Genomic DNA, 144,179 nt, shown 5'->3' on the forward strand with positions numbered 1-144,179 from the left:
TCCAGCGTCTTCCTTACTGAAATGTCTGTCACCCTGATACCCACTCTCCTTGGGCAAACTAAACCAACTGTTATGCCTGTTTAAGATAAGATGCATGAATCCACAAAAAGCAGTATGAACTTCTGAGGAGAAGGGTAGCTGGGGGGTTGAAATGGGGTTGTTGTGGAGATTGCTCCTGTACCTGCCTCAGCAGAGTCACAGATCAGACCCACAGACTGGATCTGTCAAAAACAATTAGAATAGCCTGGAGATGAGTTGCATATCATGAGTATTTATGAGGCAACAAAGCTTTCACAGCCTCAATTTCCTGGGCAAATGGCCAACTTGCAACGAAGATGCTCAGAAAAGGAATAAGAACAGATAAAGTGACAAGTATTTGCACTCTGACACCACCTACCTTTTAGGGTGCCCACCCCTGCACCTTTGATTACTACCTAACCCAAGATGGGTTGGAACATGCTCCCAATGGGAATCCACCCCAGACCATCACTCCTCTCTGAGTGTATATTGAGTGTTGTAAGTATCTAAATAGAATCTTCTATCTCTTATGTGAAATATTTGACTGGTTTTGCAATGCTTCAATTTTATTTACTTACTTATTGTGATTTTATTTTAATTGTTCGTGCAGAGGCTTGTCAAGAAGCAGAGTGGTGGCATTATGAATAACAGGCTTTTGTTGTTCATAGTAGTAGTGTTCATTTTCAGGATCACCTACAGCTAGGTGGGTGCAAGCCTTGCAATGCAATGTTTAATGGTGCACATGAGGAGTGTTTGTGCAGGGAGCATCATGCTCCCCCCTCTTTTTCCAACACATTGTGTTCTCTTCAGTGCAAACACAGCATGAGCCTTGTTACCTGTTTGTTTTATAACAGTCTTTCACAGGGTTGACGTGTATATTTTCAGCTCTAGGCTGAATAAGTTACATTAGGATCTCAGTGTTTTCAACCTGTGCCCCAGAGAATCCTGATCGTCCTTTCACTTGCACTAAGGTAAATCCAGTGACTTCAGTGGACTTACTCCTGATGCGCACCAGTGTACAGTCAGATCAGAATCAGGCCCTATGTTCATATTGGCTTCACTTATGTATGTGAAAAGACCATGTGTAGTCATTAATACTAATCACAAGTTTCTAACACCTCCTTGTGAATTGTAGGGAAGCTAAATACACTGTGAATGAGTTTGAATTGATGCAGTACCCCGTCATTTCATATTTAAGAATTATTCAGTTGCAACCTTTTGCTCTGCGGTAGTCATACTCTGAACATGAACCTCTTGGTATTGCGACAGTTATCATGTACACCCCCACAGGAATGATGTTGTTTGATCTTTGCTGTTGCCTGGTTCTGTCCATAATTATAGGAGCATCAGCTTTCATAAACTGAATAAGATGAGGCTTATAACAAAGAAAAGCAAGCCTGGATTTGGATTTCTTTGTACAAGTAGGAGTAGTGCTGGCATCAGTAAGCATTCTGGCATAGTTTATTCTGCTATCTTCTAGTCCAAAGTGGGGGAAACATTGAATTTCATTTTCTGCTGCTGCCATACTTTGAGTGTCCAGAGGATGATTGTTTATAGCAAGTGTACCCCTTCATGATCTCTGCCTTAATGCTGATACAATTCATGCAATAGAGACAATAACAACTACTGTAGTTTCAGTTTGTAACTCAAATCCTGGCTGTTAAATTGGATTTGTGTTGAGCACATAAATGTTTTTACAGTTTTGTAGTGAAAGCTTTTTTGTGGTGTGTTTGCTATTGTAAGACAGCTTCCATGAGGGGTGATTGTGTTCAACAAGTTCCTGGTGCCACTGGGATAATGTCAGACTGTATTGTATGCGCACATTGCTTTTCAAAGACATTTTATACAATGTATGGTTCTCAGTGTTTGAAGGAAGAGGAGATCTTGGTTTTTACTGAGGAAAGCTTTTCTGCTTAACATAACAGAAATTCTCTCAAAAGCCTGTCATATTACTATGGAGAGATAATCGCTTTCTCTAGAGAAATGTGGAACTATTTTTTCATTATAAATCCAATTTTGACCCTACCCACCATATCTAACTTTGCCAAAAGTAAATCAGTCCATCTACAGTTTTCTAGGTTTGATTTGAAGCCAGAGTTCTTTTTTTGTTGTTGTTGTTGCTGAAAGTTTGAGGCAAACTGGAGGAAGCATTTCATAGATAAGTGAGTTTTAAAAATGAGGTGATTTTCTTTTTGAAAGTTTCTTAGTTTTTATTTGGTTTGTTTATCACAGAATTTGGGCTAGAATTAGAATTGGGGTCACTGTTTTATTTTATTTTTCCTGCTGTTTTTGATGAGGACATATTTGATTAGGAGAGTCTTGTAGGTTAATAATGTTATGCTGGGGATTGGTGAATCCTCCTTGAAGCTGGTGGGTGTAACAGCAGCCCTTCCTTCAGAATATATGTAAAAAAACCCAATCAAGCTGAAACAATAGGAGCAACGACCCAATATACAAGCCACATGCAAGGCTGGAGTAGAGGGGTGTGTGTGTGTGTGTGTGTGTGACAGATAGACATGACTGAAATACATACAAAGGGCAACAGAAAGCCAAGGATAGCCAGAGAAGAACTTGCGATGTGACCCTGGAAAAAAAACTGCTTTTGGGTAAAGTGCTGGCTATTGGAACTGTAAGCAAAGAAATTATCTCCTGCTGGTTAGTTCTTAGTGTGTTGAGGGATACCAGATTTTGTACATTCTTTGTAAATAAATAGGATTGCATCAAAAAAATATGTGACTTCAATATCAGTTTTTTCGCTGTAACTGAAACAATTCACAAGAACACAAATTTTGGCTCAGCATTGGGTCAATAATTTACAGCTCCAACACTCCCCCCTCGCCCCGCCTCCTGCCATCCAGGAACAGAACATAGCTCCTCCCCCCCAGGTCTCCTCCTCCTCGGGGAGAGGGCAAGGAGATGGGGGGGCCCCCCAATTGCCTAGTGCACAGAGCCTCAAAATTGTTTAATCTGGCACTAGTTCTGTCCCTGCCTGCAGGCCAGTGGAGCTAGCTGGAGGCAAAGCAAGGAGTATGCTACATTGTGTAATGGTTGATAGAGCATATTCCCCACACACACACCAGGACTGTGAAGGAACAGAAACTCACAGGGGTGCCTCTGAGGCATAGTTTCTTCCTGGTGCTTCCCCCGCAGCTGTGTGCAAACTTGGAACTCAGGACTGAGCCTAAAATCTCAGTGTTGCCTTTAGTTATTACATGGAGTTTTCCTTAACATACTTAGCCCTGCGTAACCTAGTGTAGGCCTTATTAACGCTTTATGGAATCCTGCCACAGAGCAATTATTTAAAAAAATATGTACAAATGTTGAATTAAATTCCAAAGCAAAAAAACCTCATTATGCTAGACTTATGGCTAAAGATATGTATCAGTAGCTTCAGGAAAAAAAAAGTAGGGGGGGAGGGTTCCATGTTTATTGTTTCTCAACGATTTCCAGGTCAACTCTGTTCCATTTACACATTAAATTATTGTTATTCTATCTGCCAGCCCTGCAAACTCAATCGACGCTCCAATAGCCAAGCTGAGTTCTTTCTGACTGACACATCCCCATCAATAAAGTTTCCACAATCAAACTTAATTAACAACCCTCTTGATGAGCCAGAACTGAATCCTACTTATTCTCCTGGAGCTGTATGGGGCCTGCACTGCTGACAGGAGTAAATATATTAAAAGATTGCATTAGGTATGAGGGAAGCAGTTATGTCACTGAATACACACAAGGAACTGTTCAAGTTGAATCTGAAGGTGCCATTTTACAACTTTTTTTCAGAGGAGAACCACACTTTAATATCAGAGGAATATAGAGGCAGATTCATCCATTGTATCACTGGATTGCACTGGAAATGAAGTTGGCCCATAATATAAATTATCCCTTTTTTTTTAAAGTGACAGTGCAGTCTTCTGTTTGATGTGAGTTCAGATATTAAATGCCATGTCAGCCTAATTCTTTCATTCTTAACTGTGACAAGCTTTCCCAGACCTTCTAAAACAAAACTGAGTCATGATATTCTATCCGGTTGAACGAGATTCAGAAACAAAAAGTGTTTTGAAACCCTTTATATTTTTGTTCTGAGTAATATCTATCTATCTATACATCTACTCCCAAATGGGAAAGGTCAGGATTTTTGGATATCCCAAACTGTCAAATATAATACATTAGTCTGAGTTTCACTAGCAGTTTTTTTCCTATTATGCTCTGTCACCTTCAGTATTCCATCTGCTGCTTTGGAGAGGTGGCATTGTGGGGTATCGTTTTTAGCTAGGCTTAAGAACATTTTCCAGTGGGCATCCTTTGGGTGGAAGATGGGAAGATCATAAGAAGAGAGAAAGCTGTTGAATCCCTTATGGAGCTGGCTGTGCAGTAAACAACACAGTCATCTGAAAGCTACTGAGAGCTAACTAGACATCCTTGTGACCAAGCAGAGATGGATGGAAAGAAGGAAAGGGAGTGGGGGTGCGTTGCAGATACAGTGCTTCAAAGGCAGAGCTATATTGTTATATGACATGAAAAGAAACCAGAGTGCTTAGGAACCTACAAGCATTCAGTGACAGTTAGATGAAGCATCTGTATTACAAAAACTAGCTTTAAAGGCACAAATTACTTAGAAGCTTGCAATTATGCTTAGCCTGCCCCTCCCTGTGGAAATCACCGCAAATTACGTATCATTTTGATGCAAGGAAGTGAGAAGAAGCACCAACACCACCATCCTCAAACACATATGTGCAAAGATGCCGTAAGGTAGTCAGCTGCTAAAAGGTTATATAGTGGTAGATCTCTGGATAGCAAACTCATAATGGAACTATACTGATTTATGCCAGCTGAGAACAGAATCTAACAGAATCTAAGTGGGACACTACAGCTGAAAGCAGAGTAACCATACACACAAGTGTCAGATAGTATTTCTTGTGGGCTGAGTAAATGCAGATATTTATTGTGCATTGAAAACCTGGCCCTACAGTTAAAGTTGCCTGCATGTTGTGCATGTATTGATGTGTGCACACAAGAAACCAAACTTCCATGTGGAAACTTTTGTGGGTCCAAACCAGTTAGATGTCTGCCCAGTTTCCAGGAGCAAAACCATATTTAACAAGCACAAAAGTTTCCTTAATGAAGCCCAGGATCCGGTCCACTATTTAGTATCCAGATAGGCCCCTCTCTTCAATCCAGTCATGAAGTCCAAAAAATAAGCCATTTTATAGATACAGTATTGCAAAGTAACAATGACTCATGCAAAAACATCACATCTTCCCTGCATAGGATCATAGAAATTAAGATTAGCAAAAGGCGTATTAAATCACGGATAAAGAATGTCGCATGGTGGGTCGACAGCCTAGTTTTCACCCAGCCTCAACCTAGCCTCTAATTCTGTGTGCACAATTACTGTGGGTAAGCATGAGACTTTATAGCTCACCCTCAGTAGGGAGTGGCATGTAGCTACATCTCTCAGACAGGCACTATTCTTTCCCTGGTTTTCTTATAGCTCCGAGTGGTGAGGAAGGAAAGCATGTTCTGTTTCTCCTTTACCAAGCATAGTTAACTTCTTCACTCCATCCCAGCTCAGATCTACTGGTTGCTGTATTATGGGAGGGTGGCCCCCAACCTCTGCCCACTCACACCTCTTTCTCCCACCAAAATGGGGGTAGGTAGTGCCGCATGGACAGCTATCCCCGTGCACAGAAAGCGATCTGGGTAGCTAGTTTACGTCCCTTTATTCCATTCTTTATTCTTTATGTCCCTTTATTCCATTGTGTGGCAAACAGGGGCAAGTTTCTTACAATCTTGCCCTGTATCTGCAAGTGCAATAGAGGATTTACATTTAAAAATCAGGTTTCAGAGTGGTAGCCATGTTAGTCTGTATCAGCAAAAGCAAAGAGGAGTCCTTGTGGCACCTTAGAAACTAACACATTTATTTGGGCATAAGCTTTCGTGGGCTATAACCAACTTCATCAGATGCATGGAGTGAAAAATACAGTAAGCAGGTATAAATATACATCACATGAAAAGTTGCAGGTGCGTTACCAAGCGGGGGGTCAGTGCTAATGAGACTAGTTCAATTAGGGTGGATGTAGCCCATTTCCAACAGTTGTCCCAACAGGAGTGAGTATCAACAAAGGGAAAATTATTTTTTGTAGTGACCCAGCCACTCCCAGTCTTTATTCAGGCCTAATTTGATGGTGTCAAATTTGCAAATTCCAGTTCTGCAGTTTCTCGTTGAAGTCTGTTTTTGAAAGTTTTTTTGTTGTTGTGGTTAAGTCCTGTGATGGTGTCCCTTGAATATATATGCAGACAGAGTTGGCAATGGGGTTTGTTGCAGGGATTGGTTCCTGGGTTAGTGTTTCTGTTGTGTGGTGTGTAGTTGCTGGTGAATATTTGTTTCAGGTTGGGGGGCTGTCTGTAAGTGAGGACTGGCCTGCCTCCCAATGTCTGTGAGAGTGAGGGATCATCCTTCAGGATTGATTGTAGTTGTAGATCCTTGATGATACACTGGAGAGGTTTTAGTTGGGGGCTCTAGGTGATGGCTAGTGGCATTCTGTTACTTTCTTTGTTGGGCCTGTCCTGTAGTAGGTGACTTCTCGGTACCCTTCTGGCTCTGTCAATCTGTATCTTCACTTCCCCAGGTGAGTATAAAGATGGGGAGTGGCTGGGTCACTACAAAAAGTAATTTCCCCTTTGTTGATACTCACCCCTGTTGGGTCAACTGTTGGGAATGGGCTACATCCACCCTGATTGAATTGGCCTTGTTAGCACTGAGCCCCCACTTAGTAAGGCAACTCCCACCTTTTCATGTGCTGTATATTTATACCTGCCTACCGTATTTTTCACTCCATGCATCTGATGAAGTGGGTTATAGCCCACAAAAGCTTATGCCCAAATAAATTTGTTAGTCTATAAGGTGCCACATGGACTCCTTGTTGTTTTATTTAAAAATCAGTTAATTACAGGCCCAGCTACTTGATTTGTACAGGCAAGTGTGATAATTGTGCATTCAAATGATGGGTGTACAATTTTTTATATGTAAAATCAGAGGCCTGTTTTGAAATCTGGTCCAGAGGATCTTTGACGCTAAAGCAGACTATTGCATAGCATATACTGAATAAAATCTCTGAGCTTTCTATCTATGCAGTACAAACTTTTTTATTTTATTTTTTATGTTTTAATTGTAGTTAAAATAAGGGTGGGTATTAGGTATTTGAGTGAATAATATATAGAACTTTGGCTTCAACAGCTGAGCCAAATATGTTGCTAAGGGAAATGAGTTGGTGATTTGGTATAAACAATTTGTTAATTTCAGTTAAGGTAATAGGTGCTTTATTGAGGTCCTGCTTCTCTTTCAGTTATGTGGAAAGAGGCAATGGATCTAAAATTCATCCAAGTCAGATACTGGGGTGGGGGTGGATTGGTTGAGTCTAGCTCCCTGTAACTGTTTTCAAATTGGACACTTTTAAGTCCCTGGAGACTCTTATTGCTATTATTAGGCCTGCCTACCACCACTGTTCCCCTACATTCTCCCCTGACTCCTAGAAGAACAGCTGGGCACTAATCTTTTGTTTCATATTTATTTCTTATTCCATTGTAATTGTGAAAATCCTTCCTCTTGCATGCCCCTACCTGAATATATTCAAAACAATTAATCAAAGAGAAAAAGTCACTTTAACTTCAGCATTCTCTCAAACTGTAGTCTTAGCTTTTTGGATATACACTGGAGCTCAGTGCTGACTTTCAGCAGAAATAGAAAGAAATGAAGCGGTGGCCAGTACGTCCCTCAGCCTGCGCTGCTTCCAACAGCTCCCATTGGCCTGGAGCAGTGAACCGCAGCCAGTGGAAGCCACGATCGGCGGGACCTGCAGACACGGCAGGTAAACAAACCGGCCCGGCCAGGGGCTTTCCCTACACAAGCGGCGACCCCTGTTTGAAAAACACTGGGGTAGAGGATCAGAAAGCCCAAATGATTCACCTTCTATGTTACTGTTTCCCCCCCTGCCAGGTTCCTCACTCCAGTCTGTAAGGGAGATGGGGCCAGCTTCACCAACATTAATTAATTAGCTGCTTCCCAGCCTGAGGGGGCAGGGCTAAGGGGGTCTTAATGGACACCTGAGCCTCATAAAAGGAATAAGAAAGATCACTCTGGGGTATGAAATGTTTGACTAGGCTAGTTCATCCTCAATTCTAGAACAGAGGAAAGGCTCAAAGTTAGCCCAGAAAGGGGGTGAGAATAGGGTCCAGAGGGTAGGCTGAAGAGAAGCCCATGAAGAGTGGAAGGGCCTTTGTGTTTGTTAGGACTTGGCAGGAGGGCCAAGCCACATTTCCAGAACTGATCTGTGTGTGCAAAACTGAGGAGACCTATCTTGGAGAAGGAAACTGAGGCAGAGGTGCTGACAGTACCATGCTTGAGCAGAAGAGGGTGCTATGGGATGGCCATGCCTACAGCAGTCATATTATATACAAAAATGCTACAGTAAGAGAACATTAAGGTTGCAAAGTCAAAAACTCAAAAGCTAGGAAATGCCTGATTTAAAGTTGTCCATCCATCATTAATTTGTCCCTTTGTGTGTATGCGTTATGATACAGTCTTTAATTACATGATCCCATACTATTTTTCCACAGGTCCTTGCCTCATTTAGTGTACAGGATGGAGAGTGCTCACTTTCAGCATCTATTCTATATTTTGTTCTTTCCTTGCTGTTCAGTGGGTGACCCCAGGCCCTATTTACTGCACACTATTCAACCCTGCTCTGAACACACATTATTAATTTCTTTATGGGCTTTTCTGTGGCAGTCATCACTATAGCATGAGTGCTTCACAAACCTGAATGAATTTATTTTCACAGCAACCATGGGAGGTGAGGCAGGTTTCCCTCTCCCCCACCCCCGACCCCGCCAGGTTCCTCATTCCAGTCTTTCCCCCCACATCTCCTAGGTTCTTGTCCCTTCTGCATTTAGATCAGGCAGTTTCCTCCTCCACTCTGCCTGCGCCCAGCAGGGGGGCATTGGGAGCACAGGAAACAGGCTACCTGCATCCAGACCAAGACCAGGACTCAGTCCCAGCCTGCAGCAGCCATGTCTGCAATTGAATGGAAAGTCCTGCTCAGTTCCAAGCTGGAGCATGTTCAGTGCAGATGGAATCTCTGGGGAATTAAACTTCAAAGCTTTAACAAGTCTCTACTGAGCATGTGTGACTTGTGATTTGTCAAAGTCTTGTAGCTTGGCCAAATGTGGGTGGATTGTCACAGGGTTAGCAAAAGGTACATCCTTGACACAAAGGGCACTCCTTGGCCAAATTACAAGTACCTGCTCCAAAGCCTGGGATACTAAGGTTTCTCTAAGAAGAGGTAGCCAGATTTTTTAAATTCAGGCAATACAACATATTTTCCCTAGTCTTGTTCTTAGAAATGGCTGACCCATTTTAGCTGGAATTTTTCAGAAATATTCAGCTTGAGGCAAACCTCCACCATGTAAAATTTCAGCCCAAATGAAATTTCAGCCCTGCCTAGGGTTGCCACCTATCCAGATTTTCCCAGGATCATCCATCTTTTGTGGCATCTTTCCAGGGAAATCTGTAAGGGTGCTCAGTACACACTTCCAGCTGTCCATTTTCTGGACTCAGGATCATTCTCAATGTCCTGGACTTTGCTACCTCAGAGGTAGCAACCTTACCCTATCTACAGTAATCACCTGTGACATGGTATAAACCCTGCACCAGGCAGGAAGGTGTTAAGGAATTGCTCTGGGATGGAGTGGCTCCATGCTACTGCATTTGCAAGTCATGTCAAGAAAGGAGAAGGAGGTCAAAGGCTGGGGGGGAAAGCTCAGCTCAGTAGTGGGCAGCTCTGGGAGGGGAGCTTCCCAGCTCCCAGGGAAAGGCTTGGCAGAGCAAAGCTTATGCCCTTGTGTCATAAATAAACAGATCAGGGTTAAGGTCTCTTTTCCCTGGAAAGGGTTAACAAGCTCAGTAACCTGAGAATCCACCCAAGGAAAGACCAACCAAGTCCTTAATAGAAAATAATTTATTAAAGAATAAAAAAGAAAGTCACTGTCTCTGTAACCAAGATGGAACAATATACAGGTCTAAACTTATCAATCTCTGGAGAGAATCCCCCCTCCTTTCTTTTTCAGTAAAAGCAATAACAGTACAGAATTAAAGAAATTCCTTCAGCAACACACAATTGCAAATGTAGAAATCAAATTATAAGACTAATCCGCCTTTCTAATTAATACTCACTATTGAATAGTAAAAACTACTCCAGGAGAACTTGGAGACATGACTGGCCTCTCTTAGATCCAAAAAGAGAACTCAGAGCAAACAAGGAACACAGACAAAGGCTTCCCTCCACAGAGATTTGAAATTATCCTGTCCCTTGATTGGTCCTCTGGTCAGGTGTTTCTCAGGTTACTGAGCTTGTTAACCCTTTCCAGGATAAAGAGACCTTAACCCTGATCTGTTTATTTATGACACCTTGCCTAAAAGAAGATCCAAGCTCCCTGCAGGGCAGTAATGGAATGCTAAACTGTATTATACTGTTCAGCCACTAGTGGCACTGTGTGTAAAATACTTTATTTAAATAAACCTCACCAATACATGACAGTGCATTAAAGGATCTTATACTGAACACATCTGGTGCGTATAAGCAAGCTCTGTGACCAGCTCATATATGGTACAGAAACTGAAAGAAAACAGCAACAAAAATTGCAGGATCTCATCCACATGCCACTTTTCAATGCCCCAGAGAACTTAAACTTTTGCAAATCTTCACAATGGACAGACTATAAACAGTATTTTGTAAGATTTTGAACTACAAACAAACTCCACAAAGAAACTGGAGATATACAGGTATTTTCTTTAGTTTATGCTATGGGGAAGCAAGCAGATCATATATTTAAATCTATTGACTTTACTGGTAACAGTCACAAAGATGACTATGAAAGGGTTCTGGCTATGTTTGATGCATACTTCATACCTCAGGGAAACAAATGTGGTTTATGAAAGAACATGTTTTCATCAGAGAATACAAGAACCAGGGGAGAATGTTGAATGTTTTATAAGAGCTCTGCATACATTGGTTGAAAACTGCAATGTTGGGAATGTAAAACAGGAAGATATCATAGATAGGCTGGCTGTTGGGTGAATAGATAACAGCCTTTCACAGCATCTACAATTGAAGAGAGATTTAACCCTAGCCACAGCTACACAGAAAGCAAAGCGGTCTGAGCTAGTGAAACAGCAAAATCTAGAGCAATTTGACAAACTTGAAAACCCTGAAACAAGCTTAGAAACTGTAAACAGACATAAAACCCCTGTGGCAAGGAGAAAGAACTTCCAGGCTAAGAGGGACAAATTCCACCTTATGCGCACAAGGTGTGGAAAAAGTCATATTCCAAGAGCTGATGCATGTCCAGAGGCACGCTGTGTAATAAATGCAAGAAATATGGATATTTTGCAGCTGTTTGTGACACCAAAGCACTCAGGAAATTGACTCCTATTACAGACAATCAAGAGCCACTGAGATGCCAGTGTCTGTTGCTAAAGTTAATGCAATTTAAACGCATTGCTAGATATATTCCTGGGAAAAATCTGGTAGTAGCAGACATGGAGATTGATAAGTTTAGACCTGTATACTTGAAAGACATAACATTTTCAGTGTTATCGAGAAACTGAAGTGCACTTTTGCTCACTTTGGTATTCCAGAACAATTAGTGATAGACAACAGACCACAATTCACTGCAGCAGAATTTAAGTAATTTCAAATGAAATATATTTTTGATCATATTATTAGTAGCCCACATTACCCACAAGAGAATAGAGGCTGTAAGACAGCCAAGACAATCCTACAGCAGGAAGATCCATTCCTTGCTCAACTGAGATACAGATAAACACCAATACCAGCTACTGGATATAGTCCAGCACAACTCCTGATGGGAAGACAACTCAGAACTACTGTTCCAGCTTTGGAAAAGAACCTGTCTCCAGAGTAGCCAAACATGAAGAGAGTAGCTAAATCAGATAAAAAGACTAAAAGAACTTATGAACATTTTTAAAACAGACATCACTCGGGGAACTGTCGGTTCTAGAACCTGGTGACCGTGTTTATGTCAAATTGGTTGGAGAAAAAGGATGGACAACTCCAACTGTCATAAAGAAAAAGAATTCAGTGCCCAGATCGTACATGATCAAGACCAGCAGTGGACAGTTCAACAGAAACTGTCTACGTCTACTATGTGTTCCTCAGAAAGAACAATCAACAAAGCAAACTCTACAGATGGCCAGTGCAGAACACAAAGAAGACTCAGAGATTCCAAACCACAGCCAGTTGTTGAAACTAATGGACAGCCAGATGACCAAGTTGTTACATGTTCGGATCATGTAATTTGAAAACCAGTACGATTTAGAGACACTTAACAGACTGATCTGTACTGAACTTCGAAGACCGCATGATAGTGTAAATATTGTAAATGGTAGAAAAGTAGAACTTAAAAAGGGAGATGTAAACTATATGATACATTTAAATAAGGTATTTTACTCCTGAATAGTATCTCAGCCATACCTGGCAGTGCATTAAAGGACCTTGTACTGAACGCATCTGGTATGCATAATCAAGCCCTGTAGCCACTCCTTATCTGTTACAGAGGAACATGACAGGACTGTACCATATTGCTCTGCTGGCAAAGCACCAGACTTTGAGCTGGACTATGGCCTGTCCAAGGCCCTTCAGAAGGAAGAGGTGTCGGCAGCCGGACTGACTGTATATTTTATTTTTCTTCGTTTATTTTCTTGCTCCTAAGTTGTCTGCCCCTGGGATCCTGGAAGGAGTGAGCATCCAGAGGGACTTGACTGGAGGGCTGAGATCAGAGACTCTGGCCCCTTCAGAGTACTATGGAGTGCCCTCACTCGAGCGACCTGACCCAGAGTGAGTATGCAACCCCAACAACTCCCGAAGTGGGTGCAGGTGCAAGACTAGAACCCTGACCTCACCATGTGCTGGAAATCCAAGCATTAAGAAGTTTAAATATTTTGTGGTCTTTAGAAAGCTGGCTACTAATTTCCAGAACAAAAGGACATTGTGTAATGAGCAATGGAATAATACTTGAGACTACCTGAAGAGGCACGAAGGGCATGAGGCAACAAGTACAGTTGTGATTATGTACCGATTTCTCTGTTCTTTGAAGAAGCTCTTTGAGTAGGTTTTAGATGTATTTTATTTATGGCTATGGACCTGCTTGTGACTTTCCTACATGTGATTTTTTTTTAATCAGAGTGAAAGTGGTCAGCTGAGACTTTTGCTTTTTTTGCTAATTTCTGTTTGTTTTATTGTAACCTCATCCCCCTTTCCCTCAACCCACCCCCAGCCTCATTTGTCTGTATTGTCCACCTGTTGCCTTTTGTCTGGCGTGTTGATTGTGAGCTATCTGTGGCAGGGGCTGTCTTCTTTGTTATTTGTCTGTACAGCAGGTTGCACAGTGGGTCCCACATCCTTGATAGAGGTTCTGAGGCTCTACTATAATAATAATAATGTACAAACATAGGCCAAAACATATTCCTTGCCTGAGAGCGCTAATAGGGCAAGGTCCTGATTCAGTAAGGTACTTACGCATGTGAGAGGCACTGAAGTCAGTAGGAATACTCACATAAATTACACATATGCTTAATTATTTTGCTGAATTGGGGTCTGTGGCCCAGATCTTCAAAGGGATTTAGGCACCTAAATCAATAGGAGTTAGATGCATAAATATCTTTGAAAATCTGGGCCGAAGTAACTGTTCTGCTGCAGTGCTGAGTCGTGGGAGCTCTATGCTTGCAGAATCAGGCCTGTAGTCAGACAAGTCAAACACTGTTATGTTATAGCTGTCAGCTCTAGAAACTGTTTACATTCTGTATGTTCCAGTCTGCACACTGAGTAAAAGTTAAAAAGGGAACAATGGAGGGGCTGGTGGAAGTTTGCATGCACTAGGAACTGAGATGAAGTATACCTCTAAATCTGTATCAAGTTAAAGTATTGCTGAGTTCTGATTCAGATCGCTCTTTTCCTTCTATTCCAGTGTCGCTCAGCTCCTCTGCCTAGTCTGCCCCCTCCTAAGAAAGTGTATTACAGGAGTCTCATTGCACAACAACAATTGGTTGCAACCTCAAGGTGAGTTAGCAGCCGGATGTTTTTATGGGATCACAAGGGTACTGCCTATTCCAGCTTCATTCATTCCGTCTGAGGTCCCAACAAAGGGGATGACAAGACTGGACAACAAATTGACCCCTGCTCCAAGAAACTAGATAGGGTGGAGAGAAAGGGGAGGCCTCTATTCTAAATCCATGAGAGGAGAAGACAAGATAGTGGATAAAATTGCCAGGAGTCCTTTGAGTTGCTGATGGAACTGGTGTCTCATTTCAGGTGCCTCAGGAGCAGGCATTATGACACTAGGATATGGAGTCACAGGAGAAAGAGTGGCTGATTTTTGGAGATGCAGCAAGAAAAGTGTTGGTGTTATTAATGGCTAGTATTACTGTAGTGCCTAGGAACCCCAATCAAGGACAGGACCCCATTGTCCTAGCTGCTGTACAGTTAAGTAACAAAGCCCTGCCCCCATGTAACTTAGAATCTGTTTGGTCAGACAGGACACTGTAGGTGGATTTAACAGACAAATCGGGTGGAAATAGGTTGGAAGGATGAGATAGCAATAAAACAAACAGAAAAAGAGTCACAACTTGTCACTTGCCTAACCAATGCCAGATGGGAATGATTTGCAGGCATCATAGCAGAGGTAGGTTTTACAGAAGGCTTTGAAAGAAGAGAGGGTGGCAGCTTTACAAATTTTGACAGAGAGATTTTCCCATGTGAGGTGGGAAAAAATGTTGAGTGTCTCTTTGGAATTTTAGATATGCGTGTTTGTCAGTCTTTGTATGCTGGCTTGTCAGTCACTCATATGCTTGTTTGTCACTACTGTATTCAACTGAAAATAAACCCCAAACACTAAAGATCAAAAAGTTTATAGATTCGTGAGGCTGAACAGTTTCTTTTCTTTGTCTATTTAAAAAAAAATCTGAATTGGAAGATGAGAACCTGCCCACTACAAATTCATACCCAGATAATTATAGGATCAGACAACAGAAATGTACTTTTTCAAACAGAGACTAGTAAATGCTTGCTGTAGCCAAATGGGCCTATTCAGCAAAATCCATGGTGAAAAGAATAAAGGTTATCCAAGAAACAGCTTTGAGGTTATACTGGGTGTGGGAAATGAAATAGACAGGCATTAAAAAGGGGGAAACATTGATGAAGCAGATTGCTTTATCTAATGTCAGAAAGTGTTTTTGTTGTTTATTCTAATCCTTTTGTCCTCTCCCCATGTATGTTTTGTAGAATGAAAATAACTAGTAAAAATACTTTCAAGTGGGACCATAATTTCAATTACAAGATTCTAGCTGCAAATCAATTGTTACAGGAAGTATTGCCCTTCTCATGGTACTAGGAGAGGCTGAAATTGTATTTGTAACAAGAGTAGGGGCATCTTTTGAGGTTTGGGTTGATCTGAATTTGAATTCTGATAGGATTGAATAGGTTTTTGTTTCATAACAACTGTCAGACTTGTTCAGTGATGAATTTGATATCTGTCCCAAGACAGTCAGGCAGGTGGGGATTTAAAGATAAAGGTCCAGTTAGCAAATGGAGGGGAAGGGGTCACTTGGGGACGTGTTGTTGGCCTCTTGGAATTGCATGGAATGCAAAACACAGATCAGCCTATGGTAAGGCCTCTGGCTGACCAGGCTTCTAACTCTTCTGAGGTCTGAGGGTTTTCTAGCCTCTCTGGCCCCTTTTTTTGCCAACAAACTTTCAGTCCAGTTCCAAGAGCTGATGCATGAACTTTTGACTTTAACTAACTTTCTATGTGATATCTTATCAAAAGCCTCACTGAACCCACAGTAGATAAATTACAGCCACAACCAGCCCTCTCTTTCCTTTCTTTTTCTGATTCACTTCCTCCTAGAATTCTCTGGCAAAGAATTCACCTGACCCAATCTGTTATTGGTGAACCACTTGGTCATTTTCCAACCTCTCTCTCAATTCTGGACCATTTCCCCCCAAATAAACAAGATCCTAAATGCATCAGTCAGATTCCTGGCCACAACTAAATTGCCTGGTCATGTGGCTCCTGAGCTACGGCCTTACCCTGTCTCCCAGTCTGTCAGTGCAGAATAATTTTTTATCCTAATTCACAATCAGTAATTCAAGGTCTTGCACCACCCCATTTGTCATATTTCCTTATAACTCAGTTTCTGAAGGTGTCTCAGATCCTACAGCTCTAGATTGATGTCTGCTCCCCAAATGCCACCTTTGCATAGCTGATGTAAGTGAGCACGTTATGGCTAAATTATGCACATTATAAATATTATGATTCTAAATTAGCTGTATCTCTTCCACAAAGGGAGCTAGGCATCACTGTAGAGAGCTCAGTGAAAATCTCTGCTTGGTGTGCAGCTGCGGTCAACAAAGCTAACAAATTGTTAGGATGCATAAAGAATGTTATAATGCCTTTATATAAATCAATGGGGCAGTCTCATCTGGAATACCATGGGCAGTACGGGTCACCCCCTCTCAAAAAGATATTGCAGAACTAGAGGAGGTTTAGAGAAGACTGATCAAGGGCCTGAAACAATTCTGCTGTGAAGAGAGATTGAAAAGATTGGGATTGTTTACCTTAAAAAGACAAAAAGGGACATGATAAAATGATAAAATAAAAAAGAACGATTTAGAGAAGTAGATCTGGAATTTCTGTTTCCCCATCTCATAGCACATTCAAAGAAATAAGAAGTGGGAAATTCAAAAGTGATAAAAGGGAATACTTTTCCACACAACATATAATTAGACTGTAGAACTCACTGCCACTGGATGGCACTGAGGCAAGAATTAGCAAGATTCAAAAAGGGATTGGACATTTATCAAGAATATCCAGAGTGTTAATTAATGATAACAATATTCTGGAAGGGCCATTAAAACTCATGCTTCAGGGTTTAAACCAATATCTAACAATTAGAGACCAAGATGGAGGGGAAAGGGAGGTTTTTACATCTTCCTCTGACACATTTAGTAGTGGCCATTGGCAGAAACAGAATACTGGGCTAGATGGACCTCAGCTCTGATCCAGTCTGGCAATTCCTATGCTCTTACGGCCAAAATTATAGTAAGTATACACTATTTTTTTGAGTGTCCAGACCACGCACCCGAAGTCTGATCGTTCAGAGGAGCTGAGTACCCACAACTCCTGATGAAGTCAATACGAGGTGCAGGTGCTCAGTAAATCTGAAAATCAGGCCTTAAGCCCCAGATCCAGCACCACTGAAATCAATGGGATTTTTATCATTGATGTCACCTCGAGCAGAATTTGGACCCTAATGTATGCTTCTCAGTTGAATACCTGGAACATTAAGTCAGAATGGGAGGGGGGAGGGATAGCTCAGTGGTTTGAGCATTGGCCTGCTAAACCCAGGGTTGTGAGTTCAATCCTTAAGGAGGCCACTTAGGGATCTGGGGCAAAAATTGGTCCTGTTAGTAAAGGCAGGGGGCTGGACTTGATGACCTTTCAAGGTCCCTTCCAGTTCTAGGAGATTGGTATATCTCCAATTATTACCTTTTATTACCTATTACCTAGAATTAATTAGCACTTTTTAAAATGTTTGTCTCTGTTCATTTTGTCTGGACTATCTCACTTCGGAATTCTAGGAAGATCCCTTGCTACATACATAACTGTCAGGAGCTAGACTTTCCTTGCAAATATTGGTTTCCCCAGCAGAATTCATGTATGATCCTTTCTAAAGAACACATTGCCTTGGGTTTCTGGTTCCTCAAGTGAGACTAGGTTATAGTACCCCATACAGAGACAGGAGTTATATTAAAATAATAAATAAATAATAAATGGTCATCCTAGAGATTCCAGGAATCACTTCAATTAGCACTGAAGTGCAGGTCTAGAGTGGACTGCAGTAGCTGTTTAACAGTGCACAGCAATACTGCACACTGGGAAGCAGTCAATAAGATTGCCATATCCAATTAAAACTGTAGAGGATTTAGGTAGGCAGAATGCAGTTACTTCAAATTGCAGTGTCTAGGACATGGGGTCCAACACTCCTAGTCTTGTGAAAAGTGACACAGGCTATTTAATTATGATGAGTAATCAAGCCTAGACCTGGTTGAATACATTATTTTTTTCAATTTGCTGGCAAGTATTGAATAATCAAAAACAAAAAGTCATTTTGGAGTTACTCAAAACTGACATTTTTTAAATTCTTCGGTGACTCAAAAAGTTTAAAAAAATAAATTTTGGGTCAATCTAATGCTAAATGTTTTGTTTTGATTTTGAGTGGCATTTTTAGGGGGTTATTTCCCTTATGAAATGGAAGGAATTTTCAAAAGGAAAAGGCATTTTGAATTGAAAAATCAAAACATTTCATTTAAAAAATGTCAAACTGAAACGCTTTGACTTTTTCTGAATTCCCCCCATCCCCAAAGAACAATTCAGCAAAAACATCACGAATTAATGAATCATTTTGGTGTCACTGAATCTGCATTTTTTTGCTGAAAAAAGTTTCAGCAAAAAAAATTCGCCCATTTCTAGTCAAGACTTCTATTGTTATAATTTATTTGTATTACAGTAGCACCCACAATGTGCTAGGCACTGTCAAAGCAACTAATAAGACACAATCTCTGCCCCAAAGAGCTCATACTCTGAGAAGATGAGCAACAAACTAAGGGTAGGAGAGAGAGATAAAATATTCAACGAACTTATACACACACACACGTACACGCTATCCCAAGCTGACTTTCTGCCTTATCATTACTACATTATTATTTGGCTAATTTCTTGTAGGCCTTGTGGCAAACTCTCCCGTCCTGAGGGAACTGAAGGAAAGAGTAGTGGCCTTACAAACTAGTGTACCCACCACTGTGGTCTCCCTAGTGCCCAGTACTTTTAAATTCTATCCTGGTTGATAAAGCCCTTTATTAATGATAATTGACTGTCCAACCAGGTCATATCCCTACTCCTTAGGCAATAACTAAGGGCAGGTCTACACTTACAACACTGCAGCTACGCCACTGTAGCTCTTCCAGTGAAGATACTACTATGCTGATGGGAGAGCTTTTCCTGTTGGCATAGTAAATCCACCTCCACAAGAGAACATAACATAAGAACGGCCCTACTGGGTCAGACCAAAGGTCCATCTAGCCCAGTATCCTGTCTTCCAACAGTGGCCAGTGCCAGGTGCCCCGGGGGGAATGAACAGAACAGGTAATCATCAAGAGGTGGTAGCTATGGCGATGGGAGAAGCCCTCCCATTCATATACTTCTGTCTACACCGGGGGTTAGGTTGGTGTGATTATGAATTTTTCACATCCCGGAGCGATGTAGTTATACCAATGTAAATTTATAGTGTAGACCTGGCCTAAGATGCTGCCCTTGCTGCTAAGTGCACCCATCAGTCAATGTACTACAGAGTCTATTTCTCTCACTGGGCAGTGCTGTTGTATTTACAAAGAAAGAGAAAATATCCCACTGGTAAAAAAGCAACAAACCTCCAGAAAAGAGTCAGTGCTTAAATCAGAACCACTACTTTTACTATTCCCTCTGACTCTGGATTGTCATTGTTGGATCCTCTGCCCTTCCTTGCAAGTGGGCCTGAGGAGGTTTGTTTTGGCTGGAATTAGACAGGCACAGGTGGTATCACCAGCTGTAAATCGGAGGAGGCACTTCCTGATTATGACCACTGCCTACACTTAAATCATTGCCAACAGGGGAGATGCTGGAGAGTGTAGATGCCTTCTCCTTACTCCAAGAAAGGACCTGGAATGTGTTCATAATTATACTTTGCAAGTCTATAATGCCTTTCACCTGGGGATTCAAGGTTCCTTACAAACATTTGATTTTGCAAAACCCCTGTGAAGTAGATATATATTATCCACATTTGACAGATGAGTAAACTGAAGTACGTGGTGGCTCGAACCAAAATATTCAAATGTATGTGCCTAAAGTTAGGTGCCTAAATCCATATAAAAGTCAGTGGGGGAATGGGAGCTGAGAGTGTTCAGCACAACTGAAAACCAGACCATTTTTTAAAGTGCCTAAATATGGATTTAGATGGCTTCCTACCTTGGGTAAAATCCTGGTCCCACTGAAGTCAATAGGAGTTTGGCCACTGCCTTCAAAGGAGCCAGGATTTCACCCCCGTTTTTAGGCACCCAATTTTGGTCTGAGTGACTTGTCTAAGATCACACAGCAAACCAATCATCTTGGTTTAGTAGCTAGGAATCCTGACTTCTCACTCTTTGCTCTAATCTTTAGATGACTGTCAAAGACACTGCACAGACGCTGCATTTGCAGCAGATCTATTATTCTCAAATCCAAGTATACAAAATTGTGTGTAGTTACGTTTTTTATTACTAGGTTAGAGTTTTTATTAGTTGTTGCTCGTTTTCCTGGGCAATCACCTTCCTACAAAGAAGGCCTGTGCTGCTGGCCCTGACATGCCTTGTCTTTAAGGAACTTTAGGTGTTTTGTCTCCATACCTATCCATATAGAAGCTCTTGCACTGGGAATGATCACACCACTCATTATTTGCTTGTGGTCTCAGTTTTTATTCATGGTGTCAAAATTAGGTAAGGCATACAGAACACACACTACATACATGCACAAAGCAAAAAGAGAGAGAGAGAGAAAGGCTATGGAATTTACCCACCAAAGAGCTTCTCTCCCACACACAGGGAGAGAGAAAGATTAAAGTTACAAACTAAAAACTACCTCAGGGTACTGATGAGATCTAAGTGACTGGATGCTAAGCCAAACACCCACTCCTGGGGTGCAAAGCCACACTCGCTGTCACTCAAACCAGGTTTTCTCTTCCCCCCCCCCCACCACCTCCACTATTTTTACAGACCAAAGAATTAAATAAAAATATTCTTAGCACTGAAAAAAGGTGTGGAGCAACATGCATGGGGTTTAGTTGGTGTTGTTAGTGCAATGCACTTGCCTTGCACCTCTGGAAACAGGAGTTCACATATTGGCTTTGTTTAAGAAATGAATTTTTGGTGGTCCCATCCTGATCTTCATTTGTCAGTATCCTAAACCCATTGAACTACCATCTATTTCTATTAAGGAGAGGCTCAGGATAGTTATTGCAAGGTTGTTGTAATTCCAGATTGATCCGAATTGGTAGAGTTGCATGAGGGAGGTTTTCACAGTCCCTTACTGCATTTTGTGTAGTTCTAACTAGTCCTATTTGTCCCTCAGTCCATGCATATTGAACTCACTCACCTTTTTGTAATTCATTAGGGTATATTTTACCTAGCAGATGTGAACATTCTTTTCTCTTAATGAGACTGCATTAAATTACCCAGCTCAGGAGAACACACCTGGAGTACTTCCTGAGTGACAGCTGGGAGATCAGCACTGGTGCATCCTCCAGTTGCTATGATGTAGCAGGCAGGAGTGTGGACTGGGCAGGAATTGTGGCCAAGCATTCACATTTATGTCTGATTCACAGCTGATGGCAGTGGAAACCTTATCCAGGGCAGGCTCCAGACCCCAGCGCGCCAAGCGCGTGCTTGGGGCGGCATGCCGCGGGGAGCGCTCTGCCTGTCGCCGGGAGGGCGGCAGGCGGTTCCGGTGGACCTCCCTCAGGCGTGCCTGCGGAGGGTCCGCTGGTCCCGCGGCTCCGGTGGACCTCCCGCAGGCAGGAGCGGCTCCAGGCCCCAGCACGCCAAGCGCGTGCTTGGGGCGGCATGCCGCGGGGGGTGCTCTGCCGGTCGCCGGGAGGGCGGCAGGCAGGGCTCCGGTGGACCTCCCCCAGACGTCCCTGCGGAGGATCCACTGGAGCCGCGGGACCGGCGACTGGCAGAGCGCCCCCCGCATTGTGCCGCCATGCTTGGGGCGGCAAAATGGTTAGAGCCGCCCCTGACCTTATGGATCCAAGCCTGTTCATATGAGTCCTTCCTACCTCCATATACCTCCCATACTCTCAGCAGTGAAAACACTGCTGGCCCCTGTGCAGTGTTGCTGTTAGTCTCTCAATGGTGGAGGAGGTCATGTGACTGTGGCCACTGGAGGTCACAGAACATGTGGAAGTTGCTCATAGCGCCACTGACATTTGGGTTCTATTTCTAGAGCCTATGCAGTTTAAGGAAGGGAATCTGTCATGGAGAGCAGCTATTCCTTACTTCTTCCTACTCCTGCTAGGCGCTTTCTGCACAATTCAGATTGACTCTGATGCTTAACTTGCACAAAGCAGATGCCATCAGCAATATGGTGTTAGCTGCCTTTCTTCTTCATGAATCGCCTTCTGACCCCATTAGTACAAACTAAGTTGCTTTGACTTCCTGCCATGCCCCATGGGAGAAGACCATAAAGACCTCCATTTCCAAAGTGATATGTAAAGTTTTTGCTGAACAGTTTCTATTGACTTCAATAGGCATTGCTAAATAACACACATGCAGAGCTTTGCAAATGGAATGGTGTTGAAGATCATTACATAACTAATGTTAGTGAAGTCCTGTGAGATCCTCAGGTGAACAGTGCCATATAAGGGAAAAGTATTTTTTTTTTAATTAATCATGTGCTTGCAGAGTTCTCAGTTTGTTTCCCTGAAAGGACTGAAATGACTCAGATGTCTAAAGTCTGACAAAGATTGAGAATTCCTTTAAGGGATTAATCCAAACTATTATTATTTATTATTTTTTTATGCCATTTCACTGACAAGGGCCTAAGTAACTAGATTATTGGGTGAAATTCTTTGGCCTCTGTTTATACAGGAGGTCACATTCGATGATTGTAACCATCTCTTCTGGCCTTATACTCTTAGTCTATATCTTGAGAATCAGTAGGAAGCTTCACCTTACACTGCTGCTGAAACTGCTTCCTCTCCTGCCATTCTGACCATATCTCCCTGGCTTCCACCCTCCCATCAAGTTAAAACTTCTCTTCATTTTAACTTTCTGCACAGCTCTGCCCTGCCTACATCTCTGCCCTCATCAACTCCTACACACCACTCCATTCCCTAGTCTCCACCCAAGCTTCTCTCATGATTGCTCTTTTTGTCTTCTTCACCCACTCCTTATACTTTGCACTTTCATCTTGCCCCTTCTGATTGGAACAGCCTGTTGCTTAATATTCATTATGCATCCTCCTTCATAAACTTTTTTGTTACTCTCCTGTACAAAACTACACCCTGTTCTGTGTTTGTGTTTGCTCTGCAGTATGTTACACTAGCTTATACCTATGTGTGCCTTTAGACGTAAAATCTCTGGGGCATTGACTTTCAACAGGCACTGTCATCTGTTCGGCACATCCCACTCAGTGCACAGTGTTATGGACACTTGGCACTATTTAAATGATAGATAATAAAAACATAGGTGCATATGCAATTAATTTTCGGTCTTCATAATTAAAAGCAAACAGTTTGAGTGTTTTCTTCACACACATTAATAGCATCCCCAAGAAATATGTTTAAAACATACATTTGAAATAATAATTGCGTTATGACCACTAGTAGTTGTGACCTAGCAGAATTAAACAGACTGTAATGAGGAGGTGAAGTGCCACATACGCCCTCACATTGTGCTCTTCCTCCTCCTCCTCCCCACTTCATCTCTTCTGGTGGCAGTCAGGGAAGCTGGAAACCAAACCGTGGGAGACTTTCTGCTTGAAGCTCTTAAGGGAGCTATACCAGCTGCTGTGTTGGCAGCCTTGCAGTTTTGCTGTCTTGTCTTCCTGAATATAATTGCTTGCTGTTGATTTTCCTTCGATTCTGTGGAACGTATATGAGACTCAGATCTCATACAGACCCATGATAAACTCTAAGATTTGTGGGGAAGGGGTTAGAATAAAAGGAATCAATCCCATACATATTCTTGTGTATATTATATGCTACCGCCATATCCTCTGTGTATTTAATCCGTTTTAAGAAACCGGAAATAAAATGAAAAACACAGATTATGCTCTCTAGATCTGTGCAGTAAATTGGGAAGCAAAGGGCAGCCACCTCCGCAGAAATATTAGCTGTTATCTTCTTAGGTGTCTCAGGAGAGCACTCGGTAGGGTTGGGATCAGTGATGAGCTGCCAAATTTTTAACAACGGGTTCCCTCCTCCCTCCAAAATTTTAACAACGGGTTCCCTCCTTCCCCCCCCTCTGTGGGGGGAGGGTCGTGCCCCATCCAACCCCTCATGTTCCTTAACACACACACTCCGAGACCCCTGACCCATCCCCCCCTTCCCTGTCCCCTGACTGCCCCTTGCCGCCCCACCCAACCCCTCCTCTCATTCTCAATGGCCCCCCAGAACCCCTACCCCATACAACTACCCCTTCTCTCTGTCCCTGAGTGCCCCCACCACCTCATCCAACCCTGCTCTATCCTGACTGCTCCCCGGGACCCTTGCCCCCATTCAATCCCCCTGTTCCCTGCCCTCTGACTGCCCTGACCCCTATCCACCCCCCCACAACCCACCCCCTCCCTGCCCCCTTATCACACTGCCTGGGGACCGGGTCCACTCTGCCAGGACCACGACCGGCGCCGCGGGGCCCGACTCCCCGGGCCGGGCCGGCACCGGGGCCCGGCCGCTCGGCGGCAGCCGCGGGGCCCGACTCCCCGGGCCGGCGCTGGGCTGGAGGGAGCCGCGGTCTGGGACCGGGAGCTGCTGAGCCAGCCAGCCGCACCTCCCCTCCCCCTCCACGCCCCAGCTTACCTGCTGGCTGCCTCCATGCTGTTTGTTCAGGCTTCCCGCGAACATCTGATTCGCGGGAAGCAGGGGAGGGGGAGGAGAAGGGGGCGGAGCAGGAGAGGAGTGGGCGGGAACTTTTGTTAAATTTAGCAGCCCTTAACAAGCGGTTCTAAAATGGCTGCTAAATTTAACAACGGGTTCCCGCGAACCCGTGCGAACCCGCTGCAGCTCACCCCTGGTTGGGATCCATGCAAGGGGAAGAGGGAGGAACTGGGCTGGCTGGGCAGATAGGAAGGTCTGTGTAGATTGGGGATATAATTAGGGGGCACAGATCTCCCATTCCACACACCCACATACGCACCCTGCAGCCATGCAGAGCTCACATTTGGGCTACATTCCCTCTTCTGGCCCCTTCATGGCTGGGGATTGAGGGCTCTTGGTTGCAGAGTGGCACTAAACCTTTGCAACAATCCAAGGGTTTCTGTGGGTTTTGGAAGTGAATCTATGTTTCAGTCTTTGAGGGATGCGAGGAACCCAGCTACCTAATGGAATAACTTACACCTTCTTCCAGCTCTTCAGCATGTAAATTACACCCACTCAGACACCCTTATGCATCAGTAGAGCAGGTGTAAGTAGGTTCAAGTAGGTCTTTTGCATGTAAGTGACTCTAACTTACACCCTTTTATGCATCGTTTCTGAATTTCAACCACAAACTGTTGGGCTGAATGCAGGAATTACTGGGTAAAATTCTATGGCCTGGGTTACACAGGTCAGACTAGTTCAGGGGTAGGCAAACTTTTTGGCCTCAGCTTGTAAACACTTCAGGAAGGGAGGTCTGAAATAGATGTGAGGTGCTTTTATGAAGGTGTGGTATTATGTGTGCTGAGCTTGTAGTATACAGGTCACTGGATCCCACTAATTTTGTTTCTTTCTTTTGACATTTTCCCTGTTGCACCTATCCAATGCCTTAGGCACATTACAACCAATTAAAATACGAAACATAAAACATAGATAATTATCCATAAAAGAACAAATCTCCTGATGAAGAGTCCCAAAATCCCAGCCCCAGTCTCCTAAGAAAGAGTCCCAAAATCCTAATCCTAAATCAGATTCCTTCCATTCCTCAACCCCTGCCAGCCAATCCCACCACCCTGCCCTGGCCCCAGAAAAAGCCTTGGAGAACAGGTTCCCAAAGGTCAGGGGGACAGTAAACAGATCCAGGGCACTTAAGCCCCCCAGATAAGAAATTCCTTTGGTATGGCCAGGTTTTGCACCAGCTTCCATGCTGTGTCATTGCATGAGATATGACCAGGGCACAATATGAGCTTCTCCATTAAAGCATTGCAAAAAGCACTTCTACCCTGCTTTCTGTTGGGCAGCGCTATGGCTGTCACATCACCTGCTCCAGGCTTTCTCCCTTCCACCCCAAAATCTAATCATGTTGGAAGGCATGTAAGACAAGTGTACCTCATCCTTCCCTCCCAGACTTGCTATCTAGGGCAACCCAGGAGAAGGGTGTGATTTTACCCCAGCTTCAGTGTCACCCATCAGAAGCTGGAGGTGAGACTAAGTGTTCTAAGCACCAGATTGAAAAAAAACAAAAACAAAAAACATTGTGATCCCTGGGTTCAAGTGCTCTAGAGGAATTAACTTAGCCCTTCTTCCTTACAGAGTAGATACACTGAGTTCCGTACAATCTGATGTGTGGACAATGTTTTGCATGAATCCCTTGTATGTCTGCACCATAAAGAGCTCTTGGAAATCTTTGTAAGAGTAAAGGTTTATTGCAGTGTCTTTGATCAAAATTTCACTCCCCACACTGTTGTGCAATGTCGCTGCCCCTTGCCCCCAGAGGTGGCTGCATTTCTGTTCTGCTGTATGTGTAGTGTTTAAAGCATTTGGGATGAAAGTGCTACCGAAGTGTGATATTTTACAACCCTAATTATCATTATTGTAGTGCCTAAGGGCGTATGCAAAACCATTTTGAGTGGGAGGAGAGAAAGTAGCACTGTGAACATTTTTGTGGTTTTGCAGGGCAATGCACAATCGCGTTTTCTCATGGGAACCATGCAGTATGCCAGAGAGAAAAGCTGCATGCACCTCTGGGTCTAGTCCATTAGTAGACTCATGGCCCAGACCCAAAGGTAAAGGATATTACAACAGCCATCTCCATGTTAAGTAAGAGTTCGTCTATCTCTACTTCCATCCCCTGCAGCGGTCCTAAATACAGTGACTATTCCATTTCTGTACATGCACCTAGAGCTTAAGCTTGATGTTCTTCCTCAGGCAAAACTGCCTTTGAAGTCAGTGGCAGTTTTGCCTGAAGAATGAGTTCAGGATTGAACTGCTGATTTGTGGCATCAGTTTGTTAGACTGAAAACAGCAACCTCTACAGTAACCTGCCTATTTCTTGATTTCAGTACACAAAGCAAGTGGAGCATGCACTCCTTCTAAACTCCTACCCATCCATATTATGTGTGTGTGGGTGGAGGGAGAGACAATGAGAAAAACAGAGGGGCCTTGTGTAGCATTTCTGGCACTCAAAGGATCTGGATCATAAACATTCAGGCAGAAAAAATGCCATAGGAACCTTTATAGCAATGTAAACAGTCTTTATGCAAGCCAATATATATACATATATATATATGGTTAACACAATTAGTTCCAAAGAGTTATAATGAAAAAAGACAAGACAAAAGCAGGGCTTTGTGACTGTATCACAAAATAAAAATAAGGCAGTTAATTAGTCTTGCTTTTTCTGAAAATTATTTAGGAGGCTTAGAATACTTCAATATTCAATCCAGTTGAAGAGGAAAAAGTTACCTTCAGAAAAAAGGGATGGAAACACTTTTAGAGCAGCCTTTGAGTGACGAAGCACTACCATTTAGATACAAGGAGGCTCACCATGAAAACCACCTTTTCACCCTTTGTCAGGGCAATGGTTATTGTTACCCCTTTTGACCTGGATGGTTAGCCAACATTCGGAGGCCATGGGTTGTTTCTGTTAAGAGGAGAAATTGATGACAGATTCAGGTATTTTTGATGCAATCCTGTTTATTTACAAAGAATTATAAAAAGAAAGAAGTACACAAAGTTCTGTTTTCCTGAACATAGTAGGAATGAAACAGGAGGCAGTTTCTTTGCTCACAGTTCCAAATCTCTTTCCAGCCAGCACTCTGCCCAAAAATCTCTCTAGTGTTTTTTCCCCTCAGAATCATGCTACAAGTGCTTCTTTTCTTGTTTGCTGGCTTTCTACTTCTCTCCACTTCTTTCTCTACTTGCTTCTGGGTGCTTTGACTTACAGACACACAAACCTTAAACAAACAACCTCTTCCCAGCTCTCTATTTGCATTCAGTCCCCAGCAAAACTCCTCTACCCACGTATCTCAGCTTCTGACTAGCATTGCATGTGGCCTTCCATTTTAAGCAGTGGCTTATAAAGTTTCAGCTATCTTACTCCAAAAAGGAGCCTAACCGCCTTATCCTGTATGAAGGGTGTTTTGTTCACCAGCTTTAACAAGCTTTCACCCAACTCCATTATGACAGTATTTGTTATTTTGCTAAGATTTCTGAAATGGGCATCTAACATGGACAAAAAGCAGGTTTCCTGTAAGAAAACATAAAAAAGGCAGCAGGCCAACTTCTGCCTTGTTATATCAGTGAAAATTCACTGTGACTTCACGGAGGTTGCGTCAGTGTTACTGAGGGCAGAATTCAGCCCTATATCCATTTAAAATGTTTTACTTTCTACAAACTTGTTTAGATCACATATTGGTTTTCAGATGTCCTTAAGTATGTAGTTGATATGGTGGATGATCTACCATAGATTTCCTGAATAAATCCTTTTAAAAGGTGTCTGACATGATAGTTGAAAAATTGAAAAACAAACTCAGTTTTGTTTGAATGCGGTTATCAAAGGGTTAGCACATGACTCAGCCTCCTAGCAGGCAAGTACATATGCAAACGAACAAGTATGAATTTTAGTAGCATACTGATAACCAATGTAGTAATTTTAAGGCAATGGAAAATGTTCTCTAAAAAGAAAAGAGCTAAGTTTCTCCTATTTAAAAAAATCATATGTAGTCTAAAATTTTCAAGAAAGCAATTTGTATTTGAGGTGAGCACCTAACACTAAACCTGTTTTATTACGTTTCTAGATTTTCCCTGTTTTGCTTTCTCATTCTTTACACTTTGTCTTTTTCCCCTCTTACCCACTAAGCAGGATTTAAATGGTTTCAAATTCTCAAATTATCCTTTAATCAATTGCTTGGCCTTGCTTTTTGAATACTGGCTAACTATTGTGTACTATATAGCTTTCCCTCAGTTTACTTGGTCTGAGGATATTTTGTATGTTTTAAAAATCCATAAAATTTAAATGAACTTCTAATGAAGCAATAATGGAGAACAAGATTAAAATTGTAATTCAGTCCAGCATAGACTCACATAATTGGTGAGCCAGGACACAATGCCTCATCTTGATATTGAACAAAAATAAATCCTACTTTTTGTTTTGGGGTTTTTTGCCAAGGAAAAGAAAAATCTACAAAAAAGGGAATCAATTCACCATATTCTAATCAAACTGGTACACAAAGAGGCTAGAAACTATTCCCTGAAATAGCATTGCAGCTGTCATCATTAGATGGCATTATTAAAATCAAGGAGACAGTAAGAAATAGTCTTGCTGGAAGATTTTGGTACACAAAAAAGGGAGAGTTTGTCTTATTGTGTATACACCTCACTACTTTTTGCTGGTTCCATTGGGAATATTATTTTGATTCATTGCACAGTTAATATAGGCAACAAATTAATAATCTACGTTAATTCATGGTTTGTGTCATTACTACATTTATCAGTACTTCAAGGAAACTTTACCTAAATTACCAGTTTGATTCTTGACCCCAACCAGGAAAAGTCTCTGTAAATAACAGACTGCATTCCCATTAAAGAGCTGTCTATTAACAAATGGAAAGAACAATTTCATATAAAGCATAATTTCACTATTATCAGTACAATAATTTTAAGATTATTGAATTACATCTACAAATACTTTCTTTACTTTTATAAAAGTTCACTTTTTATTACTGGTTTGATTACTAGTTTAGAATAAATGTTTGTATATTTACAGTCATTGACATGGGAGAGGAGAAAGAGGACACAGTTGTTTACTGTTCACTTGCTTTCAGATCTTGACAAAGGAAAAATGGCTAAATCTGAGAGTACACTGGGTGTCAGTTTGGCTCAAAAGGCAGAGTTTTTCCTTTCTAGGTCCCCACTTTGAATGCAGCTCATGTTGATAAGTGACTGAAAGTTGTTAGCATTTGAAGGCCTATGTATAAGTGGTCTGGTTCTTGGTAAACCACCATCACAACTGCCAGTCATCAATGATAATAGAATTATAATAATCTACATCTTTGTTGGCAGTCTCAGATAAGAGAGCAGGAACTGGATGGCCAAGTCAAATGAATTGCCTTTTCATCCCTAGATATGGTTCTTCTGGATTAGTGTTGGGGATTGATGTAGGAAAGCCTTTAACTATGCTTTGGATACAGAATTTCATTCCCAAAGACTATCACACTGGCACTTCTCATCAGCATTATTTTCACTTAGAAGAGAAGCATTTGCACTTCACTCCTGATTTTCAATCATGCACCTGCATACAGACTGTTTTTCAACTGGGCTACTATCAATTCCACCTCTGCATCTTCCATCTCTGCCACTTTCACATGGGCTAAGTTTACAACAGCCCAGTTCAGAGACACCAGTGGCAGAACCCTTCCACCTTCCCCTGTTAACTTGGGCGACGAAGATCTATCATGGATACCCACCCTGCCTCAGAGGGAATTTTAAGAAGCGCCCCGAATAACATCTGTTTTCAGCTGCCTGCCTGCCTTGTCCTTTGGCTAGAAGAATCCCCCAAGAAAACAAATGGGAAAGAGACAAAAGACTCTGGCCGCCCCCCCGCGTTGCTGTCTCCAGGACAGACCCCCCTGGATTCTTAGCTACCGCAGCAGCTCTTGGCGAGGTGAAAGTTTCTGGCGGAGCTAAACGAGAGAACCGCGGCCGCTAAGAGAGGAGGGCAGGGTCTGAAGACGACTCTCCACAAGCCGGTGGGTGAGCACTGAGCAGGGGCGGGTTTGAAGAGGCTCCCGGGAAAAGCCGGTTACCTCCCCCAAGGGCCCCCAGGCCGGGCCGCCCGCGGGTCGGGGCTGAGCGGGACAACGAGAGCTAAGCGGCCGGGGCCGTCAGCGGCCGGAGCCGGCTCAGCGAGGCTCTCCCCGGCAACACCCCGTGGGCGGCGCCCCCAGGGCCGTGCGCCTCAGCGGGACGCCCCGAGGGTGGGTCTGCGCCCGGGCCGGGGCGCGCGCGCGCTGTCCCTGCGGGGGGAGGACGGAACTCCCCGCCCAAAGCAGCTCCGCTTCCCCCACCCGGGCCGGGCCTGCCCTGCTGCTCCCGCCCTCCCCGGCCGCGACAGCCGGGCCCGCAGCCGCCCCCGCCCCTCCGCGGCCCACGCCAGGATCTGCGTCACGCGGCCGCGCGTGGGAGGGCGCCGGAGCGCGGCGCATGGAGCAAGAGCGGAATCTCCCCATGTGACCGCGCGGGAGGGGGCGGCGGGGGCGGGAGGCGGCTCCCTCCGCCCCGCCCTCCTTGAGCGCGCGCGCCCGCCCAGCCCCGGCCAGGGAAGAGGTGGAGGGGCCCGGCTCCCCCACCCGCCCCGTCCATGGGAGAGGCGGAGTCTGGGCTGGCAGCGCGCAGGCAGCGGGGGTCCTTGGCAGCAACTTCGGGGCTGAGTCTGCAGCGGCGGGGCAGGACGGAGGAAACTCCCAGGCGGCCGGCGGCGGCGGCGGCAGCAGCAGCAGCAGCAGCATCCTCCTCCTGCGAAGTATGTATGTCCCCCTCCTGCGCGGCGAGTGTGCAGGGAGAGGCCAGTGCCCCGCGAGCGTGTGCGCTGCCTGCTGCAAAACTTGGGATCCGCTGCAAAGTCTGGCCGGGGGTGCGCGTGCAGACAGCCTGTTGCAGAGCGTGTGTTCACCCACTGCATTACCCTGTTGCAAATCATGTATCGTCTAGCTATGTACCTGCTTTTTTGTAAAGTGTATGTAGCGTGCAGCGCAGGAGTGTGGCTCCTCTTACAAAGTGTGCTTTATCTTCTGGAAAGTGTGTGAAAATCTATGTTTGCGTTTGTGTGTTTATCCTACAGCAGCAAAGGGTCTGGGAAAGCTCTTGCAAGGGAAATGAAAAGTTATTGTTCAGCCTTGCTTAGGTGCTCGGATGCTATGATGATGAGGGGCTGTGTGTTATAGTTGTAGATACATTAAGGACGAGAAGGATGGGGAGGGGAGAGAGAGAAAGATAAAATGGACTGTAAAAAGAAAAAATGCTGCTTCTCTGCCCTGTGGGGTGTTTTCGTTGCTGCTGCTGAGGAGTTTATTCCTGCTGCTGCAGATTGCCGGAAGGAGAGGGCGGATTCATGTGTGTGTGTGGGTGATTCCCAGAGAAATCCAGTGCAAAAGGGATGAGGGAGTAGGCGGAAAGTACAGAAACATCCTTGCATTGTCTCTTCCTTCGGAGTTGGGGGAGGGGGTGCAATCCCAACTGTACCAGTTAGGGCATTGGTGTGAGGTTGTGGGCTCTGTGTCCCAGAGCTCTGGGTAATAGAAGGATTTTGCAATTGCACAAATTGTTAACGATTTTACTTCATAAAAAGTATTGTAAAGGTTAATTTACTGCTTCATTGGTTGTTTTGTCTGGATTGGGTTTGTTGTATCTTATTGCTAAAAGAAACACTAAAAATATCTTCAAAAATTACTTCATCTGATCTGTAGAAACACAGATTAGGTAAAAATAAGTGCAATTCTTTTGTGCCTGGGTGTCTGTTTTACTTCATATCTAGTACATACACCCACATGTGCAGTAATATGTCATGCATGCTTGTGTACGCACATCATTAATAGAAAATCAAAACCACCTTAATAAATGGACCTACAAAGGTCATGTGTCTTTATAGGGATCTCCAAAACCTAGGTGAAATGTTGGGTTACTGATTTTAGGTGTCTTGTTTCTTCCAAATTCAGGGATTGTAAAGAGTTTTTTTTTTAATACAAATTTAAATATAAAATTGATAAATATTTTTCTGGTATCTGGTTTGTTTGTTTTTCCTTTCAGGCCAATTCTGTTATGATCCAAGTTGCACCTTAGTTGTGTGAAAGAGTGAACATGATCTGTGAATTTGATTGTAACTAATATCTTGGTAGCCACAAACAAAACTTAATGGATTACCTTGGCATAGTAAGATTAACTAAAAATGGAGCATCTGTAGTGAATGTTTCGTAGTTGGTAAATAAATATTTAGGTTCAGTGGTGTCATTTTTTCCAGTACCCGGTTGTCTTACAGTTTCAAAATTTTTATCATGTAGATACACATCTTCCTGTATCTGACTCTGAAATTTATATTTAATGGACTACACTTGAGAATCACCTTAGAATTTTTTTTTATTTTGGTACAATAATCTTGTCTACCTCTTAACACTTTTTAGGTCTGGCTACTGCAACTTGTTTCCATAGTTAAGTCTTTTAGAAAGACTTGCTATGAAATATAACGAATATGCATAGTAGCTAACTTTCAAATCTGAATGTAGTTTGTCTTTGGAGACTTTTCAAAACACCAAGAGTGATCACAATATATTATGGAATAATCACTTTTTTTATATGCAGGACTTACTTATGGGCACTGTTGTAATAACCCGAGCCTGGAGGCAAAGCTACCACAGTAAGGATGGTGATGTAGGACACTGACTAGAATAGATCCTGTAATATGCTCTGCACAGCAGACCCCCATGCCCGTGTGAAGCTCTATTGATGTCAGTGGAGCTCCATGTAGGATCATGTGTCCACTTGTGCAGAGCAGCTTGTGGGATCAGAGCACTGGTACCCTATTTTTGTCTCCCTTTAGAGAGACTAAAGCAGTTTAGATTATATTTGAAATCTAAAAGATGCAGTGAAGATTGGCTGTAATAATTAACTCTTATCAAACCTCTCAACATGTGCACACTCTGGTTCATTGAAGATTGGCACTGACATCCAACTCGTAGCACCTAATTTTCAATGCGTGTGAGCTGAGAATTTGGCTGGGGAACAGGCGAATGTGGCATAACAGTGGTGGAGAAATCAGTAAATTAGCACAGTCTGCTCTAGCACTTCAAAAGATTTTCCAAATTTGGACCCGCTAACGTTACCAGTTTCCTTCTAAACACAGTCTTAGGTTTAGGCCTTTTGTTCCATTTCAGGGCAGAATGAACTTGATGTCACAGTTCAAAATTCTTCAAAAATACAAGCTGGTAACAAAAACAAAACTGCTTGCCTCAGGTTGTAATGATGCAGAAGTACTGTAGTACTAACATGCTTTGGCTGTACTAAATGTAACCTTAAAGGTTTTAATAAAAAAAAAAAAAGCAAGACATTTCACTTTTTTTTTCTTATGCCAACTCCTATTTAAATTAGTGACAGCTTAATTGTAATACTATCCCTCTGAAACAAAAACTTCTACTAAAAACACTCTTAAAATTGCTCAACTGCAATAACACAACCATAAAAAAGCTGGGAAATCACTTGCAGCCCACAACCCTGAGTTCTCTGCATTACCTCCCCACATCCACCATGTACAGCTAGTATGCCTCCTCCCTCTACCTCCATGCAAAATGTGCATCCTCTGCTCCTACCAGCTGGAATGGCTAGAAATGGATGCTTTCTGATTGTTCAGGATGTTGCAAAGAATCCTGTGGTACCTTATAGACTAACAGACGTTTTGCAGCATGAGCTTTTGTGGGTGAATACCCACTTCTTCGGATGCATTTGTATTCACCCACAAAAGCTCATGCTGCAAAACGTCTGTTAGTCTATAAGGTGCCATAGGATTCTTTGCTGCTTCTACAGAACCAGACTAACACGGCTACCCCTCTGATACTTCAGGATGTTGGTGTGGCATTGAAGTAAATGATTATGTGTAGCATAGACTTCTGATTGTTTACATTTGTGTGTTAGTGGAGGGAATTGCTTGTAATAAAGCTTTAGCATTCTGGGAAGTTATTGTTTGAAAGTCTGTAATAATGCTGTGTTTTGTTTTTTCAGTATTTAATATTTGTGGTCAGAGTTCAGATGACACGGTGTTCAGCGGGAGAACACACACGGTGGGTGGGGAGTGGGAGTGAGGCAATGTCAGAAGAAGAATGCTTTGCTGTGGGTTGCAAAGGATGGATAACGATTTAACTAGTGGCTGTATTGTTGATTATATGCAACCTTAAATGTAGTTTAAAGTGTTCTTGTTTAGGGGAATTCCCTAGATCGGGTGTTTTGTATGTTTAAATAAGTCTGCATTAGTGTTGTTTGTACCTATTCACATGAATGTTAATCTGGATTCTCCTCATTGTGTCCCCACTCTGTTCTGACTTTCTACATGTTTCTTTCCCATATGTCCTTTGTAGAGTCCCATGGTCCTGCATGCCCTGTCTGGATTGCTTTTTAATTATACACACACACCTGCTCCCCTGGTGCTCTTCCCTGCCTCTTCTCCCACAGTGAGTTGACAGGAAGAATGAGGCTTGAAGCTGGCACGGAAAGTTTAGCAGGAGTAGAGGATGGGGGGAGGAGGAAACCAGGCTCCCCACAGACTCTGTGGAGAGGTCTTCACATCCCTGAGCTGTTATGCCAGTGTGCTGATAGTTCACGTCTCCTTCTCACACCATAACAGAGGGCAGAGACTTGCAGTTGGAAGTGTCTGACAGAGCTATTGGCTGCCTCCTGCAGTGTCAGCTTTTTCTGGGCACGTTCCTGTGTGTTGCCAGAGGAGAGTATGAATCTACCAGACCGAAGCCGGCCACTGCACTGGGACTAGAGATTGGGAGGCTGAGATCTCCCAAGAAGGGTGATATTTAATGTTTATGAAGCTATACAATTTCATATTACTTTTCATAGGTTATAACTTGTTAGGTTCTGGTCTAACCAGTTGTGACACCTAGGGTGGCTGCTCAAAACAGTTAATGCTATCAATTGTGATTCAGACAAAATTAAATAAAACTTGTGCAAGTCCTTTTCTTACCTGAATGTTCACACACATCCTGTCACTACCATATCTGGCTTGTGAAGTTTACATAGCTCTCTTAATTTTCAGTTTCATTGGTAGTATTAAATCAAAGCTTTTTTTAATAGGCATCTAAAAAACTAAATCTTTGTTACCAAAGTTCAGTGCTAACATTATTGGTTCCTGCAATTTTCTTGGATGTTTAAGGGCTGTTGTTGATGGCAGAAGGTCATAAAAATGTAAAAATAATTTCTGTAATTTTTTCCTAGCAACGTCCCTGCACACACACACAGTTATTCATTCTGATATTAAAGTGTTTTTGAAAGCTATTGTACTGACCAGTAATTTGTAGAATGCATCACATTTTGTAAAATTTTCCCTGTAGGCTTCTAATCTGTCCATTTTAAAGTGCTGAGTGAGAGGAGATCAGGAAGAATATTAGCTGACCTGTTTCACATTGTAGTCCCAGTGCTTCCATAGCAGACTATAAATTATGCAATCCAGCCTTTCATGACCAATGATTTAGTTTAAAACAATAATGGTGGAAACTACCCCACTGAATCTGTAAAACTAACCTTTGAGTTGATATTTATAATTTAAAAAAAAAATGAAATTCCCCAGGGCTTTGCTGGTTGTCAGCGGTAGCATTCACAGGATTTATGGGTAACAAGGGACTTTGATGCCCCTTTCCCTATACTGAAACAAATACTCTGTCTGCAGATATGAAAGTAGATCACTTTTTCCATGGAGTGTGGACTGCAGCACTGTGCTCGAGATGGGTCTGCAAGTTGGGACTATTTAGAATGCAGCAGCCCTCTTACTGAGTGGGGCTTCATGTCAAGGGCATGAACATCAGTATAATATGCATGGGCTGCCTATTAGTTACCAGGCAGAGTTCAAGATGTGGATTTAAGCTCTAACAGCCCTGAATTCTTCAGTACTTTGCTAACGGAGAGAGAGTATCAGTCAATCTCTCTCTCTCTCTCCCCCCCCCCCCTTTGGGTGATTACTGCCAAAATTGAGATGAGCAGAGGGAGGCACTAGGTCCCCCTCTGTTTGAAAATATGAGGTCTTCACAAGGTGACTGAGGAACTCTTGATACTTCAGCACCTTCCCATCGCAGTCCACCAGAGCACAGATTTGTAAGGCTTTACAACATGTCCGAAAGGTTATTTTCCCAGCCCTAATCCAGGCATTTGGGGACAGGGTGAGTCCAGGAGTAAGAGAAGTCAGAGATGGGGGGGCTGTTTCCTTTATTGTGTAGGCAAGTATTATGTTACCATTGAGGTAGTCTGTTTATATTTTGAATTGAAATAGTCACAAAGAGCTCCACTAAGCAGCAGCAAAAGAAATATAGCGTAGTGTTCTTAGGAACAAATCTGAAGGGGGAAACTGAAAATAAACTAAGTCCATTCTTGAACTACTTTTTTTCCTTCACAGTTTCATTGAAATTTCAGCATGGGGTCCATTGAGCTTTATTCAGAAATGTTTCAGCCATGGACTTTTGTCCCTAAAAATGAAAGCGCCTTATTCAATAGCCTGCCTATTGGTCAAAGGGGAAAATGCAACACCTTTCTTTGTAGCTGTTAAAGATCTTATAACAAGAAAGAATACCCTCCCCTCCGAGTTAATAACCTGAAGTCTGTGGAGTGTTGTAGCCATGTTGGTCCCAGGATATTAGAGAGACAAGATGGGTGATTATTATCTTATTGGACCAACTTCTGTTGGTGAGAGAGGCAAGCTTTCAAGCTTACACAGAGCTCTTCTTTGCCCAGACCTGGAGAAGAGCTCTGTGTAAGCTTGAAAGCTTCTCTCTCACCAACAGAAGTTGGTCCAATAAAAGATATTACCTCACCCACCTTGTCTCTCTAACATCCGTAGGTTTAGGAATATGAGTAAGATTTTGTAGTTTAAAGACTATTTTGTAATTAACGTTCTTACTCTTTGCAGGTTCTATCATCTGTGATGGCGTCAGCTTTACCCAGAACCCTTGGGGAGTTGCAACTCTATCGAATATTACAAAAAGCAAATCTCTTATTCTACTTTGATGCCTTCATTCAGCAGGGAGGTGATGATGTACAGCAGCTATGTGAAGCAGGCGAAGAGGAGTTCTTGGAGATAATGGCTCTTGTAGGCATGGCTAGCAAGCCTCTTCATGTCCGAAGACTGCAAAAGGCTTTGAGGGACTGGGTCACAAATCCTGGTCTTTTTAATCAGCCTCTCACTTCCTTACCAGTCAGTAGCATTCCAATCTATAAATTACCAGAAGGGTCCCCTGCTTGGCTGGGAATATCCTGCCCTAGTTATGAAAGGAATAGTAATACCAGGGAGCCTCACTTGAAGATTCCAAAATGTGTTGCCACCACATGCGTGCAAAGTGTGGGTGCGGGCAAATCTGATGTGGTAGGAAACTTACCGCTGCAGAGTGGCAATGAACCAAGACTCTGGCAAGGTCACCACACTACAGAGAGCGAACACAGCCTTTCCCCTGCTGACCTCGGCTCTCCAGCTTCACCAAAGGAAAACACTGAGACCCTAGATGCTGCGGCTGCTCTGTCAGTTGCCGAATGCGTGGAACGTATGGTTCCCTCCCTGCCCAAAAGTGACTTGAATGAAGTAAAGGAGTTACTGAAAACAAACAAGAAGCTGGCAAAGATGATTGGTCACATTTTTGAGATGAACGACGAGGACCCTCGCAAAGAGGAGGAGATTAGGAAATACAGTGCAATATATGGCAGATTTGACTCGAAAAGAAAGGATGGCAAACATCTCACGCTCCACGAGGTAAAAATAACTCAGTCTGGAATGAGCTTTCCCTGTTACCATTCCCCTTTTTAGATGGTAGGCTGCTGTTTTCCTATAGACACTTGTTTCACTTCCTATTATATAACGAGAAGAGTGTGTGTGTCTGTGCAAGTCAGCACTGCCACTGAGTTATGGGATGAAATAGGAAACCTTTCCTGTGTTTGTATGTGTTTGCACTAGTGATTTAAAATGCACATCTTCCGAGTTCTAAGTCTCTCTGAAATAGATGACATGAACAAACAGAAATGAACAGATCAAGCCTTTAAACAGCAAATCGTTGTTATACAAAGGCTTCTAAACACTGGGCCTCTCTCCAGACCAGTCTTGCCTTTCTGTACCTCTTTCCACTTTTAGAGAGTAAACAAGTCTCCTCTGTGTATATTTGAAACTGCTTGTTTCAGGTGACCTTGTTACCTGGCTTGATTAATACAGCTCGACTGCCTTCCCTCTGCTCTAGGCCTCACTGTATAGCTGGTGTCTGCAGAATTCCCTCTGCCTCACAAGGGCCCACAAGACTTAGGGTATGGCTACACTTGCGAGTTGCAGCGCTGGTGGAGGCTTTCCAGCGCTGCAATTAGTAAGTGTCCACACCTGCAGGGCACATCCAGCGCTGCAACTCCCTGGCTGCAGCGCTGGCCGTACACCTGGCTCAGCATGGGGAATAAAGATTGCAGCGCTGGTGCTGCAGCGCTGGTCATCAAGTGTGGCCACACACCAGCGCTGTGATTGGCCTCCAGGGTATTAGCAGATATCCCAGAATGCTTTTATAAATTACTCTCTTTGTTTTGTTATGCAGCCTCTCTTTGTTTTGTTGTGAACTCGTAGCTCCGTCCGGAGCTGCTTATCTACAAACACAGCTCCTGTTTGCTGTGATCAATCTGTGAACAATCAAATGAGATAATGATGCAGGCAGGGAGTGAGTGTTTGCTTGACAGAAACGGGGCAGAGGGGAGAGGGGGAGAGGGGAGAGAGGGAGTCCGTTGGCTGCAGGCTGTTTGCAGTTAAGAGTTAAGGGTAAGGGATCGGGAACATGTTCTGATTTTTCAAGGCAGGAAGGTAACACACAGTGTTGGCTCCAAAAATCCACTCTCTCTCTCTCACCCGCTCCCTGTCACACTACGCCCCGCCCCACCCCACCCCCCTCTTTTGAAAAGCACGTTGCTGCCACTTGAACGCTGGGATAGCTGCCCATAATGCATCATTCCCAACAGCGCTGCAAATGTGGCCCCACACCAGCGCTGGTAGCTGTGAGTGTGGCCACACACCAGCGCTGGCCCTGCACAGCTGGACGACCAGCGCTGCAACAACCAGCGCTGCAGATTTGTAAATGTAGCCATACCCTTAGTTATTCTCTGGATTGGGTTCGAGATTAGTTGTAAAACCTTTGCATTTCCTTGGGCACAGTACAGGTAATCTGGGGTGGTTTCCTGAGCTGTAAAAAGTATGTGCTGATGTCATCTGCAGGGGTGGAGGATAGCCCCAGTGAAGAGTAGGCTCTGACCCGAGGGCTTGTCCTTGGACGCCTGAAGAATAGCAGAGTTGCTGACATACCTTGCTTTAAACATACATACACATGTACTCCTCTTTCATTCTAGCCTTCTTTCTGGAAACTAGTAACTGTATATGTTGTAATGCAGTAAGGTTGTCTCTGGTGGGAATTGGTGTTTTAGTGCTCAAGTAGGGTACTACAGAAGAATAAACATAAACTAAAGCAGTGCCGGATAAGTGTTGATATCATGAATGCTGCATCACCACTTGACAGTTAAGTGATTGCATCATTTCAGTCTGATTTGAGATTTGTCATGAGGTGTACTTCCCAAAAGGAAGGACTATGTTCACATTACAGGCGTGGCAAAGAAGCTTACTGGTTTTATACTTGATTTCGTTTCTGTAACTTAAAATAACAATTTAAAAATAAGTTTTTGTAGGTGTCATCAATAATGTAAACTATAGACAGCAAGCTCAGTTAAAATTAATCTTTACTTTTAAGAAGCAATTGCACATACCCAGTAATAACTTCTCATAGGGATTTTTACTACATATTGGTGATACATTTTTGGTGAAACTTGTGGCGATTTGGCCATGTGACTAACATGCCCATTTAGCAGTGCAATTCCTACTTGTGCACTACGTTGTAAATGCGTAGCTCAGTGTTATGATAAGGTCATCCAACATACAGATGCAAATCCTGTCCTGTTACTCTATGACTGCAGGCCAAGTGCACAGGCGTTGGAGGCAGAATTTGAAGAGTCCCTGCTAGACATGTGCAATCCCTGCAGGCTCTGGGAGATCTGTGTACATTGCTGCACAGTCAGGATTTGGAGCAGGGTGGATTTTTAGTGATCCTTCATTCTCTTCCCTTTCATAGAATAGAGGCACACAAGGCTTGCAGACTCTACTGTAACCTGTCTGGAGTAGCAGCTGCAGAGAAGCGCTGAAGCCTGGGAAGGGGATTCTTCCTGTGGAGAATTCCCCATCATCCAGCTGAGTTTCTTGGGTTGAATGTTGGGGAGAGGATTTGTCCAATACTGAACATTAAGTTGTCTTGTGAGTGCATGGCTCAGAAGGAGCTACTACAACCAATGATGTGGTTGCATGTTGACTACAAGCTAAACAGAATGGTGAAGAATTGCGGAGAGGCAGCATTCACTCCTTTTCTGTTAATATGTAATAATAGGGAGACCAGGTGGGTGAGGTGATCTTTTATTAGACTCAACGTCTGGTCAGGGCTGCCCAGAGGATTCAGGGGGCCTGGGGTCCCGCCGCCAAAGACCCAGCACTTTGGCAGCGGGTCCGGAGTGGAAGGACCCCCCCGCCGCCGAAGACCCGGAGCGGAAGAAGCTCCGGGGGCCTGGGCCCCCACGAGAGTTTTCCGGGGCCCGCGGAGCGAGTGAAGGACCCTGCTCCAGGGCCCCCGAAAAACTCTCGGGGGGCCTCTGCGGGGCCTGGGGCAAATTGCCCCACTTCCCCCCCCCCCCTCCCCCGGCAGCCCTGCATCTGGTCAGAGAGAGAAGCTTTCAAGCTTACACAGAGCTCCTCTTCAGACCTCTCATTCTTTACCATGTCAGTTGCACATAAATACACCAACTTTCAAAAGTGCTGAGCAGGCAGTAGAAGCCAGAGAGAGGTGTGGGTGCTAGGCATTCTTCAAAAAGTAGGCTTATTGGGGGGTTTTATCATGACTATCTACAAAGGAAAAAAGAAAAAAACTAAAACCAACATTGACTTAGTGTTAAGGTCTGACATAAAACCCTCAGAACAAGGAAGTTCTGAGTTAATATTAAAACACTGTCTTTAACCTATCCCATTGTCTCAGTATTGCGCAGGTTTCCAAATATGGGGCTATGAGACTGAGGCACAATGGATTGGATTAAAGGAAGATGGTTTTGGCCATACTCTTGAACTTGGTGACTCTTAGGTGTTTGATTCAGCTCCGTTTTACAAATGTAACTTTGTGTATTTAATATTTTGGTGTTTGTATGACTACATGTAAAACACAAGAAAATCATGGGGTAAAAAGAACACAGGAATAGCAAACATGAGTTATGTTGTCTGACTTCACTTAGGTCATTTACTTTTGTTGACTTAAAGGAGTTGCGGGGAGAGACTTTGTATTTAATTTTCTCTGTGTGGCAGGGGAATCATCTAACTCTGTTGATGGAAATGTGTACTTAACTGGAATGGTTGCTAGAATCCCTGCTTTTTACAATTAGAATTCCCAGGAAGGGATTCTCATTTTGTGACACACAACACTGAATTTTTCTACCTGCTATCTGCAGTCTGCTGCCTATTTAAAAGGGAGGAAGCCATGACATGTACTTCTGGCTCAGTAAGGCTGGGTTTGCAGTGATCATGGAGAAACTAACTAAGAGAAGAAAGAAAAACACCCCCCCCCCCCGAAAACCCCCCACCAACTAGTTGGCTATCCTTCAATATTATGATAGAGCATTTGCCAGGAGTAAACAAAAGTGTTTGTAATCTTTTTTTATTATTGCAGCCTTCTAAGACTATATCCAGTTATGAAGTAATGTGAATTGTTATGCAAGTGTACAGTATGAATAACACACTGATGCTGAAGTAGCAACCATTGTGTGTGAAGAATGATCCTCAAAGGATATCTGAAACATAGTAAATGAAAAGCAATATACAGAGATTAACACTTGAATACCAGTTTTTTTATATGAGTGGTGTATTCATAAATGTCCTGCCTTTCCATTTATTTGTTTTGCAGTAATCTTTCTGTAAAAGAATATATAGGGTGGGTTTCTTTTTGTTTTGTTTTTTTAAAAATCACCCCTTAAGTTTTCTGGCCTGCTAGGTAACTGTCTTACTCATGATTTTAATACTGTCTACTGTGTTAACAATATATAGTAACTGCATTATAAAATGGCTCTGATCCTGTCACTGTAGTGCATCTGACTTCAGTAAGCGGTGTGACCTTTCAGTGACTGTAGGATCAAACAATACATGTAGTTTATTAAGTATATGTAGTTCAGTAGCTGCTAGGCCAGAATGCCTCTCCTGGGTCTTCAGGTCTATATTGTAAATAGTGTAGTTTAGTGTAAATTCACATTGAATACATGAAATGTGCTTAAGAAATATAATTATGAACAGTAGTTACTTCTGAGGTCATAGAATAATAGAATATCAGGGTTGGAAGGGACCTCAGGAGGTCATCTAGTCCAACCCCCTGCTCAAAGCAGGACCAATCCCAAGACAGATTTTTGCCCCCGATCTCTAAATGGCCCCCTCAAGGATTGAACTCACCACCCTGGGTTTAGCAGGCCAATGGGTTACCTAGGAAGGTGGTGGAATCTCCTTCCTTAGAGGTTTTTAAGGTCAGGCTTGACAAAGCCCTGGCTGGAATGATTTAGTTGGGGGTTGGTCAGCTTCTTAATATTCTTTAAATCCACAAAACAGGCCACATCACAGACTCAAATTGAAGATAATTTTTAAGTTATATTTCCAAAGAACTTCCAACTCAAGCCAATAAGCTTGTCTGATGAATAAAAAGTTTGCATGACCAGTTTCATCCTTTAAGGCAACATTTTTTAAAAGATCTGCTTACGAAGAGGGTCTTCATGAGAGATGTGGGGATGGCTTCCTAGATACCAAGGTATGAAGCATCGGCGGGGAGGAGCAGGGGACAAGTTGTTCATAGTTTTTGCCAGTGCTTCAGTGTAATTGCAAGCCTACTGTCCTGCTCCCAGACTCCTCCACCTCTGTGCTGCTAAGTATTGTGCTGCCGTGTCTGTGTGTGTGCATGTATGACCAGCCCTGTCCCTGTCCAGTGAACTGTAGTTGGTCTGTTGCTCTTAGAACTTTGTACTCCCACCGGGTATGTATGGCAATTGGAGAACAGCAGAACTTGATTCATAAGCAACATGCTGACTGCATTTAAAAAAACATATTTGCTGCAGGTATCCAGTAACCTGATTGATAGAGATCTATGAGGCCTAGGGAGAATGCTCCAGAGAGAAGCCCATCACCCTAAAAATCCAGCTCTTGGAAAGCAGAGGGGTGGTGAGACTTCTAATAAGTGTTGTTTCTGGACCTTTCTTGGAGGATACATCTGTCATATCAGCCTCTGGCTGGTATGTATCTGATAAATACAAAGTACTAGCCACCCTCTTGGCTGCTGTGACAGGAGGGAGGATATACAACTTCTCTAGTGTCTGTGTTTTGGGTTTTCTGCCTCCATTAGTAACTTCAGTGTGTGTCTTTGCTGCTGCTGTTAGGTTTCTGAAATAGCAACATCATGAAACTGTTGTTGTTGTTGTTGTTCTTGACAGTTTCATCACTCCCTACAGCAGTGGTTCTAAACCCGTGGCCTGTGGGCAGCTTGTGACATCCTCAGGGTCATACAGGTAGTATTGGATGCAGTCCACATAACACATTGTAGGCTTCATATGTGGCCCAAAATGGTAAATAGGTTGAGAACCACTGCCCTACATGATTTCATAGCAGTAGTGAAACTGACTTGAGCCTTGTTAATTTCATTTTGCTGCTTTGTAAAGCTATGGGCAGACTCAGACACACTGGGGTGGTGTCCCAGCAGGCTCAGGAAGACATCACTGCATTGGTTTAGATTTGATATGCATTCAGATATAATTTTCACAAACATAAGGGTGAGAAACAAACTTTTATAAGACCGTTTACATTCTGCAGAAACTGATGGCTTACACGTCATTCATCAGGGAAAACTTCCTACGCACCACTGTCAAGTGGATTTTTCAAGCCTTGTGCATGTTCTTCTGCACTGGCATTTATAAAAAAAATAATCTTTGGGAGTCAAATCTTTGAACATTAGGAGGTGCTGTTTCATATTGGGGTTTAGTTAACATTGGGGTGAGGAAAAGGTAGCTTACATCAGAGAGAGTTATAATAAACACTTTAAAGAACACTAAATTTATCTACCATCTCTCTTTATAACTGAGGCAAATATCTGGGAAAGGATGAGTATTCACAATTTGAGGAAATCCTCCAGATTCATTATAAAATAAGTAATGTGACTCAGTGTTGAAATCTGTCATCATGTCACACAATTGGATACTTTTACAAGGGTCAATAGGTGATATTTTGAGGAAGTCAAGAATATTTTTGTGTTTAACTTCCAGCTAACAGTTAATGAAGCAGCCGCTCAGCTGTGTGTAAAAGATAATGCATTGTTAACCAGGAGAGATGAACTCTTTGCGCTGGCTCGGCAGATCTCTCGAGAAGTTACATACAAGTACACTTACAGGACCACCAAGTAAGCTTTAATAAACTCAGGGGAACTTTATTTTCTATGAAGTAATCCGTTTAATAGAATTTCTTGCGAAGCATTAGAAATCTCTTTTCATTCTTCCTCCTCGACAGCTAGCAAAAGGGAGCACATACATATGGAAAATAGAAATCATCAGTAATACTGTGTAAACCATGGAACCTTTCATATTGTTATACTCACTTTTATTGGCATGTAGCTATTTTAATCCTTTCACTAACCTTTTGGTTCTCCAGATTCAGTAACAGTATATACAGTACCCTTCAATATACCATCTCTAAGAAGCAAGCATTTTAAATTTTGAGTCATTTGTTATTTCAAGGTTAATATAAATCGTTAGGGCTTAAACAGCCTAGCTAGAGCATTTATGAAAGACAAAGGTAGTTGAGGGTAGTTTATAAACACTTGTTTTAAAAAATAATAATTTGAGACCAAATTTAAATGGACAATGTCCCTTTTTAAAATAGTTATCAAATCAAGCAGCGAAAAACAGGATATGTTTTTATATCAGGTTATTATCTGTGTATTATAGAATAAATGCATTTTACAAAACACGTCCATAGATATAACTAATATTTTTCAGTATATTCTAGATATTACTATCAAAAGTTGATATCTCTCGTATATTACACACAGTGTTGAAAATATATTTTTCATATGTTTTCAGGAATTTTTTAAGAATATTGTTTAATACACATGCCCAACTGTGCTAGCGTCTTCTCCCATCCTGGGTAACAGAGGCCAAAGGGCATTTTGTCATAAAGATCATGCTGGAACTTTCTGCTTTAAGGTGAAATTCATCTCTGTTCAAAACACCAGCACGTAGGCCTACATACGGCTTTATTGAGGACTTAAGTGATGCCTGCGCCTTGTGCTGCTACTCTGCCCGGGGCTGAATTTCACCCTAATTTGAGTTAATTTGTTGGGGGGCCTTTTTTTGTCCCACTGCATGATCTTTTCTGGTTTTGCCCCAATTCCATTCCCCTTGTTTTCCCCCAATAATGCCCTTTCTACCTAACAGCTGATCAGCACAAACAGTAGACCTTTCACCTCCGTCACCTTATCGTGTTGACCAAACTTCCTTGCCCTTAGTTGAGTTTCAACGGCTTTCCTAAGTACCCAATCCTGCAAATTCTTGCTTGCCGAGTACTCCCAATGACTTCCACTGTATCAGTTGGGTGGTTAAGAGTTGCAGGATGGGGCCCTAAATTAATATTTTCCCCCACTAAGTGGGTCATGTTCACCCTTGATTTTAATGGTGTTAAATCTAGTGAGTTATAGCAGAGATAAATTTGGTTCTCTTTTTATATGTAAAGACAGGATATTTATATTGTTTATCAATACTGTGTGTGTTTTTTCTTCTAGATCTAAATGTGGAGATAGAGATGAACTGTCACCGAAGAGAATTAAGCTAGAGGTATGATATTGTGACTCCTACATGCTAAGTTTTACATTCAAAAAATTGATTTGCCCCGAAGTTAGAGAACCTGTTAAAAGAAATAGTTTAGAGAGCACCTGATTTGCTGATGGCTTACGATTTGCTGATTCCTTACAATTTTGTATAGCGGTATCCATTTTGTTTGTGATAACATTCTTCCTTTTTGGTCCAGGGATCTGTGTGTGGAGACGGGGAAGATACTAGGTGGAGTAGGGGAAGAGGGACTGGGGAATTGCACTGTTGGGGCAGAGCTGACATAGATGTATGGCCACCGCTGTGCAGTGGGCTTACTGCAGATCCCGAGGGATATTCAGGCTTTTTCTGCAGTCTCTGTGATTTGTGCCATGAGCTTGGGAGACAAATCCTGCCCACCCCTGAGAGACCAATGTGGGGGAAGCTATCAGAGATTCCTCATGGAGATTTCCTTCCATTGAACTCAATTGTCTTGTGTGTATTTATTTTGTTTTTCTGTGGCTCAGGGAAATTCTTGTAAGGCTCTGACTTAGTTCTGTAAACTTAGAGAAAATAATTTTTACTTTTAATTAGGCACCTCTGTCATAGTATTAATATTAATTTAGGAAAAATAAATACCAAATAGATTACTCAGATACTTTTTGTTTGTATCCTATTTTTAATTTTAAAAAAAGTTAAATGTATAGAAAGTGCATTGGACTGGTTTTCTTTAGATTATAAAAACATAGGCCAGAATTCTGCCCTGTGATCCCCATGGGACATCTAGTCCAAGTATTCTGCTTTCCATGTGTGAGTGGGATTCTTCCCATTGGAAAATGTACTGCAAACTCTAAGCAATATCCTCCCATCAGTTTTTTTTTCTTATAGGGCCCAATTGCACTGAAGTCAGTGGGAGTCTTTCCATTTACTTCAGTGGGCTTTGGATCAAATCCAAAATGCAGAACTCTCTATTGATTTCATTGAGAGTTTTGCATAGGAATTGATGGCAGGATATGGGCCATATGTGCCTATAACTAAATCACCAAAACTGTCAATAAGTGAGAAATCAATTGCAAATGAAAATGTATCTATCAGTGTGCGCGCGCACACACACAGTGTGTACTTATATCTGTCTGCATGCATCTCTCTCACTCTCACTCTCTCTCTCACACTCACACTCACACACACACACACACACACACACAAAATAAAAATTCACATCTACACACAACTTTAATTAAACATAAGTTCTATTGGGAATTCTTTGTTAAGATGAAATATTCTCAAGGTCAACACTGACAGCATGTGCAGTACCTTAAGGATTACTTAAAGTCTTAAGTATCTTAATTTACTTTCCAGCAGAAGAAACTTAAGTCCATTTTAAATAGCCTGTTACATAGATATGGATAAGTATCCAAAATGACTGGCTCATCTTCCTTTATGATATTTTTTTTAACTGAGTAGCCTTTTTACTGCTGCTTGGGTATCATCTGATGCAGCTACAATTCTCCTTATAGCATCTACTAAAATAAATAGTATAGTACATTACGATGTGCTAAGTATGGGTCTGCATTATAATAGCATGTAACATGGAGGTATGTGGTATGATCTTCATCATGTAACTGTAATATAAGGGTTTGCAATACACTGAAATAGCACTTTTTTTCATATTTAATTTCTTCAGTGAGGAATGATATGCCATATGTAAAATCTACTATTTCGAAGGAGTTCAAGGATTTACATTTGTTATCTAAGCAACGGCTAGTCTCATGTGGCAAATACTCAAACAGGTGCATTTTTTCTCCTTTAAAATGAGAAGTTAGTTTGAAAGCCAGATATAAATAAAAGCATTTTTTACACGCTGGTCATTTTGTTGTGCAACACATGGATTACAGCCCTGGACAGCACTTAAAATATATACAGTAATTTGAATTGTGTAATTGTGTGCTCTGAAGGTTTACTCACAGCTCCCATGCCAGTAATTCTGTGTGTTTGTGTCGGGATTCACTTTGACCTGTCTTGGCTTTTTAGTATCATAAACCCAGAATTTAGTGCTAGGAAAAGCCCTATTGAGTCATCTACACCAGTGCTTCTCAAGCTATCTGATGTGGGGGACTGGGAATTTTTTTTTCCAATGTGCCAGGGACTGGTGCCATATTATTATCCTATTCAACACTCTTATGAGGAAACTCGCCGCGGACCGGCAGCCAATGGCTCAGGCCGGATCCGCGGACCACCACTTTGAGAAGCACTGATCTACACCATCACTATCCATGGCCAATATACAGTACTGTGGTTCCCTATGGGCAAAAAACATTGGAGAATATACTAATCTAGTTTTAAATGACTCAGGCAGTGGTGCTTTCACTTGCTAGACTATTCCACAGTCTGAGATCTCACCATTAGGATTTTTTTTCCTTTGCTCAGTTAACAATGGTTAAGCAACTGAAATGACAAGCCACGAGAGTGCGATTATTTATTTATTTATTTTGAGGGTAGGGTTTTTTTTAATGGGGAAAAATGGAAACAGAAAAATATAGTAGATTTAAGCTGAAACTTTAGGCTGTTCTTTGGAAGGCTGTTGTTTGGGAGAGGAAACTTATATACCACTAGGAGAAAGTATTCTCGTATTTTACAGAGTAGTGAACCTTCAGGCTTTTTGTTCACGGTTTTAGCGCAATAGTTCAGAAGAAATATGTTCACTCTCTTTCCACTTATTTTAAAAGGCTAGTAGTTCAATCGTGATTTTTTTTTTCCTTGAAGAACTGAATGTCCTCAGTCTACAAAATGATGTTTTTCTGAATCTTCCTGTTACTGCTGTGCACTGCAAAACATTGTTTCATTAAAGAGGACATAGTCCCGACTAATACAGAATGACTGACGAAGTGGTGAGGCCCAATTTTACCACCACGTTTTTCTGTATGTTTGGGAGTTCTGTATTATTGTAGGTAGCATTTATGTGGCAGGACAGTTATTTCACTTGTGTTAATGAGTTGTGGCTCTAATTTACATTCCAGCTTATATTAATTTTTCAAAAATATATAGTAAGATTGTTTCTCTGCACATTTTCTTTGCAGGGTTACTTTCTTGGTGAAACATATCTCACTATTGACCTTTTATTTGTTTGTTAGCAGTATTTTTCTAACAAAAGGTAGAAGGATGAGGAAACATTGTAGCAAATATTGCAGAATTCTCTCTCCATAGTGGATGTAAATAGTGTCCATCCGTGCTTTTGAAAGTTGTACTGCTGCATCTTCTGTCTCTGAATTCAGAGAGTGAGGAAGTATGGTGGGTTAGTATTCTGGCTTTTCATTTGTGGAGACATCAGGCCTGATCTTTTCTTATTGTTGAGGCAGGATTGGAGCATGATTTGCCATTGCCTTGCTAATCAGGTAGTCATACCTCTGCAAAGTGCAGTGTGAAAAGCCAATATGCTGACTTGGAAGTGTTTCACACCTCATGTTGCATGGGTGTAAATGACTGCTTTTGGAAACAGGCAAAGTGACCTTTTTAAAAAAAAAAAATCTGGGATTTTGCAGGTTAGGCTTGATGTAGGTGTACCAGCAGGGCTGTGTGGGCAAAGTTACACATTGCCTGCCTCCAGCCACTCTTGCAAATCCTTCCTCTTCATAAGCACTAAGTTCACACAAGCATTACAAAGAAACAAAATACCACGAATTACATCAGATTACCTGTAAAAGCCTTTCTCTTCCCCCGTGTGCCCTTCCCTTTTTGTTGGTAGAGTGGGCAGCGAGGCTGTGGGAGTTGAGTGTAGAGAAAAGAGAGATTCTAGGAAAACAGGCTAAAGGAATAGAGGGAGTGAGAGGAGGAGTGCAGTTACTTGGGATGGGAGTTGGGAGTGAATAAAAAGAAAGTGCTGTGGCTCTTAAATTTCTTCTGGATAAAGAGCAGTAGGAAAGAGTAAAGATGCAAACTGCATTCTCTTCTCCCACTAAGCAGCCATCTCATTCTGTGAAGGCTATGGCGGGGGTGGGGGGGGCACTCCTTATTTTGTCATCTCTGATGAGTCACTGGTAATGCTGTGCAATGCAATGAGCTGCTGTGGCAGCAACTCAGAAAACGAAACAGGTCACAGGTATATCACGCAAATGGCCTAGAGAGAGTGGCTTCTCATTCTCCTCATTTCTGCATTTTTAAATTGTGTGAGAAGAGGTTCGCTTTCCACCTATAGTATTGACAGCCAGGAGGGGAAAGAAGAGGAGAATTATAAAGTTATTGCTCTTCCATGTGCTGGTAATAACAAAGGAATCTTCGAGTGCGTGGCAATGTTAAAACAGAGGTGGGGGAGTGGGAGAGCCTGAGACAGCCAAGTTCAAAAAGCTCCGTGGGAGTAGGAGACCCAGAGGTGAATGTGAGACTAAAGAGGAGTCTCAGAGGAAACATCTGCAGTCAGTGCCGGCTCTAGAGAGAGAAGAGGGAAGACAGATGCCCACCTACACCATTGCCAGGCAGGTGGAAAAGAGAACCAAGATCAGAGGTGTGGGGTTTCTCTTTCTCGCCCGATGAAAAGAACAGAAGCACTAAAATCTGCTGTTCATGTAAGAAAAGTGTCATTGGCGGGAAAGAAAGTACACATGTGAGACATAGAACATTTGCTATAAGAAATCACTTTAAAAACAACCGAGCAACATGGAAGAAACACATGCGCTGTGTGGAGCAGACCCCTAGTACGCAGTAGAGAGGAGGAATGGGGAGAGGCATGCTTAGCTAGGAGTAGGCCATGGACGGATGTCATGCTGAATTGTCTAACCTTCTGCTGCCTCTTTTAGTCATCCATTCCTATATCATAAGTCTTTGTGGTAGGGGCACATCTCAGGAAGGGTGATCCAGAATCCAATTGCCTATTGAAGAAATGTACGTGAGGATAACACAAAGCAGCAGAAACCATACGTACTTGGTGGGCCTGCTTTTGAAAAACAGACTTCAATTTTACACTGGCATACAATTGCTGGTGTAAATATATGCAGACACATTTTATACCACTAAATTACATCATTGGTGCTGTTGTACGTCCATATTCAAAATTTCAGCTACATGTACATATGGATGTAAGGCATTCAAAGGCAGAGTTGAGGCCTCTTCTTAAAAATAAAACAAAACTCCCACCTCATAATAAACTAAGAGCTAAGTGTAAAAGTAGCTGTGTTTTTTGTAGTGCACTTCCGGCATCTTTCTGTTTCCAGGTGAGGTTTTATGGAGAATTTACACTGTTCTAAAGTGGTAAATACTCATTGGATTGTATTTTTCCATTGGGAAAATTGGAGTGGGGTGTGGTGAGGTAGAGCTGCGTAAAACACTTTGGGCCTGGTTCTCCTCTCAAGGAGCAAGAGTAACCTCCCTGAAGTGAATGGAGTTGCACTGTGAGGGGGAAGCAAACCTCCTGACAGCATTCACCGTGGCACAGATTTGTCTGATCACTGTTGTGTAGGCCACTGACTGCAGAGGCCTCATTCTTCACGAGGTATTTGTCTTTTTTCCCCTTTCCTTTGTTAGTCAGAGGCAGCGCATCATTCTACAGTTTTTTTCTTCTGGGGATGCTACGTTTCCCTTTCTTAGATTATAAACTCTTTGGGCAGGCACTGGTTTCCTGTGTGTGAGTACAGTCAAACCTCGCAATAACGCGCCCCGCTATAACACGAAATCACATATAACGCGATCATAGGTTGGCTCCCCTTTAAGGCAGATATAACTTAGATAATGTTTTCACAGTACTGTACAGTACCAGTGGTCCCCAACGCCATTGCAGGGGAGAGAAGCTGCAGCTCCGCGCCTGCGGGGACAGAGAACTCTGAGGCTGCGGGCGCTGGTGCTCTCTGTCCCCAGCAGGCGCGGGCCGCAGCTTCTCTCCGGCTTCTCCGGGGCTGCGGGCGCCGGTGCTCTCTGTCCCCAGCAGGCGCGGGCCGCAGCTTCTCTCCGGCTTCTCCGGGGCTGCCGGCGCTGGTGCTCTCTGTCCCCAGCAGGCGCGGGCCGCAGCTTCTCTCCGGCTTCTCCAGGGCTGCGGGCGCTGGTGCTCTCTGTCCCCAGCAGACGTGGGCCACAGCTTCTCTCCGGCTTCTCCGGGGCTGCGGGCGCCGGTGCTCTCTGTCCCCAGCAGGTGGGGAGCTGTGGCTTCTCTTGAAGCCAGAGAGAAGCCGCGGCCCCGCACCTGCAGCCCTGGAGTTCTCTGTCCCCGGCAGGCGGGGAGCCGCGGCTCCTTTTGAAGCTGGAGAGAAGCCGTGGCCCCGCATCTGCCGGGGACAGAGAGCACCGGCGCCCGCAGCCCCGGAGTTCTCTGTCCCCGGCAGGCGGGGCGGCTCCTCCTCTGCTGGGCACTAGGCACTAGGGGCACTAGGCGGTGCACATCAATGCACTGCTTTTGGGACACTGACAAACTGACTGGTTTGAAACCCCGCTATACCGCGACCCTGCATTTAGCGCAATGGAAGCATTTGGACCCCAAACGTTGCGTTATAGCAGGGTTTCACTGTACCTAGCATGCTATAGGCACTGACTGTAATCCTCCTAAAAATGTTACTTTGGCACAAGGGGCCTATGATCTCCTAGTTATGAATTTCATTGTTTTTAGATTCTACTTCTTTCTCCAGCCTCCTCCCTTGATTTAGCTCTCTTTCCTGCTGCATTTTCTTGTGAATAATGATGCATCTCCATTGCTTTACATGAGTTTGCTTGTACAGCACTAAACTGCATGAATATTTAATCTTGAACCTTGCTACATACAGCAAATGACTGTAATGGAACTTGCAATTTTCCCATGCACAAGAGACATAGGAGATTTGCAAGTCATAAAAGTTAGAGATGGATAAATAATTTTTTGGGCTTCGCATCCAGGCACCTGGCAGATCAGAACTGTTCCTTGCAGCATACAAAGTCCATGCTACTTCACTTTTCAGTGGGCAGCTTGTCATGCAGAGAATTTATAAAGATAAGCCACTACCATTTTACAGGGAGACCAGTATAGTTTGTGTGTGTCTTTGCAGCATGTTGAATTTTGTGGTGGTTTGCCCAATTTTCTAAGCTACTAAATTCTGCTACTATGTTTTCTGTAAGATAGGCAAGTACATGCATGGCTGTGTATCTAAGATCAGTCTCAAGGTCTTACTCTGCATGTACAGCAAGCCTCATGGATGCTACAGATGCAAATGGTCAAAGTTAGAGCAATATTCTGCATTTATAACATTGATTTCTTAAAAAAAAAAAAAAATCCGAAAAACCCAAGCTGCTAAATCCAAAAGAAAACCACAAAATAGTGGGCCTAATTCTGCTCTGTTACACTGGATTAGCTCCAGAGTAACTCCATTGAAGTCAATGGTATTGCTCAGGATTTATACTTCGATGTGTTAGGCGTGGCACAAGCCTCTGCTCTGCAAGTGATATGAGCCAGATCTTATCTGCTGCAGTATTTTATGTTGCTGAAGCATAGTTTGGTTAACTTCTTTCAGAGTCTTAAATCCCAGTTCAAGTTTTTCACCAGAGTTCAAGAATATTCTCTGTTAACTCTTATGATACATTGCTTTTTCTTTAAAAGCAAAACAAAATCATATGCCCTGTTTGTTTTTGCTCAACAGGATGGTTTTCCTGATTTCCAGGACACAGTCCAGACACTTTATCAACAAGAGAAAGTACCACTTGCCTTGGCCAAAGGCAAAAGTGAAGATTTGGCAGCTCTTAATTCCCAGGTAGACAAACCACATGAAACTATCAGCTTTCTACCGAGATGCTGTCTAGAATAGTAACAGTTGCTTTCTAGGCTGATTTTGTATAATATTGTGATGACTAAAATCATTACCTCCAGTTTTCAAAGATCACCTGGGTTAGCTGAGATAATATCACTGCTAATATGGGTTTAACTCTTGGAGCTGTTATGACACTCTATTATAGTTTTATCTTCATTCATTGCAAAGAAGTAAGGATCTCACCTTCTAGGCTTGAGACAAGAGAAGGAATGCACCATCTACTGTTGGGAACAAATGCGATAGTACAGTACATGCCGCATAGAAATGAAACCCTTTTAAAAATAAAAGTAATGTTTCAGTTAATAAAATACTAACAGAACCCTCAGGTAGACCATTGATTAAAATACACTTGAAAGCAAACTGTTAGGTAAAGGGAGAAACAATTTTCTATCTGCCAAAACCTAAGGGCAGGGTTCTGTGTTTCTCCTCTAGAACATGATGATATCTAAAGTGGTGTCAGTAAATATAGAACAGGTTCCTTCCCTGCTCTAAATGTCATCAGTTTACTGGAGAACCTAGGACGTGGTCTTCTCTTTTACCCTGTCAGCTAATTTATAGTTTTCTCTTCTGAGCACACAGATGTCAGTGGGAGTTGAGGTCGCTTCACATCTCCCAAGAGAGGCTCAGCTCCTTGCAAGAACCAGCTTTCTTTTTAATAGAGACAAGTAGTAATGGAGACACTTATAAAATACTTACAAAGAGAAATCAATGAACTTTATATCTGTGGATGCTAATTCTGCATATTTTTGCTTCCCTTTCTATTTGTATACTTCTGTGTGGCTCTTAGAAATGGACATTTTTTTAACTGGTGATATTTTTATTTTTTTTTATTTCCATAAGATGTTTAGTCACAGTCTTGAGAGCATGATCATATTGAAAGTTAAAATTTTCTTGGCACTAAAGTTGATGACAAACATTTATACACCATTCCCTCCCACGTTGCTCTACATTGTTTAATTTCATTCTCTAGAGGTGTATAGGTCTTCTTCATCTTCTAGACAGACATTTCACACCTTTATCCCCCACAAACATACTGTCATCCTACACTTTCACAATGGCAGATTTTTAAACTTGTGTACTGCTATTTCCTAAAATAAAGACTCCAAGATGTCTGGTAAAATCTTGGCATAAGTTTTTAGCAGATGTTGCCATTGCTGTTGAAATATTTTGTAGAGCCATTTATTCCAATGGAGCTAAATTTGATAATTAAGAGAAAGATCTTGCATTTGGGAATTTCTCTAAGTGTAGACTGCAGTCCTAGAGTGCAGAAAGTTTGTTCTCCTCAGGTAAGAACTAAGAAATATCATGTAGACTGGCTAAAAGAGAACACATGTTTTTATGCACTTTGAATGCACTGTGTTTCATTGCTTTAGTGGGTGCAAAAATATTTTGTTTGCTTGATAGTTTTGAGGTAGCTGTAAAGCACACATGTACATGTGAGCCAACAAAGAACTATATCTAGACTGCTTGCTTTATTACCTGCTGGTATTATTTTTTTCCTGTACAGCAAGATCCATATATATATATATATATTCTTGCTTTATTTGCAGTCTGAAAAGGTGATGGCAAAACAGATGGAGTTTCTTTGTAACCAAGCAGGGTTAGAGAGACTGCAACACTCAGAGAGACGCCTTTCCACAGGGTACTACAGACAAAGCTCAGAAGAGCACAGCCCCAATGGCATGACGTTTGATAATGCGGATGGACAAGGTATAGTAGCTTCCAGGCATGATATTGCTGCCACCCAATTTGTCTGGTGTTATGCAATCATTATTAGTACTGATGTTATTCATATAGCATCAGCAGTGTGGAGGAAGCTAAGCAGGCAAGTAAAGACAAGATCCCTGCCTGGAAGAGCTTACAGTCAAAATCAGTGTTTCTCAACTACAGGTACACGTATCCCTGGGGGTATGCAAGGTCTTGCAGGGGGTAGTCAACTCATCTAGATCAGTGTTTCTCAACCTGGGGGTTGTGGCTCCCAGGAGGATCATGGGATGGGTTCAGAGGGATCACAAGTGCAGGGCTGGTCTTAGAGGGTGGCAAGCAGGGCAGTTACATGAGGCCTCATGCTACAGGGGGCCCTGCAAAGCTAAGTTACATGCTTCAGCTTCAGGCGGTACGGCTTGGGCTTGGGCTTCAGCCCTGCCACCCAGGACTCTGGCTTCAGACAAAGCTCACAAGTGAAAAACAGGCTCAAGTATCACACACAAATGTAGGTACAATATTTATATTCCAATCCGTTTATTTTATAATTATATGGTAAAAATGAGAGGAGAGTAAGCAATTTTTCAGTAATAGTGTGCTGAGACACTTCTTTTATTTTTTGGGTCTCATTTTGTAAGCAAGTAGTTTTTAAGTGAAGCGAAACTTGGGGGTACACAAGACAAATCAGACTCCTGAAAGGGGGACAGTAGTCTGGAAAGTTTGAGAACCACTGGTCTAAATGATACAACCAGATATAGAGCCAGATTCTGCTCAGTAACTCTAGGGAAACCCCATTGACTTCAGTGGAGCTGTTCTATATGTAGACTTTTGTAACGGGGACCTCTGCAGCATGGGGGTGAGGGTCACTCACTATCTGGGTATGTCTCAATTGTTTCCCTGCCACTGCAGGAGCCTTGGGCATTGGGGCACTTTGGTCTCTTCTATTCTCTGCTGTGGCACATGATAGTCTAGTCACTTGTAGGCCGTGATACTTTGGTCTAACTTTGATTGTTAGCTTTAGTGTGTTGATGGCCTGTGGTATGCAAGAGGTCAGATTAGATGACTTGGTGGTACCTTCTGGCCTTAAATTCTGTGACTAACGCAGCTCAACATGGAAGGGAAAGTTGGATCTTGAAGCATTTTTGAGCAAAATGAAGGATTGATTGCTCAGCCATACCAAATCTGTAGCAGCACTAGCAGCCTGGAGAGGAAAAGAGGTCATCTGCAAATCAGCATTTTACATACTAGAAATCTCTCCTGCATGGTTGAAATCTAGAATGTTTTTTTCACTGATCAAATGGTGGTGTCCTTTTTTTTAATTATTATTATTATTATTATTTATTATTATTTTAGCCTTAATTTTGATTTCTAGCATTGCTTTGATTCATACTTAATACTGAATATTTCAGTATTGACCTCTTTCAGGTGAGAGGCCCCTGAATCTCCGAATGTCAAACCTGCAAAATAGACAGTTGCAACACATTTCGCTAGATGGAGAGCAGCACGTAGGAAAACCTCTGTGCAGTGACCTGATCCGACTTTACTCCAGTGGTGACGCAAAGTCTCAGCCCTCAGGTAAGTGTTATCCATTGCAAAGCACCACAAACTGCCCCGTAACATCCATTCACAGGTGGCTTTCAGAAAGTTTGTGAGGAGCCACACACCTATTTATCCCTTTCAAAGAAGAATTTAGTTCCTAGACACCGTCTTCAGATTGATACCTTGAAACCAAGCTGCAACTGAAACCTCTGAATGACTTGTTAATCTAGAAACATACCAAACATTTGATGAGAGATTTAAGTATTGCCACGTTTTCAGTTATGTTTTGGGCAGGAGATGCAATAACTATTCACACATAAGACAGGAGTCTTGGGACCCATCTACACAGACAAAACAGCCAAGCAGAACAACTGCTGTTAAACTCTCTTGTGGTGGAACGTGGTTGTAACGTGATCTGGCTCAGTCTGTGTGAGTGGGACCAAAAGATATTCCAAACAGACTTCCTGAAAAGATGCCTTCAACCCTGTTTATAAAGATTTAGCCCCATCTATCTGGGTTGGACCAAACCGTTTTAGAACCTGGTTCAGCCACAGCAGAGTTTCTGTTGTTTTTGACTCTGTAGACTAGGCTTTTAAGTGCTTCTGCTAGCCTTTGTATGCAGTGACTTGTGGTCACTGTTTCTCCTGTTTAACACAGGCACACAGGAAAAATCTCGAATGCTGTTAAGAATATTTATTTCTTCTTCCACTATTAAGTCAGAATTGGATGCCTGTGCCTTGGCAAAGCATTTTACATATAAAACTGGTGCATTGGCATAATATCAAGAGCAGTCTTGAGACTCTTCTCCCTCAAGGTTTAGGAATAATGAGATGTTTCAAGGGTGGGTTTATGGTAGTGGTTCCTTTTAAGACTATTGTGCTGTTTGAGCACTTGGCAGAATGCTGTGTCTATCCTATCCATGCCTATCCTAATCTGGGCCCAACTCCTCCCTATTGCAACCTGCTGCCTGTAACAAGGGTCTGTGTGGCTGGAGGACCTTCTAGTCCATGGTCTTCCCATACCCAGGAATGTTCCACATGCTCATGCAGAGAGCAACACTGCTGAGCTCTGCTTCCTGGTGAATGGGGGGGTTACAGAGAAGTATTGCTGTGGCTTGTTCCATATTTTGATAAGTAGAACTGTGGTGGTTCTGATATAGTTCAGGGCTCGTATGCCTTGGGAGGAGGGTGGGGCAGAATCTTGTCTTCTATGAATCAGGGGTGAAAGTAACTTAAAGGACTTACCGGTATGCTGGAGTCCTGAGTGGGGGCGTGGCCTCAACTGGAAGAGGCGGGGCCTTTCAAGATTTAAAGGCCCTGGGGCTTTGGCTGGGAGCCCCCCATGGCCTTTAAATCACCCTGAAGCTACCAGCTGCAGAGGCAGCTGGGAGCCCCGGCACTCGGGGGTGAATTAAAGGGCCCGGGGCTCCAGCTGCTGCGGAGCTCTGGGCCCTTTAAATCACCGTGGGAGCCCGGCTGCCTGAGCTCCGGTGGGAATTTAAAGGGCCTGGGGCTCCCCACAACAGCCGGAGCTCTGGGCCCTTTAAATCACCACCACGGAAGCCAGTCCAGTCTGGCATGGCGTACTGGCTGTTGCCGGAACGCCGTACCAGACCGTACCAGCTTACTTTCACCTCTGCTATGAATATTGATATGTCATCAGCATCCATGTAGTAGTTCAGTGGGCATTTTCTTAGGGTAAACACAGAAAACATTTATTTCAACACAATATTTCTTAACAGCTCCTCTTCCTCTTTCTCCCCCCCCCCTTTTTTTTTTTTTTTTTTTTTTTTTTTTGCAGAAGGCCTTGGTATTTTAAAAGACTTTCCTCATTCAGCTTTTAACAACATAGAAAGGAAGGTCATAAAAACAGAACCTGAAGATACAAGATAGTCATCCTACTCTGGAAAATTGCATCAGAATAAAGAATAAATCTTTAGAAGAAAAACAAATAAGCCTTAATAACCAGTGTTGCCTCATTCAAATAAGAGATTTCATAGCCAAAGCCTAAGAACTGGTACAGTAGTCTGTGGAGACTGAAAAACAAGAGACACTGCAATCTAAAACAGTAATACAGGTGGATACACATTCCTGTAATGTGGTTTTATAATGTGGAAAGGTTCACAAATTAATATTGTGAGCCTCCTTTATTTAAGAATGTATTATGTATTTGTATAACTTATCAAAGTAAATCTAGATGTTGGGACACGTATTGAGTCCAGTAGATGTGGCTACAGTTCATTTTACTTGAAATTTCAGTGTCTACTTTAAATGTATCTAGCATAGATATGATTGTTATACATTTGAGTTAAAAATCCTTGGAGAAAGTGTAAGAAAAACCTAGAGTGATACAACTAACAGCAAGTTTGCAATGGTATTTGTAGGAAAAAAATAGCAAATACATAAAATATTTAATGGTTTAAAATGTTACGTGGATATAGCATTTGATAAACCTGATCCTGTATTATAGCAGACACATTTGACACTTATTAATGTTATTTTAATGGTTTCAGCAGCCTATATGTAATACATTTACAGTATATACCTATCCACTACATGGAAATGGTGAATAGGAAAATATCAGCCAGAATATGGGAGCATCCTACTTATTGGCTCCAATTTCATCAGACAGAACAATCATTTCAGATACTGTGTAGCTAAACCAGGGCTCGTATGCTCTCATTTGGGAGGGAACTCAGAACACTAGACATTATGGACAGGATGGAAAAAGTTGTGCTTCAGACACTTAGAACATTTTGGAATTCTCTGTGGATGTTAAAGACAAAATGAATCATAAGTGTGGCAAAGATGGAAAATGCAGGATTCATGCATCAGTATTGAAAAGGTTATATTCAATATCCAGGAACAATAAAACAACAGAGAAGAGGGGGAAGGGGATACATTACTGGTAAATGACCCATTACGAGGTGCTTCCCAACCCACATGATTCTCTGAGTATACCATATACTGCATACAGTATGCCAATATGTTCCCTTGTGTATGTTAGTTAACATCTGTATTCGTTATTTATTTGACTATTTTTTGTATGTTTTTCATTTTCGCAGATGCCATTTTGTCTAAAAACAAGGAATTAGCTTATAACTTAGGGAATTTGGTATTTAATGTGGTGTGTGGGTGTGTGTGTGTATACATCCATAATGTCAGTGTAACTCCTATTGTATAGTTGCATCTCTGCAGTCAAAATAGCTATACACCTTAGTTTTGAATATAATTTTTACCCACAGTGCTCTCTGAGGCGGGGAAGTGAGTCAACAAGTAATGGATAAGCTTCCACAGTGAGGTGTGCACTTCATCTGCAGTTTTGCTGTGTCCTAGATATGTAATGATTATTCAATCATAATGTATGTCGTACTGAAATTGTCAACAAAATGTGAGCTGGAATGTCTACACTGCAGTCTCTGATCACTGTAAACCTGTTTAATTATTTTATCACTTTTGATTTGTGGAACAAAGCTTTATGGTAGAAACACCAGTAAACACCTTTTTATACTATTAAAACGTTTGTTTTTATTTTAAATGTTTCTTGAATTGTATTGTACTGTCTCACTCCAGAAGAAACTTACTTTGAATGGAATTTGCAACTTCATTGCTAGAAATAAGCAGTTGAATGTATTGTTATATTTGCTCCTTTATGTTGTGAGAGATAATAGAATGGGTAGTAAGTATATTTCTTCAGTTTGTAATGTCAGTCATAGCACTGGTTTGTATCTGGGTAGTTCTGTGTACAGTATTACAGTTTGGAAGCTTGTAAAGGCTTGAATTGTACAAGTTTAGTAATAGAATTTAACAAGCAAGTTTTTAAAGAAGCAGGAAACTTCCTTCTGATTTGTGTTTTTTTTTTTTTGTTGTTTTTTGTTTTTGGTTTGGTCAACATCTAGCATGCCCAAAATCTGTGCTGGACCACACAAAGTTCTTAAATATATTAAGAGTTTACTGGTCTGGTTTACCGTGGGGGAGGGGAAAATAGCTCATTTCATTAATCATATGGTTTCATTAGAATACATTTATTTTGTAAACACTAATATATTAAATTTACTAAAATTAAAGTATATAATATTTTTATTTTGAGTTTGTAAATACAGTATGATTCAGTTGTCATCAGTGGGTTAGCTCTAGGATGGTATTTTGGTTTACAGTCCAGTGGACATGTCATTCCCAATATATGAGGCATTTTTTATCATGTTAAATTTGCAGCTATGTGACAGTTTCAACCCCCCTGGGTACAAAACTGTTTGTTTGAGACGTTCACAGATCTCACATACAATTGATAATGGCAAATAGTCTGTCACTCAGTTTTTCCAAGGCAGGGAGTCTCGGCTGACAGCAGTCCTCTCTGAGGAGATATGGGCAGGGTTTATGGGTGTGTACCCTACTGGGCTGCTCATGAAGAAGAGGCACCATTGCAGGTATAGGGGAAGGTTTACTCTGCCTACTCGCTGTGGGGAATTGATGGATTCCATCTCGCCCAGCATACTTTTTGACCAAAATCCAGCCTGGCAAATGATGCCTGTTCTTATGGACTTTCACCAGGACAACTTTCTCCCCACCTCCCCCTCTTGTTTTTCTTCCTATTGTTCCTTTTTTCCAAAACGAGGGGTTAATTTTCCTGGAAGAGGAGTCGTCCAGAAGGGAGGGAGAAGGAGAAGCTTCTAGTGCCACAGTTGCTGGCAGAAGCCTCTCCCCGGTGTAGTTATGCTCATGTACTTTAATCCTCTTTAAAGGTTGGCACCATGATTCTGAAAACAGGGCATGCCCTGGATGTGTTTAGAATAGAGTTCTTTCATTTGCTGTAAACTCCCGCAGATCTCAGTCACCTGGGCAAGTCAAATTGCCAGCAGGCCAGCTGCATGCATGTGTGGCATGGGAGTCCTGCAACATGGTCTGCCCTATGTTGCCATCCTGTCCTTTTATCCTCAACCTCTGCCCGCACACAACTGAGAGATACCTCAAGCCAGCTGTCCCATCCATTATTAAGACTAGAGCCACGTGGAAGCAGGGACCGTGGCCTGGGCTAGCACTTCAAGTGGTAAGTCTTTATCCTGCTCAACCATTCTGCCACTGTCAGCAGGTGCCTGGGTCAGCAGCCACACTTCACCTCACTTTCAGAAAAGCAGCCTGTTTCTGGGTGGAGGGGGAAGAGACTAAGTGGGAGGTTGGGTGAGATATAGGGTTGACACAGGAAAGGGGGAGTAGGTTAAGGGATAGGAGGGCTGAGAGAAGAGGAACAAGTCAGAGCGAAGACTAAAGCATAGAAATATAAGAACAGAAAGGCACTGCAGCTGAGAGAGTATACAGTGGCGGCTCCAGGCCCCAGCACGCCAAGCACGTGCTTGGGGCGGCAAGCCGTGGGGCGCACTCTGCCGGCGCCACGAGCGCGGCAGGCAGGCTGCCCTCGGCGGCTTGCCTGCGGAGGGTCCGCTGGTCCCGTGGCTTCGGTGGACCTCCTGCAGGCACGCCTGCCGTGTTTGGGGCGGCAAAATCCCTAGAGCTGCCCCTGAGAGTATAGACCACAGCCTGTAAACTAGTGGTCTGGCAAGGGTGACAGATTCTTCCTAAAAGTGCAGGGCCACAATGCCCTGGTCCTGCCTCTCCACCTGCCCTGGGCAGGGGGTCTGAGAGCAGCCCTTGGCCCATGTCCCCATCCCTCAGGGCCCCAGGCCAGGTGGGGGGTTCACAGCTGCCTGTGCAGCTCTTACTCAGACCCAGCTTCCAGTCTGGCTTGGGAGCAGGGCCTTGGAGGTTGAAGAGCAGCCGAGCCATGGTAAGAGCTGCCCGAGCAGCTGTGGGGAGCCACAGACCCTCCCTCTGTCCTGGGGGGTGGGACCATGGGCTGGGGGCTGTACTTAGGGGTTCCCCACCCCGGTGGAGGGTCCATGGCTCCCCACAGCTGTCTGAGTTCCCTGGGCCTGGTGGGGAGCTGGGGGGGCGGGGCTTAGGCAGAAAAGAGGCAGGGGGCCAGGCCCCTGGTGAAAAGTGGACAAGCCAGGCCCATCCACTTTCAAAAGTGGGAGGGTCATGACCCCCTGGCCCTCACTGTTCCAGCACCCCTGGCCTGTGGATCCCTGGGGGTCTGCAGATTGTCTAAGATTTCCAAAGGGATTTGTAAATGGAAAAAGATTGAAAACCACTGGTATAGAACAAGAAATCAGGTGCAAGTCAGAGCAGAGAGGAGCATTTCAAAACCAACCTGAGCAGATGGACTCAGGGAGGAAAACACCCTCCTTCACCTCCTCCCACCAAATAAAATAAAACAAAGCAAAACAGCGGCCTTGAGAATGGAGAAACAAGGGGGGGCGGGATGACTGCCAAGGCCTAAATATAATTTTCTTCCACCCTATCCTTCACTGCAGCATGCCTGACTTTATTCTGAAGGGGACAGGTAGGTGGGAAGGAAGGAAGCGGGTACCCTTTTCTCTCCCCCATTAATGTGGAAAGCTTGGAAGGCATGTATACTTTGCCATTAATTTAGTACTGTTGGCTCATTACAGAGAGAGGAAGGCAAACTCTACCCCCAGAAGCTCACAATCTAGACAACATACAAACAAGTGGGAGGTTGTTACAAATGAGAAGAACAGTGGGACTGAGAGAAGTTAAGCAGGCAGTTTATTCATCGAGTTTGGTTATTTTTAATGCACATACCAGTCATTAGATTTACTCTTTTCCCCCTTGCTAAGAAGCCTGACCTAGTGGCTAAAGCCCAGATCTGGAAGTCAGGAAATCTGGATTATATTTCCTCTTCTCTCATGAACTGCAGGTGTGACCTTGAGTAGGTCCTTAACCTCTTGTTCCTCTGTCTGTAACGGGGTTAATACAATATCTAAAGCATCTCCGAGGTGTTGTGAAACTTAACATTGTTTATAAAAATGCTTCAAGATCCTTGACTGGAAGGTACTACATTTGAAAACAACAAAACATTTAAAAAAAACAAAAACCAACCACCCACCATTGTAGCCTAGCTGCTGGTGTTTGTTTAACAATCAACATAAATTTCAGGATGTGAGTATCCTGGTGCAGGCAAGAAGTCATTGTAACATAAACTTTGGTTATTGGCCACCTGCTTAAAATGCTGTTTCCTTATCACTGAGATTCTGAATAGGCAATTTATGTGGCTTGAGGGAAGAGGATCCAGTCACAACCACAGTTTTATTCATAATGATGACTATAAACTTTTTTTTAACTGCAAAGCCTCATTTCCTTCACCTTTTAAAAATAAAGCTTGTAATAGAACAGCTGTTCCAGAAATAGTTCCCAGTGCTGAGAAGTTTTCTGGTGACCCAGGGTTAAAAGCCACATGTTTGTTAACATAATGATCTGGGAATTAGTAAGCATTTTGGCTACATTCTGCTACTCTTATTCACACTGAATAGTATTTTACTCCATGAGTAGTTTCATTGAGCTCAATGGGACTGCTCATGGAGTAAGGTTACTAAAGTGGATGATGGCCCTTTGGAATCTGGCCCTTTCATCATAGTTGATTATTATGAGATATTTCAGCATTCAGCTAAATCAGAATTAGAAGGTGCCACTGTGACTATAGAAGCAATTCTTTCTTTTACTCATTGTTATCAGCCGCATGGCATAATGCTTTAAAAAAATGATGCCTTATAGGAAGGGTGGGAATGACATGCATGGAATGGAATCCCTGAGAGACACATGTTTCCTGTTCCTTATATGAGGGTTAAGCCTAAGAAACAATCACAAGATCTGATAGAGAATTAGGATGGGATGGCTACTGCAGCAGGGCTTTGATAAAGCAGGAATACCTGTATTGCATCAGCTGATAGGGTCTTGCAGCACCTGTGCATTTCTTAAAGTAGTCACAGAAGGGTTGGTTGGAGCTTAATGTAGCCAATAAGCAGAAAGAAGTTGATAGGTTCACCTGATGACTCAAACTATAGAGAAGCACTATCCTTTAATTCTTCCTTTAGGTAACACTCCTTACATTGATTGGGAGATACTAGTCTCTTCTCCATCATTAGTTAGTCTCCAGCCAGATTGCATTGCTGAGCTAACTGTATGTCTTCTTAACAGGAAAATAAAGAGAAATAATGTTTGCTTCCTTTCTGCTCTACAGAAGGGTTGAAAAGATGGCATGCTGTGGTGATTCAGTGGGGAAAGGATAAATTCTTCACATACGCCTACTCACCACCATGAAAAAGAACTCTGTGGGCAGAGAAGGAGAAGAATATTAAAGATGACTATTGTCAAGTCCTTTTGGAGGGGAAAGAATGGAATTCCTAATTGTTTCCTTCATAAGGTATGCTCTCAGGGATCCCTAACCTAACCAATGCAGAAAAAAAGCAAATTAATAGGGAGTAGAACGAGTATGCTCCAAGGGAAGCTTTCCCATGCTGCCCTGTTTATGAGCCTTAACCCTGACCTGGAGAAAGTTGCTACTGGAAGTCGGTGTACTTTCTATGGCCCTTCAATCTTGTTTTGTTTCCTGAAACTATTAGCACTTTTTTGCTGTGTTTTTTGAGAGGTGCACTTCTATCTGTTGGGAGCAATACTGTGCCCCCTATTCTTGCTTATGAAAGCCATCAAATACTTATAATATGGCAAAAACTTCCACTAGTTCTTGGGCTAGTCTGTATTTGAACCTGGATGAAGTGAGCAGTGACTTAGATCTGAGAGTCTCAACCTGTGGTCATTAGAGTTGGTAAGCAACTGTGTCAGCTTCCATGGAAGTGTTATGCGCTTGTGAATTGGCAGTGACCCATAGGGCAATCTCTCTAGCAAGATGTGGTCCATGCTCGGGAGCTTGAGAACCCCTAACCTAGACTATTGCCAAAACCTTGAGACATCTAGTTTGCAGACAGACAAACTAACAAAACTCCCTGTATCTGTACTGGCTTTTTTTGGTATAGTTACCCTAGCAAACACGTCCTGTGTAAAGGATACTGTTTTCCCAGGAGCTGATGTTTTGATACTGAAATATTTTTTGTTTTTGCTTATCTTAAAAAGACAATTCAAGGGTCTTCAAAATATTAGTTTGAGAAATCTATCATCTATTACAATATGATGTGGTACATAGTACACTGGGTGACATACATGATTGGCTGCTGTGGGGCTATACAATCAGAAGACACACACGTAAGTGAAGGTAAACACTGGCTTCTTGTATCTTAGTCTAGCCAGATTTAATTTACATCACCATAGCCAGGTCTTCTTTAATTATCATGTTTGCTTTCCTAAATATTTAATATATATTTATTAGCAATTATGAATTCCTACTGTAGCTTTAAAACATATGCATAGGCAATTAATTTCTCATTACCTCAAGGATTCTAGATGGCTTTGTTCTCTATGCTATTGAGAAAAATTATAGATAAATATCTTGGAAAAATCTATGCAGACAATCAAACTGAGCTTTTGTTTCTTATTTTTCAAATGTAACCAAATGCTGCAAGAATACAGCACTATTGGGTCATAAAAATCACAAGTTGTCAGTGAAAAATCACTGGCCAAAATAATAGGAAAATCTTGACTCTTCACAAACCATATCAAGAATGCAAATACAGGGAATTTTTTTCATCATAGGACTCGGCAGGGATTTCCAAGGTTTATGCACAGCCTGGTAAACCAAACAAATTAGCTGGAAGCCACCAGTGATGAGCTGAATTAGAATGTGCATCATAGTTACGCATTTTGAAACCCTGTAATGACTCATCTATATGCCATTAAAAGTTTGCACTTCATAAATTTGTGTTTAGCTGCTTAAAAAGTGCCATGTTAAACACCCACAGAATCCTAAGCAAGCTAGGCCTTTCTCCTATTAATGTTGTACGCACTGACAGATAGGTCACTCAGGCATGAGTATGTAGGATGATGCTCAGTGGTGAGTACGTAGGTGGAATCTCATCGTTTCCTACATTTGGGATGGATGTTTTACAAGACACACAAAATGGCTATTGCGACAGCTTGTGGGTTGAATACAGTTGCACTTGAAAAAGATGCACAGACATGAACCCCCTATTACAAAATATTAATGGGGGGGGGATTCTCTGAGGTGTTCAAAGTGCTTTTAAAATACCTGATTGTTTTTTTACTGTATAGCCAGAGAGTTGTTAGGCACATAGAGTATCTGCAAAGGGGAGGACGTACAAAATGTCACAACCACTGAAACGCAAATCAAATTAAACTGGTTTCATGAAACCCACACAGAATATAATAGGCATTATCAAATAGAAAGGAGCCAAGTTTTGACCTCAGTGGAATGGGGATTCAGCAGTCTCTTATTTGCTGAGTCTCGTATCATCCCTGTACTCCTCTACCTTACTTGGCTTTCTACCAGTTCCAGATATCTTTCCACAAAATTGACCTTTTTCAGTTAGTATTGTGGCTTATCTAAATCTTAGAAGTTAGGTCCTTTTTCTTGAGTTTGGACATTAATTGAAATTGCATCAGCTCTAATCTTTCTAGAACAAATTTCAACGCCCTGTCAACCTGTGGAACTTATTAGCAAAGTTGTGAAGGCCAAAACTAACAGGGTTCAAAAAAGAAGGTCATTTATAGACCTATTAGCCAAGATGGCTAGTGATGCAACCCCATGCTCTTGATGTCCCTAGCCTCTGATTGCTGGAAGCTGGGAGTGGACAATGGGCTGGATCATTTGATGATTGCCTGTTTTGTTCATTCCTTCTGAAATATCTGGCGTTGGCCACTTTTGGAAGACAATATAAGTGCTAAATCAAGGGTTCTCAAACTGGGGGTCGGGACCCCTCAGAGGGTTACGAGGTTATTACATGGGGGGTTGTGAGCTGCCAGCCTCCACCCCAACCCTGCTTTGCCTCCAGCACTTATAATGGTGTTAAATATATAAAAAAGTGTTTTTAATGTACAAGAGGAGCCGAGCTCAGAGGCTTGCTGTGTGAAAGGGGTCACCAGTACAAAAGTCTGAGAACCCCTGTGCTAGATGGACCATTGGTATGATCCAGTATGGCTGATCTTACATTCTTATGAACAGTCATTGGGTTTACTATTGGATTGTTCATGCAGTCCTTACTCATGTCAGTAGGCCATACTCACATAAGTAAATATGATGCATTTGGGCCCTAAGGTCCCAATCCTGAAATTGGCCCTGTATGGGCTGACTCTTATGCCCTAGCTGAGTTAGCTACAGAATCAGGGCCTAAATTAGTAACCTGATCAGACATGACACTGAATTTGGTTTCTTCCACAGCCAATATAGATGGCTGCAATAAGAAACAAAAGCTCGCTTTGTTCGTGTGCATAGATTTTTTTTATTTGTCTTCTGCAAGTCTCTCATTTATTTTTCCCAGGTCATGTTTATCATTCTCATGGTCCATTTCCTTTGAAAGCAGCTGTCTGCTGTAGTGGGTTAAAAAATGTAATGTAAAAAGTGTGTGTTTTGAAGAGTTGTTTTCTCCCCTAGATAGCTTGCTCTGCAATTTTCATTTTTCTGAGCCTCCAACTATGTCTAACCTATCAGTGCTCCTGTTAGAACTCAAAGCTGTGTGCCATAGCAGGCAGCATCCATCAGGAAGTACAAGGAGGCATGTCTGGGCTTTTGGGTCATCGTGAAATTAGTTGGGAAAGCACAATTAGAAATCATCTTAAAAATAAGAAACCAGACCTGATCACTGTATTCAAAATGAATGTAAGGCGACTGTTGGCCCCTTACTAAAACTTAGTGGGGGGGTTTGGTTGGCCATTTCCCAGTACCAAAAGGAAGGGAGAAGGTCTGTTGGGAAATCAAGATCCTGAGACTGACGGTTCCCAGGACCAATGGGGAGAGGCCAACACTCCAGGTCAGCCTGATTGACAAGGCAGGCAGGCCAATGAGGGAGTCGGGAGTGTGGGGTCCCATCCTCTGTGAGAGCTGGAGCTGCCTGGCCAGAGGGGCTGAGCTAAGGAGAGAGCAGAGCCAGCCAGAGAAGCAGCCCAGGGACCAGCACCGTGCTGGGAGCAGAGCCAGAGGCAGGGGAGCAGAGCCGGGCTGGGAGCAAAGCCACAGCAGCAGGTCGAGGGGCCAGAAGAGCAACCCAGGGAGCTGTGCTGGAGGCAGAGCAGCAGCAGTGGTGGAGCTGGAGGTGAGGCAGGAAGTGGAGCTGGAGCTGGATGCAGTGAGCAGCTGGGGAGAGCAAGGGGGACCTGGGCAGAGGGACCAGAGCAGGGAGACCCCAAGAGTACTTGCAGGCTGGACTTGGAGGGGGATCATAATCCTGACGGGAGAGGGGGCAACACTGGGAGGTAGGGTCCTGCCACCTAAAGCCTGAGGGCATGTGGCCACTGCCAGAGCAAGTGGCTGACCTGCTACACCCCTGCAGTACAGCCAGGGCCTGAGGAGGAGGCCTGGCACATGTGGGGAACAGACTGAACTTCCCTTACGTTCCAGAGATGCTGGTTGTGATGTCCCCATGCCACAGAGTGGGGCTACATGTTTTCCTTTAACCTTTCCCATTTTTCTCTTATTCTTTTCAAATTAGTTGTTGTTTAATAAATTGTATTTGCTTTGAACCGTATGTAATGATCAGTGAGTCAGGGAAGCATCCAGAGCAGAGAGAGTACCCTGGAGTGGGAACACCCCAGCCTCTGTCCTAAGTGACCACAACCAGGGCCGGGTTTAGACCGATTCGCCCGATTCCCTGGAATTGGGCCTCGCGCTGGAACTTTTTAAATTTTTACTCGCCCGGCGGTGCTCCGGGGGGGTCTTTGGCAGCATTTCGGCGTCGGGCCCTTCAGTCGCTCCGGGTCTTTGGCGGCATTTTGGCAGCGGGCCCTTGAGTGCTGCCAAAGACCTGTAGCACCACCGGGTGAGTACAAATCGGGCCCCGCACTTGCTAAAGCAGGCCCTGACCACAAGAAGTTTGGAGGTTGAGCCCCAGGAATCTTATCTATCTTGCCAGCCTTGTCAGGGTTACAAGGATTCTGCCACACAGGAGAGTGGAAGGGGAGCCATCAAGGTCAAGCAGGTCTTGGGAAGTGGGAGCGAGGACTCAGATCCTTTCACTAGCCAATTCCACTGGAGTAGTGTATAAGCTGGGAAAGTTCCCCACAATAGCGGGACCATTCCCCCGCTTACATGGAATCTCCCAAGAACATAAGATCCATGGCTAAAATTCTCTGTTACATGGGTATTTTATATTAAAAAAAAAAAAACCCAGGGAATAAAACCCAAACCCTGAAGTAATTTAATTGATTTCAGTGGGCATATGCTAGACTTATACCGTATTACCAAGATCAGAAGCTGGCTGTTTCTCATGCTAATTACAAATTCTGGAATGCTAGGAACTTTTACACTGATTCACTACAACTTTTCTTAATAAAACCGTTCTTAGTATCTCCCCTTCCTGGATCAGTTCCAGTCTTTTTTTTTTTTTAATATATATGGTTATTACTTTAGGATCCAGCATGTTTTACTTCATATTCATTTCTTTTGCACACATCAGCCCACTCACATATTAGATCCAAATCTTTTTCATTTTTGCTTGTTGCTTGATTAAGCAGTGAGACACGACACGCTGCATGTTGTGACAGATACTGACAGGCCTCGGATGCATTGTGAGGCATGAGGAGCAGCCAGGTTCCTCCAAAAGCCCAGAAGTACAGATACTCACCATGGTGTCTGAATGTGACGGTAACATGTTTATGTATTGGAGAATATTTTTTTTGGTGTATGGCAAAAACAACCTTTTTTTTTTTTTTTTAAGGAGGTAAATCCTTTTTGCATTCTGGGAGAAGTGAGTAAAATGCTTTGAATCATGATATTAAGTATGATTGTCTCGACTTTCAATATAACTGATATTAAGCAAGTCATGCCTTGCTTATTCTTCTATTCATTTCTTATGTCTCGGAAGCTTAGTGGCATTTTTATCTGCAGTATTTTCTTGCTCTTCTGACCCAGTTATTGTATACAGCAGTTGTTCTTAACCAGGGGTTAGGGTTGCCAGGTGCCAGTTTTTGACCGGAATGTCTGGTCAAAAAGGGACCCTAGTGGCTCTGGTCAGCACTGCTGACCAGGCCATTAAAAGTCCAGTTGGTGCGTGGCTGGCATGGTCCCTACCTCGCTCTGTGCAGCTCTCTGTAAGCAGCGACATGTCCCTCATCTCATAAGTGGAGGGACAGCCATGGGGGCTCCATGTACTGCCCCAACCCAGCGCTGAGCATGCGTGCCGCAGCTCCCATTGGCCAAGAACCGCAGCCAATGGGAGCTGTGGGGGCGGCACCTACGGGCAGAGGCAGCGCGCAGAGCCGCCTGGCTGCACCTCTGCCTAGGAACCGAGGGATTTGTCTTTTTTCCCTTTCCTTGGGAAAGAGTGGGGAAGGTGCGGGACAAGGGTTTTCAGTTTTGTGCAATTAGAAAGTTGGCAACCCTACCAGGGTGTGTATACCTCTGGGGGTACACTGAGGTCTTCCGGGGGTACCTCAACTCCTCTAGATATTTGCTTGGTTTTACAACAGGCTACAGAAAAAGCACTAGCAAAGTCAGTACAAACTAAAATTTCATACAGACAATGACTGGTTTATACTGCTCTATATACTATGCACTGAAATGTAAGTACAATACTTGTATTCCAATTGATTTCTTTTATAAGTATACGGTAAAATCAGAAAGTGAGCAATTTTTCAGTAATACTGTGCTGTGACACTTGTATTTTTATGTCTGATTTTTGTAAGCAAGTAGTTTTTAAGCGAGGTGAAACTTGGGGGTACGCAAGACAAATCAGACTCCTGAAAAGGGTAAAGTAATCTGGAAAGGTTGAGTGCCACTGGTGTATCATGGTGGCCTCTGGGGAAAAAAATGCTAGTTTAACCTAAGATAACTAGAGACGGGTAACTCAAAGTTTCATGTGCCATGTGCTGGGAAATAACATGAGTATTCCATCATGTTCCTGAAACCAAATGGGCTCTTTATTAAGAGAATATTTACAGAGGTGGTGCAGTTGCCATTCTAACCCTAGGCACAAAGCCTGGCTTTCTGGTGCCTCCTCCAAACTCTTTCCTTTTGCAACTTGTGCTCCTCCCTCCTAGTTCCATGCAGGTTGCTACACTTAGGGCTTGTCTGGACTTGCAGCAGGGCAACTGCATCTCTGTAGCTTTGTGAAGATGCTACCTATGCTGATGGGAGAGCTTCCCTGACGCGTCCCCAGGTTCGGCCGATCGCGGCTCCCACTGGCCTGCTCCCTCAGCCTGTGCCACTTCCAGCAGCTCCCATTGGCCTGGATCAATGAACCGCGGCCACTGGGAGCCACAATCGGCCAAACCTGCAGACACGGCAGGTAAGCAAACCGGCCTGGCCCGCCAGGGGCTTTCCCTGCACAAGTGGCGGAACAAGTTTGGGAACCACTGATCTAAGGGCATCAGAATCGGGAACCAGTGGGTTTGTGGCATGTGATATAGGTATGGTCATTCAGGTCCTATATGGCTTAGGCCAGTTTCATTTATTCTATAGTTATCTGGATTTTATGAATCCTTTCCATAGGAATTTTACCGTGTGCATTATGCTGACCAAACTGAGCTCTGCACGTGGACAAAGGCTTAGTACACCAGACATGATAGCGGGCAACTCTCAAGTTGCATAAGTATCCTCTGAACTAAATGAAAGTATATGCCTGACAGTACAAGAAAACTGAAGTCAATTCTGTGCTCGTGTGAGCCTGTGTATGACTCTCACTAGCTATATAGGACCTCATCCAGGTACATTACGGAAAGAATTTGTCCCCAGATAAACTACATTGTCTTGCTTAGAACATACAGTAATAGATCTTAAGGTCAGAAGGGACCATTCTGATTGTTTTCTCTGACCTCCTGTATAAGACAGGCGATAGACTTTCACTTAGTATTTCTTGCATTGAACTGAACAACTTGCATCTTAAAGCCGTTCAATCTCAATTTAAAGATTTGAAAGAGTGGAGAATTTACCACATCCCTTTGGTAATCTGTTCCCATGAAGTGCCTGGAAATTAATGCAAACCTATGTATGCACATAACTGCTATGAAGGGATTGAGATGATTTGTTGCAAACATAGCACAAAAAAATGTATACTAACTGCACCCCTCTCAGAAGTGTACCATAATGTTGTACCTATTCAGATGGCTCTCCTTAACCATGGGGAGGTTTTGGGACATGCATTCCTGTAAACTTCTATGTGCATTTTGGGGGGAAATCAAAAATATTTTAAGGGAATTACGTGTTTGGGGAATTAGGAATGATGTGCTACATCATTCCAGAAGAGAATCCTGCACAACAGATGGCAAAACTTGTGCTAAGTGCCAATAGAAAAAGCTGCAAACCATACTATACGTCTTTTAATTAAAATAAAAGATTAGATCAACAAAGGATTACAATAGGTGGTTAAATCCTAGGGCTAAATAGCACTTGCTTTGTTCTCATTTTCTGATGTGTGAAAATAGACTTTTTGCAGGGCAAACAAGGAATCCTGAATACATGGTATTAAAATTCTAGCAGCAAATTAAGTGTTAGTGAGCACTTCATGATTGGTATATGCAACTTAACACTTTCAAAGGGATAAAAAGTAGATATAGAAACATTGGATTCAGGAATTCATGTGAAATATGTCTGACTACATTGTGGATTTTTACTAGATATGAAACAAAGAATTTTTTTATGGTGGGGGGAGTAAAACTCAGAATTGAAGATACCTCGGATACTCATTCTTGCACCCATTAGAGGGTACAAATGTGCTTGTAATCTAGTAGTTAAAGGCAGAGTCATGGTCTCTAGGTTCTCTTACCAGTTCTGCCATTGACTGGCTGTTTGATTTTTGGGTTTAATCCCGTATTTGTCCCTCAGTTTCCTCATTTGTAAAGTGGGTATAAAATAATTGCTTATCTCACAGAGATATTGTGAAGGAAACTTAATATTTGTAAGCACTCTGAAACATTCACACATTCCTGTGCTGGAGAAGGCTTCTGGGAGGTTCTGCCACCAAATTAAGGGAGACCTAGGGAGATTTCCCTTCCTCTGATGGAGCTTCCCCTTGTCCAGTCTGGATACTGCTAAATCATATCTGCTAGAGATTATCACTGGTCCCTTCTGGACACTTCTGAAGACTGAGGCCTACATTTTCAAAAAGGCTAGTGATTTTTGGGTTCTTCCATTTTTGGATGCCCAACTTGAGACACCCAAAAGGGGCCTATCTTTCAGAGCTTGGGTGCTCAGCGCTTTCTGAAAATCAGGCCCTCTACTGTGTCTCGGGATAGGCACTCCAAATCACTAGGCACTTTTGGAAGCTGAGGCCCAAATGTTTTGCACTTGGACTGGATCGCGTTGCACCAAATGGCAGGTGTTTTTCAAAAATATCCTTGGAAGGAATGGTCCCTGTCACCACTGTGGATTTGCACTACAGGATATTCACTCCCCTTTGCCAAATACACTGTAAATTATACAGCTGAAGCACTTTGCCATTAGGGTGACCAGATAGAAAGTGTGAAAAATTGGGCGAGGGGGTAGGAGGCAATAGGTGCCTATATAAGAAAAAGCCCGGAATATTGAGACTGTCCATGTAAAATAGGGTGACCAGATGTCCCGATTTGCTGTACACCTAATACACTCACTGGATGAAATCAATTCCAACATTCCCATTCACTTCAGTGGGGCCATGATTTCACCCCAAATATTTGTCAGGAACAAAGAAGCATTTCCAGCCAATGCACTTGATCCTAAGTTGCCAAGTGGTGCTGCTTCTCCTCTTGTGCATATGAGAAAGCAGTTTTGCTGAAACAAGAAAAGAAATGACTAGAGCTTCCACTCCTCCTTCTCTCCTGTCTGTGAGCACAGGGACCTCCAGTACAAAGGATTTATCACAGGCGAAGGGGGAAAACACTGGGGCAGACCCTTGTTAAAATAATGACAGACCATCACTAGCATTATGTAAGGTGAAAATACAACATTTATCTAGCAATTTATTTTTTGTTTCCACAACCATCCTAATTATAAAAGAGTAAAGCCGGCTTTCTGTTTGCTAATGAATTAATATCAATATGCAACATTTAATGTAAAAAGGCAAGTGGGAGCCAAAAAAGTAACTCTGGGTAAGGTATGAAAAATAAAGGCCTAGTTCTGGATCTATGTCTCTTTCATACTATGAATAAGTGCACTGTCAGCAAGTCATAGGCGTATAGAAAATAAGGGGGAAATCATGTAATTATGAGAGAGACTAATGATCAGAGTCCAAAATACCTTTGTCCGAGGGTGTGTTTGTGCATCTCTTAATGGTTATATTTGGTTGTTTGTTAGTTTCAGTGGTAAACAAGCAGGTGGCCAAACCTGCATGCATTCCTTTGATGATGTTCCCAACCACCTCCATTATAGTCACTGACGCATATACCGAGTGAATATATGTAGCTAATCTTCAGTGTATGTGCCTCCTAGAATAAGGGCATGGAGCTGCCAACAATTACTACTGGGACTTATTTTAGTAAGTGCTATTTATGGTAGAATTTGTAGGACCCTGCCCTAAAGGCAATTCTAACACTACATAATTACTTTGGAATAATTACCACTCATTCCAGTGATGTTTGACTTTCAATATTTGTGAAAAATTGTCTTGTGCATGTCGCTTCTGACTAGAACTGGTCAGGAAATTCTTTTCCCTGATTAAAATTACATTTCAATGAGATTGTGACCAAACCCCCAGAATTTTGAAGATGTTTTTCCAAAGCAAACCTTTTTCCAGTTTTTGACCAAAACCTGACAACTTTCAGCATCACTGGATGTATTTTCACCAAACATTTCCCTTTTCCAGCCCTCTCCCTCAACCCCCCATTTAAACAGAAGATATTTGGCCACCTTACTTGTAACTCTTACGGCTCTTTCTATGTGCAATGCCTTTCGATTTCTAAAGCATCTACCAGGCTGCCACTAGTGAGGCAGAACTGGTGTGGCAAGACATAGAGGTGAGACTCTGCTCTCCCATGTGCTGGATAAAACCAGACAAGATTTAGGTCTGCAGCTAACCGCAATACTCCAATGTATTTCTGTTTTCATACTGTATCCCCATTCCCCTCTATGCTGTTTGCACTTGCATGAAGCTGTTGAAACAGGAACACTATAGAATGTGGTATTTTTGAGGCTTAGTACTGTAATTTTTTTTTCACTGTGGGGAAAGAGTTAGACACATGGGCTCCATCCCCATAGAACAGAAATGATGGTCTCCTGGTTAAAGCATAGAACTGGAAGTTGGGAGTATGGATTCTTTTCCTGCTGTGTCACATACTTGCTAGATGGCACTATCTACATCTCTAGACTACGTTTCCTCCTCCTCCTGCACTCTCCTGCCCTGTGTTTCCCTTTCGCTGTACTCCTTTCATCTTTTTCACACACTCGGTCCCAAGCCTTTTATGGTGCTATCCCTCATACCTGTACCAGACTTCCATTTCTTGTCTCTGCATCTCTTTTCTTCTTCCTTCAAATCCCTTGTATAATAGCCCATATTTTCCCCCAGGAATGCTTCCTACACTCTCCCCCTCCCCAGTAACCATCTCTTTAACCATCTGTGTCCCGCATCTGTGTCCCGCATTATGGCTTGGCACCTTGTCTATAATAATACATTGGTCCAGTTCTTGCTGTACTTTTTGGAGACCACAACAGTCCTTTTTAGCTACCAGCAGGTCCTCTACATGTAAGATTATTGCAGAGAGGGCTCTGTCCTGGGTGGTGTGAGTAGGAAATCAGTAGGAGTTGAGGATGCTCAGAACTTGGCAGGATTTAGCCTCTGTAGAGGCAGCCATGATGGCTTGAGCAATGTCAGGAGATCTCATTCTGACTCCCTGGTTGTGATAATATGCTGAGTGTGCAGGCTCTGGGTCTAGAAAGGTGCAATGGGGGAGAAAGGAGGGAAGGACAGCAGCAGCGTTGTACGTAAGTGTCAGTTGGAGTTAAATGACTCCAGTAGCTTCAAGCTCCAAGTGTGTTGTTTTTAATACAATGGTTATGCTGTATTTGTAACTCTTCACAAACTGGACGGTGCAGAAGGGAGACAGATGCTACTCTACTGTCTTGGGGCTTTGGAGTTTGCTTAAAATGTTCTGCTTTTTTAAGATTATTTTTTCCTATTTTGCCTTGATCTGTGTTAGACAGAGGAAGAGGCTGCCTGACTAATAAACTTTGGACAAGCCATTTTACTTCTGAAAGATAATTTGTGAGAATTGATGCTAACGTTTCCCTAGTGTTCTTGGTAAACCTCTTGCTTTTCGTGCTGTATCTAGGCTGTAACTGTCAGTGTTGATTGATTTAAGTGACCAATAATAACATTTCAGTTATTTATTATTGCCTTCACTACCTTAAAAAGATGAGACACCCACCACAACTCAAAAACATCTACAAAATTTTACAAACCTTATCTGGGTGCCTTGTCTGTGTCAGTGCTACTGGATGTCGAATGCACATTGGAATGGGATGAAGGCAAAAAGTCAAGGTTAACCTTGCTGGTGTCAAATATTTCAGAAGCATCCGTTGAAGCTACTACCACTCTTTATTACAACCAGGGGCGGCTCTAGGAATCCCGCTGCCCCAAGCAGGGCGGCACGCCGCAAGGCGCGCTCTGGCGGTCGCCAGTCCCGCGGCTCCGGGGGACCTCTGGCAGACATGCCTGCGGAGGTTCCGCTGGTCCCGCGGCTCCGGTGGAGCATCCGCTGGCATGCCAGTGGGAGGTCCACCCAAGCCGCGGGACCAGCGAACCCTCCGCAGTCATGCCTGCGGGAGGTCCACTGGTCCCGCGGCTCCGGTGGACATCCCGCAGGCATGACTGCGGAAGGTCCGCCGGAGCCGGCTGCCGCCCTGCTGGCAAAATGCCGCCCCAAGCGTGCGCTTGGCGCGCTGGGGTCTGGAGCCGGCCCTGATTACAACTAATAAAGATAACCCGGCAAGACAAGGAAGTTCATTTTCAGGGTTGCCTGATTCAGTGAATCGAGCCAGTTGTATTGATAACTCAGACATAGGCTAGGGGTTTGTTATAGAAGTGGATGGGTGAGATTCTGTGGCCTGCGTTGTGCAGGAGGTCAGACTAGATGATCATAATGGTCCCTTCTGACCTTAAGGTCTATGAGTCTATGTTCTAAAAGCAAAGAGCCAGACAAGTGGTCTGGAAGTGCGCTATTTCCCAAACTCACATTAATCTTCAGATTTGAATTTTAGATCAAATACCTGAACACACACTTTGTTGCCCCTTTGACCTGAGTGGTTAGTCAATATTTGGGTCCTTTCAGGGCTGTTTCTGTTAGGTATAATCTTGGTGTAATCTTTTTTTTATTTACAAAAAAAGTACAGAAAATCCCATTTCCCTAGACACAGTAGAAACAAATAGCAGGCAGTTTCTCTGCACAGAAATCCCCAGGTCTGCCATTCCAGTGAGCTTTGTGCCCAACAATCTCTGTCTCTTTCAGAGTCATGCTCACCCCACTTTCTGCCTCCAACACAGGAGCTGTGATATTGGTCACAGACTGAGTGGGCAATCAGAAGACCCCTGCTAATTTACCTGAATGAGCTCTGCTCAGCCAGGCTATAAGGCAGTGGTTTCCAAACTGGGGTTTGCGAACCCCTGGGGGTTCACACAATGTTACAGGGGGTTTGCCAGAAAAATTTCCTTAATGGCGGCCAGAGGACCCCGGGCATGGGAGGCAGCAGGTGTGACCCAGTTGCAGAGCAGACAGCCCGAGCCCTGTGGAGCACTGAGTGGGCAGCCCAAGTCCCAGTCAGCAGAGGCGCTGGCAGCCAGAGCCCCATGCAGCGTGGGGCCAGGCAGTTGGGGCCGGCAGCCTGAGCCCCAGCAGTCGGCGTGGGCCAGCAGCCCGAGCCCCACGGAGTGCGGAGCCGGCAGCCCAGACCCCAGCCAGCAGGGGCCAGCTGCCTGAGCCCCATCATGGGCAGGGAAGCAGCTTCGACCCCTGTCTTTGGCAGACGGGAAGTTGGGTGACATGAGGGGCAGAGTGAGCAGAGGCCACGCTGTACGTGGGGGGTGGTCCAGGCTAATTTGTCCCTCCTGAGGCACCTGGCCCTGGTGGAAGAAAAGGTGTTTGCACGCCAAACCAGCCAGAACCAGGTATTAGTCACTGTAGCAGCGTTCAGGTACCTCAGTAATTCGATACTAAGTCATTTTCTCTGGAGCGCTGTTTTGCTTCAGTGAGAGGTGAGTGAATGTTAGCATCACACTGAGGAGATTTAAACTTAAATCCCTGAAAATATTCATTTTTAGGAGGGGGTTCACGAGATTTCACAATTTAGTGAAGGGTTCACAGGTTGTTAAAGTTTGGGAACCACTGCTATAAGGCTTAGTGCCTTGGGCAGTAGCCTCCGCTGTCTGCAGCTCTCTCACTACATAAATTGCTCCTTCCGTTGAGCCTGAAAGAGAAAGCTTGGCACACCCATTAACTTTAGAGGTCACTTTTTGTCTTTGGATCCAAGACCACCTTGATGGCAGCCATTAGCACCTTTCAGCGTAACAGTATGAATATCAGCCTTCGTGCACAGCGTTGCTATTCTAACCTATTCCATTTTTAATACAGAAGACGTTGGAGGTAAACATCCTCAACTATGGGAAAACTCAGATCCAGAAGTGAAACTTTCAGTGTATATATTATTTATTGGTAGGATTTTTCTATGGAGCTTATCACTATAGCACCCAAACACATCTGAAGAAGGGAAGTATTACTATTCCCATTTTATAGATGGGAATGCAGGGAGTGATAGTTTGCCTATGGTCACATAGGATGCCTGGCAGCTCTGGAAACAGAACCCAGCTCTCATGATTCCCAGTCCAGTGCTTTTACTACATGACCATGTAGTGGGGAGGGATAGCTCAGTGGTTTGAGCATTGGCCTGCTAAACCCAGGGTTGTGAATTCAATCCTTGAGGAGGCCACTTAGGGATCTGGGGCAAAAATTTGGTCCTGCTAGTGAAGGCAGGGGGCTGGACTCAATGATCTTTCAAGGTTCCTTCCAGTTCTAGGAGATTGGTATATCTCCAATTATTACTTTATTACCATCTTTTCTCTCTCTAATGGACTAACTTGAAACGTCAGTTCTGAATTACACCACTTTTTCTCGATAGCAGGCTAGACCAAAATTCTGAATTTGACCAGTCTTGTCTTTTGGGAAATCTGCATTCAAATCTGAATTTCGTGGTTTGAGCCCTAGCTCTAATCTGTAATAACAGATCTGAAAATGCGAACAGGTACAGGATGCAAATAGAGGCTCTGAAGTTGGAGCTGCTCAGGACTTTTACTCTGTAAGAGTGTTCATAATATAGCAGCTTGTAAAAGTGTACCTAAGCAAAAGGTCAATAATAGAATTGGGACAAAATGTAGTCCCTCTTCATAACCCAGTAATGTATTGTGTAAATTTACGTGCCCGATTCTGTTCCCAGTGCCATCAACAGGATTTTTGCCATTGACTGCAGGAGCGGGGAGAGGGTCAGACCCTAGACTGGAACTAAATATTCAACAGGAGAACAAAATCTAAGAACTAATTTAAATTAAATCTTATTTAATACTAGGTTCAATTTTATTGTAATAATTAAAGAAGTCTCTTTGCTATAATCTGGTACAATGTTAATTAAGAAATAAATACCAAAACTAGTTGTGATGCCAAGCTACTCTGGCTTACAGCTGTTGTGCTTTACATATGCTGCAATGTTGCTTGAGGGGCTTTCATTTAAACGACATATGTAACTTTAACGTGGGATACATAAGAACAAAACTGATTTCAGGGGGGTGGGCCAGGAGGGTGGACAAAGGAGCAGGCATGCTGAATTGATGCTCCATGATCTATGGATGAGAGCCAGGATTTCTCACTGAACCTTGAGCTCCCAATAACTACAAATCCACATCCCCTTGCCCCTTCTATGCTGCCACTAAACCCTCCTGGAAGGAGAATGCAGTGCCATTTCCTCACAGTGAACCACGTGAAGATGGTGGAGAATACCCCCAATATACACACTTTCTGCACTTGTTTGACCATAGAGCTGACCAAACCCCGCAATTTTCATCCCACCTGAAATGATGAGATTTGAAATTTGGCTTTATCCCAAATGGAGATGCAAAGTTAAAGTCTCTGAATGTTTTGCAAATCTATATTCCGAAATATTTCACTTGGATTTTTGTTACTCTACATAATTTATTATAAAGTTTCTTTGTTCTAGTATATAAAAGCAAACATTTTGATTTTCTGTTTGAAAATTTTTAATATTGAAATGTTCCTGTGAAACATTTTCAATTCTGTCAAATCAGAATTTTCCGATAGAAAACTATTCTGCTGGAAAGTTTTCAGCCAGCTCAAGTGACGACAGATACCTAAGCAATTTGGGCTTTAGCAGAAGTAGTTTGCAGGTAACATTTTAAAAGTTCCCTTAGTGGTTTAGGGAGCTCAAGTCTCATTGAAAGACAGTGGGACTTAGGCACCTCAGAGCCTAAGTCATTTTGAAAAATTGACTCCACATTCATTTGTATGATGCTTGTGGAGATGTTTTCTCTGCTAGGAAACCCAAGAGGGACAACCCAGTCCTCCACAATCCATTATATCATCCAAGCGGAACATTAAGAAGTAGAGGACCTATAGGTATTTCTAACCCTCTGTATTCAGCCTTTCTCCCACTATCTAATTATTACTTGAGGATTCAAGCAATGTATTTTGCTTGATATTAGATGACTTATTCACTGGGATTTGGACAGATACACCCTGCCCATTTACTTTTGCTTTGGCTCTAGTTCTAATGTAGATGAACGGAAAAGGGGGGAACGTTGCGACTGTGTTAACAGAAAACACACAAACTGTCAAACCTGTAAAAAGTTGTCAGGTTTTTGGTGTATAGTGCCCCATCTCTACTACAGGTATGTTAATTGCACTATCACTGATTTTTTCCAAAGACACATCTCTCTATTTCCTAACGGGCATACACATCTTGGTCAGTTTCAGCATCTTCTGGTGGTGGGAGTGACTAAGGTAAATTAATTCCAGTACCTATTACAGTTAACCTTAATAGACCTCATCTGGAATACTGTGTGCAGTTCTGGTCTCCCATGTTTTAGAAAGATGAATTGAAATTGGAAAGGTGCGGAGAAGAGCTAGTAGGATGCTCAGAGGAATGGAACACCTACTTTACAAGAGGAGACTCAGAGTTTGTCTTGTTTAGCCTAACCAAAAGAAGGCTGAAGAGAGATATGATTGTTTTCTCTAAACACATCAAAGGGATAAACACCAGGGAGGGAGAGGAGTTAAAATTTAAGTTAAGTGCCAATGCTGGCACAAGAACAAATGTCTATAAACTGGCCGTCAACAAGTTTAGGCTTGAAATTAGACACAGATTTCTAACCATCAGAGGAGTGAAGTTCTAGAATGGCCTTCTAAGAGGTTTTTTGCCCCCTCTAATCCCAACTTGTTTTAAGACTGAGTTTGAGAAGTTTATGGAGGGGATGGGATGATGAGGTTGCCTACAATGGCCTATTATTGATCCTCCTCTGCTGTTAGCAAATACCTCCAATGGCTGGTGATGGGAGACTAGTAATTCAGATCCCTCTCCGTCTACAGAGAATTCTTTCCCAGGTGTCTGGATGGTGGGCCTTGCCTACATGCTCAGGGTCAGGAAGGAATTTTCCCCCCAGTTCAGAATGGCAGAGACCTTGGGTGCACCTTCCTCAGCAGCATGGGGCTCAGGTCACTTGCTGGTTTGAACTAGAATAAATGGTGGGTTCTCTGTAATGTGAAGTCTTTAAATTAAGATTTGAGGACTTCAGTAACTCAGCTGGAAGTTATGAGCCTGTTAGAGGAGTATGGATGGGTCACTGGGTGGGGTTCTGTGGCCTGTGATATGCAGAACGTCAGACTAGATCATCATGATGAACCCCTCTGGCTGTTGAGGCTTTTAACTATGTCTTAGGTAGCACCTGATCAGACTTTTTTTTTCTGCAGAGAATGTCAATTAATACAAAAAAGGTTTAGATTTTTGGCAAAATCAAAAACAAAATATTTCCATCAAAATCAGAAATATTTTGATTCAGAAATTATTCTGCAGTGCCTATTGGGAGTTGTAATTTGGGTGCTTCATGCTCCTATTTTCCTCTCTAAGTCATACTCTTTGGGTAGACGATATCTCCTATAATGCACTACGATCGCTTCTTGTTGAGCCACGACAAGATAGAACTCTGGCAGGCAAGGCCTGCCCATAAAGAAGAATGAGAACAGGAGATGCCCATACTATAACTCCTCTGAGGCTCTGTGGTGCCGTTTCTGAAGTGAAATATTTGGGGGTTTGGCTGGAAACTAAAAACTTTTCAGGTTTTCTGGTTTTTCAACTAAAAGTCAAAGTTTTCTGGAGGGGAATCACAACCAACCAACCCCAAATACATCTAATCAAAAACTCAATTTTTCTTTGAGAGAGAGAGATTCAACAAAAATTTGGAGCAGCCCTAGCCTAAGGTACTATGGTGATAATTTAACACTTATTTGGTGCTTATCTGAGCACTCCAACTGACATTTCAAAGAGGCATTTGGCAGCTACAATGGGTATTTGGGTGCCTGTGTATCATGGGGCTACAGTTAGCAGGTACAGTGTATATAAGTGGGGTTAGGAGGAGGGGAAACACAGCTCCCGCATCTCTTAATAAGCTCCATTTCTCTTCCTAGCTTGGAAGAGCAGCACTCCCTTTTCCGCCTTGGCTAGTATGGGGAGAGTTTACCCACTCTGTATACCCATGGAAGCCGAATTTGGATGCCTACATTTGACATGCAGGGCCAGAGTCTGTTTGTAAGGCTACTAAGTACTTCAGCTGCCGGCTACTCCATATCCAGCTCTGACTCTCCTCCATTATTACTCTTAGGAGACAGCTATAATATTGGGAATAAGTAGGTCATTGTTTAGCACTTGAGTAGTCAAATCCTTCATTGCTGAGCTACTGTGACATTGGGGCATGCTCAGCCTCTGCTTGAGCCTAGTCCCTAGGTTCTCTGAATGTTCTTTTACTGATGTTCTTTCTGCCTTCAAAGCCAAGGACCTTTGTGACACCTGATGTAACTAAGGTCCACAGCAAAACATAAACCACAGTACTATGGGGGGGGGTGGGAATTCCAGCCTGTATTGGAAAGGTGGACTGGGGGCAGGAGAGAAGAGATAGCAGAGCCCTCTTCACCCCTAGCACAACCACACAGGAAGAGGGCATGCTATGGAATTAGAACTCTCTCAGCATTAGGCTGTGGTGTCCAGTAACTCTGCTGGCGGTTTGGCTAGGCCCAAAGTATCCCTGCATGTGGGCCGCTAGGGCAATGCATCCTATTTTCGTGGCTCCCTGAGACAGCCTGCTAGGGTAGACGGCCTCCTGAATCCTCCACTCAACCACTAAAAGTCTGCTCCCCAACTGAGTATGCCCCATGTTCAAAGGGACAGAATTTTGGCCTATGAAGAAAAGAAAAATGAGTGTGTCTGAGGAGAGAGAGAGACTCTGTCCCATGCAATAACCCTACAACTGCAATCAACAGAGGCGCTCAAGCTAGTGGTCCCCTTGATATATTGCAGGGGGGGGGGCTGCTGGCATGGTGTTCTACCTTCCACTCTGGAATATGATTCATTTGCCTATCCCCACCACCACCGAAATTTCCTGGCTTGGTCCAAAATAGCCCAGATGTGTTGACTTTCAAGTCATTGTGCAAAGCCCACCTGTTTTTCTGAGCAGTTGAGAAGGGTATGATTTCTAAGGGGGGAGAGTCCGAGGCCTGGGTTGCTTGTTGATAATTTGGTTGCAGCTGCATTCTGTAGAGGGTGAGGCTGCTTGGGGTTTGGCTGACGCTGTGCGTGTGTTTTTAAATAATGGCAGTGTGCCCAGAGCTTTTGGATGGGCACCTCTTTGTTGTTGTAGAAATCCAAAGAAATAAATAGCAAATAAATAACTATAACATGTAATCTCCGGTTGTTACTTCTGTTCATGGCTGATTAATCTTTATGTATGAACTTTATTCCATAACTATGGTAATTCACAATCCATTCAAGCAAATCTGTAATGGCAGTCCTTGGGTATGAATCAATAAGTTGTTTAAGCAGTGAGTGTGCCAACAGATATGCATCTCCACATATTAGAGGCACTCTGCCTTGCTTACACAACCTTTCTGACATAGCTGGAAGCCTCTAATGCTTCTGGAACTGACACAACTAAGAAAAACTGAGGGTGGGCTTCCTGAAGTCAGTGCTCAAATTGTGGGCAAGCGTATTTAGCTGGTGATCATAGACCCCCCCCACTTACCACTGCTGATGGTGGTGAGTGCTAGTAGATGGAGGAGGGGGGAGAAAGAGGTGCAGCAATTGAGAGAGTTGGATCATACCATTGGTTTGTTTCCCTAGTCTGGATACTGCTTTGAACTGCATGCCTAAACACATCTGCATCCACCACATTGCTCAAAATAGGAATTAATGAGTGTACAGTACTCCCTGAATATTAGGGCTTCAATGAAAAGTGAAAAAGAAAAAACGTGACAAAGTAAAGAATAACTCAACAGAGGGATAAATCCTACCTAAATCAGGTAGCCAGGAGTATCATTTGCTATGGGGCAAGGGGAATAGTGCCCCCAACTTTGGTTTCCCCCCCCCAACTTTTCATAGGTTAACATTCTCTTCTACTTATTTGTGGTTCCCCCCTCCCTCGTCTTTGCAGGATTATAATATAATGTTCCCTATGTTTACACTTTGACCTCTGCCCCAATTTTTAAAAAAAACACACCCTGCATGTAGCCCTGGTCATTTCAGTGAGGCTACTTCCAGGAATACAGCAAGACAGATCTGGCCCAGGCATCTGAGAGGGGTGCATTTTTCAACTTTCCATTTCCTCTTTCTTTGAACAGTTTTCAAGTCTCTGAGCTTGGGCAGAGAAATTAGACTAGTTAATTTTGCTGTTAACAGTTATTTAAATTTTCACTGTCTGCCTTTATACATAAGACCCCAAGGAATGGGTTGCAAACATGAAAGAAGAATGGGGGGTGGTTCTTTTGTGTGGGGGGGGTGTTAAACCCTGTTTCCATTGGAATTACCTTCTTTCTTCCCATGCTCAATAAATACATAAATTTGAAAATAAAACCCCACAGCCCTCCTCCTCCACCCTTCTCCTGGACGTAAGTTCTGTGGTAGTTTTATTTTTACAAAGCTTAAATGTTAAGCCAGGTGTGACCTGACAGTCTCCTTATATTTTACCAGTGTTTAGGATGAAACCAAAGGCCTGATCCTCCAAACCTGTGCACATTTACTCATGAGTGTAAGTGTCTGCAGAATCAGTGTAGCGACTGGAATGATGCTGCTTTTCTAGAAATTATCGCTAAGATCTAACCCTAGCAATGGTATCGTAACTTCTCCACTTCAAAAGAGAAAATGCAGAGGGGAAAGTACTGCAAAGATGAACAGACTGTGATTGTGCAGGGTGCTGCCCCACTTTTGAGGGTAATGCTGATCTCATGGAAATAAAACCTTTACAACACTGATCATCAAACAGTCTTTTTTATTCACATATTTAAAAATGTGAGCGACAAATTCTACCCCAGGGATGCTCGTGCAGTTTGGCTTGATGGCTAGAGCATGGGAATGAAAATGGGGAAACCTGGGTTCTAATCCTGACTCTGCTATTGGCTTGCTTGGGTCATCGCCTTGTTTCTCAGGTTTGTCTTCTGTAAATTGGGGATAACTAGATGGACAAAGTCACAATTTACATCAATGCAGTTTACTCCTATTTCCTGGTTTTTCAGCCTGGAGGTTGTGAACAGATGCCAGGCACTGTGGCCATCATGACTTACCAGATATAATGGGTGGGACCACAACCATGGATCTGAACACCCCCATGCACTGGGCAATTCACATTTGAATTTGGATTTTAGCTTTTCATGTAGACAGAAAAGATGGTCTAGCGGATAGAACACTGGACTGGGCTTGAGACCCGGGTTCAGGTGCTAGCTCAGCCACACCTTGGGCAAATCACTTAATCTACCCTATATCTCAATTCCCCATCAGTGAAATAGGGGCAGCACTTCCCTACTTCACAAGGGTGTTGTGAGGAAAAAATCCTTTAATGGTTGCAAGGTGTTTAATGCTACAGTGATGAGAGCCCTATAAGTACTTAATAATCATGTTTATTACTGTAATGCTAGAGGCCAACCAAGATTGGGCCCCATTGTGGCAGGCACTGTACAAATATATACGGATGTGTCACATATTTGTATAATGAGAGTAAACAATCAGTGACCTCTTCTTCCCCAGCACACGTACATACACACCTCCCCCTGGTCTGCAGACTGGAGTTTCAGCTCATTTCTTGGTAGTTAATTTTTATGGCCCAGTTAATTTTTATTCTTGAAAATAGGGTTTCGCAATAGAAACACCAACAGACCTGTGATCTAGTGCTAGTAAGCTCACACTATTCCACTGCAGGAAGGTTGCCAATGCAAACCTTTCTGCCTATTAAAGTCTCTCCTGGCATTTTATTGTTGGCATAACTTCAGATTGAACAGAAAATCCTCCAGTAGGTGGAGGACTCCCTTGCTTGTTTGCTTCCGTTTCTGGTGTGGCTTTTTCATTAGCGGGCTGTCAAAGCCTAACCTTAATACCTCTGTTTACCAGTGGAGACAGGAAATCACAAGGATCAAAGTCTGAATGACTGTACTGAAAAGGGGAGGGGAGAAAAATCTTAGTCTGCACGGTGTCTTTAACTGGATGTATGCAGTATTTCATGATTAACCATGTCGGAGGCCATTAGATACCAGATGAATGTAGTGATGATCGCCACCACTCAGAAGTGCATTAGGTGCAGAAGTGCAGAAAGAGCTAGGCATAGTCCCTGCTCCAAAGAGCAGACTGTCTAAAATTAGACATGATGCACCAACTGAGGGTAACAAACAATACAGATGTGGGGTGAGGAAGGAGGAGTGTCGAAGTCATAAGATCACATGATTATTGATTGTGGTATGAGCAAAGCCTAATGGCTCCATTAAGGTTAACTTTCCTTTTAATAGCAAGTTAATTCACTCCATGTCCAAGTGGGCTATAGTTAGAGAGAGAGTTCTTCAGTGCTGTCTGAAGAGGACACAGATTTCTCTGGAGGGTTTCCAGCCTAATATGCATGATGCAAAAGCTTTATTACTGACTGATCAGGAATCCCCATGCATGTCCTATACTGGAATAAAATACTTACCGTATTTATTTTATGACGTTATCCTTACCTGTGACTGCTTGGGGCTGGCAAAGCTCGATCTGGGGGAAATTTTGAATTTAAATAACATCTAGAACGTAGGGTCCAATTCTCCCAATGGGAGCAAGCCTGAGCCTCGGTTTAGAGGATGCGGTTCCCCTGAAATCAGGGCAGCTGCATATACCTGCACCAGGACTGAATTCAGCCCATAGACTTTACTACATATTTTCCCTACCTCCATGAGGGTGTTGTGAGGATAAAAAGATTAAAGATCTGAGGTGCTCAATGCTAGGATGATGGAGGCCATACAGGTACCTGAGTACTTTTAGGAGTACAATAAAACAGGTGTTACTTGCCAACCAGCTAACCCTTAGAAGTCAGAGGAGTCAGAGAATATAGAGCTTGGGTCATTATAGGCTTTCTCTATTATTTAGGTCCTTTGGGGTTAGCAAAATTGGGAATACCAGGATTGTCAGCCACCAGCTGCCACCAATGTTCTAAGCACTGTGTTGGTTAGTCTTGCTCTCCACAGGATTAGATGGCATCAGCTGCAATTAGAGGAGCACTAGCCCCTCAAAGGGTGTATTTTTATTAATATGTGAGCTATGGGCTTGTCTGATGCAGATTTACACTGATTTAATTTAAGGTGGGATTTATTTTTTTTAAACAGACTAAGTTGGACTGGTTCAAAAGACACTCCCTTATTTTGGTTTAAACCAGGCTTATTTAAGTTTGACATAAATTGACTAGGAACAGCTTTAATCTAAACTGAAATAAGTGTCTACAGAGGGCTTTAAATAAACTGGCTTATTTAAACTGGTGCAAGTATGTGTGTAGACAAAGCCTAAATCCATGTATTGATAGCACATTAGATTGAGTTACTGTAGGTTATGTCCTATAGGGTATTCTCCATAATGTTCAGATACATATTTTTAAAATACTATATGAAGCTTGAGATGCAGTAAATTTGGGTGAACGCTAAACAGTAGTACCTGTAGCTGAGGATGGAGGCTAAAACTGAAGCCGAGTCCTCTGTCTATAGTGTGGCTGCTCTCCAATTCACTGCCTATTCTGTGCAGTGTTATGGTTAATAAGGCCACTGCCTTGGAAGCCTGCCTGTTTTTAAAATAGCTGCAGCTTTTATTTCTTATATTCTGGAAACTGAGAAAAGCCCGCAGCATTCTGATCCCTAGATACTGTGTGGTGGGTGCCCTGTAAAATGTATACTGTAGACAGATACTATAGTATGCCACTATATTTTCACTCCTTAGAATTCTGTTAATTCCTAAACTGAGATTTGCCAGCTGTACTTGTTTTTAATGTATATATAGTATTGTGTGTATATATATATATATATATAGTCTATTTATTTGTGCATGTTGTATCTATATTACTGTATGACATACAGCACAATCCATGCGTAGTAGATGTGATGACTACTAAGTGGAAACACAAACATTCCCTGTTCCAAACACATTCAACACCCATGAGCATTTGGGTACTTTATTAGTGCTCTGAAAAGGAAAAAGAGGGCTCATGGTGGAGAGTGGTCAAGGGCCAAGAGATGACAGGTATTGCACCCACAGAAGTCTTAAAATAGGTGTTCAGAGACCCCAAAAGCTGTGGTAGCTTTCCCTGAAGTTAAACAAATATCCCAAACTCTTCTAGTTATAAGTTCAGTTGTAGATGTCCAGCTCCAGGGCTTGATTGCAAAATAATCAATCAATCAATTAAAGAGAACACAAACAAAATCGTTGTGCAAGACCTTGAGCAAGGCTCTGATTTTTTTAACATGTATTCTTGCTCACACCAATCCTCTACTCCCACACGCAAACAGGCAGAGGCACAAACACACACCCACACACCCGCCTACGCGCACAGCCATGCACTCACCCACACACACGGCTGTCACGTTTGTTCCACTTCTTGCATGAAGCAGCCCTGAAGGTGAGAAATGACTGAATATCAGGAGCACACATGTATCAGATATAACTGTGTGCAGAGTATAGATAGTATTTGTCTTTATAGCTGTCATCAGTTGAACACTTACAGAAATATTGGAATAAACAGGAATATTTTAACTTCACTTTGACTACTTAAGGATACCCCATTAAAAACCAACAGTAATAGGAATGAAAAGGGAAATTGGGCAATTTCTAGATGCTTTTACAATGCATTTATATTCCAGTAAAATACTGAAAAGAGTTTAAGATCTGCACTGAGGAAATTTTCACTCTCAAGCTCTGATTATTCCACTAGATTCTTATAATTCTATTGAAAAGCTGAAGAAGGATCATTCTGCTTTTTGACAGAAGGTTGTGCCTCATTCTCAGTGCTATGGAGATGCATCCAATGCTCTGAAAATATTTGAGGTAGGTTTTGTACTGCCACAGAAAATCTTTTTATTTTTTTTATCCCTTAATATGCAGATCCTGCATAAACTACTACATAAGCGACTGAGTGCTTTCAAAGCTGTAGATTTCAAAGGATCTTTTCGAACTCCTACTGGAAGTAGTGGAAAGACTCCCACTGGTTTAACTGGAAGTTGGATTGAGCCCAATTATATTCTTCAGGCAAGCAAACCATACAACTCCTTTTGATTTTATTAGGTCTGCCTAATGGGATCAGGCCCAATGAATGTGAGATAAAGGTAACCTAACAGAAAATGCAGCCTGTAGTAATTTTCCATTCCCATCCCCACTCTCCGTCCTCCCAAACAAGTAAGAAAATAGGAAGATGGGACTGATGGTTACAAAAATATGTACTTTTCTCAACAGAATATCTAGTGCCGCGTTATCCTCACCATGATCATGAACTGAAAACTTATCGTGATAACTACTCCTCTAATCTGTCTTAGAGGATACTAACGTGACTATCCAAGTAGCATCTAGATGCCAATGTAATCCTTGCCTCTGTTTTTCAGTGTAAAGATTGATCACTACAAAGATAGTCAGCAATGGAATGAGTTTCTGTAGATTAACCAAAGGCAAATTATATGATGGAAATTCATGTCTCACTACTACAAGATGTTTAAAATAATAATCAGCCCACTCCACCCAGACAGAATCTTTGCCATGACGCACCGTGAAGTTCCCTACCGTGCAGAAACAACCTTGCTTTTTAAGGGCTAGTGTCTCTGCAGCTAACAATATTGCCCCTTTCGCGTGCTGGGAATAAGACTTAAAATAAGCGATGTGAGATCAAACGTAACACTTTTTGAACTGGTGGCATTGTTTAAACAAACAGCCACCTCCCAAAGGCTCTCTACTCTTGTACATTTGTGCTCAGCTTGGTAGTAGGAGAGAAATGTACATCATTTCTCCCTGCTCGCTGAGATCTTTCAGCTGTTGCCAAACTTGATGATGACCCTATTACGCAAATGGGAATAAAAAGCTGATTGAGCCACAGCACCTAGGAAGCTTGAAACCCCGCAGCAGGATTCTGCTTTCAGTTACAGTTGGGGTGACCAGATGTCCCAATTTTTATAGGGACAGTCCCGATATTCGGGGCTTTATCTTATATAGGCGCCTGTTACCTTCCACCTTCTGTCCCGATTATTCACACTGGCTATCTGGTCACCCTAGTTACAGTAGTAAAAGTCCACTAAATAAAAAGGAGTTATTCTAGTTTTAAACATGTGTAACTGAAAGGAGAATTTGGCCCTGTTTGTCCCTTCTCCACTGAAGCACAGAATCTCAGACCTGACCTTGCTTGCAGAGAAACCAGTGGGAGTTTTGCCATTGCCTTTGGTGATGCCAGGAGCAGGCCCTAGCATTGTAAGGCTTTCAAGTCTCTATTTTTTGAGGTAGTGGTTGTTATTACTGGTTCTCATCATATTTCGTATCCTCGGCATGACTCACAATAATCTTGTGATAACCCCGGCTGGCTCCTTTTTATTTTTAAATTCTAAGATGCTTCCACACAGTGTACAAATAGAAATTCCCCACACACTTGGTACTTGACAACACTAGGTTCAAACTCACCGTGAAAGGTATTTTAAAACATACACTTAATTGTTCGGAACCATACATGTGCATATAAGTTGAGCACCAAAGCATTCATAGCTTATGGAAGCACCCACGACATGTTAGATACCTTCCAAACATTCAAGAAGAGTGCTCTCTGAGCAAGATGTTGATAGTTTAAAAAAAAAAAAGGCAAGTACAGGTTATGGGAAGGAACACAGCAAAATTGGATCTTGTGATACACATCACCTATATTTGCATCTGGATGAAGACAGAGGTATTTCATAGAATACTGAATCATGAACATGTTGCAACCCATGAGCTCTGTCAGAAAGGTGGCTCAACAAATGATCCACATCTGTGGACAGATCATAGACACAATCAGAATATTGCATATGCAGCTATGGATATCCCTGTTCGTGGGTAACGCTGCACATCCCAAACCCTATCATGAATGGCATTCAATGGATTATCCAAATGAGGACAGGTGGTAAGAAGTGACAGAAATCTGTCAGAGGATAGCAGGAAGGATGGTCTTGTTGTGGGGCAGACCTAGGTGCCAGGGTTATAGGCTGAGTGCTACCACATACTTCCTCGGCAACTGTGGGTAAGTTCCATAGGGCCTGATCCTGAGGTGGTAAGTGCCCTGGATGGCCATTGACTTATACCCATTTAAGTCAATAGCAATTAAATAGCTTGTTACCTCATTGAAGTGTGCTTTTAATCATATGGTGCTTCCATTTCCATGTCTGCAAAATGAGGACGATAATACTTAGGATGTTAAGAAGCTGTATATTAACAATTATAACACACTTGGGGATTCTTTGATGGAAAGTGTCTATAAGCATTATTATGATTTTTATTTCTGAAGGATGATAATATCCCTGGCATATTTCCCTGTGGTTTCTAGAGCATGAATAGTACTTCTAACTGGAAGTAATTGCTCTTATTTTGGCTATATCAGCTATTCGTTTATGGCAAAGGTTACCAGGAATTTTCTGATCTTACGTGCCTGCGTACCGTAGTGTGGTCACCCAAGCAGCTCTCAATTTCAAGTCAAATGCATGCAAAACACCACACATGTAGGCTCTAGTCTACTGGGTTTAGATCAGAGACAGATCAGATGACTCATAGAAATACATGGAAATAGATCAAAGAAGCAGCACAAGAGTGTTTGCGTTAGGCAGGGAGTGGGGTTTTTGACAACCATTCTGAGCATGAGTCAGAGTGTAGGCTTGCGTGGGCGGACGTGTGGGTGGGTGCATCTGTGGGTGTCGGAGTGAGACAGACGCAGATAGATGGCTACAATTAAGTAGTTAGTGAAATGACTGTAATAGTAAAATGAATTTAAAGGCACAGATTTCGAATGGAACACTTTAAAATAGCTCCATTTAGACAGATCTGAAGACAGTAGACATTTCCTACTTGAAATTCTACTTAAGGGTGTCAGTTACCAGTTGTTATACACGAGGTTGCTCCATGTGCTTCTTACTTAAAACTGGCTAGAAATAACTTAAACTAAACTCTACCTTAAGGTGCCTGCCAAAGAGGGGCACTGCTTAGCAATGAGACAAGATCCCTTTGAGACCTCCACACATGTATGCATGGAAGCACACACACACACACTGGCTGTTTCTGGGTAAAGAAAGCCAAGAAGTAGGGAAGAGAGACGTGCAAAGCAACAAGGATAAGGAGCCAAAGATATGGGAACAGATCCTACTTCCGTTGGAGTCAATTGCAAAACTCCCATTCACTTACATGGGACCAGGGTCATGGCTGTAGTTCATAGACATCTATCGGACTAAGATTTTCCTATAGCATTCATCACCCGACTATCTAAGCACTGGAACTGGATCTCTTTCTTGCTGAAATCAATAGGACTTTTTCCACTGACTTCCATGAGAACAGGACTCAACCCATAATTAGTTGACTCAGAATGGATCTCCCTGTTTAAAGTACCTGGAGTATACTTGCTATTAGTCACAGTTAATGCCAATAGAGTTGACTCCTTTGCTGTTTGTCCTTCGCTGCTTCAGTAATGGTGGTATCATTTGAATTGTACCTTTATAGCTTGTGCTGGACACCAGGTCCATTGACTAGATCCTCAAAAGTCACACCACAGCTTATTACCATAAGAGCCCTGCTGACTTGTAAGGCTTCCCTAACAAGAGTCCATGTGAAAAGCACTGCCTAGGTTTAAATTGCTAAGCTTTCTGTGCGTTGATTGGGGTGATCAGTCCCAGAAGGGGTTGAAGTTCTCCTGTGTTATCCTGGGTTCAAGGGATGGAGAGAGATAGAGGGTCACTCGCGCTTGCGTCTCCTTTTCATCTTCTTGTTGCATGATACTTTCCATAGTCAAGTTCCTCTAATGGCATCTTTGGGAAGTGTAGAGACACTTTAGTTAGCGATTTCTAAAAATAGTAGCAACTTCATACTTGGCTAAACAGAGTTTTCTGGTCCTCCGGATAATTTCATAAAACTAGCTGATCTAGTAAGCACTGAACAAAATGGGAATGTTGTGACTATAAACCTGCCCAACCAGCCAGCCTCCCTGCAAGACGTATGCAGGAGATAGATAGTATTAGATTCCTGCTTTGGATTGACATCACCTTTTCTCTTTGACAAAGACATTCATAACAACTATAGGCCAAATGTTGACTTCAGATATGCAGGAGCAACTCCAACTAACCTCAGTATGACTTGAGCATGCAAATTTGAAGGCACAATTTACTCCTTCCGCCCCTGTCCTCTTCATAAGAAGGCTGGTCTCGCATGAAGTGCCCTGCTCATTCTGGTTTCATCACTGTAGTTGCATACGATCTTACCGACTGCACTTTGCTTAATTTTGTTTAAATGTAGCAGTGGAGCAGATGTAATTGGTAACATCACATTTATTTTATTCTATTTAAATTCGTGTTTAGTGATTTGGGGAGGAAAATTGTATCCCTAATGGTCCATTCTGAAAATTGCTCAGGTGAAGGGGAAGAAACTTTCTGCTGAAGTCCTCATTTTTATCCCAATGTCTGTCTTATCTGATTTTTTTTGTAATGATTCAAAATTATATTTTCTATGCATCTGATGTGCTAGGGTTCTTCCTGATCATCCGCTGTTGGAATGAGGTAGTTTCTGCCCATGGCTCTGTGTCAATGGTAGCAAAGTGCATGGCATCAAACTAGCTCCTAGGGTCAAAGATCTGTGGATAAATATTTTAGGCAACCAAAGAACCAAATCAATAACATCCTGTCAAATTTTAACAAGTGGTTCCAGCAGAGTCCCCCTCCTTTCCCAGTTCATAATACCTACTGTTGAACACAGGAAAGTGTGCTGGAAGAGGGGAATGGTGAGATTTTGGGGAATCCTATTCATTCTCCCCCATCCCCCCACATTATCCCTAATTCAGAGATTATAAAGACAGCAGGAGCCACTGTGATTATCTCATTTGAAGCGAAGGCAACACCATGTGGCAAACAAAAATTCCCTTAAGTTCACTTGCTGGACGTATGGTTTTCATACTTTTGTTCTTGAAAAATACTCTGAAGAGTTCTGATACACATGCTCAACACCAAGCTGTGCTATTTTCAAATGGGGGTGGGGTGGGTAAGGACCTTGGAGAGAGATCTGTGGTTATCATGCCTCTGAAAATTATTTTTAAAATATCTGACACTTGGTAAATTCCAATTGTAAAAAGAAAATAATTGTTCTTCAGTAGTAATGTTTTAAGCACCAGGATGAATTGTCAGGCTCCAGAGAGGGAGTGAGCTCCTCCAGGCAAGACAATCAACTCAGCCTTCCCTTCAATTTGCTGTTGGAATTTTAACAAAGGGCTTCCATTAATTCCTTCCAGCATGTCACTTGGCAAAATATCCCCCAGGCCCAGCTTGTCCTGCTCAGATTGGTGCACCTGGATCTTTTCCTGCTTTTCAGCAGGAGGATAGTCTGTGAAGGGAAGGGATTTTCTATGGAGTATTTTTCTTAGAGAAGTTCCATGCAAAAAGGGGAGATTTGGATTATTCCAGATGTGGATTAACAAACACAGCACACTTCTTTGCAAACGAGAAAGGTGTTGATTTTGAAAATATCTTGAAGCAGCATGTATGTGACTTTTTAAAAAAATTAGTTGTACAACATGCAAGTGCTTCTCCAATATACTACACTGTACACACTTAATTGCAACAAATGTGCTATACTGCCCTCTACTGAAGAAGATCAGAACTGCTCAAGTGTATCATAGGCACAAGTGACATACTGCTGGGAGCTAATGAAGCTTATCCTTTAGTGCAAATGAAAGCAAACCTGTCGTTTTTTGATCAGGAGCATGTGACTTCTATCCTTGTTGTTTCCATGAAGGTCTGTGGGAGCGTCTGGTTTTTATTTCTGCTATATGCTTTGGAGAAATCTTGGTGTATACAGTTATTGCTCCCTGATTATAATTCAAAATTAAAAAAAAAAGACATTAAGTTGACAAGATTTTTAGATGCATGTTCACATTTCATCCCTGTTTCTCTTTTGGATATGATTACAGTGTATTGGAGCTCAAAATTTAATTTACTATTTTTGATTGTCGTGCAGTCGGATATGCTCTTCTCCCCAACTCTCAGACCTGTAATTTAGCTACTGCTCTTCCATGACACTTGGCTCCATTTTAATTATAATGATTGCTCAATCTGGAAATCTATTTACAGTGCCATGAAGGCTGTGTGTTTCCCGCCCTTTTTTCCTCAAATTATTTCTCTGTGGAAAGTTCTGTGTGTAGGGCTTTGGCAAAATTGAAATCCAGTCATCTCTCAAGGCTGTTAATAGCAGTAAATTCTCATGGCAGGCCTTGAATTGTTCTTGAAAGGTGTTCGGGATTTGTAGCTCCCCTCACTGTGGCATCTGCTGTAGTGTTTTACTCAAGCAAAGGATATATCTTCATTGCAGAGTTTACCCAGATCTGGGCACCCAGATTAGCCAAACCCCGGTGTGACCTTCCACGCTGCTAGACAACACTCAAGTCACACCCACGTAGACACGCCCACACTGGCACTGCAGTAACTCAGGTTAGGCACTAGGAGGGGGCTGTCCCATGGTTCTAAGCAATGCACTAGATAAAACGGCATGGAAACCCAACCTGCAGGGGAGAGTGGGAAGGCATTGGAGGACTATCAGCACCTGAGTTCTGTAAACCAGGCTACAGCCTGCACACTGCTAAGTAGATAGGTAGGAGCTCATGTTAAAGTGAAACCTCTAACCTCTACTCCCTGTGGGGTAAACAAGCCTAGTTTCAAAGCACACAGAATGTTCGATAAAACATTTTTCTCTGTGAACAGTAGGGGAGTTAGGGCTGAAACCCAGGCAAAAAGCTGGGGTAACTCTGCAGTGAAGGCATACCCAAGATTTCCATAGATCAGTACCTGAGTAAGGACCACATGATGTAACCCCAGGTTTTTAATGACTAGAATATTCTGGTTTCTATCTTTGTATAAAATCAGCATTATTTTTATTGTTTTTCTAATTGAAGAAAGTGTATTTCTAAAAGATTTAAAAGATGAAATTGCTGCTGTATGACTCCCCCTCCAACAGTCACTGGAATGAAGTCTCGCTAATTTGCTCCTCTACGGTGATACTCAGTCATAACCACCCACGTCCATTTGCTCTCAGCCAGTCCTACTCACAGCCCTCGCCCTGCTTGGTCACACTGAGTCATCCCCCTTCCTGAGTACCTTTACACACTGCTATTTGCCGCTCTGCTGCTGCTCACTTTTTAAAAGGACTCTTGTGGTGTATTTCAGAATTAAAAAAAATATTTTTTGCATTGTTTCTGTTAATCACACTGGATGTTTGAAAGGTACAGTCTTTTTTCTAGCTGACTATTGTTCCCCTCCCACTGGCCTTTGAATGCCCTGGGCTCCTTGTAACCATGATAAATCCAAGCCTTAGCAGGGTCAACTCATCTTTCCAAGGGAGATGGTTGTTTACTGTTCTTCTAGTGGTGTTTATTGAACTAAAGCTTTCAGGGCAAGCACTTTTGACTAAATGTTCAACAGTGCAGGGATGTCAATCAGTTGGGTATCAATCCCCACCCTAGAGGTGGCTGCATTTGAACATTGCATGGCCTGTATGTAGTTCAAATGCTTTTATCTTTCAGGATGAAAGGCATTAATTACTCTTGAACAAAATTGTAATTGTGCATCACTTCCTGTCACTGGATGGAATCAGAACTGCTCATCTGTCTCCTAGAACCCCATTCTGCTAACAACTCATGGAAATTTGAGAGAGGCCTGTGCTTCTGGAGCAGGAGGAAATGAGTTTGTTTTTCTGTGATCGTATAATTATGAATTGCCACCACATGTAACTTACTGATAGCCAAGACGTTCCGAGGTAGTCCCTGATATGTTGGAATTAGAGCTGTAGTTTGGAAAATTTTCATTGAAACAGTTTTCCACTGGAAAATTCTGTTTTGACCAAGCTTGATGTTTTTGTGAAATCATGTTGATTCTGATTAAATTTCTGGGGAGAGGACATTTTGAAATAAAAAAAAATTGTTTCCAGTTTTGAAAAAAAAGTTCATTTTGGATTGCCTTCAGAATTTCAAAATGTTGTTTCAAATTTGATTTTATGTCATTTTAATTGTTGTATTATTTTTACAATATTTCATGACTTGTACCACTACTATTGACACATTATCTTATGCACTACTGGTGATGTCATAATATGATATTAATAGTTGATATATTTCATTTATTTTGTTTTTAAAATCATTAAGGGCATCGGCTACTTAGTACAGATTCAAACATCTCATCTTTTCCAGATCGAGATGTCTCCATTTGTTTCCTCAGCCTGTCTGGTTAAGTGCTCAAATGAATCCACAAGCCACACCTTGCGCAGGCTGTGCATGTGAGGGAGGAATAATATCACATCTATGATTCCTCTCCCCTCAGTGCTTTTTCAGAGAGACAGTGCATGGGCACGCTTCTAAGGTACAATACTGCCACCTATATTTTGGGATGTACCTGTAAATTAACCTCTAGTGGGGTTGGGGTGGGGGAATCAATATGTTTGTTCTGTTTGTAATACTTGTAATTCAACAGCAATGCTGACATGAACAAGGAAAAAAGAGCGATGATTAATACACCACCCTTGCAAATCTGAGGCCAAGACATCACATTCATACAGTCTGGTAATAAATACTCACATAGGCCTGATTTATCGAAGCAATTAAACTTCACTTCAGCAAAGTGCATTCTGAATTGAAGCATGTGAGTAGTTCCACTGAAGGAGTTTATGGGCCTGCTTGTGCTCTGAGTTAAGCATGTGGATAAATTCTTTGCATCGGGGTCCTAGGAAATATGGGAGGCAGCTTGTTTTCTAGATCAAGCTGAGAATGAGTGACTAGCTCAGTTTCTTAAATTCCTAGCAGTTCACATCCTGCGTCAGAGAGAGAGAGAGAGAGAAGCAGTGACACTTGCATAATACTAAGATCATGAGGATAATGCATGATTTTTCCAAGTAATTGTTTTAAAGCTTTACAAAAATGTGTCTGTCTTCTGTTAATATTTTCCGATAGGGCAGATAAGCGTCCTTTAGGGAGGAAAAGAGCAGGATGATATGTTAAGCAATTTTTAATTAAGCAGCGAGGGCCAAATTTTGGTACTTAGTGGTTTTGGTCAGTAAAGGAGTCTCTCACTCATGCTGAGGAAGCAGTGTCCTTGTGCAGCTGCATTCTGGCCTCTCTGCAAGGGAGGTGGGTAGCTAGGATGAGAGCGAAACACACCCTTTATTCTCCCCAGCTGCACTGTTTTCAGATGTACATAGGAATTGCCAGACAGCATCAGAGCGGTGGCCAATCTAGTCCAATATCCTGGCTGTGACATGCCCTGGCCCCAACAGCCTCCCCCCAATCCAAGTTTTCAAAGGTGGCGGGAGGCCTACAACACCACAGAGCTTCTGCTGTCCCCTTCCATGTTACTAACATTCAGTGGGGCTGTTTTGGTTGGCTAGTTCCCAGTACTAAAAGAATGGGGAGAGGCCAATGCACCAGGTCAGCCTGATTGACAGGGCAGGCAGAATAATCAGGGAGTCAGGAGGCCAGGGTGGGCCCTGTCATCCGTGTGAGCTGGACTTGCCTGGGTCAGACAGAGTGGGGCCGAGCTAAAGAGAGAGCAGGGGCCCAAGCTGAGCTAGGGAATAGAGCTGTGCCAGCCAGAGGGGCCAGAAAAGCAACTCAGGAAGCAGGTCAGATCTGGGAGCAGAGTCACGGAAGCAGCCCTCTGAGCAGACCCTGTGCTGGGAGGAGAGCTGCAGCCACAGAGCCAGAGACACAGCCCGGGGAGAGCAGACCCTGTGCTGGGAGCAGAGCTGCAGCCACAGAGCCAGAGACACAGCCCGGGGAGAGCAGACCCTGTGCTGGGAGCAGAGCTGCAGCCACAGAGCCAGAGACACAGCCCGGGGAGAGCAGACCCTGTGCTGGGAGCAGAGCTGCAGCCACAGAGCCAGAGACACAGCCCGGGGAGAGCAGACCCTGTGCTGGGAGCAGAGCTGCAGCCACAGAGCCAGAGACACAGCCCGGGGAGAGCAGACCCTGTGCTGAGAGCAGAGCTGCAGCCACAGAGCCAGAGACACAGTCCAGGGAGAGCAGACCCTGTGCTGAGAGCAGAGCTGCAGCCACAGAGCCAGAGACACAGCCCGGGGAGAGCAGACCCTGTGCCGAGCTAAAGAGAGAGCAGGGGCCCAAGCTGAGCTAGGGAATAGAGCTGTGCCAGCCAGAGGGGCCAGAAAAGCAACTCAGGAAGCAGGTCAGATCTGGGAGCAGAGTCACGGAAGCAGCCCTCTGAGCAGACCCTGTGCTGGGAGGAGAGCTGCAGCCACAGAGCCAGAGACACAGCCCGGGGAGAGCAGACCCTGTGCTGGGAGCAGAGCTGCAGCCACAGAGCCAGAGACACAGCCCGGGGAGAGCAGACCCTGTGCTGAGAGCAGAGCTGCAGCCACAGAGCCAGAGACACAGCCCGGGGAGAGCAGACCCTGTGCTGGGAGCAGAGCTGCAGCCACAGAGCCAGAGACACAGCCCGGGGAGAGCAGACCCTGTGCTGGGAGGAGAGCTGCAGCCACAGAGCCAGAGACACAGCCCGGGGAGAGCAGACCCTGTGCTGGGAGGAGAGCTGCAGCCACAGAGCCAGAGACACAGCCCGGGGAGAGCAGACCCTGTGCTGGGAGCAGAGCTGCAGCCACAGAGCCAGAGGGGCCAGAGAAGCAGCTGAGGGGGCTGGAGGCAGAGCAGCAGCATTAGTGCTGAGGCAGAGTGGAGCCAAACAGTGGAACTGGGGCTGGAGCTGGAGCTGAGTGCGGTGGGGGGACCCTGGGCAAAGGGCCCAGTGCAGAGAGACACCCCCAGCCAAGGGTCCTTACAGGCCTGACTAGGCGGGGGATCTTAACCTGTCGGGCAGCTGACGCTGGGAAGAAGGGTCCCACCACCCAAAGCCCAGAGGTGTGTGGCCACCACCAGAGCAAGTGTCCAACTCACAGCATCCCTGCAACACAGCCAGGGCCTGAGAAGGAGGCCTGGGACCTACAAGGAACAGACTGTGAACTGCCCTGACATTCCAGAGACACTGTAATGTTCCCTGCCACAGAACGGGGTGATGTATTTTCCTTTAACCTTTCCCATTTTTCCTTATTCTTTTTTTAATTAATTGTTGATTAAATAACTTGCATTTGCTTTAAATTTTATGTATTAATCAGTGGGTCAGGGAAGTGCCCAGTGCAGAGAGAGTACCCCGGAGTGGGGACACCCCAGCCCCTATCCTAGGTGACCACAACAGGGTTGGGGGTCGAGCCTCCCAGGAATCCTGGGCCCAGCCTTGTTGGGGTTACGAGGACTCTGCCAGACGGGCAGGGAGGCCTCTGGGTAAAGGAAGTGGAAGCGAGGACTCAGGCCCTTTCACTAGCCCACCTCACCGGGGTAGTGCAGAAGCCAGGAAAGTTCTCCACAATAGCAGGACCATTCCCCCGCTTACACGTGCCCTACACCCACTTTCTTTGCTTTGTCTCCCTCTATTAGCTAAGTGGAGAGGAGCATCTGGCTCTGCACAATGCATAAATTCGATAATGTTACTGCTCTCAGTAAAAATCATGCTGTAATGTGCAACCATTGTAAAAACATGTCAAACTACAGTGTAAATGACAGATTCAATGTTGATCTCCTTTTCAGCTGAACATTAGCAGCAGTTCAGTGCCCATTCAGACAGTGGAATAAGAGAGCCTTTATTACTGATGCCATTGTTACTTCCCCCTCATCTTCCTTTCTTTGCCTTCCAATTAACTCTACTTTCAGTACCTTGCTGAATCAGATCAAATACAGGGGCCCACAAGTAGGATTGTGCAGGGCTCACTGTGAAGGGCACACCTCAGCTAGTACTTCTTACTGACAGCAGCACACATGATAGTTAATGAAGGTGCCACACATTCCCAACCCACAGATAATGTCCCCTGTTTGGAGGCTGGCTGGTTCTCTCTTCTAGTGCTGTATTTGCATGATGGAAAGAAACTGCCATGCTGCTTGTGGGGGAGCAGTGGCTCTCTTGTTTCCTGACCCTCGCCTGCAAAGTAATACAGCAGGGGGCACAATGCACTCAACAGCAGAGCCAGGAAATTCAACGTTGTGTTAATAGTGTCTGTCTAAATTTTTGAAACAAAAATAAAGGTTTAAGTATATGACTAAGTAGTAGTGTCAGTCACTTAAATTTCCTTTCATCATCCTTTCCCATCTCCATCAGCTGTAATGAGCAATTAGGGTTGTCCTGTTTGATTTTGTTTTAAAGCTCTGTCAATTAATCTAATTTCAGCAGGAAACTTCAAGCAAGTGCTTTTGTGTGGTGGCGTGTGTTTGTCTTAATTCCTGGCCTCATCTCCTAGCTTGGTTTGGCAGAAGAAATAAATAGCCCAAACTTTTTTGAAATAGTGATATTTATATTTCCAAGGGTTATTTACATGTAGGTACAAGATGAATTCTGCATTTTGGTATGCAGGCAGACACACGTAAGTACGCACCTACCTATACATATGAATGTTGTCCATGGATAGGTGCTTCTTTTCCAAGTGCAGAATTGCTTGGTACACTACTATGAAGCATTTGAACCTAACATTTTTATTCCAAGGAACTGAACCAAAAAACAGGCTCTACTAAGTCTTTAAAAGACACAACACTACACTCCATTACACATACCCATTTCTCCCATGCCATGGCTGAAACAAATGCATAAAGTTTGAAGCAACTTCAAGACCTGAAAGGTGCTTGTTACTGCTGTAGCAGTGCTCAGGATGGTTCAACAGAACCTCAGTCTTTGTCATCAGTAGCAGTCAATGTCTGGGTCTAATGGCGACTGTTAAAATGCTGGCTCTGCCCCACTTCCAGGCTGATGGGATGTTTTAAAGAGGCAGTGTGTGCCCATGTTAAATGCGAACATATGGTCTGATAATTATCCAGATATAATTCTGTGACGCTTTGGGGCTCAACCCAGACTAGTAGGGGTGTGTATCACAGCCTGTCCTGCAGCACTGGGTGCCTTCAGTGCTATGCTACTGTGGTTCACAGCTCTGACACCACCGGCCAGCCTTACAAGCATGCAGGTCACTTCTGGTTTCCACTGCCCAGTTGCTTTATGCAGGGGATCTAAACACCACACCAGTCCCTAATTTCCCCAGAGACCAGTCCTGGAGCACTCTCAAAGCTATCGTTTCCTGCTCCTTTTAAAAGACAGTAAATGTCAGATCATTAATCTAATCAGGGTTTGAGAAACACTTTTATTTCAATCAAAGCATTGAATTGATTTAGAGTAAAAGTAAAACAAGTTTTATGAACAGAAAGTCATAGGTTTAAGTAACAGAAATTATTACAAACAAACCAAAGTAAAAATACACTTCTAAAGACTAAAACTTAATTTCAGCAAGTTCCAACCTCTTGCCTAAGCAGGTTTCTCACCTATAGTCAGTTCCTAGAGACTTCAACCCCTGGTGTTGAAGGACCTAACTTTCTGTGATTTCAAGAGCTCTGACTCCTTTAGCCGCTCAAGTGAAGGATGCCAGAATGGCTTTCTGACCTTGCTTATATCTTCCGAAGTTCCGTAACCTTACTTCAGGAAGCCTTCCTGGGGGCTCAGCTTGCTGTGTCCACCAGGGAGCTGATGCCATGTTGATTTTTGCAGTCTCCTTTCTCCGACCCCCATCATGGCAGTTGAGGCTATCTCCCCAACTTGCTAGGTTGATCACTTGTTTGCCTTTTATGTAAATGTACCTTCATTGACTCTGCCTGACAACCTAGCTGGCCAGACAAGCAAATATGCATTGTTTTGTCTAGGGCAGAGTGTGCTTAAGCATTGCTTGACAAACACGTTTTAAGAACATAATTCTAGCACAAATTTATAACCGTTTGTACACACCCTGAGCATACATCATGCAAGAATATTAATGATCAGTGAATTATACAGTTTCCAGTGATATATTACATGCCACCTTCTGGATACATATCATGACAACAGTGTGTTAGCTATAGTGAGTGTGTCAGGTCTCTCGAGTTGCTGAGACAGTAGTGAACCATCAATCGGCCTCTGTTTCATAAATATATAGTTTCTTCTGTCCAAGGAAATCAGAGTCTTACAAACATTAGTGAATTAACCTCAAATCACCCCTCTGGGATAGGGAAGTATTATTACCCCCTTACAGATGAGGAGACTTAGGCACTAAGAGGTTGTCTTACTGACGGTCATACTGGAAGACCCTGACAGAGCTAGGGAAAGAACCCAGATCTGGTGACTCCCACTCCTGTACCTGAATCACAGGACCATTCTTCCTCCTTATCAGCATATGTCTCTCCAGCAATTTGCAGGCTATTGTTAATTATACAGCACAAGCTGTTCGCAACACATTTTTTAAAAAAACAATTAAGATCTGGTCACTGGAACCTATCAAAGCAGATTAGATTCTGAATTAACATATATGGCTGAAGTCCATGGTGTTGGGTGGAGCATGAGTCAACACAGACTTTGGCCCCATGGATTCCCATTAACTAAAAGCTGTTGTTGAAAGATCTCATTAATATCAAAATGGATGTCATTAACTTCAAAGAGGATGAGGCTAAAAATTCTAGTCTACCGTATGTTGATCTGCTGTTGCATAAAGAGCTTAATTCACAACTTGGAAAGGGTCACTTACTTTGTAAATCTGAGTACCTTCAAATGTGAAATTGTCATGTTCAAAAAATAAACCCTTCAATATACACTAATATTAACCAGTTACAGTAGAACCTCAGAGTTACGAACACCTCAGGAATGGAGGTGGTTTGTAACTCTGAAATGTTTGTAAATCTGAAAAAAATATTATGGTGGTTCTTTCAAAAGATTACAACTGAATATTGACTTAATACAGCTTTGAAACTTTACTATGAAGAAGAAAAATGCTGCTTTTAGCTATCTTAATTTAAAAAAACAGGCACAGAAACAGTTTCTTTAGCCTGTCAAATCTTTTTTTTTTTAAACTTGCCCTTTATTTTTTCGCAGTTTCTGTTTAATACAGTATTGTACTGTATTTGCTTTTTTTTTTCCTCTCTGCTGCTGCCTGATTACATACTTCCGGTTCCAAATGAGGTGTGTGGTTGAACTGTCAGTTCGTAACTGTAGTGTTCATAATTCTGAGGTTTTACTGTATGTGTTTCTAGTGAGACAATCGCTATTGTGTCCAGGTACCAGTCAAAACCCAGGGTTGTGAGTTCAATCCTTGAGGGGGCCATTTAGGGATTGGTCCTGCTTTGAGCAGGGGGTTGGACTAGATGATCTCCTGAGGTCCCTTCCAATCCTAATAATCTATGATTATATATATCTCTCAATCATATTATTTTAGGCAATATTGTTACATTATGACTTTGTAGTCCTTGTGTACTCTAAACTTCTGTAGGTGTTGATGGGAGTTTTGGGTGTGCAAGGAATTCAGGATCAGGTCTGAAGTGATAAGAAAAGGGTTTCACCTGAAATAACTTCCATTAAAGTTACAAGATAATTTCAATACTCGTATCTACTGACAGCTATATATATATATTAAAGAAAACCCTGTTCTATATGGACATAAATCAGATATTTATAGTTTTAATATTAGAGTAGAGGGTGCAAAGTCCTATTTAAAACTTAAGTCCCATATCTCTATGTGTTAGATTCTGGGAGCTTGCTAGCAGCCAGCCAAGATAGCTCGTAGAAGGCTCTCTCTGCAGTAGAGCTTTGGTTTGCTGCAAGGCTAAGGGAGCACTCTGCTCTCTGGAAGTCTGAATCTGCTTTTTGGCTTCCAGCCTCTGCCAAAATATTAGTTTTAGGTGTTTGAAAAGAGGAAGTTTTGGATTAGTTGGGACCTTTGCTGGGAGAGCAGAAGTTGCAGAGAGGCCTTTGCTTGCAGGTCCTAAGCAAGTGGGGTGGAAGGGGTCTGTGCTTTCTGCCTTGGGAGCCCAAGGGAATTGGTACCTTTGTCTGCAGCTGCCAGTGAAGCAGAGGCCTGTCCTTGCAGCAGTATGTTATTCTGAGCAGCTTCAGAAAAATGGTTTTCTGCCCGATTTGCCAACCAAAGCTCAAGCAATATGAGTGACAGCCCTGTTCAGGTTGTCTGCATCCTGGTTTTCAGCTCAGTCTGAAGAAGTAGAGCTGAAGTTCAGCAGGAATTATTGATTTACAGGGCTGGGTCGGAGGATAGCATAACTCAGTGGAGCTGTGCCCATTCATGTCAGCTGGGCATCTGGCTCATGATGCTTCTGTCCACCTCAGTCTGCATTTTGTGAATGAAATGTACTGAATTTGTATGAAGGTCTGTCAATGGAGGGATAATCTAGAGTTTGGTATGAGGGCTGCTATTGGTACAGGATCTTGGAGATATTTACATATTTGTGAAAAGACCTCTGAACAAATCCAAACATTGCAATCGCTTAACAGTCTCAGAACTTCATTCCATAGAATAGGTGACCATCTCAACACGAGCTGGATGTTTGAGACCCTGCTTTGACTGAAGCAGATCCCTGAAGCTCTCAAGGCATATGTTGTCACTCTGCAATGTTAAAGCACTTTTAATATAGACATAGTTAAAAACAATATAAACAACATCCTATATGCATATATCTATTCATGTAAATTTATTTGCAACTTAAGTGCTGCCTTCAGGCTGCTAACAGGTTGCGATTATAACCCTCAGTGCTGCAAGGGTGGTGAACCACTGATTTACAGTGATACTGTGTTCTTTTGCTAACTGCTTAAGAAGATATCACTCAACAAACAGTAGTTGAATGCATTCATGTCAAGGAAAATCATTCCTTTTAAAAGGTTTCTTTGTCAGGTAGTCATTAAAGTGGGTTTCACATCAAAACGATAGTCACTAATACAGTGAAAACAGCTTGTATACTTTGCAGGTTTTTATATTTTATTACTAATGTATTATATAAACCGAAATCTCCACTAGGGCAAAAAATGTCTTTATGGACATATTTTCTACATACACAGTTGATAGGAGAATGTATTTTTCATATCCACTTGAAGTTAAAATGAATGTTATGTATCAATAACATGCTGTAAGAGAGGTTTGTGGATGCTATTGAAAGTCTTTAATGTAATGTGATGGAGCATATGCACCCCTATAAAACTGTGTAAACAGTTCTGATACTTTCTAAAAACTATTTTCAATGCTGTAATACTCAGAAATTAGGTTTCTCTTTTTTTATGTTCATAAAAAAGAATTTAAAATTCCAGGCTGGGGTTTTCAAAAGCAGGGGACTAAACGTAGGCACTGGCCCAAATTTCCAAAAATGACTAATGATTTTTGGGTCTCTTAAATTTTGGGTGCCCAGTTGGACAGCCTAATGGACTTGACCCTTTTTTTTTTTCTGGAGGATGGTGCTGAGTCTTGAGTTTTATACCCCAAAACTAAGGAATCCAGAATCACTAGATACTTTTGAAAATGTGGACCCTAAAAGGAGATTTTGTAAGGTAGCTAGGTGCTTAATATCCTTAACTTCACTGAAAGGTGAGGTCAATTGGTGCCGGTGGGTGCCCAGTGCTTTTGAAGATCAGGCAGATGCCCAAAGATGGATTTAGGAGTCTAACTTTAGGCTTACTATTTTTGAAAATCTTGGCCCCATTTTATGAATTGATGGCATTTCAGCTTCAAAGAGCAGATGGCAGTATGTGATCATCCAGGACAGCTTGGGAGGAGAAAAATCCACTTTTTTCCCCATTAGTGTCAAAAATAGATGTATTGCCAGCTGTATTTCTTTTGTGTCAGTGGAGGTGCATTTACAGGACAACATGAAGGATACTGTAATGTACAGTGCTTCAGAGAAGTACATCAACAACTAAAATAATTACACAGGCAAGCCAGATACCTGCTTTTTAGCAACACCAAGCTGTTCCAAATCTAAACTACCACTCTCTCACGTCTTTTGAATAGATCTCTTTTTCATTTCTGGTGTACACCATCCACATGATGAATGAACAAATTCTTTATAAGTTGACATACATCTCTTCTTTTCTCCTTTGCTAGGAGCAGGACAAGAGTGTCTTTTTCTCTTTCATATACTATTATGGAAAAGCAGTGGTGCAGATAAGGGTCAGAAGATGGCCACGTTATTGGCATTCTTAACTCTTGTGGAAGGAACATTCTATAGGAAGTTTGGCCACTGTCTGAAAAGATGCTTTCTCCAGCTGCCACTAGTCTATCTCTTGCTTTTGAGAGCGCCATTTTTGTGAAGGATCATTGCTGTTGTAGACTGTCTTGGCGGGAGAGGTAGTTTCTGAGATGGTCCACTGAACGCTCTTGTGGCCTCAGTACAGTGGGTTTGTGAATTGGTGGTGGCTTTTTCTGTGCTACAGCACTTAAATGTCAGAGTTCAAAACTGGTCAGTCACTGAACCTAGGGCTCAATGAGATGGCAGCTTGTAAGAAAGACTCTGTGTGTGCTCCTTTGAAATCTGTGCTACTATTCATTTTATCTCCTATCCAGCTGAAGAAACTTAGTTTTACTGGAGGTCTGTGATTGGCTTATGAGGTATCAAGAGGTAAAACAGCCTGAAGATTAGAACCAGGACTCTACCCTATATCTGATATTTGAGGGGTAGCCAGTGAATTTATTGGTGTACCTGAAAGAAGTGTTCTTTATTGGCCCAACAGGCGGCAGGCAGGCATCTGCATTCTGTAACTGCTGGAGTTCCTACAGAGTCTGGCTTCAAAACTTTACTCTCCTGCGTAGGACTGAAGTTACAGTTCTATAGATCACAGTGGTTGTGTGTGTCAAGCCAATCCTCCTAGTCCCTGATCATTTTTAATAGAAATTTAACTGCATTTTACGTTTATTAGAAAAACAGAGGCCACTCCAATCTCTCCACCTACTGCTCATTTTTATCTTGTGAGGGTGTAGCATTGTCTTAATTATAATACTTTAGAGGATTGGGGAGTATGTTAGCAGCAAAAGTTATGAATGAAACTAGTTGGCTGCGTATTTTTTTGTAATCACAATTTTAATGATAAAGCAAAACTGGCATCACTTAAAATGAAAGTTAAGATTAGTTATGTATGAGCTAGAAAACTGGTGCACAAGCACAGCCTGCTGGTATTTTAGTGATAATGCAAAAGTACTTATACATTTGTGTACTAACATAAGATGGAAATTGCCCTATCTTTTTCATGGCTTCCATATTAACTATTTTTTCACATGTATTTCTCTTTTTTATTCTTTCCGGTGACAAAACCTTGATAGAAGACAGAAGTCACTGTGTAATAATCAGAGTGTTTTCAAAAGTGCTGAGCTGAGAGTTAACCTAACTCTCTGCTCCTGTTAAAGTCAATGGGAGTTTTATCATTGAGTCTACTGGAATCAGACATAAGCCATACCGCAGTCCTTTTTGAAAATTTTGTTACCTGTATGACCACGAGACCTTAATTATACCTGGGAAACAATTGTGTTCTAGTTAAGCTGGTTGAGATGTGAAAATAATGAATTCTAAAAAATAGGACATGTCTTCATGCGTCACTTCAGCAGCATTAAAAACCACTGCAAATTTACCCCCTTTTATTCTGGAATAGTGTGTGCACATGGGGAGCTAGTCCATAATAATTGATTCTGCAATAGCTAATCCAGACAATTTCCCAGTTTAGACAAGACTTTAGTAACAAATGAAGTTAATTGAATGAGAATCTCTCTTCAAACTTGTTGAGCTCTATGTTTTCAAAAGTGACTAGTGATTTTTGGGTGCCTAGTTTGAGACATCTTTTGGATGCCTGATTTTCAGAAATTGCTGTGTACCAATGAAAATCAGGCCCCTTTTAAGGCGTCAGAATTGCGATAACCCAAATTACTAGTTTCTCTGAAAATGTAGGCCCTTGAGCCCTTGTATCAGGAGGGATGGTAATTGATACATGAAATGAGATAGGCTTCATTTTGTGTTGCAAAGCAGTCGATGTGTATGAGGTTTGGACTGGGATCTTTCACTGCTAGAGACTATTGGAACAGAATTTGAGAGAGAATTGAGAATCAGAATGGCTGTTGGCCTGAATACAAATCTGTTAGCTGGAGCGCTTTGGAAATTCTGCTACATCTGGGAGTTAAGCTACTATCCCTGTTTAACAGTGTACATATTTGTAGCCTAGTTTTTATTTATTCTCACTGATTTCTCCCCAAACAACACATTTTCCTGACCACTTGAAGTCATGATGATATTGCAAAGTTTACTCTGCCAGGAAAAGGACCCAAATGTTTTAAGGTAAAAAATGTGGTTAATATACACAACGTAACTTTCACTTCCCTGCTCCCCTTGATCACTAGCCTTCCCCCATGCTCCTTGCTAACTGAAGTAAGTCTGTCTACACAACTTTGCATTGGTGTGAACCCTGCAGGTCAGTTACCTCTTTAGCTCCTTTTATATCTTGCCTGAGGTCAGACATTTGCCTTCAAGAATAGTCCATAGTGGCTATTCCGGTATACTTGGATACCATAAGAGGAAGAAAAATCTGAAGTAAAACAAAGTTTATTAGTAAATCTAACTAAATCAAAGGTAAATGGAATAACATCATACCTAGCATAGAGCATAGGCAACAGCCAAGCGAGGTAGGTTAAATCTTATAGTTACAGTACTGGTAAATGAGAGATTACATTTCTAGCATTCTGTGTCTGTCTGTCCATCTATCATGGGTTTTGCCTTTATCTCAACATCCTGGTGCTTGAGCTCATAACTGTCAGCTAGACTCTGCACAAATCCCCTTTTTTAAGGGTCTGTCTCCTATACAATTTAATTTCCTTTGAAGTCTAGATATGAACGTCATTACCTGGTGACTGCTAAACTGGCATAGATGATACAATGCACTGTGAAGCCAATGTACTGGGAAGAGTATATGTGCCAATTTTATTTAGTAATGAAGAGGACGCCACTTTCCTGAGCAAAGAGCTTTTCATCTCCTGTAACTTCAGACACATCACTTCAGAGTAAACCCAGGAACTTTTTACATACATAAATTGGGTGTAATGGCATCTATTTACATGGCATAGGTCTGGGGTGAGATAAGGGTCTTTGCCCTTGATTCAGGAAGTGTTTCTGCATGTATAGAGGCTTCTCCAACTAGGGACTTATTGGCTGCATTGGTCTTGCATGTTGGAAGGCAGCTCTTATTTCATTTGTTATCATATTTCTCACTAATATATTTTTCTCTAATCTCAATCTATATCATGCATAATTTCCCTTGGATGCTATCCACCACCTCACAGACACAATGATTATTTCTTCTTCATTTCACACAAGGAGCAGCGGAAGCGACGCGGGAGGTGAGACATGTGGGATCACAGTGTCTCCCTCCTCGATTTGCTGCTTGGCTTGTACTGAGCATGCTCACATGGACGGCACATGCTCAGAAACACTGCTGAAGCCGACTTCCCTCACTCTGTCCCCCCCTCCACTATCGGCAAGCAGAGGTCGTCTTTGGGGAGCAGTGTTATTTATTCATAGTATTAATTACTGTTATTGATGTTACAGTAGCTCCTAGAGGCCTGTACCAAGTTTGGGGGATTCTATCATGTTAGGCACTGTACAAAGACATACAGACAGTCCCTGACCCACCAAGGTTATAATATAAAAAGACAAGACAGACAAAAGGTAGAAAGAGAAGAGGCATGTAAAGATGAAGTGATTTGTCCCATTCACACAGCAAGTCATTGGCAGAGCTGGAAATAGATCTCTTTGCTAGTGTCCTATTCCATAGTCCATACTGCCTCCCTAAAAAGATAAAGGTTATTCATTTACAGCATATAGATTCACATGCTTCTTTAAGCATCAGTACTTGCAGTGCAATATCACTATCTACCACTGGATTGTGCTCGTGGACAGGTTTTCTAGCTCAGATGCTACTAGTCTTACTATTTTTTCATATACATTAATATGAGTCTTCTTGCTAGAATTTTCTTCCTCTTGTTACAATCGTATTTACTTTTCGTAATATGTCGGACCAGTTTAATTTACATCCTTTTGTTGATAACAAACCTCTAACTTTGCATAACACTATAATGGTGACAATTAATTTTGAATATGTGGTAAAGGCAGCTTCAGCAAAATAGCCAAATAAGAATCAAAAACACGCATTAGTAATTCACACAGACACACACTTGTGTATATATATTTTTTATTATTTTAATGCCAACAGTGCACTAGGCACTTCAGACATGGAAGGTAGGTCCTTGCCCTGAGGCATTTACAATGTAAGCAGCTGCACAGAGGAAGGGAAGCAAATAATAGAGCTGTTATGTTAAGCACTGGTGTTATTACTTCCACTATTAATTTTGGTTGGGGAAGGAGATTGCTGGCAGGGTTATTATTTGCTTCTCCCAGCTGTTGCTCATAGACTAATAGACTTTAGGGCCAGAAGGGATCATTGTGATCATCTAATCTGACCTCCTACACATTGCAGGTCACAGAACCTCATATGGTATTCCTGGGGGAATTCTGCACCAAAAAACTAAAATTCTGCAAAATTCTGTAAATTTTATTTGTCAAAATAACACAATATAATCACAAGAGTTTCAATTATTTTGGTAATTTATTTCAAAATACCTGTCAGCAAGTTTGTCTGTAACAATATAAACACACACAAAAATTCCCCCAGGAGTAGAGAGTTCAAGAAGCCCCTATGAGAACCCAGTTCCAGCTTCTCTTCCCTCTATCCCCACATAGCCCAGCTGAGGGGGCCAAACACTCACATCCTCTCCCACCAGAGGCCAGCTGCGGGGGCCTTCCCTGGCCCTGGCCCTGGCACTCGCACTCACACCCCCTCCCCCTGCACAGACCAGCTGCAGGGTCCCCCCCCAGCCCAGACACTCACAGACCCTCCTAGAGCCCAGGGATCCAGAGGGAGAAAAAACCTGATGCTGGGTCCTGGGCTTGCACGGAGTTACCTGCGTATGGCTACCTCCTTCATTCCGGGCATGCTGGGAATTGCAGCTGCTGGGAACTGTCTAATTCCCGTTCCTTCCCCCTCCCTCTGGCCTTGTCTTCTGTTTGCGAGCTGGGCTCTGCCAGGTCCAGCAACCCAAGTGGTGACCAACATCTCTGCAGCCCGTTTCGGGGGAGGAGGGGGGAGAAATTCTGCACACCCAACATTCATTCCTACAAAATTCTGCATTGCCCCATGGCACAGAATTCCCCGAGAAGTAATGTGGGCAAGACCCACCGGCTAGACACCCAGGAAAGAATTCTCTGTAGAAACTCAGAGCCCTAGTGTCCCATCACCAGCCATTGTGGGTATTAGCTACTAGCACTCACAGACTGGCTACATGCCATTGTAAGCAATCTCATCATACCATCCCCACCATAAACTTATTAAGCTCAGTCTTGAAGCCAGTTAAGGTTTTTTTCCCCCACTACTCCCCTTGGAAGGCTGTTCCAGAATTTCTCTCCTGTGATGGTTAGAAATCTTTGTCGAATTTCAAGCCTAAACTTGTTGATGGCCAGTTTATATCCATTTGTTGTTGTCCACATTGGCACTTCACTTAAATAACTCTTCTTCATCCCTGATATTTCTCCCTCTGATGCCTTTATAGAAAGGAATTGGGGCTGGCCTTTGGGGTGGCAGCCCACTAAAGAGGGCTTCATGCACTGGCCCGGCCCGACGCTCCACTTGTGCGCTGTGGCCAAGTGGCTGCGGTGCTGGATCCTTCCCCCAGCTCCTGTTGGCTGGTGGGCCCAGGGCTACCTTCTCCCTGGCCCTTCCCCCCGCCCACTTGCTCCTCTCGGCCAGCCGGTCGCCGGAGGTGGAGAGGAGCCCTCAGCTGCTGAGGCTTTGCTCTGGCCCCACCTCCTCCCCCCAGAGGCTCGTACCACTCGATGGGGGGAGCGGAGGGGAGGTGGAGGCTCAGTGGCAGGCCTGGGGGTTTCTGGCTGCTGCGCGCTGCGGACAACTGGGCTCCCCCATGCCATGGCCCCTGCCTCCCTGGGGGGCTCTTGGGGGTCCCCCTGGGTCTGGGGCAGCACTGGAGGAAGGGTGCTGAGCAAGCAGCCCCTCCCCCCACCTTGTGTGCCCACCAGGGCCCCACCATTATTTGAATGCAGACCTCAGGGACATGGAGGTCCTGACCTTGTTGGGCAGGAGGCGGCACCGGCACCCAGTGGATGGACACCTGACCAGTGGGTGCTCCGTGCTCCAAGTAAGCCCCCTGGGCTCGGGCCCCACGGAGCAACTGGAGTCCCTTTGCCCCCACCCCAGTGGAAAACCCAGTGCCTCCTTCCCCACCCCCTCACCAGCACCCCTGGTCTGGGGAGGGATGCGGGTCTGTTTGGTCTGGGGAAGGATACGGGTCTGGGTCGGTTCGGTCTGGGGAGGGATGTGGGTCGGGTCCAGTTCAGGGGGTTCAGACTGGAGAGAGATGCGGGTTGGGTCCAGTTCAGTCTGGGGAGGGATGTGGGTCTGGTCCGATTTGGAGGGTTGGCCTGATCTTTTGGGGGCACAGCTGGTCCTGATCCTAGTCTTTGTGCCTCTCTGCCTAGGGGGAGGACTAGCAAGACTAGTATGCATAATCACACGGTAAATAAAATGTATTACAGTTTTTTTCATATTTTTTATTTTTAAAATGTTGTAAACAATTCTTAAATTCGTCTCACTTTCATACAAAAATTTAATTTAAGCCCTGGTAGTTCATATGAGAAATGTGACGGATGAGATGGTGTGATGGTTCCCTTTTAGTGGGAGCAGCACCTGGCTGGTGTTTTGGCCAGCTCTGGCGTTTGTTAGCTGTTTTTACCCACACATACTCACTCACACGTACAGTCTCCCTCACACAGTCCGTCTCCCCCCCCCCACCCCACACACGGGCTCCCTGCATCCCGGTCACTTTCCCCACCTGGGCTGTGCTGTGAGGCATCAGGAGCTGCTGCTCTCATGCCCTCTCCTTACATAGCCCAGGTGGGAAAGTGACCTGGATGCAAGGAGCCCTGATGTTGCTCCTCGCTCCCATGCCCCTCCCCCCGCAGCTCTCGAGGGGTGTGCGGGGCAGGGAGTAGCAATGCCAGCTGCTTCGTGCATCCAGGTCAGGTTCCTCACATGAGTGCAGGAGGGGGATGCAGGGGTTAGGAGTGAAGGGGGTGCAGGGATTAGGGCCGCAGGAGGGGGAGCAGGCCTTTAGGGCAAAGGGAGGGAGGGGAGCCTGGGGAGCCCATGGGGGCCAGGGGCAATGGGGGGCACCACGCCTGGGGGGCCGGGGGCACCAAAATGCAAGTTCGCCGAGGGTGCCATTTTCCCTAAGACCAGTCCTGCCTGGGCCCCTTTCCCAGTACAGCCTTCTGGAACCTCTCCACCAGCAAGGAATTAAACACTCATCATCAACCCCTGTGCAAAACGAACCCTTTCCTTGTTTTCCTCTTCCTTAATTATTACTGTGCACCATCTGGATCATTGTAATTAATTTCTGGATGCCAACAGTTTTCCTGAAGTCGCAGTTGAGAAAGGAGTTGGCCTGATACTACTGTCTTCCATGAGTGTAAATCTGAAATAACATTTTAAAAGCTGGTGAAAGAAAAGACATAGGCCCAATATTTCAGTATCTTCTGCATCAGCATCCTCTGTTCTTTGAATGCTGGTGATGGTATACTGTGTATGTGTTAAGATACCATGTACTGTGCTTAGATTGGTGTGTAACATAGCCCAAGCTCTGCACAGACCTTTACCTTTTCTTGCATTGATCATAGCAAATTTCCTAGAATAATCTGGTCTAATGGGAATACTGAGTGCAATCACTGGGTTGGGATTTATTTTTGCCCTTTTGTTCATTTCAAATTCCCTGTGGAATCATATGTGAACTTCTCTTTACTTTAGTGCTGACACTGGAGTTTGCTGAATTGACACAAGCAATTTGTTTCTTCAGTCTAGATGCTTTTTCAAAGCTGCCACTAAATCGCAGGGAATTGATTTGCAGGGATTTAAATATTTTCCATATTTTTATTATATTCTATACTCTTGAGGGAATTCTGCACCAAAAAATTAGAAATTCTGCATACAATATTTTAAAATTCTGCAAAATTCTAAGAATTTTATCTGTCAAAATAACACTATATAATCATACCAGTTTCAATTATTTTGGTAATTTATTTCAAAATACCTGTCAGCAAGTATATGTGTAGCAATACAAACACACACACAAATTTCCCCAGGAGTAGAGTGTTAAAGAAACCCCTATGACAGCCCAGTTCCCGCTTCTCTGCCCCCCACCCCTTCGAGCATATCCAACATTAATTTCTACAAAATTTTGCATTGCGCAGTGGTGCAGAATACCCCCAGGAGTAAATTATTATAGTAGTGCCTAGAGATCACAGGCCTGGGTCAGGGCCCCATTGTGCTAGGCCTGAACAAACGTGGTAGAGAGAGTCCCTGCTCTAAAGAGTTTACAAGATATTGCTGCTGTGCAGAATTGATTGTACAAGCATTAAAGCATCCTGTACTCCTAAAAAAGTAACATTGCATTTTCCATGTCATTATTTTATATGCTAGTTCTCATCAATTGTTGAGGTAAATGGATATTTAACAGAACACATTTCTCTTGTTTTCATTTTGACTCTGGTACTGGAGATGTTGTTGTGTAGGTCTATTTTCGTAACAGAGAATAAGGAGTGTGGGAATTGCTAAGCAATGCTGTACACAGAGCTTTACCATATGTGGTAACTGCTGAAAAGTGCAGTTTTTAAGTAAGAATCTTTTCTGCAGGAAAATGCAGGAGGTTATGTCATAACCTCTATTTTTTTGGCAGCTCACATAATCTCTCAAATCCCTCTGTAGGGCTTTCACTTTGTAATCTCTGTTGCACGTAACTATCCTGAGGTCATGTGCTTCCTTCTGGTACGCAGCAGACAGGAGAAGCATGTTTAAAGGTAACCTAAAAGGCAGCAGTAAATCTTAAGTAAGGATGTGAATGCCACAAGCATTCAACCCCAAAAGGCAGCCTTGTATTATAATAATTAGAGCCACGCAGTAACAACACACTGCTTAACTGTGGGGGGGTGGGGTGGAGTACAGTGGGGCGGAGCATCGTTTGGGATAGTAATACTGCCCTCCTAAGGGTGGGGAGTGGTGAGGTGTAATTTGTTAATGTTTGTAAAGTGCTTTGTGTTCCTTGGAGGAAAGGTGCTGCGTGAACGCAAACTGACTGAAAAATACAGGACAAAGCGCTCCTCAAGTTAGGGTTAACTCTGAGCAGCCCTAACTTGCAGTGTGATATAAAAGGAGTCCTGGGAGTGACATATGTGTTTGAAAATAGTGTCTAGCATAGAGCTGGAGGCAGGCAGGGGAGAGATGGGATGAGGTTGCACAGTATGCCATGGCTCAGTGGTGCAGGAGTTTGTTTCTGGTAAATGGGGCTAGAGATCCTGGGTTTAATCCCAGAGAAGGTACAAGATGATGGTACACTTGATGTCAGAACTGCCATGTAAGGTTCTAAGGCCTGTGCTATGTGGCAGGGCAGACTGGATGATCCCATGGTCCCTTCCAGCTATAAAATCTATGAACGCCAATTCTTTCCTACTCACAAGATTGGTGCTGTTGTGCACTGGACTCTTGGGTGGTGTGCTGGTCTGGACCATTGTTATATGGGTTTTCCACATTCTTTCAGCTGCTCTGGCTTCTGTAATTGAGACTGCTGCTTTGTCTGCTTGGATAGTGATTGTTCTGAGGCCTTGCTATGGGACACTGTTTTTTTGTGTGTGTTTTCATACTTGTTGGCATATCTAGCATGCAGTTATAGGTCATTTATGCTGGAGGGCATGTTCATGGCATGCAACAGAGAAGTTAGATAAAACCATAGAATACTCTTTCTGGAAGGTTACAATGTAACACTACTTTAGGGCTCATTTATGTGGTGCATTAGTGCATGCCAGCCTGGTGTGATTTCTACTGTGAGGCATGCTGATGCGCACTAAAAGTCCTTGTGGACCCTGCTGGCATGCACTAAAAGTTTTCTCTAGTGTGTGTTGACATTGTCCAAACAGTACTACATCAATGTGCACTAGGGAGCTTTTAGTGAGCACAAGTAGGGTCCACAGGGATGGTTAGTCTGCCACACATTGGTGCATGCTAGAATTTACTGCCCAGCTGGTCCACACTAATGCACCGGGTTGACAAGCGACAAGCCCTTATTCTTAGAATCCAGAAGATAATACGCAATAACCAGAACCAGAAAGCGATAAACCCAAGAGGCACAAATCACCCCACCTTGTTCTAGATTGACTGCTGCTCCCAGATTGCATGCTTCACTACAGAGCCCCTTAGCTTGCAAGCAGGACCAAGGAAGCCCACCCTCCCACTCTTAAACTGATAGCTTGCATTTCCAATGCAGTCTTCAATACACTACAGGCATCCTGTAGCTATTGCCAGTGGCACGTGGTGGGCCACTTTGGAAAGACTGAAAAACAGATCTACTAAGGATGTGCAAACAGTGCACTTACATCTAGTATCTCTTCTGCAACTGAAGTATTGGTTTAGCCACAGTAAAATAATGGTTTGTTTAACAAAAAGAAGATGGAGGTGGTGAGAATGACTGACTAGAATCTTGCAGGATGTCAGCAGGGAACTGAAGAAATTGTCATTGCCTAAGCAATACCTGCATTTCCTCGGCAATTATCTGTAAGCTCAGCAGTGCTGCCAATAGGCAACATCAATGGGCCGCATTGGTGTAGCTGAGACCAGAGTCTGGCCTACAGTGTTTGATGGCTAGCAGTGGAAAAGTACAATATGCACTAGGTACAGAGAGCCAAAGCAGAGATGGTTCTTCTGGAAGTGGACTGTGTGAGGAGCCCTATTTCCTAGCAGGAATGTGCAACCATACAAAGGCAGCCAAAGATACTTACTTACTGTTTTCATTAAGCACAGGGTGACCAGATGTCCCAATTTTATAGGGGCAGTCCCGATTTTTGGGTCTTTTTCTTATATAGGCTCCTATTACCCCCCACCCCCATCCCAATTTTTCACACTTGCTGTCTGGTCACCCAAATTAAGCATAAAGTTGTGTCTTTATTCTCTATACACAGTGTTAGTACTATGAGGAAACCACATGGATTCCAAATAATTGTTTGCTAACTATATACAAACATCCAAACCTACAAAAGCCTAGCTACCTATATATGATATTGTTCTGTCAGGATCTGCGGGCTTTGGCAATAAAAGACAGAGGCTGACTAGAGGGATCCCAAACTATTTAAAGGTATATTACCTGATTCCTATACACTATACATAGGCAAAAAATGTAGAGTTATTGCTAACAGTTTTGCTGTTGAACTGTTTCTGGTTTGGTTTTGATGTTTCTAGTAGCATGAGTTGGGATGAAGCAGTTGTTAGCAGGTGTAACTGAGGACGTTTTTAAAGTTAAAAAAAGAATATTTGTGGAGACCATTAATTTGTAAAATTGCTCTGCGTTGTGCCCACAGACTTCTTTGGGCCACAGTCTCAATTGCACCAGCTTTGAATTAATCTCTGCTGCAAGAGAAGTTTAAATCCACTTAGTCACTCAGGTTTTTGAAGGGGGTTACAGTTGGAAAAGAGTATGATCCAGGAGTATACCAAGGAGAACTTCCTAATAAGGTAATTCAGCGCTGGGGCAAATGGACAAAAAGCCACTTTCTGGAGCGTATGAGATAAATCAGGCACGTTTGTGAAAATAGAAGTAAAATATTTTCAGACTAGCACTTGCTCTTAAATTTGCACCTGTTTAAAAGGACCAAGTTTGCATTTTCACTTAAGTTTTTCCTTTCTGATAAATGGCACAAGTTCAAGCAATCTGAAAAACTGTCTCCACTGATCGAAAAGTTTCAAAATGAACAGTGGTGATGCGATGCTATTTCTTTTATTAGAAACGTGCCACTATGAAGGAACTGATTGCAGTAGGAAATGCACAAGAACCATAACTCAGCATGTTCATCAACTTTGCAAGTTCCTGGGCCCTGTTCATGAACTTGACGTCAGTGAAAGGTCAGTGTACAACATTAAACACCTTTAGTGACGCTGCTGTGAAATTCAGCAAATAATGTGACATGTTTTGGAGCTAAAGACAGAAGTAATTATGAAAGGGGAATGTCACCCAGTCAAGATGACTAAAGTCCAATGTTGTGAGCTCAGGTTATTAACCATCCAAGTTATTAACCAGGTCTCTATTGAATTAAATCCAAGCTTATTGCACACACAACCACATTGTGATCTGTATGGTAAATCTTGTAAAAAAAATTATACATTACATGTAATGTTGTAAATGATAGATGTGAATGAATTTGTTTGAAGTGTAAATTAATATAAATGGATCTGTTAATATTCATTATGCAGTCTTTGCTGGACTTCTGTGTTTCAATTGTGTAGTTGTGGTTTTTGGAGCATTCAGCGAGTCAAGATTTAATCAAGTTGACCCTCAAGCATAAGAGAATATGGCCCTCTGTGTATGGGATAAGACAGTGTTCCGAAAGAACAAAATTATGGCAATGTTCCCAACCAGGGATTTAATATACACCCTCAAATGCTGTGATTGCAAGCCAAGAAAAACCTACTGGCAGACAGATGAAGGACTTACAAATTAACTCATCCATATGGCAGTTCCCCTATTCAGTTGAGAAAATTACCATGTGCTTTTTTTTTTTTTGAATGCCAGACATTCGAAAAATGTGTTTTCCCTGCAAGTATTGCAGTATATCCTTTTAAAATTAGCTGGCAATTGATAAAAATAGGTTAGACTCTTTCTTTGGAGGTTAGTTTGTGGCAAATTTTAATTATTTCTTGATACAAGCACTTGTTTGCTTGCCTTATTGTATCAATGTATATATATTTCTAGTGTCTCCCCCTATGTAATGTCCTTTTGAGCAATGGACTCAAGTCAGTCCCACTGTTTGGGAGGTAAAAGCTAGATTTTGTTTTCAGGTGGTATCCTTCCTAATACATTTACCTCTGATTTGTCATGCAGTGTAAGGTTATCTCCCATTTTGTGACTTGGAACTTTGCTCCTCGTTTCAGAAGGAACAGGTTCAGGTCAGAATATGTCCATAGGAGCATATATAGGCACTAGCCATTTGTCATACGTCTATAGGCAGTAGAACAGTTAATAATTTTTTTAAAGAGGCAAAATTATGTCAAGTTGCTGTCATTATTAAAAGAAGCACCTCACTCCCCTCAGAGAATGCACTTTTTCCAGCTAAGTACAATTTATACATTAATCTTCCTGTGACCACATCCAAAACGAGAAGTTGTTTAACAATGGCAGATGACATCATCATTTGCTCTCAGCAAAATAGAATGGGTATGGGATGATCTTGAAATGACAAATATGTTATGTTATAAATCCAAAAAACCCTTTACTGAGCCACATAATGACACAGTATTGTGTAGGCAACTCTACAAAAGAGAAAATCCAGAATCCTGTCTTTTCATTTCAGCTGTGAAACACTCGTCTTCAGATATCAACAATAACAGTTGAAAACAATATAAAATACTAAAATAACAATGATAATCACAGAACTGTGAAAAATTATACACAGAACTGTGCACAAATAAGTCTTTTCCAAACTAAGACCCTGATCTTGGGAAGACTCAGATGTGCTTATTTTTACACTCTGTGAGTAGTCCCACTGACTTTAATGTATAAAGTTAAAGCATGGAAGTAAGTGCAGGATTTGGGATTAAAATGTTACCTGTTATACAGGAGTATAAAACATTACATTACATTAGTATAAAACAAACATTACAACTTGGGTTCTTTCACATGAGATCTTACCATAACCTTAACCTTCTCTCTTATCACTACCCTTCATTATCCTTTTTCTATAGCATTAGTCTCCATAAAACTTAATTTTTTCTGCTTTCAGTGCAAAATCTACCATTATTAATTTTTTTCCCCTAAACATTTAATTCTGTGTCCTGTCTTCTGATTGGCTTTGTTATTTCAGAACATCAGCCACCCCTATTTGAATAGGGCCTGTTGTAATAACTAAGCCTACAATTTTACTCAGTTTTCACAGTTGAGCTCATAAAGTGTCACAATAATCTATAACAGCAAATGTTGATGGGAAAAGTTGCAAAAGAGGGAGACAGAGAGACTGAATTAGTCCAAACAAAGAAGCCTAGTGATGTAACTCAAGGACTGTGTTAACATCATGCTTGGTAAACAAGACCGTGTGAGACCAAAAAAATCAATGAACCAAAATTGCTGTGTCAGAAATTAAACTTAATTGGTGGACAAAAGAGGGATGGGCCATTCCACCCACCACTCCCTTTTGGGGTCCTTAAAGAAAAAGACTTCAGGGAGAAAAATTAGCTACTGGAGTGAGCTTCACCACGATGGCTGCCACCCCCACCATCTCCTGATCCTGAGAGATGTCCTGACCAGAATGGGTTAGAAAGAGGGAACCAAATGACATCACCACCTCTACCAGCTCCATCTAAATCCCACCTGTGTTCTGAGGCCTTGTCTCACACACATTCCTCCCAGTCCCTTTTTGTGAGTTCTTCTCATTCCCAGCCTTACGTCTTCTCTTTCCTATCTCTTTCCTGCAATCCCCTAAACAGCCTGACAGTGTTACAAGTTTGCCAGGGCTCAAAGCGACTGATAAAACCTTGTGCTGTGCTTGTGTTTTTTTTCCAGCAGTGAGATTTCAAGAGGCAACACCAGAGACGGAAGAGTCATTTTCTGTCGTTGCTGTTCTTTTTTGTGTGTGTTTATCTTCGTTTGTTGTCTTAGGAAATGGGATCAGTCTTTAACAACAGTGGGAATAACAGCAGCTCCAGCCCGTCTCAGCTAACTTCTTTTCCCCCAAAAAAGACTGGTGTCATTGGTGTCATCTAAAAGACAAACAAGGGATTTTCCTTCAAAAACTCCCTCCAGCTAAAGGGAAAGGAAACATAGGATGTTGTTAAAATGACAGCCATACTTAAAACATTTCAAATGTAAAGTATTAACTATTTTTCCTTCTTTTCTGCATCTTTATTAAAAGGTTAAAAGGATTTTTAATGGTGTATTTGCCATGGTACTAAGCAGGCTGACATCTCTGCATACCAAAACCTGAACCTTGTTTAAATTTTTCAATGTTGGACAGTGATAGGGTCTTGTTAACACCTTTGACTTTGGGGGCCTCTTTATTCCAATTAAATTAATACAACTGGCCCAAAATAGGACCCTTCAAATCTAGAAAGATGAAAAGTGTCCCCCAAAAGGATTTAATTTGCACCCTGCAACTTCTGGCTGAAGTTAATCATTTATATCCCTTGCCAGTATGCGAAGGACTTCAGTGAAAATAACTAAAATAAATCCCTGCTCAATAGAGATCAAGTCTTAGATGAGTCTAAAATATGGATTTGACAAACAGGTGAGATTAGAACATAAACTAGGCAGGACGTGTATTCATTGCCTTTTGCTTAAGACATTAACCTGTTCACTTTGGCCATTTCAAGATCCCGTGATTCTTTAAAAAAGAATAGAGGTTTATCCCAGTATACTTGAGCAAAATGTTTCCACCTTCTATATGCCATTTAGTTTTCACCTTTCTTCCCCCAGAAATTGTATCTATATTGTATAATGTAGTTTGTAAAGTGCTTTGAAATTAAAGGAACTACACAAATATACAATAGCTAACCAAATTGCAAGTATGGGACAAACTACTGATTTACAGTTTTGTCTGGGCTCATTCTCAGTGGACTAGCACTTCTTCAAGCCCCAAGCTGTGTTAGATACCAGGAAAGCTATGGTATTCTCTGGAGTGTGATAGTATTATTATGTAGACTGCTATCTGCTACCCGTTTTAAAAAACGGGTACTGGCATGTCAGTTGTACGCTGTTCCCATTGCTCCTGCTATGTGTGAGATCAGCATGACTACAGCCCCCATGTAAGTGATAACATACCATCAAGGACACTAATTATTTTCATAAGCAATCATCAACTTAGCCATGTCATGGCTCTAGTACAAATTGATTGCAATGCCTAGATCAGGGGTTGGCAACCTTTCAGAAGTGGTGTGCCAAGTCTTAATTTATTCACTCTAATTTAAGGTTTTGTGTGCCAGTAATACATTTAAACATTTTTAGAAGGTCTCTTTCTATAAGTCTATAATATATAACTAAACTATTGTTGTATGTAAAGTAAATAAGGGTTTAAAAATGTTTAAGAAGCTTCATTTTAAAATTAAATTAAAATGCAGAGCCCTCCGGACTGGTGGCCAGGACCTGGGCAGTGTGAGTGCCATTGAAAATCAGCTCGCATGCCACCTTCGGCACATGTGCCATAGGTTGCCTACGCCTGGCCTAGATCCTGATCACAGTAAGTTGTGCCAGCAATAGCCCGTGTGACTGTATCTGGATCACACAAACTTGTTTGCCACACACAAACTTGTTTGCCACAACAGGAACACATCCGTTAGATTGGAGGAGGGACAGTCCTTATCCATTTAGAAAGCCCCTAACACATAGTGAGTGCTACTGCAAATAAATAAGACATAAAAAACCCAGCTGTAGTTATTGGGCAGTCATGGATCTGGTACTACCTTTACATCACAGAAAGGCCTGGAGCTATAACTGAGATCTTTGTTATAACAGCACCATTGCGACAGGTATCATGTATAAATTATTTATCTAGCATCAAAAGCAAGCAAAGCATATGGCCTGCATTTCCACATTCACTCTAACTAAGCAATGGGATTACAGGTGTAGAGTAATAGGGTGATTTTAGCAACAGCAGTTGCAAAGAAGTTTTAACTAAGGTTACATTGCCACAATCCCCTCCCCCCCATATTGACAATCAATATATGACACACAAATTAGGAATAGGTAGCACCTGTTTCTCAATCGCTTGCAAGGGTACTGTATCCGGTATGACTGCAGCTCCATAGCATGAAGGTTTGATTATGTGTGTGTAATCCATGTGATAGTCTGCAAATCTCCATACATGCCCTGTGTATCTAAAACTTCTTCTTCCATCACAGGAACTTGTGTGGAATCTTGTGGTGGGATTATGCTTCACAGGATGGATGATACTCTCCCAACATTCCAGGAGTAGACCTGGATGAAATTTTTTGCACAAAACTTTTTTGATGAAAAAAGCACGTTCGGCAGCACCTAAATGTTTTGCAAATTCATGTCAATTTTTGCCAGTTTTTTTTTCTGTTGTGGGGGAAAGAAATGCCAAAAAAGTCAAAATTTTTTGTTTTGACATTTTCTAGACTTAAACGTTTTGCCCTTCTTGGTTTGAAATGGCTTAGTTTCAAAGCTTCTTTTTATTGGGATTTTAAAAATAAAATTACACATTAAAAAAGGGCAGAATTAAAATAAGAGGTTTTAATTTTGTTGAAAGAAAAGGTTTTGTTTGACCTGAAACTAATATCTTTTTCAACTTTATCATTGAAAATTTCAAAAAACTTCATTTTTGGTTCAACAGGTACCAATTTTTTTTTTTAAAAAAGGCATTGCCAGTAAACCAAAAAATCCATCATTTGCCCTTTCCTACACAAGTTCTTCTCAGTAGACATGAGATATTCACATACCAGAATACACAATGTAAAATCTTCATTGTACCCCCATTGAAAATGCCATTTGTTGCCATATTTTATTTCACAAGATTATACTTAAAACACTCCCTGCAAACACGCAAGCAGTCGGCACCATATTTCTAAACCTCTCCCTAAACCTGGGCATGCAGCCAATGTCCTAGCTCAGTGAGCATGCTGAACACTGGTTGTCAACACTGTTAAATGAACCCTGCATGATCAGTCCACATACCATTATCTAACACAATCAGTCCAATTTATGCTCCCTATTTTTCTCCCCTTGCCCTTGGACCGCAGTTACTGACTGAACATGAGTTTATCATGTATCCATGAAGAGAATAAGGAGGGAATGCTGTGCAGGGTTGTCTGATAGATCTGGCTGCTGTTAGATGACAACAAGTGAAGCTGGAAGGTGATAGCAAGCTCTCTGTGTGTATATTATATTTTTAACAAAATCTATGTTAAAAGAAAATTAAGACAGCAGAGTCAAGCACTCAAATGAATTCAGTTTGCTTGTGCAAATGTGAGTGCTGGAGGGCACAAAGTTAATTGATTTGGGACTTGGCCTAAGATTATTCAATCATAGAATGTCAGGGTTGAAGGGACCTCAGGAGGTGTTCTAGTCCAACCCCCCTGCTCAAAGCAGGACCAATTTCCAGACAGATTTTTGCCCCAGATCCCTAAATTGCCCCCTCAAGGATTGAACTTACAATGCTGGGTTTAGCAGGCCAGTGCTCAAACCAGTGAGCTATCTTTCCCCCACTCTAAATTTGTAATACTAATTTTCTCACACATGGGGAGCAGGGGAATTTCAAAAACCAGAAGACAGCTCAAGAACATTGGCCCAAAAAAGGATTAAATCTCATTGATTTTTTTTTAATTATTGGAGTTGGCAATACTGCATATGTGTGTTGTCTTGGCTGGCATCTATCACGGAGTTTGGGGGAGATAAGGCCCTGCACCCCCGGCTTCCTGTGATTCACTGTGACTCTCAGCCAGCCAGTAAAGCAGAAGGTTTATTAGATGACAGGAACACAATCCAAGACAGGTCTTGCAGGTACAGACAACAGGACCCCCTCAGTTAGGTCCATCTTGGGGGGCCAGAGCCCCATCTGGGCTGCCCTCCATTTTCCCCAGCCAGCTCCAAACTGAGACTCCCTCCAGCTGTCTCACTCAGCCTTCCCCCGGCTCCACCCCCACCCTTTGTCCAGTTTCCAGGCAAAGGTGTCACCTGGCTCCAACCCCCCTCCTGGGTTCTCATGTTACGTGCTCAGGTATCCTCCCTCAAGGAAAGTCTCCCATCCCCAATGCAGACAGTCCCAGCAAAACTCCCCTGCAACCTTCCCAGGTCCATACTCCCCACTCAATATTCAAAGAAAACATTAAGAACATTCCTACTTCGTCGCAGCATCTATCCCACATCTCATGTGGAATTACTCATGGATACCATGCAAACTGGCAATAGGGTCTTACGTGAAGTAAAAAGCACGGGGCCCCATCTCATGCTCTCCTCTCTTGAGAATGGGTCCGTCCACCTCTACATGAACCCCACTCCCAAGGCTGGCTGCCCAGGCAGTGGCTCTTCCCTGACCTCTTCCAGCCTGTTGGCAAGGCTCCATTGGCAGAAAAATCTCCATTTATTTTTCAGAATAGGCATGGCGTCTCTCAGGTAAGACAACTGACATCAGAGACTATGTGTGTGGTGAAGGTTTGCAACAGGAATCTCAAACTCAAATCATCACGAGAGCCACATGAGGACTAGTACATTGGCCCGAGGACTGCATCACAGACACCTTTTCATATAAAGATACAAAAGCCCCCCCCCCTTTATCCCTGCCCCCACTCCATCCCTTCCATGAGGCCCCGCCCCTGCCCTGCCTCTTCCCACCCCCTCCCTGCCCCTATTCCAACCCCTTTCCCAAATCCCCGCCCTGGTTCCACCTCCTCCCCCGAGTGCACGGCTCCCCGCTCCTCCCCCCACCCTCCTGGAAAGCACTAAGCACCACCAAATAGCTGTTTGGCAGCAGGAAGCGCCTGGAGGTAGGCAGAGGAGCGAGGATGCGGTGCACTGAGATGGATGGAGAGGGGGGCGGCGGGTGAGGGTAGCTTGGTGGAGGGGGCGCGGGGAGCTTGGCAGGTCCTCAGCAAATAAGTCTGTGGGCTGCGTGTTTGAGACCCCTGGTTTACAACCTACAATTCAGGTAGCAACAACCTAGTCTCTTGGCAATGAGGTTGTATAAAAAATGTTTTTGTTACGGGGGGGTGGGGGGAACAGTGACTGTTATCGTAGCCGTTCATGGAGGGTGATTGGGAGAGAGTCAGTGGGGACAAAAGCAGGCAGGCGAGGCAGCTGGATTCTGATGTTTGTCTGACTTCAACGTGGTGATGAAGAAATTAACTTGCTGGACCTCTCTCTGACAGCACTAGAGCATTACTCTGCCATCTACTGTAGTTGGCATGACAGAGAAGCTCCTGCTATGCCAGCTGATCAGCTTGCCCTAGCAGCTTTGTGTGATGCCTGCACTTGACAGGAATAAGTGAAAAGGCTGCTGGATAAACACGCTGGCTGGAAGGCAAGCCAAGAGGCAGAACCACAATGCATTTGCCACGTGAAGAGCAGGGGAAAGCGTTTTGGCAGGCAGTAAGGAATGTAATGGCTGTGCCAGCCTTTTGATGCCAAAGTTGGACAAGCAATCAAGGATAGCTCTCAAGTGTAGTGGATTTTGCAGGACTTTTGTGTTTCAGCTAATTCATGCTTTGCTCCACCAAGTCAGGCAGTGTTCTGCTGATACACATGAGGGAAGGGGGAAAAGGCAGGGAGAGAGACCTTTTAGCACAGGGGAGAGTGGACTTTGCTGGGAGCCAGGAAACCATGAGTTCTGGTCCCAACTTTGACTCCAGTTTGTTTCTGTGTACTCCATAGCCCTCATTATTGATCAAGGCCTCAGACTCTTCAGATGGAAGACAGTAAAATATCCTTCACTCCCATTTTACAAAAAAGTAAAGTGAGACCTTGCAGACTGTCTCATGAGGCAGAGCTGGGAATAGAATTTGTCTCATCCTCAACTTCTTTCAGACTGCATGGTGCCAAATCTATGTCTGGCCACTGTTCTAACCACGCAACCGCCCTCCATTCCCAGAGTCAGAAACAACACTTAGGAGCCTTGATCCACAACAGTCTGCTGCTGTCTAGCAAATTGTTACGTATCCCACTGGCAAAATATGTTGCAAGCCCCTTTAATGGTTGGTTCTTCCTAGGAAATAACACTGCTCCTTTAGCTCAAATGTTGGTGGTCTGTATCAAGATCTTGAGGTCCCAGGTTTGATCTGTGGGAGAGTTTCTTACAGTTGCGTGATGGAATTAGTGTCCAGTTTTCCTTTTTTAATGGTTAATTTAATTCACGCACTGAGTAAAATACTTAAAGTAGGTGTTATCATTAAAGGCCATTATAATCTATCATTGATGATATTATATGTAACAAAATATAGGTATTCCATGTTCTGGTCACTTGTCACACATTTTGATTACTTCAGCCACATACTGACAGGTTTAAAAGTGAGCTGGATGGTGTCAGATGTGCGCAGAGTTCTGGAACAGCAAGGTGCTAAGTGACCACGTAGGTCACAAAGACCTAAGGTCACCAATAGTATGACACACTGCCCTTTACGTGGGCTTCCCTGCTGTATGTTTGGTAGCACACTCATTATGTGCTTTGACAGATGGCAGCTTCAATAGGGTAAACATGCCATGCTATGTCCTACATGGAACACCCTTCCTGGGCTGGAATGCAAGGCTACTGGGCTTTCCAGATTCAAGTTCCTCCTAAAGACTCACCACTAATATGACAATTGTATGAAATTGATTATGGAGAGGTTGGAGGGTAGCTGGAGGTTTATTATTATTATTTTATTATTATACTTATTATTATAGACCATCATCATAAGGATATGGCCAATCACTTGTATATTGCTCCCCTTCATCTAAGCTTACTCAGCCTTTTTGGAGCGTAGGTTCTTTGAGGTAGTGGCTATGTTTCCTTCTGTGTTTTGTACAATGCTAAGCACATTGTAGACACAACTGGAAATAAATAATAGATGATTAATAATGGCAAGTGGAATACTGACATTTATTCAAGTGGGCGTCACAGACCTTTGACATCATGCCCTCTTCCTTTTAGCAGTGGATCCTCATCTGATACCTGACACCAGGGCTGCCCAGAGGGGGGGGGCAAGTGGGGCAATTTGCCCTGGGCCCCACGAGCCCTGGCCTGGTGGCGGTCCAGGTCTTCGGCGGCATTTCGGTGGCGGGGGACCCTTCAGTGCTGCCAAAGATGCTGAGCGACTGAAGGGCCCCCCACAACCGAAATGCCCCACGAGCCCTGGCCCAGCGGCGGTCTGGGTCTTCGGTGGCATTTCAGCAGGGCCCTTCAGTCGCTCCGGGTCTTTGGCAGCAATTTGGTGGCTGGGGGCCCTTCAGTGCTGCCGAAGACGCAGAGCGACTGAAGGGCCTCCCGCCGCCAAAATGCCGCCGAAGACCCGGACCGCCGCTGGGTGAGTACAAGCGCCGCAGCTCCCCCGCTTTGCTCCAGGCCCCCTGAATCCTCTGGGCGGCCCTGCCTGACACTATATGCCTGCCGAGTTACTCCTGCCGAGAATCAGGAGAATGGCCTGAGAAGGGAGTTTAAAGCTAAATGTCTCATTAGCATCATAATGATCCTGTAGGAGTTTGTATCTTCTCAGGCATGCCCCTATTACAGCAATCACATGCCCTTTTAAACTCTCAAGCATAAGGGAGCAGGCATGTAGAGTGCTTGAGACTTACATCCACTCAGTGGCAAGGACCATGCCTAGTACTAATCTTACTTGTACCATCCAAAACTACATGTACGTTGTGCTGGAGTGTAACAACCTTGCTCATTCTGCAGTTCATCATCCAGCATTAAGCTCTTATGGTTAGAAAATTATATGTATTCATTGACAATATATTACATTGCATTACCCTGGTTGGAAAAAGAGAACTTTTTAAGCCCATGTTGGTGGTGAATCTTCAGGCTGACCATGGCCTGGGGTTGTAGAAAACAAAACAAAAAAGCCTTCAGAGTGATCATATCACAGGTGTTGGTGACAGGTATACCACCACTTTTATTTGCAAATTCAAGTACTGATAATACGGTGCCAGTACCCATTGAAGGAGACAAGTAATGTCTCCTGACCCTAGAATGAGTGCATAGGATGACACACTCACACTCACACTCACATCCACGCACACACCAGGTTTGGTATCATACAAGGGCCAGACAACTGGAGACTGCACATTTTGGAGTATGTAGTTTTGGGGTGTAGATATACCTTCACTAGTGGGCAAAGCAGACAGAGTAGCAGAATGAAGAAGTTGTTCTGCGTTTTACTCACAAGTGTTTGGAGTAGGGGTCTCAAGACTATCTTAAGAATATATAGTGTACTACATTGGTTTCCAGGCTGTTTAAATGTAATGTGACTTCACCTGGCTAGCTGAGAGAGAGGAGTCATTGCATATTATTGATGGCTTTCTGTTTACAGTGGGCTGTTTGCCATTTATCAACATAACTTTTATGTAGTGGTTACACTTACAAACGATGCAATCATTGGTCTCCATTGAGACATCTTTCCTTCTGTCAGTGAGGCCAATTTTTCCCCCAAGCTAATCAGCACCAGCAGGTTGGATGAGGAAGGATTCACTTCTGGTGATACTCTCCCACTTTCCTACCATGACCAGCATCCTATTCCTTGATTTTAATTTTTTTGTTTTGTCCATCTCCCCCATGTTTTAGTTACAGACACAGAGTGTATGAGCACTGAGATTTATCTTTCTTTCACAGTCATTTTTAGAATAGGTTCAGTTTTTCTGGACCCGTAGCACTGATTTTTGTCTGTCTGCTATGATCTCCACCTCTACCTGGGCAATTTCAGTTTCTTTTTGGACGTTTCACCTGTATTTTCTTGTCCAGGAACATTTCAGCTCTGTCGCCAGCCACCAGAACTACTGCCTTGAGATTTCTGCCTATATCTATCTATGATCTATGTGGTCTCCATCATCGTTAGGTACTACACTCCAGTGATGGAATTCCCTGCTGGCTTCAGTTGGCCTATGGGTTGCTGCTGCTGGCCATGACCTCAAACACAACTCAAGCAGTAATGGAACTCAGACTCATAGAGTGGAACTGTCACTGTAGGATTGTAATTATTCTGATTGAACATCCACTTGATACCGGGCCTTAGTGACATGCTAATGCCATAACCATGTAAATCAGGTCTCTTGTGCTTAAATAAAGGAATCTGATAAAGGGGATATATTATAATAGGCCATTGCCATGGGATGCACACCATGTTGCCTTATGAGCTTGAGCCTATAATATTGTATGCACATCACTGTAGCTTTAGTTTGAGCCAATGTTCAAACACTCTCGGTCTCTAATTTGTATATACCCGCAATGGGATCAATTAGCTGATGTGGTTGTTGATGTGACCTTTCTGGGCAGCTTTAGGCTGTGTTCTGCCATAGGTGTCTCCAGGGCCGGCTCCAGGCACCAGTCCGTCCAATCCTAGGGTGGCACAGCCGCCTTTTTTTTTTTTTTTTTTTTTGGTTCGCTGCTCTGGCCGCCCTGTGCTCTGGTGGGTTTTGTTTTGTTTTGTTTGTTTTTCTTTTGTTTCACCGATGACTTTCAGTGCGCCACAGTAGGGGGCGGCGGCGCGGAGGAGGGGAGTGCTCTGCTGGGAGCTGGCTGTGCGCTCCGTCTGCCCCAGCTGGTGCCAGGTCTGCAGCAAGCCCAGCAGCCCGCGTCCTTCCCTCCCTGCCGACTGACGACTTTCAATTCACCTGCAGGCGGGAGTGGCGTGGAGCCCTCCCAGCAGGTGGCGTGGCGGGAGGGGCCGAGTGGTGAGCGCCCCGGCTGAAGGAAGCGCTGGCCGCCCCCCTTCTCTCTCGTCCCCACCCCGGTTGGCTGGGGCACTCACTCCACTGCCCAGGGCATGTCTGCAGCGCAGGGAGTCCTGCTAGCCAGAGTGCAGCCGCCACCCACCCAGAGACTCGCCAGTGTGGCTGGGGGAGGCAGCCGCAAGCCCCCAAGTAAGTGACACCGAAAGTTTGCACCCTGGGTTTTTTTGTTTTTTTTTCCTTGGTTCGCCGCTCTGGCCTCCCTGCACCCTGGTTGGTTTTGTTGTTTTTTTTGCTTGGGGCGGCAAAAAAGCAGAGCCAGCCCTGGGTGTCTCCTCTCATATACCTTTGCAAAGTGTATGTTCATGTTGCTATCCTAGAGGGTGGTGCATGCCAAGCCCTAATACAGTCTTTCAATTAGTTTACCATGTTGACTTTGTATGTTTTTCAGTGTGAACTCAGGTTCAGTGGAGGAGCAAGGGAGAGAATCATGCTGAGCATTTGCAATAGGTCTACCTGAATCCCAGGGCAATATGTGAGCTATAAGACCTATTGAGCTATGTCCTAGAGCCAGTTTCCAAACATTAAGATGCACTGACTTGATTACAAAAGAGAACAGCTGCCCTCTCTGTTACCGCCACAGAGCCCCTCTTAGTGGATTATTGCTGATGTGACCCCATTCCATGCCTGAAATTGTCAGCCACCTATATCAGTAATGCTCAAACACTATGACTGCTATGTTGTCTCCCCTCTACCCACAAATACATATAGAGTGCACAAAGGAAAAGTTCTTTCCCATTCTGGCTCTCTGAATACCTTGAGGGTGACTTATTGCACTCATATAGCTATCCCTCCCACCTTGGAGAGAAGGAAGATATACTGTAATAGAAAGTACTGTCACATCCTAAATATGCAGGGGGTTAGTGACACCAGTCATCTTATTGCAAATTTTCTAACATGCTTTCTGGACTCTCCCAGGACTCGTTGATCTTTAATGCCGTGAGAGTGAAGATGGCAGTCAGCCAATGGCCGGGGCATAGCAGTTGCCTGCTGGGTAAGTGGGGACATAACAATTGTGACATTATCTAAAAGAAAGGTGACCAAGTTTACACAAATGTATCATCACTGATGTATCGCCACTGTTGCACAATTGTGATAAATCTTGGACAAAGTAGGTTGTGTAAGGTATCATTGGAAAAGTTATAGTCTGCTAATATGATTATCCTGTTTAATGTATCATCCTTGTATATGAAGTTATGAAACTCTGTGTGTTTGTATCTCAAACCTGTTGTGTTCTGGGTAATGCTCCCAAGAGAGATTTACATCAAGGCTTGCCAGCTTGCTTGATGGCCCATTAAGGACAATCAGTTCTTCCAGGGACTCCGAGGTCTCTTTAGGCAGTAGGTAGGCAATGAATACCTCATGATTCAGCAAGGCACATGTGATCCAGGACTCTATGCTTGTGTCAGTAACTTTCCAGGTATCTGGAATAAGAGCTATAAATTGTGGACGGTGACATCATTCTTGGTCTTCATCCTGCTCTACATTTCTGGACTATGATTTCTAGCAAAGGGAAGCTTTGAACAAAGGACTGATGACCCCCAATCTTTTTGGGTGGTCCAGGGAGACTTATTACAAACTGGTAGATTTAATATCACTGCTATTATCCTGATCTACAAATTCTGAAATCAACTGTGATGTATATGATTCATTTTAACTTCCTAATAACTCTTTCATTTTTTCTCATATTAATAAACCTTTTGGCTATCAGCATGATTTTTGGGTAAGATCTGAATTGTATTTGACCTGGGGCATGTGTCTGGTTCTCTGGAACTGGAAGAAACTAATATATCTGACTCTTGTTTTTAATAATCATTTATCACAGAAGTCTGGTTTGTCTGGGTGGTACATAAGGGGCTAGAGTGCCTGAAGGGGCTTGTCTGTGGCTTCATAATAAATATTATAGTATTTTGGAAGCACCCTTTTATTACTGGCTTGGTAAAGTCTTATAATAGAATATACCTCCAGTTTGGGGTATATGCCCTGTTTTCTGGCAGTCTGATCTAAGATTGGTGCTCTTAGCTGTGTCCCATACCAGGCAGTGTGACAAGAATGTTGTAAGAACTGGGTGTATCCTGCACCTTTTTATGATGTGCATAGACTAAGTGAATAGATATTGATTGGAGTGCACCAACCAGTGGATTGGGGAGAAACATCACACCAGCTAGCTGTGAGCATTTCTGCATCACATCAGATGTCATGCATGCCTTCAGAGAGACTGTTCCTGTTAAGTTGCTTATGAGACAGATTGCTCAGTAGGTTGGGAAGAGGTCACCAATAGTTGTTCCATGAGCAGCAATAAGACAATTTTGTTGTACAACCAGCCAAGCTGTTGCGTTTCTATTTATTGCTATATCCTCAGTGTGTGCTACTACATGCAATGCTGTCAGGGGATGAGCTCAGAAATCCTTTCCTTTGCTCTGTGATTGAATGGACCCTGCTGCATGATAATCCAAACGCACCGTAACTACTGCTTTCATACTGCCAAGTGGGATTTAAACTGCTGGGTGTCTCCCAGGGTCATTCCTGCTAGCCACTGGAGATGTGCAGGAGGATTGTGAAAGAGGCTGGCAGCCAGTTTTAGTATGGCTGTACATTCAGAGTATCAAGTGAATTTGGAGAAAAACTAAAGATCAAACAGACATAACAGATAAATCTAGGGACCAGGGAAATCCAGGGGGATTTAGCAAACAGCTGCCTTCAACAGTTTTCAGCTCCTGGACACTGATGGCCATTTCTTTCAAGGATTGATTTGACTGGGGACACAGTCAGTTTTTGAGTCAGTGAAGTTTTAGAACCAATCCAAAGAGAGAAATTCCAGTGAAACCTGCTCCTCCAGATTTCATGATAGATGGGCTTCCTTCAATATAAGGCTCTCATTGTTCTGAACATCAGAACAGTTGCTTCAAATTGGGTTAGCTCTGAAAGGTGATTGTAAAAATGGCATATTCGTTTCCAGGTTTGTTGTCTCAATTAATTCTAAATCCAATTTGCTCAGTATACAAGTAAAGGGATATTTCCCTAATTGTTTGCCTTGCAAACTCATCCTGGGCTATGGAAGTCAAGCTGGGTTATTTCCTTTTCCCACACAATCACCAGTAGTAGAACTGAGCCTAGAGAATCTCTTCTCTGTCATACCTGTGCCACACTCATTGCCTTCATATTATACCTTTGGTTACACCAGGGGTAGGCGACCTATGGCATGCATGCCAAAGGCGGCACGCGAGCTGATTTTCAGTGGCACTCACACTGCCCGGGTCCTGGCCACCAGTCCGGGGGGATCTGCATTTTAATTTATTTTTAAAAGAAGCTTCTTAAACATTTTAAAACCCTTATTTACTTTACATATAATAGTTTAGTTATATATTATAGACTTATAGAAAGAGACCTTCTAAAAACGTTAAAATGTATTACTGGCACACAAAAGACTCGGCACACCACTTCTGAAAGGTTGCCGATCCCTGGGTTACACTTTTGCCATGTGAAAGGATGGCACAGCAGATGGGCAATACAATGGGAATTTATCTGCTTACTAACAATTCTGTTAAAGACGCATAAGGATGTGTAAAATCATGGCTGTGTAGGCTCTATCTGTGCTATACTATTAGGACTAAAAAGTACTAAAAACATTATTTTTGTCATCTACAATAAGCAGAGTCATGATTCTGAATACAGCTGGGGCAAGTCTGTTGAATAAGATTATGTCATTTTAAAATAGTCACTCCTTTAAGTAAAACCACACTTAGACTTTGGAGACTGCTCGTTAGGAAAAGGACACCATTCACTTGTGTAAGAATTAAAACAAAGCATAATTTATAATCAACACAGACTAGGAGTGTTGTTTTCAGTGCATAATAATAAGTCTAGTTAATGGTATTAATAAATGTTACATATTCTGTGGCTATCATGACCAGCTGTCTGCATCTCTAAATTATTCCCGTGGTCGTCATACCATTATGTGGTGGTGGTGACATCTACCTACTATCTAACGTTTGGAGGGTGATGAGAGAGTGAAAGATACAGAAGTATAAATACAACTTGCTCTTGTGGGGCCTAATCCTGAAAAGTGTTGCTCATCTTGAAATCTTACTGACTTTAATGGGACTTGAGAGTGCTCAGCATCTTTCACAGGATCAGGCCCTTAGGTAAGCAGTGTCCCTCTTCATGCATCGCTTTTCCCCTTTGAAAGATTTGCACCAACCTTTGCACATAAGCAACATCACTGCTGTTTTCTAGAATATCAGTTGTTATGTAATTTAGAGGACAGAGCTTCTTACTATCCATCTGCCCACTCCAATGAGATAATATAGACAGGCTGCTAAATGGCTTAAAAAGAATCTATCCACAACCTTTATTTGCAGATCAGAACTGAAACACTCTAATAGTTAAGTATCAGAGGGGTAGCCGTATTAGTCTGGATCTGTAAAAGCAGCAAAGAATCCTGTGGCACCTTATAGACTAACAGACGTTTTGCAGCATGAGCTTTCGTGGGTGAATACCCACTTCGTCGGATGCAAGTCATCCGATGAAGTGGGTATTCACCCATGAAAGCTCATGCTGCAAAACGTCTGTTAGTCTATAAGGTACTCTAATAGTTGAAAGTTAAACTGTCCCAGCTGTCACAGGCAGGCTGACTTCATAAATGAACTCTAAAGTATGCACTCCAAGGTTACATCTTCAGCTCCTTTGGCACAGCTGTATATTACCCATGTCCTTGAACGGAAAAAACATTAGGCAACAAAGGTACAGAGAAACTAGCTTAGTCCTGCTGGAATCAAGCTCCAGCCAATCCAAAGAGATGTATTTCCTTTTGGATCTGTGCCTGGCTTCATAAAATTAAGAGGACTGATTGTTACTAAAGTCTAGCAGTGAACTTGGAATTCAGTTCATGACTGCCTGGGCGGTTACAGTCATCTGTTAGGTACAATGGGACTACTTGATCTGATGTGTTCAATGCCTGTGTTGGGGTTTTTTTAAGCCTCACTATGCCCATAAACACTGTCAAAAACAATAAAAATGCACAGGGAAGAGAAGTACAACAAAATAAATCTCTCCTATAACAAATCAACACTAAAGGATATACTATTTCTTTCCTCCTGTTAATGTTTAAGTGCTCAGTTTGAGTGGAGGGTTTTAAATGATACTGTACAATTTCTTCTAATAAGGACTTCTGATAGATGGGTGTGAACCTACTCTTGGGTATTTTCTCATTCAAAAATGAACTACAAAATTTGATGTTGGTGTAACTGAAAGCAGAATTTGATCCAATGAGAGTTTGGGGTTCACAAATAATGCAAAACTGAGCCCTAAATGGCAAGATTGTTTTCAGCAACAATTTCATTTCATTTCAATTCAAATGAATTTCAGCAGAATTTAGTAATTTCTGTAACACATATCACTCCTCTGTTTTTGCTGAAATACTTTCAGTAGATGGATTGATCCTGAGAATATATCCGTTCATTAACTTTAGAAGCTAATTGCTTGTTATTTAAATATTTATATGTAAATAAATATTTCTCAATTAGTTGTCAAAATAAAGGGCATTATCTCTGTTCTCAGTACATTTGTAGAATTGGCTCAGACTTTGAGTGTAAGACTGATAATCACTAGCACGTGTGTTTTCTATTGATTGTTTCCAGTTCTAGTTGTACTTATATTACTGCTTGTTGTTTTTATTATATTTTTATTTCTGAGAGTGGAACTTAGCTGGCTTTACTTCAAGGTAAGTTAAAGGTAATGACTACTGAAACTGCTTTTGCAAGAGATAAGATATTACTGTATATCAGAGTAGTATGTTAAATTGCTCATGCTTTTCCCACACTGGAAAATGTTGATATACCAATCAAAATAAGTGACATCTAAAGTTGAAAAAAATGAATCACTATCACAAATGGTGATCCATTTAAGATTTTCTCCAATAAAGACTATCAATCAGAAGACCCTGAAGCTGTAATAAAAATTAGAAGACAGATGATCAAAGGTTAAACATGCAGATAAATAAAAGTTAAGGTACTAGGTCCTAAAAGGATAAGTGACACTTAAATGAGTACATATATGCACACATGACAAAGGTCAAGGAAACAAAACAACTTTTCTTGATTATGAAACAAAACAATTGCTTAAGAATTCAATTATAGCTGATTTTTTTCTTTGTTATCTTCATCCTCAGTATTTTTCCAAACATAATCCTTTTTCTTTAATTGTGTTTATAATTATCTGCAATCTTTAGCTTCAAATATTGTTGTCTTTTAATACAATACCACAGCCTAGCATAATAAATATTACAAATGCTGTGATATCTTTGTATTATGCCAACTGTCACCGCCAACAAAAAAGGATTTGTTTAAAAAAGAAAATCAGATGACTTTCATCTACAATGTAGAGTTACGTGTGTTAAGTCCAAAACTATATTGTTTTTCCTCTGTTGGTAGAAAAGTAGATGCTTCCTATAAACTAAGGGCCTAGTCTTGCAACTTGATTAGCAAGCACAGACTCTTGCTCATAAATGAAGTTCTGTTGACTTTGGTGGGAATCTGCCAGTGACATTCCATGTGCGCAGTTCTTAGTTAAGAATTGGGCTTTATGTTTATAGTCTTGCCTCCATACAACAGCTAAACTAAGCTAAACGCCCCTTGCAGATACTTCAGATTTAACCAAAAATGTATCTGAAAAAGAGTTTTTTAACCTTATTTGGGATCCCAAAGTACTTGTTAATTGTCACCAGAATTTCAAATGTAGCATCCAATATAGATTCCAAAAATATTATATCCTAAAAAGATTCCTAGTAGTGTCAACGTCTAGTGAATGATGATATTCTATGGGAACCTGATTCTGATTTCACTTACACCAGGATAAATCCATGGAATTTACTGGATTTATGTCCTGATTTACACCTTGTGTAACTGAGGTTAGAACGAGGCCCTAGAATTTTTGGAGATGTATGCAATTTGTAAAAACGTTCTGATTTTCTTACGGAGTTGAAAATAAATAAATAAATAGGGTGTGATTCTTCTCTGACCAGTTTTTCCATCCATTATCTCTAGCCCTCGCAGAGTGTTAATAGCCTCTGTTGAAAACTACCCTGTCCTAGTCTGTTTATAATCTAATGGTAGACATGATGGAACAAGTAAGAGCTAAAAACAATAGGTGAGAAATTTGGAGGATAGATGGATGATGATCAACATAAGGATGCATAGTGATATGCAGGGACCTCTTATTTATAATCTCTTGTTCCAAAATATGGTCCACAATTCATTATGCTTGTATGTTTTCTCTTAACCCACTAAAATCAGAGCAAAATATCCTCCATAAAGGGCCCTGATTCTGATCTCAGTTACTCAGGTATAACCCCAGAATAACTCTACTGACTTCAATGTTAACAGAATCAAAGCTCAATATGTCAATAGAGAGTTGAAGTTACAGTAGCCTGTATGTTGAGCAGTCTGGAAGAAAGTATAAGTTACAGCAATTAGACTCCTGATAGACTTCACTAAACTTGCTGCTATAGTCAGCCCATCATGTCTAAGAGGGTGACTGGTGTGTGCGGTAAGCTTTTTCTTTAAGTGACAGAAGAAAGTTCTAGTAATTTCAGAAATTGTTTATATTTCTCCATAAGGTTAATCTTGTAAATGATTTTATCCACACAGAAAGGCTTCTAATTGTGTCACAAGAGACTTAATTGCCTAAAGCAATGGTTGTTGAAGTGACTTTATAGAGCTACTAAGTGAAACTATATCCAAAAATTCAAAATCCCCTACCACTTTTGCCCATCATTTTAAGGTTATTGGTGAAAAGTGCCAAGAGATCAGACTTCATAATCTTCCCTCCCTCAGGTACAGTACCAAGTTCACAAATAGAAACAAACTTATTCAGAACCCTTGTTCCTATTGTCCCTCCGAACCATCCTATATCTCTACAATTCAAAGCCATCTTGCATACTATACATTCTTTCTCTGGGAAGAGAATAATTAATATTAACTGGATAACCACTTCCATTTTAATTCTATTATATGAAATGTTTTTTTAAAAGTACAGTGGCAGAAACAGCTGTTTTGGAGAGTCCATAGAGTGGTGCAATATGGGATATGTCTGGCCCTAGCATGCAGCAAATAGCTATTGCAGCAAGAACAGCAGAAACCAATAGAGCCTTTTGGGTCCCCCTGAGGCTGAATGGGGGTTAGGAGGCAGGCAACCTGTTCCCTTTAAAATATACAGACGATAGAGAAGCAGGGGGAGTTTGACACTGCTTGAAGATCTTCTAAGGTGAGACGGGATCAACTGTCTGCCCCTGTAGACACCAGATGTGAGGAGGCATGGTAACTGTGCCCAGAAGCCAGCCCCAAATTAGAAAAAAGGATTGGGGGTCTATTGAGAGGGGGCAAGATCCTCTGCAGAGGTGGATTAAACACGGAACCTGAGCCGTTTTCTCCCCAAAGTAGGCACAGTTTTCAGAAAAGGTTTGCCAATATGGGCTGAGTTTCAAGTTGGTAACAAAATCTGAAATCAGGCAAGTTACTAACCCATATAACTGGAAACCATATTGTATTATTGGGAGAGGAAACATCAACATGAGCAAGAGCCAGAGTAATGTTAAATTAAAAGGTTGGTACTCTGTCTTGTGTGTTTGCATAAAATCTGAAGCGCTCAAATCCATTGACTCCAGGGCAAGTTGCTTCACTACAATAAGTGTTTGAAAAGGCGGTGTAATTAAACACACCTCCCTAAGGCCTGGTCCACACTAGGACTTTAATTCGAATTTAGCAGCGTTAATTCGAATTAACCGTGCACCCGTCCACACCAGGAAGCCATTTAATTCGACCTAGAGGGTTCTTTAGTTCGAATTCGGTACTCCACCCCGACGAGGGGAGTAGCGCTAAATTCGACATGGCTATGTCGAATTAGGCTAGGTGTGGATGCAAATCAAACTTACTAGCTCCGGGAGCTATCCCACACTGCACCACTCTGTTGACACTCTGGACAGCAGTCTGAGCTTGGATGCTCTGACCAGCCACACAGGAAAAGTCCCGGGAAAATTTGAATTCCTTTTCCTGTCTGGACAGTTAGAATCTCATTTCGTGGTTGGACATTGGGGCGAGCTCAGCAGCACCGGCAGTGATGTAGAGCTCTCCAGCAGAGGAGTTCATGTAATCTCTGAATAGAAAGAGGGACCCAGCATAGACTGACCGGGAACTCTTGGATCTGATCGGTGTGTGGGGCGAGGAGTCTGTGCTTTCGGAGCTGCGCTCCAAAAAACGGAATGCAAAGACCTACGAGAAGGTCTCCAAAGCCATGAGAGACAGAGGATACAGCCGGGATGCCACGCAGTGCCGTGTGAAAATCAAGGACCCCAGACAAGGCTACCAAAAAATCAAAGCGGCAAACGGACGCTACGGAGCCTGCCACCACTGCCCCACCAGTGACCATGGACTCTGACGATGGGACAGTGTCAACGGCCAGTTCCTCGGCGATGTTCGCAGACGGGGAAGATGAGGAAGGGTTTGTGGAGGACGAGGCAGGCGACAGCGCTTACAACGCTGGTTTCCCCGACAGCCAGGATCTCTTCATCACCGTCACGGAGATCCCCTACCAACCGTCCCCGGCCATTAACCCGGACCCTGAATCAGGGGAAGGATCACTCGGTAAGTGCTTTAACCATGTAAACTTTTATTCTTAATATAACAGGAATCTGAAGTATGTGAAAAGGAGGTCTCTCTATATATGGGGATAGAACAGAAATCCTCCTGGGAGATCTCCACGAAGCTCTCCTGGAGGTAATCGAAAAGCCTCCGCAGGAGGTTCCTGGGGAGAGCTGCCTTATTGGGTGCTCCGTGGCAGCACACTTTTCCGTGCGAGGCTTTCATGAGGTACTCAGGGAGCATTGCCTCCCCGAGCATGGCTGCATAGGGCCCTGGTTTGTGCTGGCTTTCACGCAGCATGCGCTCTCTATCTCCTTCAGTGACCGTCCTCAGGGTGATCTCGCTCGGAGAGTCCTGCATCTAATTAGGGGAATTACTGTAATGTTACGCCTGGTCCAAAGTATTTTTCAAAAAACTCCGGACAGACGGCATAGCAAAGACTCAGCACGCTGCTGCGTGACGAGCGTAACGGAAAGCCAAATAATCAAATGGACGCTCATGGAGGGAGGGGGGATTGAGGACGCAAGGTATCCCACAGTTCCTGCTGTCTCCGAAAAGCATTTGCATTCTTGGCTGAGCTCCAAATGCTTCTAGGGTCAAACAGAGTGTCCGTGGTGGGTCAGGGCATAGCTCGGCAATTTACGCACCCCCCCCCAGAAGTGAAAGGGAAAACAATCCTCTGTTGACTCTTTT

The 144,179-nt window shown here is 43.0% G+C and overlaps 1 protein-coding gene and 1 long non-coding RNA gene across 3 annotated transcripts; both read left to right on the plus strand.

The window, feature by feature from the left end:
* The first annotated feature begins 30,751 nt into the window (after positions 1 to 30,751).
* NAB1 (NGFI-A binding protein 1) lies at positions 30,752 to 61,729 on the plus strand. 2 transcript variants are annotated; one of them, XM_045031630.1, is made up of 8 exons: positions 30,752 to 30,825; positions 37,743 to 38,576; positions 45,215 to 45,348; positions 46,726 to 46,777; positions 54,337 to 54,447; positions 56,055 to 56,214; positions 57,634 to 57,783; positions 59,548 to 61,729. In XM_045031630.1, the coding sequence occupies exons 2-8, from the start codon at positions 37,758 to 37,760 to the stop codon at positions 59,637 to 59,639; spliced, it is 1,518 nt and encodes a 505-aa protein (XP_044887565.1). In that variant the 5' UTR covers positions 30,752 to 30,825; positions 37,743 to 37,757; the 3' UTR covers positions 59,640 to 61,729. The 2 variants fall into 2 exon arrangements, with proteins under 2 accessions (XP_044887565.1, XP_044887564.1); XM_045031629.1 differs by lacking the exon at positions 30,752 to 30,825 and adding an exon at positions 31,379 to 31,598.
* A 3,930-nt stretch (positions 61,730 to 65,659) lies between these two features.
* LOC123378178 lies at positions 65,660 to 99,348 on the plus strand. The gene is made up of 3 exons (XR_006582495.1): positions 65,660 to 65,695; positions 65,842 to 66,024; positions 98,990 to 99,348. It is a non-coding gene; the product is annotated as an uncharacterized LOC123378178 (long non-coding RNA).
* Positions 99,349 to 144,179: the final 44,831 nt, after the last annotated feature.

This window comes from Mauremys mutica, chromosome 10 (assembly GCF_020497125.1).
Source record: "Mauremys mutica isolate MM-2020 ecotype Southern chromosome 10, ASM2049712v1, whole genome shotgun sequence".
Taxonomy (NCBI): Eukaryota; Metazoa; Chordata; order Testudines; family Geoemydidae; genus Mauremys; species Mauremys mutica.

What these genes read in the sequence shown, in the direction of transcription:
- NAB1 (XM_045031629.1), top strand. Translation starts at nt 31,437, where the DNA reads ATGGGAGAGGCGGAGTCTGGGCTGGCAGCGCGCAGGCAGCGGGGGTCC. An exon ending in TACACTTACAGGACCACCAA is followed by an intron (nt 45,349 to 46,725) that starts GTAAGCTTTAAT and finishes TTTTTCTTCTAG; the next exon opens with ATCTAAATGTGGAGATAGAG. An exon ending in CGAAGAGAATTAAGCTAGAG is followed by an intron (nt 46,778 to 54,336) that starts GTATGATATTGT and finishes TTTGCTCAACAG; the next exon opens with GATGGTTTTCCTGATTTCCA.